Source organism: Nesoenas mayeri, assembly GCF_963082525.1.
Source record: "Nesoenas mayeri genome assembly, chromosome: 5".
Lineage (NCBI taxonomy): Eukaryota > Metazoa > Chordata > Aves > Columbiformes > Columbidae > Nesoenas > Nesoenas mayeri.
In genome coordinates this window covers 25,430,827-25,552,722 of record NC_137548.1, presented here as the reverse complement: position 1 = coordinate 25,552,722, position 121,896 = coordinate 25,430,827, and the positions used below count along the sequence as shown (strand labels likewise).

General features: G+C 49.4%; 9 protein-coding genes across 9 annotated transcripts in view; 3 read left to right on the top strand and 6 right to left on the bottom strand.

Annotated features, from left to right (window-relative positions):
- Nucleotides 1-13,089: 13,089 nt before the first annotated feature.
- On the bottom strand, nt 13,090-16,457 carry PROX2 (prospero homeobox 2; the record flags this gene model as incomplete). The annotated part of the gene is made up of 4 exons (XM_080345241.1): nt 13,090-13,275; nt 13,367-13,561; nt 14,310-14,417; nt 14,949-16,457. 4 exons carry the CDS (start codon nt 16,455-16,457, stop codon nt 13,090-13,092), a joined length of 1,998 nt encoding a protein of 665 aa, XP_080201367.1.
- A 4,020-nt stretch (nt 16,458-20,477) lies between these two features.
- Nucleotides 20,478-37,153, top strand: DLST (dihydrolipoamide S-succinyltransferase). Its single transcript, XM_080346038.1, has 15 exons — nt 20,478-20,600; nt 25,228-25,261; nt 26,611-26,659; nt 27,688-27,743; nt 28,082-28,156; nt 28,552-28,607; nt 29,305-29,416; nt 29,911-30,066; nt 30,353-30,438; nt 31,042-31,139; nt 32,978-33,108; nt 33,674-33,747; nt 34,572-34,655; nt 35,198-35,365; nt 35,868-37,153. The coding sequence occupies exons 1-15, from the start codon at nt 20,532-20,534 to the stop codon at nt 36,000-36,002; spliced, it is 1,383 nt and encodes a 460-aa protein (XP_080202164.1). The 5' UTR covers nt 20,478-20,531; the 3' UTR covers nt 36,003-37,153.
- A 2,634-nt stretch (nt 37,154-39,787) lies between these two features.
- On the bottom strand, nt 39,788-47,045 carry RPS6KL1 (ribosomal protein S6 kinase like 1; the record flags this gene model as incomplete). The annotated part of the gene is made up of 10 exons (XM_080345667.1): nt 39,788-39,898; nt 39,985-40,080; nt 40,205-40,287; nt 40,443-40,532; nt 41,358-42,230; nt 43,667-43,799; nt 44,490-44,537; nt 45,340-45,432; nt 46,248-46,372; nt 46,808-47,045. The coding sequence occupies 10 exons, from the start codon at nt 47,043-47,045 to the stop codon at nt 39,788-39,790; spliced, it is 1,890 nt and encodes a 629-aa protein (XP_080201793.1).
- A 6,149-nt stretch (nt 47,046-53,194) lies between these two features.
- Nucleotides 53,195-58,446, bottom strand: PGF (placental growth factor; the record flags this gene model as incomplete). The annotated part of the gene is made up of 7 exons (XM_080345577.1): nt 53,195-53,216; nt 53,942-54,004; nt 54,095-54,124; nt 55,797-55,873; nt 57,298-57,494; nt 58,169-58,208; nt 58,381-58,446. 7 exons carry the CDS (start codon nt 58,444-58,446, stop codon nt 53,195-53,197), a joined length of 495 nt encoding a protein of 164 aa, XP_080201703.1.
- Nucleotides 58,447-68,806: 10,360 nt separating this feature from the next.
- Nucleotides 68,807-75,693, top strand: EIF2B2 (eukaryotic translation initiation factor 2B subunit beta). The gene is made up of 8 exons (XM_080345495.1): nt 68,807-68,979; nt 69,572-69,692; nt 70,243-70,391; nt 71,143-71,306; nt 71,592-71,687; nt 72,361-72,498; nt 73,163-73,229; nt 74,137-75,693. Exons 1-8 carry the CDS (start codon nt 68,817-68,819, stop codon nt 74,292-74,294), a joined length of 1,056 nt encoding a protein of 351 aa, XP_080201621.1. The 5' UTR covers nt 68,807-68,816; the 3' UTR covers nt 74,295-75,693.
- Nucleotides 75,694-75,924: 231 nt separating this feature from the next.
- Nucleotides 75,925-94,657, bottom strand: MLH3 (mutL homolog 3). Its single transcript, XM_080345431.1, has 12 exons — nt 91,136-94,657; nt 87,481-87,579; nt 86,763-86,833; nt 85,685-85,789; nt 84,918-84,990; nt 84,194-84,265; nt 83,098-83,206; nt 79,613-79,772; nt 78,408-78,431; nt 78,122-78,203; nt 76,695-76,846; nt 75,925-76,060 (listed from the first exon to the last, which is right to left on the bottom strand). Exons 1-12 carry the CDS (start codon nt 94,416-94,418, stop codon nt 75,989-75,991), a joined length of 4,302 nt encoding a protein of 1,433 aa, XP_080201557.1. The 5' UTR covers nt 94,419-94,657; the 3' UTR covers nt 75,925-75,988.
- A 1,152-nt stretch (nt 94,658-95,809) lies between these two features.
- ACYP1 (acylphosphatase 1) lies at nt 95,810-96,957 on the bottom strand. Its single transcript, XM_080345093.1, has 2 exons — nt 96,812-96,957; nt 95,810-96,413 (listed from the first exon to the last, which is right to left on the bottom strand). The coding sequence occupies exons 1-2, from the start codon at nt 96,893-96,895 to the stop codon at nt 96,198-96,200; spliced, it is 300 nt and encodes a 99-aa protein (XP_080201219.1). The 5' UTR covers nt 96,896-96,957; the 3' UTR covers nt 95,810-96,197.
- A 908-nt stretch (nt 96,958-97,865) lies between these two features.
- Nucleotides 97,866-100,033, top strand: ZC2HC1C (zinc finger C2HC-type containing 1C; the record flags this gene model as incomplete). The annotated part of the gene is made up of 2 exons (XM_080344911.1): nt 97,866-99,098; nt 99,767-100,033. The coding sequence occupies 2 exons, from the start codon at nt 97,866-97,868 to the stop codon at nt 100,031-100,033; spliced, it is 1,500 nt and encodes a 499-aa protein (XP_080201037.1).
- Nucleotides 100,034-105,906: 5,873 nt separating this feature from the next.
- The window catches only part of NEK9 (NIMA related kinase 9), a 22,729-nt gene continuing 6,739 nt past the window's right edge, over nt 105,907-121,896 (bottom strand). The window contains exons 5-22 of the mRNA XM_080346264.1: nt 121,673-121,778; nt 118,918-119,049; nt 117,880-117,990; nt 117,241-117,305; nt 116,255-116,305; nt 114,981-115,173; nt 113,556-113,700; nt 112,417-112,617; nt 111,979-112,025; nt 110,966-111,121; nt 110,467-110,575; nt 109,761-109,922; nt 109,210-109,380; nt 108,921-108,980; nt 108,088-108,278; nt 107,689-107,853; nt 106,795-107,007; nt 105,907-106,395 (exon numbers count right to left, since the gene is read on the bottom strand). Coding sequence (XP_080202390.1) covers nt 106,273-106,395; nt 106,795-107,007; nt 107,689-107,853; nt 108,088-108,278; nt 108,921-108,980; nt 109,210-109,380; nt 109,761-109,922; nt 110,467-110,575; nt 110,966-111,121; nt 111,979-112,025; nt 112,417-112,617; nt 113,556-113,700; nt 114,981-115,173; nt 116,255-116,305; nt 117,241-117,305; nt 117,880-117,990; nt 118,918-119,049; nt 121,673-121,778 — 2,401 coding nt within the window. The 3' untranslated portion in view covers nt 105,907-106,272. The remainder of the gene's footprint in view (nt 106,396-106,794; nt 107,008-107,688; nt 107,854-108,087; nt 108,279-108,920; nt 108,981-109,209; nt 109,381-109,760; nt 109,923-110,466; nt 110,576-110,965; nt 111,122-111,978; nt 112,026-112,416; nt 112,618-113,555; nt 113,701-114,980; nt 115,174-116,254; nt 116,306-117,240; nt 117,306-117,879; nt 117,991-118,917; nt 119,050-121,672; nt 121,779-121,896) is intronic.

The window sequence follows — 121,896 nt, the reverse complement described above, 5'->3', positions numbered from 1 at the left end:
TTTCCTAGAATTTAAATATGAATGGCACAATTCTCTGTTGTGACTCTCTAGTGCAATCATCTTTATTCTCTCATAAAACTTGAATCGAAGTTGTTGCTCTTCTACTCATCCATTCCTACAGGTGTGAGTCAGAATCCTTCAACCAACTAAAGGAACACAGAATAACTCTTCTAATTTCTGCTCAAGATCAATCACTTTCTTCATGGTGGGACTGTTTAGTTTCTTCCTTACCAGTGGAGTGTTCCAGCAATTGTGGTGTCTCTTTCTACCACTTCTAAATTTGTACAGTACTGAATCTACAGCCTGGAGCCTTAAATCCTCCTCACACATGTAGGCTGGAGAATTGGTAATGACAATACTTAATTCAGGTGGATTATCACTTTCTAGCTGATTGATTCTGTTTGGAAGCAGAATGTCCTCTTTTATTCGTGGTTTTGCTTAAAGCAGGTAAGCACAAGTACTGTTACTGAACAAAAAGTGCAGCAAGTTCCTGAAAGTGGAGAAACAAAAAGTGTTTTGAAGACGCATATGTTTTCCATTCTGTGTTAGGTTTCTAGTCAGGAGGCTCTGTTCTCTTCAAATTGTAGGATTTAAGATTTGAATGTGCAGAACATTAAAGCTGCCTGGGTGAAAATGGCAGGGTTTCATTTTTTTTCTAACATTTTTCTGTCTGGTTGAACTCTCGGATGGAATCTCTTCGGGAGGGGAGGCCTTTCCCCAGGCCTTGCGCTCTGGACTCTGTCATTCAAATATTTCTCCATACTGATCCCCTTGCATATATGTACAGAGACGAAGTTTGCTTCCGTAACTGGTCAAGACACACATGTATGAATGGACGTTCAGCTCTACACAAGAAACTTCTGATGCTTTTTTTTTTTTAGGGTGGCATCTGAACTATCTGCTGTGATCACTATATTCATACACAGGGGAGCTCACAGGTCAAAAGTATAGTTGAGCAAGCTGATTTAGAAAGCAGATTGTCTTCAAAAAGCTTGTTAAGGGTGATTTGAAAGTACATTTTAATACTCTTTAAAAGCACAAGCCATTAACAGATTACATATAAAGTGAAATATTGCTACTCCCCAAAAGAGAGGCATCTTTCAAAACCTAAGGTTTCCTCTGTTAAAATATTTTAGGATGTTACTTTTCTTCTCTGGGGATTAGCATAGAAAGGGAATGGAGCTGCAGTTCTTCCCTGCTTCAGTGTAAATGGCCTTAAACCACAAAAAAATTAAGTATTTGTTTTGACAGGTGGGTAATACAGACCGTTCCTTTAATTTGGCACTACACTGTATGTGGATGACAAAGGTATCGTAAGCAGCATTTTAAAGATACCTTTTTATTACGTTTTGGTAAGTGTGATGCAGATAGTAATAAAAGTCTTGTTTGACCACTGTTGCAGCAGGTACAAGCCTTTGTACATGTAGCTCCTGTTTTTTGAGAACACTAAATTCCTGTTTGAAGCACAGAAAACACAGCTTTACTGACGAACACCTACACTCTTTCAAGTTACTGATCTGTGGATGCTCAGAACTCTTGTGGAAGCAATGAGTCTGTACTGCTATGCTTTGAGGTGCTTGATTTTCCTTTTTTTTTAACTGAAATGGCCAAATTATTTTCTTTGAAGAAGATGTGGACAGATTAACTTGTCTGGTAGCAGATCTTATTGTACTCTGCAATTAAGAGTCATGCAAAAATCAAGATTTTTCAGGTAATGACAACCAAATGGCACTAAAGCTTTGGTTTCACATTAGGATTAAATTGGAAAAAAGGAAAAGCTTGACATTGTTTCCATTATAATTAAATTTTTGTGGTTTCATATTGCCCAATACAGTTCTAAACTGTTAACTTCTGCTTCATGAAAGAAAAGGTCACTACTTTTCTATGGAAAACATTTCAGTGGATTAACATTGCACTGTTTTGTGGAGTATTACTTACAGTCTGCAGACAAGATTTTGCGCTCCATTGAGCCTACGTGCTTCATAAATATGGAACAAGATCTTCTGCCTTAAGGAGAGGCATGAAAATTAAATGGTCTTTTTATATCCTGCTAAAAAGCTTGACAACGCTGACATCTAATGGAAAATGGGATTTAACTTGCTAGTAGCTGCTTTTGGATTGTAGAGTCTTGAAATACATTGTAGCAGGAAATAATTCTTCTGAAGTCTTCCAAGGTTTTGCTTTTTTCCTCTTGAAATGAAGAAAAATAAGGATAAATATCCAAACTGAAGCACTAAAGATACTCCTGATAGAAGAACCTGCTCATGGCACTCTGGCAAACAAATCTCAGAACTGCAGCTTGATCAGGGACGCCACCAAGATCTCACAAACAAACATACTGGAAACTCTAATGTGAACAGTTCCAACAGGTTTGTGTGATGTGTGATATGATTACTGCACGTTTTGCAGTAGGTACTTCATAGTTAAAGAGGAATGTGAATGCCCTTTTCCAAGGAGTTTACAATCTACATATTCCTTTATTAGGAATAAAACTGTTTGTATCTCTTTTCCCTTCTCCCAGCAGGCAGAGAGAATCTGCTGTAAGGCTGAAGGGGTGGCCCCCAAAGTGAACTTGGGTAGAAACTTCTCCTTTTTTTCCATGAGTCTGTCTGTTATAGCCTCATTGCAGTGTATATGTTTCAGATATAGTTTGAGAGGAATATTCAGATACTCTTTAAGTAATTTATCTATGAACCTGTTGGGGAGAGGCACTAACATGGTGAGTGTGCTGCATTGCTAGTAGTCTGCTAATAGTGCATGTCTGTGCCTCCTACTGAAGATGAACTTGGAGCAGAATAAAAATCTGGCTAAAAAGCTGGGTTTACCTCTGTAAAACCAGAAGGGACTATTTGGCTTTGGGTCAGTTTGGGAAACTGATGAAACCTGTGACCTTCAGTGGTAAATATTTCTCCATCACCTTCTTTGTTAGTTGTGTCCTGTACTGGCTCGTAAAATATTGTCTCAGTCCTGTGGATTTCCATCCTTCTCTTGTTCCTAAGCTACCTTTAAAATGGGCTACATTGACTAGAAGGACTATCTAGAAGTTAAGACTGGCGCGATTTTTATTTTGCTAAATGCAAAAATGCTGACCATGTCACGTCGTCACTTTACAGTGTGCTTTGATAGTTTCTTGGATTCTGCATGTAAATCATCTTGAATTTCATTTGAAAAGCCACAGTTGTCCCAAGAATTTCCCTCTCCAAGGCTGTTCTCCACTGCATACCCTGATGCACCAGCAGCCAGTGCAGTCAGAGTTTTGGAGTCAAGTTCCTCAGCAGTGTCTGTTACAGCTGTGCAACCTCTTAGAGATTGTCTTTCTCAATGAGTATTTCAAAATTTCTCTCTTCATTTGGACTTCTCAGCATCTGACCTTTTTGTTGCTAAGTTCCGTAAACAAAAAATACGGGTGCTGTGTTCCTGTCCATGGACAGTTGTTTACCATTCCTAGTGAAACAGAACTTCAGAAATGTACATTACTTACAAAACTGTGCAGTTGCTGTGAGGTCTGGGGTTGGTGGACTGGTAACTACATTTTTGCAGGAGTATAATTTATGTATGTTCTTCATCTGGCTGTTTTTATTCACAGGGATTGATTTCAGATGTCATTGCCTTGGAAAAATACTCTTTCTACAGCAGTTCCATATCAGTCTCTTAGATGAATGCCTTAGGTTGAAACTTTGGTATATTAGTTCTTCCAGTTTAGGAGATATTCTCTTCTAAGATAAAGGTGTATAGCTTATATTTTGTAGTACACATTGATTTTCCTTTTCTGGACTATTATGCCATTTCCTTTTATCTTAATTTGTTCTTGGCTACATGCATCAAGATGAGGGAAATGTGTTTTCAGCAGTGGAAGGTACTTGCTAGCTTGATGTACAGGAGAGACAAACAATGTACTTCTCTCCTTGTGATAATTAACCTAACTGGGCATCTTTTTTCTGGGATTTTATAGCACAGGTCATTAAAAAAAAATGCGTAGTGCACCTTATATGTGTATTATTTAAAACTTAAATGTGCAATGCTGAAAGCAGTTTCCTTTACATTCAGTTCTCCAGCAGAATTGATCCAACCCAGCAGGGATTTAAGACCTGTATGTGGCCTCCAGAGCCTTCTGCACTATTTTTCAAGTTTCATTCTTTGCTGTGATTATTTCTTCTGTGTTTGTGTCGCATTGTATAGGCCTGTTTGAGTACTAATTTCAGTATAGCGGAATGTACAGATCGAATCTGTGTATTCTAGAAACGTCATTAACTTTCTGCAACATGTAGGTTGCTTTCTTTTTTTTTTACTGTTACTGGTTTAATTGTTCCTACCTTTGATACACCAGCTGTGGAGAAGGAAAACCTCTGGAAATAGTGACACTAAAATTGCCTCGAGTTTCAAGTCACTGTTGTTAAAATATTTTACAAATATGTGCCTGCTCAGCATCTTCCCTGGCAAACAGCAAAATCAAGACTAGACAGTATTCTAGGGAATTTTGGAAAGTATAAAAGGGTAGAAATAAATTGCGAACAAGTAAGAATTGGAATTCAGCATTCAATGTCAGATTGGTTTGGGTTTTTTTTTCCCCTCACTTTCTAACTGTGGGGAAAAAAAAGACAATTATTTGAAAAGCGGAAATATATAAAGTACTGGTTTTGGTGATCTCGGGGAGAAGAATGCTCAGTAGCAATTAGGCACCATTTTTTGACTTATTATCAACTGTGATTTTTTTGTTTGGCTGTTTTTTGCTGACATCACTATCGCAGAGTTCAGTTTATTTTAAGAGCAGTTCTGCCGTTGGAAGCAGCAGCCTCCCTCCAGCAGCATCACTCACATGTTGCCCTTGAACCCTCTGCTCACAGGGATCCTGTCCTGCGCCCGCCACACATCTGAGCCAGACTCTGAGCAGTTAATGTGCAGCAGATAAGCCCTGATACCAGAGAGGGGACGGCACATAGATGCACATCTTCAGTGATGCTTCTCAGAAATCACCTTGTAACTTCTCACAGACTAATGAACTTGACTTTTGTCGAGGGGTTTACCCTCACAAGTCAGTCCTCTTCCATTTTGCAGAGGGGCTGCAGGGATCCTACATCTTAATGTGGGATGGTGGATGAAATGCGTGTGATTTTGAACTCCCTGTGGTGTGGATTCACGTGCGGGGATACACTGAATGTCTGAAGGTACACTGTGGTCGTATGTATTGATAACATACCTATGTGCTAAATCTTAACAGTGCAGAACTGAGTTGTCATGGCAGGGGATTTTCCCAATACTACAGTTCTGTTTAAATGTGTTATGGGGAAAATAGACGTTGGGAGAGATATCTGCATAAGACCTTCCTCCCTATTAATCTCAGTGTTTCTGTATTTGTGCCAGGATTTAGGGCTATTATATGTGGATCTTTCACATGTAGGGCCTGATTTTTTGTAACACCATAGCTACATTGTCATTACTCCTTTACTTTAACGGTTTTCCTGTTTTACACCTGCATGACATCTACAATACTTGCATTTGTCCGTCCTCTCCAGCTACCTCTCCCACAGCTCTCTTAATTGTTATTTTATATGTCTGAGAATCCTTTCTCAACTTCCAGTGTGCATTGTTGTGTTTTAGGCGTGGGGCTTTTTAAACTATGATTTATTTCCAGTGGAAAAAGCCACTGAATGCTTTCAAACCCATTCAATAAGATACTGAATAAAGACAATTGAACTAGCCCAGAAGGCTTATAGGAGAAGCTTTGTGAGATGCTGGTCTGAGTTCTGCAAACTGCTGAACTGGGAGGATCCTTGGATCGCTGGAGCGTGTCGCAAGGAGGATGCAAGGGCCAGTAAATTTTTCTGAAAATACTTTTGGGACATTACACGCTGCTTTCAGGTGATGTCAGTGCTGTGCTCCTGAGGAACACCTTCCACACTTGTTCCAGCATTGTTTGCAAAGAGAGAAGCTGTTCTGTAAAAGATTCCTACTGCCACTAATTGCCAGAGAACAACTACTGTGGGAAGAACAGCGGGATGGCTCTGAGGCTGATGGCTGATGGCTGGCTGTGGCTGACCTAACAGGCCATGCAGTAGTATTAAGAGAGGTAAGATCTTCCATTGGCAACTGCCAGTCTACTGACTGTCTGAGGCCTTAATGTTCGTTATTTGTTAAGAAACAGATCTTGAAGTTAGAGTATTCCCAATTAAATGTTGGCCTGTGATTCATGACACACTAAAAAGCTAAACTTGTGTTTTTGTGACCAGTGAATTTGGGGGCCAAATGGTCACAGATGGTGGTGTGGTGATCTGAGTAAATCAGTACCGTGAGGAGGGTTTGTCTGTATTGATACAGACAACAGGCTGTTAGCAGGGAACGGGATGGCTACTGGTGTTCCCAAGTGTGTAGGGGAAAGAAATTATCTTTTTGTTTGAAACACACCATGCAGTTTTATAGAAACAAGCTTACAACAACTCAGGAGAAGGGAGTTTTGTCTCAGCTATTCTAGAGTTCACATGGCAACAGCTTGTTTGGCATCAAACAGATGCTCTGTGCCATTGCAGTCTTGCCACAGCAGCTGCTCAAGAAGCACTGGTCCAAACATAATTCCTTCTAGCATGAGGTGGCCCCTTCTAAAAAATGAAATGCTATCATCTTTATGAATAAGCCCAGGACCTGGGAGGATTTTTCTTGCCTGATTGGTGTGACTGTTCAGATGCAGAGACCATTGCCACCAGCATCCTGGCTACATGGCAGGTATGGAAGATGTTGCACAAGCAATCATTAGTGTTAATGGACATGTCTCCAGTAAATGCTAACACAGGGCTGAGTGCAGTATTATCACTCCTTTACATTTCAATAAATAATCAAAGCTCCATGACATTCTTGAAACAGAACTTTTGTCACCACATGAAACACTTGGCTTCCCCACGCTGTAACAGGCCAAGACCCTGTGTGCTGAATAGAGACACCTTCCCTGGCTGGACCATCACTGAGATGGTGTTTCCAGCTTCCAGGCGCTGCCAGTTCCTGCAAAGATGCCTCTGATCACCAATAACATTGCTTGTTAAATGTTTAGTCACAAACGGGCGAGATTGCTCTGAAGCTCAGGGGTTAGAAACAGCTGTCGTGTAAATGGTCTGTTTGAAGTCACAGCGTGCCCAAGTGAAACGCAGTGCAGGGCTTTACCTGAGCTCTGGCAGCAGCGGCGGCACCAGGAGCTGCACGGGGGCTTGTGCTCTGCTGAGGGGTTATTGGGAGAGTTCACTGCCAAGTAAAAAATGCTGATGTTCTGTGCTCGCTGAGAAATGCCGTGGGCACGGCCTGCCGCGGGAGGAACAGCGCACTGAAAAACCTCTGGGCCAGCAGCTGCCAGAGCTGGCAGGATCTGCTGCTTGCTATGATACTCACAGCTGTGACCCCTGACGTTTCCAAACATGAACAGACGATATTCTGCTTTGTAACAATTGCTTACGAGGCCAGGGCGTTGTGGCTTTAAAAAATACCTTTTTCTACAGCATTACCTTTTTGTAACTGTAGCTACTATTCCTAAAGTGGTTTATTTAAAAAGAGCCTTTGTAATTGTTTTTATTTGAACGCAGGTTGCGCCGCCATGCTTGGGACTCAGTAGATGCTCAGATGCATAGTGTGGCCTCACTGTCCCTTGAGCGTGAATTCATGGTGTTTTCAAAAGCTGGCCTTATTTCTACTGTTTCTTGCTCACAGACGTGGAAATTAGAAGTGGAAAACAATTAGTTAAGTCATTGAATATTCTGTGCTTGCTCTCCGAGAACCACATTAGGACGGGTTTTATAAAGAGATGTACAGATATAGATACGTATGTATATATTGTCAGGTATTTTGCTTAGGGTTTTTTTTAATAATACAAAATATTTTTTTGTAATTTCTGTTCTGTGTAAAGCTATGGATGACATCTGTGTGCTTTGGGAAATCCAGTAAAATATTTTCATTGAAGCTTCAGGGTTTTTTTGTATATATTCTATTTTTCATACTCCCAGCTTTTTACCATTTGCTTAAGATTGATCCTGTCAGGTACAGCTTGGCACTTTTAAGAATGGTCCTTGTTAATCTAGTACAGCAACCAGTGAGAAAACCATAAAAGCCTGAGCGATGAACACCAGCGGGGAAGCTGCTGCATTTGGCTCATGCCAATTGGAATTATGCTGTGTTGTTCGAGTTGCTTAGGAGGTAATGAGAAATAGCTAAAGAAGTTGTCTGTAGTGCCCATTTTATTGGAATAGCAAAACCAAGAACAGTGTTTGGCCCTAATACACAAAATGAAAATGACCCTATGAACATTTAATCAAAAGTCTAGTACTAAAAAAATCACTAAACTTGGGAAGCCTATAGAAATACTGCAGAGGCTGATGGTAGGTGTGATCCCGTAATGTAAATATGCTGTAAGTTCTCTCAAAAGGAGAAAATAGGAAATTTCTCACGTTAGGTCTTCGTAATGTTTGTATGTTACCAAAAAAGAAGAAAATGTCAGTCATGACATGGGACTTCACCTGTCAGTTGGCAGCCTGTACAGTTAGCTGAGTAGGAATTAGTATATAAATCTGGGCTGTATCCTCACATGTGTTGACCTAAATCTGCTTTTCCTTGAGATCTGTGGCATATTTCTCACTGGCTTTACTTGAATAACCATTTTCAAGCATTCTAGCTCAGGCCTGCTTTTAAAAATGGATTTCCTAGTTTGGTGTTGCTGTATGCACAGACAGGTGTGTGTTCGGCAGCCTGCCTCCCACCCCAGCTGCCCCCGCCCAGGCAAGCGTGACCTCCAGCCACCCTGCTGGTTCTGCTGGCGCAGGTGAGTCTGCACTCAGCTCCCAGCTGTCCTCTCGCTCCTTCCTGCACCCTTGCTCAGAAGCATCTTCCTGGAAAGCCCCTTGGGCTGCACGGTGGCCTCCCTGCTGCCGGGCTCCTGTGAGACATCTCCCTTCTCCACTCTCCTCACCTCTGCACACCAGAGGCACAGGAAGGGGTGTCCTCCAGCTGAAAAGTGACTTTGGGTCTTTCAAGTGTAGCATTTGTACTGTAACCTGAATTAATCCATCCTTCCAGTGTACATAGTGGGACAGTAAATGTTGCTGAAATTTCATGAGCACAGGCTCGCCAGGGTGTGCTTACCTGGAGAGAGCTGCCCTGATGCCAAATATGCATCTGAGATATGTACTTGAAGGAAGGTCCCTTTAAGACCATCTGCTTGAGCTGGGAAACTCTACGGCTGGTTCACTTGCTGCAGGCAGGTCCAACTCATTAGCAGGAATAAAGAAAAAATATAAATGTTTTATTGCTTGTCAGAATTTTCCCCCAAGCTATTACAGCACATGGGATGAACAGTCACTAGGAACTTCAAGCCCTAATTAGCTGTACAGGAGTAATAAGGGCTCTCATGAGTAGGTAATAACATTGATGAGTATTTGAGGGCTCTTAGGGCCTCGCCAGCTTAGTCACTGTGGTCACATCTCCCTCTTTGGGCTGTTACAGGTTGCCAGCAGCCTGGAGGCAGGAAACAGCAATTTTTAGTGCCTAGCAGCCTTTGCTGCTGTGTAGCTGTATGCAGTGAGTATGCTGGTGTGGATGAGCTATGAATGCAATTGGAAATGTAAAAGGATAGCCCCAAGGAATTGTTCCCAGAGGAGATGGTTATGGGTGGCTGTGAGCTTTTTGCATATTCCACTGAAATTTGGATAGAGGAAAGGATTATTTTTTTAAGGTGAAACTGAGTCAGCAGTAGGTGAGTGCATTGCCCCTATTGCTTCCTTGGGCAATTAGTGGAAAATAGTAAAGCAAGAGCCCACCCGAGCATGCGGGTCACGGCTGCAGTCTCTGTGTGGGCAGCAGCTCTCCCGTCTCCCCCAGCTCTCGGAGCAGACACACCTTGTCAGAGGAACTCTGCCTGTGACAGGCACCCACTAGTCTTTGTTTGAAAACTAGCTGCTATATCTTGGGCACCACTACAATCTAAATGAAATTACACTCCGTACCCTGCACAGCACAACCAGTGAAACTCTAATTTCATCAGAATCCATATCCTGTTTCAGGCTCCATCACCCCTAGAGTAGCACCAGCTCTCCTCACATCCCACCAGATGTCCTGCCTTCTCCGTTTTGGTGTTCCTGTGACCCAGATGAAGGGAGGGCTGTGTGAGTTCCCCCTTCCCTCTCTGCCAGATGGCTGCTGCTTTCCAAGGCTCTCCCAGGAGCGTGTGGCTGCTGTTCAGCTCACCCCACTTCAGCATCACTCAGCAGACCTGTACCTGCCAGGGTGCAACTCCCCAGGCTCTGGCTAGAGGAGCACCACAGGAGGAGGCAGCTGCACCCCAGCATCCCCAGACAGAAGCTCTGCCTGCAGAAGGAGCATGGGGTGACCAAAAGGTGGGTAGATCCTCCCTCTGCATCCCTGACACCTCTGTGCTCTCTGTTACTTGACTGAAGTTGGACAGGGTTTGAAAAGCTGCTGAAGAAGATTCCAGGCAGACAAGTGCCCTGTGACCTTGTGTCCTTCGCCAAGTCTGTCTAGCCCTGCTTTTTTTTCCCTTTTTCTGTTGGACGGAAAATCTACCCAGGCAGAATTCACCCCATGGATACAAGTGGTGAGGCCTCGCTACAGGCAAAGGACAACTGATGTGAAGCGCTATTTGTTGTGATCATGCAGGTCCATGCTTCACAGAAGCTAGTGTAAAACACAGCTCTGCAATTCCTGCTTCCTTGCAGTTACATGGCAAACACTGGGTCCAGTCCTGTTCATTGTTGTTAATGGGGAGGTTGTGGAGTCTCTCTTCTTGGAGATACTCAAAAGACATCTGGGCATAGTCCTGAGCAACCAGCTCCAGATGGTCCCGCTTGAGCAGAGGAGCCAAACCAGAAGACCCTCAGAGGTCCCTGCCAACCAGCTACTCTGTGACTCTATGATTTGGGGTATTGTCTTGCCCTCAGCACCCAACCTGCCACTTTACTGACACCCACAAACTTGCATGTTAGCAGAGGAAGCAAGAAAGTGCTCCCCCAATAACTGTTTGTAAAAGGGCTTTGTTCCAGCAGGATGCGCTCAGTAAACCTGTTTCTTATATTCCTTAATTATTTAGCTACAGCCAGAATTTTGTAACCCCTTTCTCGAGCCAGGCCATCATTTCTGTTGCCAGTAGCACTGGTTTTGCCTGCTCAATGCATTGCTTCAGCTCTGTGGTAGTTATTGCCAGCAGGAATGGCACCACCCTGTCCTTCATGGTGCCACCAGCAGCACTTCTCACATGGTGTACATTTCAGTCTAGCACCTGTAACCTTTGGGATGTGTCTCCCTGTGATTATCCCTGTGATTATCCTGATGGCTGCTGCACCAACTGGAGGCTTTGGAGTGCGGGGACAGTTCAAGTGAGGATGTTGGTTCGTGGGGGCTGCTCAGCCCTGCAGGGATGCTGGCAGAAGGGCTGAGCCCTTTTGTCATGGTGTCATTCTTTTCCCAACAAAAGGCAAGGAGTTCTCAGGGTAACCTGTTAGAGCAGACGTTATCAAATAGGCCTGTAGGAGTGTAAACAAGTAACTTAAACTATGCATTTATTTAAAACTGGACTGAGTAAATTTGGTGTCAGGGTTGTAAAATATATAAACCTCAAGAAATGAACATGCAAACACAAGCATGAAATCTGGTTAGCCACACTCATGATGGGAAGAACCACCATAAAACTGCTTCTGTGTCGGATACCCCATCCTGCCCTGATGTTATCATACGCTTCCTTGCCCCTGCAGACCCGCTGCCTTCAGATCACCCTGTGAGCTTGTCTGATGCTGGAGCTGTGATTTTTTTCCTCTCCCATGTTGTTTGCTGTGCTCTAATACCCAGCTGGCACCTTGCAGCACATCCAACATCATCTTGGCCTTTTCTCAATCCTCTTCTCCCTAAGTGTTTTGCATGGAGGTGCCATTGCTGGTCCATAGTTAAGCACCACTGCCCTCCCACCACCTTCCTCAGCCCTTGCTCTTCACAGCCTTTCCCTGCCCACCACCACCTCTGATAGCACATGAGAACCTTCAAGGCAAAACACTGTGCCCACACTCTGTAAAGTGAAAAGGCTACTGGCTCCTGGTCACAGGGAAAAGAAACCCCCATGGGTTTACAGCCCTGCAGCAGTAGGGCTGCAAATCTCAGGGCCAGCTCCTCACCAGCAGGGGTAGCTTGTGTTAAAACCCACAGGTACTGACAGGTCCCAAATAATGTGCTCCTCTCTCAGTGTGGGCAGGTTGCGGAGCTGAGATGTTTGGGGCAGTTTTGCCAGCAGATGCGTGGTATGAGGGGACATGGGTGGGTGTTTAACGTGGCCCTCTGCCCCCAGGCAATGAGCCGGTGGGGGCTGGTTGCAGGGTCAAGTGGCGTTGGCTGTGTGCCCTGCTGTCCTCCAGCATCACGGGCAACACTGTTGGCGAGCAGTCGCTCCTGGGTCGCTGCCACCAGTGCACGCACCCACCTGCTTGCCCCTAGCACATAGCTGCGTGGGGGGCTCCGCCAAACAGCACAGGGGATGCGGCAGGGGTGTTGTTGCGCTGGCTACGACAAACACTGGTTTTTCATGTCCCAGACAGAGTAAGCCATCCTTATGGAGTGCTTGAAATGCTGGAATTCACCAGCTGTTTTCTTTGGACACGGATGTGTTGTATCTGGACAGAAACTGAGGCGTGCCGTTGGACTGGGCACATCCACCGCTCCGCTGCGCCAAGAAAACTTTGCCCTCTGCTAGGACCTCTGCCTCCTTGCTAAACAGAAAGGCTGTTTGCCTTGACCTGTGGCCCTCTGGAAAAGAGAGGAAGGTGGCCTGCCCAGGGTCACGGGAAGAGCTGGGACAGAGCAATCTCCCAGGCTCCAACCAGATGGCTTCACCTCCATCCCTCCCCTCCCCGGGTCTCTGGCAGGACCCATCAGCTGTGAGCAGGGGAATAAAACACACAGCCTAAAATCCCAGTGCCTGAGGCAAGAAACAGACCTTGCCCAAGGAGCTGTTGTACAGGACAGAGTGAAAATAGTCAGAATAATGGATGCTGTACAGAGTGCCCAGGAGATGCTTAGGACATGGTGGCTGCACATAGGACCTGGGGCTGATTTTGCGGAGACTCAGCTGTGGAGAAGTTCCTGGGAGCAGCCAGTGGCTTTGAACACTTCTGGGATGTCGCTGTCCAGTTTGGAAATGATTTTGTAAATGGGTTTCTTCCAGGAGGGGTCAGCGTCCTTGCCCGCCCTGATGGCGCTGAAGAACTCCCGTAGTGTCAGGCTGGCCACCTCCAGGAACCGCCCCGGCACCTGCGGCGAGATGGGCATCAGCCCACAGCACCACCGGGTCCCCAGCTCCCCCTCACCCCAGCCAGCCCCTGCCCCCCATCCCCCTCCTCACCTCAAAGTCATTTCCCTTGTTATAGTGTGTGTTGAGGGCACGGAATAGCTCTGAGTCCCGGGAGACCCGCAGGGCACTGGTGTCTGCAACACCCTCCAGCAGGGCTTGCCGGGCAGACTTCTCCACCTGGATGTAGTAAAACTCACGGAAGTTGCTGAACCACTTGATGAGCTGGGAGGTGACGCAGCGGCTGAACTGCCGGGGGAGAGCCGGGGGACGGGTGTTATGCCAGCTGGGACCCTCCTGACCCACGGGGCCCCCCAAGCACAGCTGTGTCCCAAGGGTGCAAAAGCACCAGCTAGGACCCTGACACGGGGGTGGTGCAGGTACCTCTCCCTGCTGAGATTCAGATCCCACAAGCCCGGCAGTAGGGAGGTACATTCATTACGTGCTTTAATCCCAATGTCTTGGTTGCACAGAGTGGACACCTGGCAGCCCAGGTCTGCCATGGCCCTGAGCACCCATTCCAGGGCAGCCCATGCCCGAGTATGTGCCATGCCCCCACTGCTGCCAGTGAGGCAGGGGGACACGACAGCATCCCCTTCCCTGCAGTCCCCAGTGATTCAGAGGGACATGAGAGCATCCCCCTCCCTGCAGTCCCCAGTGATTCAGAGGGACATGAGAGCATCCCCCTCCCTGCAGTCCCCAGTGATTCAGAGGGACATGAGAGCATCCCCCTCCCTGCAGTCCCCAGTGATTCAGAGGGACATGAGAGCATCCCCCTCCCTGCAGTCCCCAGTGATTCAGAGGGACATGAGAGCATCCCCTTCCCTGCAGTCCCCAGTGATTCAGAGGAACATGAGAGCATCCCCTTCCCTGCAGTCCCCAGTGATTCAGAGGAACATGAGAGCATCCCCTTCCCTGCAGTCCCCAGCGATGCGGGCTGGGTGCCACACTGCACAGGAGACATGCCTGGCACCAGCAGCCAGCACTGCCATTTTACCTGCACGTCGAGGAAGTAGGTTTTCAGTAGAGTGGAGCTGGGGTAGCGGGTGAAGAAAAACATCAGCTTGGCCTTCTTCAGGTGGCCGGGGGTCAGTGCCTCCTGGATCTGCCTTGGGGTCAAGGAAAGCCTGCATGCAGCATTCCAACAGCTTGGCGCGTCCCTGGGCACTGGCCCTGGCACACACAGGGCTAGCACCTGCAACAGCCCCTCCCCATGGCCTGGCAGCAGCGTGGAGGGGATTTGTCTCCAGCCAGGCAGCCACTGGCCTTTTCCCTTTGGCATCCTTGGGTAAGCTGCTGCTTCCCACAGTGCTTCCCAGCCTGGTGGGAACAGGGATATCCATGAGACACCTGTTCCTAATGTAGGATGACGGGACCACCATGATGGCCTAAGAGCAGACTTGGGAGCTCATGACTTCTGCCCCCAGCTACACTACAGCATCTGGGCAATTCTGAGGAGCAGCAGTGCCCTCCATAGCTTGGGACCCCTTTCCTGCCCACCCCTTTTTAGCCCACTGTGAAGCAGCGGGGACCGTGCCCCTGGGGATACCAGCAAGAGCTGTGCCAAGCTGTGGCTTCAGAGGACAAGGGAACACATCCAAGCCCAGGGACCTCTCCAGTTGCGCCTAAAGGATATATGGGTGGAGGCAAAGGGTGCCCCATCCATCACAGTCTGCAGCTCCTTGTGGCCATCCCTGCCAGCCGGCAGCAGCGCCAGGCTCTCCACGTCAACAGAGCCCAGGGGCAGGGAGTGCTGCTGCTGCTGTCTCAGAACTGATGACCTCAGTTTGATGGTTTCCCAGTGCAAGTCGAGGGGCTCCAGAGGACCCCTCTCAGGAGCAGAGGAGGTCCTGCGAGAGCCACTGCCCCAGGGGCTCTGCTGGCCACAGCCCAGCAGCTGGCTCAGCAGCTGGTTGTCCTGGACAGGGGTGGCTGAGCTCAGTGGATAACTCAAGCTGAGTACCTCACAGGGTTTTCTGACCCCCTTTGAAGTGAAGGAGGCAACATGAGAGCCTGGGCTTTTCCCTGAAGCTCCTGGCAGGGCCTCGGCCTGAGGTGAGCCCAGTGAGCCAAGCCCATTCACGGAGGATGGCTTAGGAAGTGGCTTTCTGCATTTCCCAACAGCAAAATACTCTCTCCTGGGACCTGGCCCTGGCACCAGGTGGCTGCAGTACTGCTGCAGGAGGTGGCTGGTTGCCTTTGGCCACACAGTCTTCAAGACAGAGTCCACCACGTGGGACGTCACCCCGGCCAGCTCGTGCTTCAGTGCCCGTGAGAGGACCCTGGCAGCTGAGGGCAAGCCACCTGTGCCATCTCTGCCCTCCTCTTCCTCCTGCATGTGGACCCCTGGGGTGTTACTCCAGAGAGGCACTTTGCATCGGTCACTGGTGGCAGTGGCACTGTCCTTGTGTGGTCTGTCGCCAGGCTTCCCAGGCAGTGGATGTGCTTTCTCAGTACCTTCCTGGGTTTGGGCAGCGTCCCTGGGGTCACAGACCTGGGAGAACTTCTCCTGAAGCCTCCTCAGCTGCTGCTCTAAAAAGCAGAGCTGCTCCTTCAGCTGCTGGCAGCCCTCAGCATGGTGGCTGCTCCCTGTGAGGGCCACTTGCCCAGCTGCCCCCATGCCCTGCTGGGGCACCTTCAGCTTCCTCTTGCTCTCCCAGGGCATCTCGCTACACCTCTGCCTCTCATGCCCAAAAGCTGCCTCCAAACTGGTGCCAAATGCTGGGGGGGTTGGTGGGAGGCTCATGCCTTGAATGATGCTCTCCACCCTGGCCCGCTTGGCTCGTAAGTGCTGGTCGGAGACCTGGTCCTGTAGACGCTGGTCAGAGAGCTGGTCCCCGTCACCAGCACAGGTCACCGAAGCTGGAGCATGGGTCCTGGGGAAAGCCAGAGCTTGCGCTCCTTCTCCAGAAGATGCGTCACTCTCATAGTCCTGAGGCAGGGCCGCTGCCTGGGAGAAAGGGAGAAGGATGCAAGGATCCAGGCTGCTGCCAACCATCGGGTGGCTGAGGAGCTGTGATATCAGGGATGTACTGGGAGAAGGCAGGAGAGAGTCAGTCTGGAAACAGGGCTCCATCTTCAGCCCCTGGCTGTGCCCTGAAGTAGCACAGTCTCCATCCTGCTCAGAGGCAGTGCTGCCATCCATTGTCTCTTCTTCTTGCCTGCACACCGGAGAGCTGACCCGCAGCTGGTTTGGGATAATTTTCAGTGATGGACTTCCCAGGTATTCAAGGTTTCAGCCTGCTAGAGGTGTGGAACTGGCAAAAGAGCAAGAAACCTCAGTGGGCAGGACATCATACAGCAGCTCTGCATGCATGTGGCCAGAGATTTTCCTCCCAGGGCATCCCTGTTCCCAGACCGTTCCTGCTCCTGGCATTGCCAAACCGATGAGCAGGTTGTTGGGTGTTGCAGAACAGCAGCAACACCCTGGACACTGTCACAACTGCCACCCACCAGCCAGGCAGTCATGGTGCCCGGAGTTTGTTTCACACAGTTTGAGCCCTGGATGGGTCTGACAGTGCAGACTCCCCACACCGCTGGCTGCACCCAGGCCAGAGGCCTTCAGGCAACCCCCCCTCTGGGCTTAGGGACTTGGGTACCAGGGTGGTGAGCACCAGACAGAGCCCTCTGCCATGCACACCTGGGCAAAGGCAGTTTGAGATGCTCCCGAGCACCAGCAGGGCACGGGGATGGCAGCAACATCCCTGCGGAAGGCATCCGCAGCACATAGCAGCAAGGCCAGGGCATGGCTGCTGATTCTGCCATCACTAAAGCCCAGAGGGCACAGTGATGGGCAACAGTGCTGGGCAGCCAGGGTGGCACAAACAGGCTGGTGGGAAGGAGCACAGTGAGGGTGAAAGTGTGATGTGACCTACTGCGAGTGGGACACACTGGGATGTTCAGGCAAACACAGCATGGTGCTCCTAAGCACTTGTTAAAACACAGAAAAAAAAAGAAGTGAGAATGGGGATGGGGATTACTGGGAAAGAGAAAAACTACTGAGCCAGCAGCCCCCAGCTTAAAATTGTCGTGCTGACTCCAGGATCCACCCTCTCCGCTTGCTCACTCGCTGGGACAGCTTCGTAAAAAAAGGCACAAAAAGCTCATCTCCTGGGCAATTACAGAGTAATTGTCCCTCTGGGATGCTTCTCCCTCACCCATATTAATTAGCAGTAGCTTTGCATCCCTGAAGTAGGATGGTTTGTGTCTTTTCCAGACACCTTTAAAGTGTCTGAAATTCTTTTACTATACTTGCTTACCATCAGTCTCTTGTCCCCATGGCTGTCTGACCCATGGCAAGACCCCAGGCTAATTAGCAGTGTAGAAAATGGGTTTCTACTCACTGCTTTTAGCAAGTTGCCTTTCTTCAAACAGCCTTTTATTCCAGGCAGGTATCTTAGAGAGCTCTACTTTCTGCACAGCTCTAGTCTTGACAAAAACCAAGTATTTTCTGGGCTGTCTGATACCACTTGTTGCTCTCCTGTGTTGTCTCCCCACCCCTCCCAAGCATTTCATTTTTCTAACACTTTGTCGTGAGGGACATTCAAACTGCTCGCTTTACCCGCAGCCAGCGCAAGGCCAGGATGCCGGCAGCCCTCAGCATCACCCACCACCCTTGTACAACCAGCTTCACATCGCCTGCAGCTGCCTCTTCACCTGCCTGCTGCTGCCAACAGCGGCACGCAGCAAACAGAACATAGTCATAGATTTCATCCACCTTTAAGCCTTTCCACATGGCACGGACACAACACAGCTGGTCCTGCAGCTTCACTTTTGGACACATCAGTTTGTTACAGAAACACCTTCATGTGGCACTTGGTCACAATTTCTCACCTTCTCTGTGTTTTTAACAGCAAAGTCAGGGAGCTTACCCGTTCCCCAGTGCTGAGGCTTCCCAGCCCCAGGTCAGCTCGGAGCTGGCAAGAAGTCCTCTGCTTGCCTAAGGCTTCCAGCACCACCAGCTTTCTGCCAGAGGTTTGGAGAGGGGGGCAGAGCCTGTGGTCCCAGGCCACAGAAGCCTGTCGTGGGTGGCCTCGGGTCCTCCCTGCAGCATCCCCAGCACCACAGGACCAGGAGGTCCTGCTCTGAGCAAACTGCCCCTGCTGATGCAGCCCTTTCCCTGCTGAGTTAGCAGATCGTGCTCCAGTTCCTTACTACCAGCCTTCACCAGTGCCACCTTCCAAAATACTTTAAAAGCAGCTGAGACTCCTCTTACCTGAAGAAAAAGATGGAGGAATGAAACACAGGTGGTCAGAAGAGAAGGCAAGTGTGTCCTCTCCAAAATGGGAGCCACCCGACGCGGGGTTCCCAGGTGTTCCTCAGTGGGAGAGCCGGCACGGAGCAGCCTGCCACCCCTCCAGCCCTGCAGATCCCCCCAGAGCCTCCCCCGGCCGCCGCATCCCTGTCTCCAGCAAGGGGTCTCGGCCGAGCCGCTCAGCCCGCGGTGCTGGGAGCGCCGCACCCCAGGGCAGGGGACGGGGGAGCACAGAACCAGCGCTCGCGTCCTCCCACTGCGCTCAGGTCCTTTAAACAGCGAGTGGGAGGCCGGAGGCAGCCAACCGGCGGGGAACGACTCCTGAATATGCAGATGGACGTCCAGGAGGTCAGGTCCACCCCGGGGGCCAGCCACCCTCCCTGCCGCCCGCCCCACAGCCCCTGGGGTCGGGCAGGCAAGGGCTGGTGCCAGGCCACTGGCTGCTATGGGGGGCAGAGCGCCAGACGAGCGGTTCCCTCTTAGAATTTGGCCTGGAAGCCCCATTCAGGGTGGTGAACATGATGCAAACACACCGGGCTAGAGGTGAGCAGTGCTGCAGGCAAGGAGGGAGCTGGCCGGGAGCTCCAGGTGCTGCCCAGCTCCCATGGCAAGCGCCCAGGCATTTCCAGCATCCTGTGCAACAGACACAGAGGCATTTCAGCTGGCCTGGAGGTCTGCAGCGTAAGATGTAGCCAGAAAAATGGAACAACACAGGAAAAGCAGCAACGCCAAGTCACTTGCTTATCTCAGGGCACTTTAGGTACACCACATGGCACTTTAGGGACACCACTGCAGGCAGCAGAGCCCACACCGCTCTCAACTGAGCACACCGTGACCTCAGCCCCAGGACAAACCCACCTGCCCCAGGGGCTTGCGTGGCTGTGAGAGGCTTTGTGCTGGAGCTGCGGGGTGGGTGCACAAAGCCTGCCCACGTGTGCCACTCCTGGGGCTTGGTCTCCTTTGCCTCCATGTGCTTACTGAACCTGGTGATGTCTGGTGTGTTCGTCTGGTAGGCAGGAGGCTATGGGTAAAAGCATTTGACATCAGGTGGCCTCGTTCAAGGCTATCAGCCCTCGAAAGACACAGTGGAGAAGTCCCTGGCAGGGAGCCTCTCTGGCTCAGTTGCCTTTCATTAAAGCAGCCAGCACAGCCTCAAAGCCTCAGAGACTATCCTCTGTTGAATTTTCTTCAACCTCTTTTATTTAAAAATGCTCCCAAGGATGTTGGTTGTAAATTTATATTAGCAGACTATTTTGACGGTTGCTGTTTACAATTAATAAATTTTTAAGCAATGGCTAAATTAAAGACGTTCATAACCTGGACTTAGCTCCTTGAGAGATGCCTGGCTGCCAGACAACCTTTTATGACTATGCCAGGCTAATTCTCCGATTTTGCAAATGGGTTCCTTGAGTTTTTCCCCACCGGTGGTTCCCCAGCTGGCAGCAGGCAAAAAACAGACCCTAGCTGGGGGATTCTCAAACCTTTTCAACATACAGACCACATCTGAGGAGCGGGGCTTACGTGTGGGCTCGTTCGCCTGTTCGCCACGGTGAGACAGATGCCCTCCTTGCCCATTTCTAACCCTGCAACACCCCACCAGCTTCGCGCTTGTGGCCGCACCACCCCACACCAGCCCAAACCACCATCAAGGTGAGCAGGAAGGGCAGCAGCGCAGATGTCGTGCAGCCATCCAGGGCTGGTGCAGCCAGGAGCCTCACAAAACAGCACCCTGTGGCAACACACAAGTCTGTTTTGTACCACGAATCGTAGGTAGCATAGCTCATAGGTAACGGGACTCGTAACGCCCTGTTCCTGTCCCAGCCCCCCCGCCCGCCATGGTGCCGCCCTGCGGCCCTGCTCCCCCCCTTTCCGGAGAGGTTCGTCCGGTCCTACGCGCTTCCGGCTCGCGCCGGGCCTGCTTCCGGTGTCCGCCCTCCGGCTCCTCCCGCCGCCGCCGCCGCCGCGATGCTGCTGCTGTGGCGGTCCCGCTGCCTGGGCCGGGCGCTGGGCCGCTCGCTGCGCGCCCTCCGGCAGGTACTGCCCGCTGCGGGCACCGGCCGCGGGAAGGGAGGAGGGAGGGCGGCGGCTGGGCGGGCGGGCGGGCGGGGACGATGCCGCCAAGGACACCGGGACGCGTCCCCTCCCAACCCCCCCGCGAGGCACGGCGGCCGCGGGCAGCGGGCTGAGGGCGGGGAGGGGCGGCGGGTGCCCCCCCGGGCTCCGGGGTGAGCGCAGCGGTGCCCCCGCCCGAGCCTGGCGCCACCGGCGCGTGTGCCGCTGCCCCGGGCCGGGCCCGCCGCCCCGCCGGGGAGAGCGGCGGATCCCAGCGGGGAAGAGCCGCTGGAAACCGCCGCTCTCGGCCTTCGCCGTCCGCGCCTGTCGGTGGGCTGCAAATTCTGAGCGCCTCTGCCGCAGCCGCCACCCGCTTGGCAGCCCCCGCCTCACCGGCAGAAGCCCTCCCCGCCGCCGTCAGCCCGGTGCCGCAACGGTGAATAAACCGCTGTCTGTGTGCGTATTTAATTCCTCTGCTCGGTTCTCAGAGCAGCCCTTGAGCCGCTGCAGGCGGCAGCGGGCGGTTCTGGCGGCGGCTTGGGCGTACGGAGTGTGGCAGGCAGGGCCCCTGCAGCCAGCGCCGGGGTTGTGCCGGGCCGCCGGCGGCTGCCGCTGCTGGCACACCGTCCGTTTAACAGCACACTGCTTGGCTTGGTGCACGCACACGGGTATGTGTGCATGCGAGTGCCTACACATATGTGCTTACCTACAGGAGGAGAAAGATCTCTTCCACATGACCAGCTGAAGCCTTGGAGCATGGAGTTTGATTTTAGCCATTGTGTGAATGTGGGCAAGCAAGTGTTGACAGCCAGTTGTAATGTTGGACAGTAACTATGTCATGCTTCCCCATAGGGCTGTTGTATGTTAAATGCTCCTCTCTGGGTGCTACAAACAGGTTTGTGTTTGTAAATATGTCTGTATATATATAAAACTGCATTATAAACAATTTATAATTAACTACATAGTTTTCTTTTGCTATACATATGTAGATACAAATTGCTTATAGTGCAGTTTAAACTAAGCTTATTTAAGTGGCAGTTCAACCATATTTAAACTTCGTCAGCTCTTAGTGGTGCTGTGTAATTATACAGAACAGGGGGAAAGCCAGATGGAGTATTCAAACCTTTTACAAATTAGTCTGCAAATCAGAATGTTATAGCTGAGTACTAGGAAGGGGAGATAACTTTAGTTAACCTGTTAGATGTACTCGAAAAGTTGAGAAATCAAGATACTGGTAGTAATTTGATTTCCATTTGAGTAGGGATATGGGAAGTAAGTTTTGATGAAGAGGATGATACAGGCTTTTTGGAGAGACAGAAAGAAACAGCAGAACGTGTCAAACCTCTGATGAGAGAAGTGAGAACAATTGACGTGTACAAAATTCAGAAGTGTAGGGTTAAATGGGAGAATAGTGGAGTCAGCAAAAAACAACAAGGGTGGGGAAGTGTTGTCTGGAATTTTATGATCTTGTAAAAGAAAAGAAGGTCCTGGATTCATATATCAAGTAGAAATCATGAATGCACATCAATATCCCGCATCCAAGCATGTAAGACTTGGCGTGGTAGAGGGGAGGCAGCTGTTGAGGGATGACCTGAAACAGTCCACAGAAGAGCTAGTCTGAAAAATGATAGTTTGATCAGGAGCTCTGAGAATCAAGTCCTTTTATTTATCTGGGGAAGACTTTGTAAAGAACTTTTTCTTCCCTGTTTGATCCTCCCCACATGCTGGAGGAGTTTTCAGCCTGTTCTCTCAGTAACAGTATCCTCTGCTGCTCAGCATTGTTATCTCCATCCCATCTTAGCATCTGCCCTGCCGTGCTCTATATAATTGTGTTAAAGTCCATGAAAGATGTGCAGTTGGTTTTTTGTGTGTAGCAGTGGTTTGTGTTGATCCTTGTTGTTAAAGCAGCAGCTTCTTCGCTTTGAAGAAGCCAGGGCTGGAGAACCAAATGGCTTTGCCTGTCATCAGAGCCACCCGGCACCTGGCTTCTGTTTTGCCTCTGTTGAAATTAACTGTACCTGCCTGTTCAGTTCCTGTCCTCACCTGAACTGGTCCCCGCTCCCGCTGTTGTAAAGGAAATCTGTGGGTTGTTGCTTTAGCTGATTTATTCCATAGTGTGTAGTGACCTACTGGAAGGTGACTGCTCTTCGAAAGGTGTGGCCTGGGACACCGTGTTCCAGGGTTGCTTTGGCATAGTAAGAGTTGTAAAAACAATTCTGAGAAGTCATGTGAAACGTGGGGAGAAAGTTAATCATTTGGTACGTGAGTCACTGACTAATTAGACCAAGACTTATTTCTCCAAGTGAAGGCTCTTTTTAAAGTGACCAGAAGTGCTAATGCTAGTTAGCAAAACCTAAATGTTTCAATTTTAACTGAAGAAGCTCTAAGATCAGGCAGAGGGCAGATCTAGCGAGGTGATACCAGGAGCAGGTACAATCACAGTGATTCCTTCAGGGAAAGATGGAACAGGAATCAGCCCTGGCAGGCATCTCCCGGAGCTGCACGTGCATCTCTGAGGTACTGTAGTTAAGAGGTGGATGCACAGTAGTTCTGCAGAACACAAGACAGAGGAATCTCAGTATCTTTTATTAGTGGCTTCCAAACTCACATTAGAGCTCTTTCCTTCATTTCTTAACCTAAAAGACAGAAGGGTAGAGAGATACCATTTTTTTCCTTAATTTTGCAGCAGTTGTGTCACACAGACTTGGCACCTCTCATGGAAGAGAGCTGCAGATGTGTTTTGTCACATTGATTTATTTTAGGACAAGCCTTCTAAACTTTTTTTGGTTTTTTAACCTTACAGTAAACTGATCCTGAGCAAATAAAATTTGCTGTTTCTGCTTCAGTCTGAGGCTGTTACTCTTTCTTAACAAGTTGTTGTCTGGGATGTAAGGAATACCTTTAACCACTTTGTTTATAAAGCACCCAGGAAAACATTGATGGTCAGAGGGGAACTCAGGTCACTTGATATTTTATTTGTGATTGACTTTGTATTATCTGTGACACTATGGGAAGTGGGAAGAATTTGATAAATACAGGAACTAACATACGTGCTGAGGATTGTGGTGCTTAAGTTGAAGTTCACCTTACTGATCCCAGCCTAGGACTGGCTTTACACAAACCAGATGTGAGTTCGCAGGGGACCGGTGCTGCACCAAGATTAAGCCTTGTAGTGTTCACAATGACTCTGCAAAGTCTGCACAGTGCTCCCTGCTCCCCTTTGCCGGTCAGGCCTGGGGCAGGGGCTCCAGCTGGCCTTGCCGGAAGCTGTTTATGCAGGACTGTGGGTCCAGGCTGGCTGGCCCTTGCGATGGGCCAGCAGGCAAGGGTGGCTGTGTGGGGCTGTGCTGGAGCTCCTGAGCTCTGCCAGACCCAGGCTGGCTTAGCAGCGAGTCACCCTGGCTGCCTGCATCCTCGGCACAGCTAATCATAGCCCTGTTGAGCTGCCCATCGATCAGTGAGTTGACTCTGCATTAATATATGAGAAGCCAAATCTATCAGTAAGTTTGGATAATTAAACTGCCAGAGGATTGATTCCAGGCATGTTAGTAGCTTTGATGGCAAGAACTGTTCAGTGAATGTATTTTCGTATGCTACAGTGCTCAGTCCTGTAGATGGTGTGACAAACTTAAGTGTCTCTTTGGTCCTTGATATCTGTGTTGTCTTATCACACACAACTCCACAAATTATTTTGATGTTTAAGATCAGTTTTATCCCATCCTGCTTGCTCTGGTGAAGCTGAAATCAGGGCTTATACACAAACTTCACTTCAAACACTGAAGATGTGAGTGAAATCTATTTTTTTACCTCTTAGCTGAGCACTTGGATAAGGGTGCTTTGAGCTGTTGAGTAGCAGCTCCTCCAAACCAGTTAACTGCATTTTAGTCATGGTTACTGTGATATTTTTCTGTAGCTTTTAAAGAGTTCTTAGGTTCTCCAGATCTGCAGGTTCAATGCTAAGGAAATGTATAATAACAATAGGGAAAGTGACTGGAATGTGTCTTTTACTTTTGAGGAATGTTATGCTGAGCTAGCAGTGCAGTCAATGATTACATAGGTATGAAGTGAAACATCACCAGAAGGTGGAATTTCTGACTCATTGAAGGCAGTATAAATTTTGTCATTGAGGGAAATTCTGGCCTTCTGGGGTCAAAGGCGCCATAACCTTAAAATAAATGAACAAAAAAATTCCCAGATACTGTATTTATGACTGTAGGAGTAAACATCATGGGATGTTTTTTCATGGTATCCAGTAGCTACCTTTGACCTTCTCATTCATAGCAAATTTTAGGGAATGTGCCATTAGAAATCTGTTCCTTCTTAAAGAGGAAAGTGTGCATGAGAAGATCAAAACAGCTGGAGCCACAACTGAAAACAAAGTACGTCAGGTTCAACGTCACTCCATGGGAAAGCATTCTGGAAGCAGCCAAAGCAAAGAGAAGGATGTAGATGCTCTCACCATCTTCTTTTGCACACTATGGGGTCATAGTGCGTCTGGAGTGTGGGAAGGGTGGGTCTCATCTCTGATCCAGGTCTTGTGGGAAAACATAAGTCCTTCTAGGGTGAGTCTGTCTTTTGCAGTACTGATAGTTCCTCTTCTCTCTGACAGGGGAACTGTACTCTGGCAAGATGCTCTCTGTCTGGTGAGTCTTACACTTTTATTTCATTTCCAACTACCTAGACAGAACAGATCTGATGATGGAAATTGGTAATAAGTTCGCTTGTGGTTTATTTCTTTCAATGATACAATGAAGAAAGAGTTGGTGAAATGAGCTGTGTTTCCATGTGAGTGCCTCCCTTGCCTAATGTACATGCTGCCCCATCCATTCACCTATGGTGAGGATTTCACAGCAGCAGCACAGTATATTTCAAGCATTGCAGCACTTGAAACACGTGCTGTTGCAGAGCCTAGCTCTCTAATAAAAACCTTTGAAAATGATGGGTGAATGTTAAGTGGCATGTCAAATCTAGTATGCCTATGAACTCCTCTTCAGTGCTTAAACCAGATTTTCCGAGAGCTGTTTTTTCTAGCTGTACTGTGTTTATATAGCATTACATCATTCACTTCTGGTTCCGCTTTGAGAAACCAGTTAAATCTGCTTACCTTTTCTGCTTTCTAGAGTTCCAGTGTCAGCTGTTTAGTAGGGGATGGTGTAAATATTATTTTGCTTTAAAAAAAAAAAAATCAAGTATGGAAATGGTTCTTCCTTCTGGTGTTGTGTAATTGAGAGAATTACGTTATCCTATTATTATGCTGACTCTCTTTAAGATTGGTCTGGAAAACTGCCCAGTGCCCTGAAAGAGACAAAGGACAGGGGTTCAGTTCATAATAAAAACTGCAGTGTCAGGGCATGTGAGCAGTGTGGGGAGGGGACAGGGGGCATGTGAAACTGAGAATCAGTGCAAGTACTTCCCTGCTGTGAGTTTTGGAAGAGAAGTGTTCCTGGGATAGGGGGCAGACAGAGAAGAGGGATGATGGTGGTTTGCTACTTTGCCCTACATCTTGTTTTCATTCTTTTTTTTCCCCTTACCTGTCCATGCAACTGTGAGGCTTCCTGGGAGTGCCTGTTAGGCAACTGATTGCCTTGATTCTGTTACAAACTGCTTTGTATTGGTGAGAATAACTCAGCAGCAACTGAGGTTTTAGCAGTCCTGGAGATGTCCCTCATAGCTGTTTCCTAGCTATTCTGACTGGGGCAGCTGCTGCTTTGTTTGCCCTTTTCGAAGTTATTCTTATTAGCCTTGAGGTCAAGATATAACTGTTTTTCCCATCTCTGTAAATCTAGATGAAGGCAAGACCACTGTTCTTGGCATGCTCTGGGCAGGTTTGATAGCACTGAGGTACCTCTGTACGGTTATATTCCCCACTTAGTCCCAAGCTTTTTTTCAGGGTGGACAGTGGTGTCCTCTGCACTCTTTTACCTGAAAGGGACACCTGAGGGCTGGAAGGCTGGGTAACGTTCCTGTGGGGTAACACCATTGTCATTCACAGGTGTGGCTGGGAGCCAGGGACTGGCTTACACCAACAGCAGGAAGCTTGTGTAAGTATCCACAGGACAGCTGCAATGTGGAGAGGCTGGGGCTGCTCCAGCCCTGATAAAATTTGGGGGCTGGGAGACAGAATATGGTTGGCTGTCATAAAATCCCTGCGCACATAGTAGGAGTGTGGAGCAAGTCCTAACAAAATGACATGCTTAAAGAAAATAAGCTTTATTTGAAACCAGATACCGAGGCAGGGAAGTGACAGGAATGAGGAGACTGGTGATAAATGGATCTCTACCATTTGATTAACTGACTAGAGTCTTGTTTGCTCTATGGTGGCCTCCTGTAAGGACTTCTGTCACAAGTGGGGTGGTTCAGGGAGATGTTCTTCATACAGCAAGATTTGCATTGCAGAACTGGTCTTGTAAAAATTTGTTTAGGGAAGTAACATTAAGAGTGTATCCATAAAAGCCTTAAATGCTGATCTCTTCGCACCAAGTAGCCTGCATTAGAAGAAATGCTAAAGCGCTTTTGCTTCAGGTTTCCAGATGTGGTGTCAGTAGGTGTAAAAAACATCCTTTGGAACACTTGGGATTGCCAGCTCCTTGTGACGGGACATGGTAGAGAGAAATAGCTGTCTCATGGTTGTGTTGACATAGGCAATTTAAGGTGCTTTCTCTTTTTCTGGCAAAGTCTAGCAACTTCTGTAGAGATGACAGTCCTGATCTGGAGTTATAATTGGTTACTGCACTAGTCTTGGGCATAGAGTGGGATGGCTAGGTCACCCTTTTATCAATATTCAAACCACAGGGGTTCTGTTGGGTTATCTTCCTAAATTAAAATTCCATAAATGTCAGTTCTCGTTGAATTTCTGAGGGCACTAGTGATAGTAAGCTGTAATGTTTCCTTCCTTAGTGGGGTTGTTGCAGCATGAACAGTAAGTAGGAGCCTCTTGGAACAAATGCATGAGAACAGCTGAGCAGCCTTTCAGATCAGTTAAGCATACGTAAGTTCTGTACTTGAGCTTGGTGCCAGCAGCCTGCAGGGGAGCATACTTCTGTGTTCATACCTTTCTCTCTTTCTGCAGAGTAAATAGCTCCAGTGTCTTCACTGTCCGTTACTTCAGAACCACTGCAGTACGTAGTAAGTAAAAAGTCAGGAGTCAGTTGGATGGCTCTTGTGCTGCCTGTTGCTGTCCTGACACCAGCTGAAGCCACCTCTTCCATCTTTGGTTTAGGCTGTCCCACCTTGATGGGTGGCTGAGGGTTTATGTCCTGGGGCCCTAAAGATTTTGTCTGGCATTCCTGTCACAATGTGACTTTCAGTCAAGTGGGCATTTCTCTTGTGGTTAAATGTCGATCAGTGTTGAAGCAAGAGGGCCAACATTTGGTCTGTGTTGACCTACCTTCTGTACCAGAGACCTGATGGCAAGAATGAAGCAATGTTCTGAATGCGTTCAAGTCTGTCTGTCTCTCTCACAGGGGATGACGTGATTACAGTGAACACACCAGCCTTTGCAGAGTCAATCACAGAAGGAGATGTCAGGTGGGAGAAAGGTAAGCAGTTGCCTTGTCCCTGAAACTCTCAGCACTGTTGCTGCTGCACTGGACAGCTTAGGGATGGATCGTAGTTCACAGGCTCCCAGCCTGTTCACTGTCTTGCCTTCTGTGACAAATGAGGCAGTTAATTGCAGTTCTCTTAAGGAGTAAGGATAGCAGTTACTGCCTCGATACCTCTTTGTCATGGGCAATGTTGGGTGAAAGGTGATGTCTAAACTGGAGTCAGACTCTGACTGTTTAGTAGATTGAATGTTTGAGCTAGACTTTTCTTTAGAATTTGTGGAGAACTGGGATGATAAAATTCTGGGCTAGTGGGGGAGACTGCTGTGGGTTAAGAGGGGAGGCCAGAGCACACCTCCCTCCTCACAGTGGTCTTCATATCTGTCACTCAGCTGTTGGAGACACAGTGGCGGAAGATGAAGTGGTGTGTGAGATTGAAACAGACAAGGTAGGAGTTTTCTGGACCAAAACCTTTTCTAGTTCTGTAGCGGGTACCCTGTATGGCTCCTTTCCTGCTAAGCGCTCTTGGAGCCTGCAGGCCCTGCCTGTGTCTCCCACTCTCTTCACAGAGAAAATATTTTCGCATCTGGTATGAAAGCTGGCTGTGCCTTAAGTGAGAATTCTTTGATAATTCTTCCTTACATGCTTGAGTAAGCACCAGTGGTGCTGATGTTTGTTGGAGCTGCTGTTCCACTCCTCCTTCTAATTCAATTCTCTAAGCTTTGAAACCTATTTGTGTTTAAACAGAGGAGAAATCTGCAGAGCCAAAGGATGTATTCAGATTGTTTTAAATTTTGCCTTTAAATTTACTCACTCCTTAAAGGACTCTTAAGCTTTGAAGTTCTTGCTAAAGCTCCCTGCCAAGTTCTGCTTGGGGTATTACTGTCAGGAAGATGCTGGCAGCAGGTCAATTCTTGATTGTACCCTGGAGCAGGAAGATCAAGCTATATGTTACACTGCCAGCATCTCCTAAAATGTCTAAGTATTGGCACAAAATCCCAGTGGAGAGTGTGAAAACTGCTGCAAATGGTGCAAAACAGAGTTGCTCTCTCTGCCAAATTACGTGTATCTGTGCATATTGGAATCTTGGGCACTTGTTCTCCATCCAGTGTTTGAAGGAATTTAATTGATTTTCCTTTTTGCAGACATCAGTGCAAGTTCCAGCCCCAGCAGCTGGTGTGATTGAAGCCCTTTTGGTACCCGATGGTGGCAAAGTGGAAGGGGGGACACCTCTGTTCAAACTCAGGAAAACTGCAGGTAAGTCAGGCATGTGTAACTTGCACAGGCCTTCCTGTTTCCACCAATCTTTTTCTGAAGGTGGAAGCAAGGCATTTAGGGGGATCATGAGAGAGGTTAAGTGTTTCATCCATATGCCTCTATAGCTGGAAGAAAATACTCCTTTTGTCCATTAACAAAGCATAATTTTTGTCCTTCTGAGCGGGGAGCTCTTCTTTTGCTCCTTCTGGAGGAGACTGCATCTCTAAGCTGAAATCAGTTGAGAATTCCTCGGATACGACTCCCTTCTCCACCCTCTCTAGCATCCAGTCTCCAGCACAGTGAGGAGATCTAGGGTGTCGATGAGTACAGCACTTTCACCATGGGATCCTCTTGTGGCTCTGATCAGTTCAGTAGCGCTGAGAACATAAAGGCGCTCTCACAGAGGGTCAGCTTTTATCAGGTTGGTCAGACTCAGGGATCCCTGACAGTGGAAGCTTTCTTTGCCCTTACCATGGTTCTTCCTTGTCTTTCAGCTGCTCCTGCCAAGGCCAAACCAGCAGCAGCCCCTCCTCCTCCTGCAACCCCTGAACCTGTAGCTGCGGCTGCTCCTCCACCTGCTGCAGCACCAATTCCCACTACAATGCCACCAGTGCCACCTGTGTCAACTCAACCCATTGACAGCAAACCAGGTGAGGCAGCATCTGTTTTCTCCTATTTTCAAGCCTCTTTTCCTTGGGGAGAGTGTGTAAGGTTAAAGACAACAAAGAGTGTGGCATTTATGGTGAAGACCTCCCTGCGTTATGACCCTGCATGCTCCAGGCTGGAGCCATGCTCTGCCTGGTACCTGCACAGCCCAGTTCAAGGCTTCTTCTGTTCTGTGTTGCTTGAGCAAGGAGTTCAAATGGGCTTTCTACCTCAGAGTGTTGCGATCAAGCCTTGGCTCCCCTTTTTGACTGATGTATTCTGTACCCTCAGTGTCTGCAGTGAAGCCGGCTGCAGCCCCAGCGGCAGCTCCTCCTGGGGAAGCAGTGCCCAGCAAAGGTGCCAGATCAGAGCATAGGGTAAGCTGTGGGAATAGGATCCTTGCCAACACTTTGGTTGCTGGGTGACAGCTTGTTCTGGCATAAGCCTGGAGCTTTTTGGATGTGTCCATATCTATCTGTTCACACCCAGCTCGGTGGGGTGGTGAGGAAGAGATGCTCTACATGGGAGCATCACTTAGGGATGGGATGGAGGAAGACCCAGGCCAAATATGACTCAGGTCTTTTCTAGGTAGAAGTCTTGTTTGAGCTCTCCTGACTGAGCACAGAAGGCTCAGTGTGATCAGCTTGGTCCATCCACAAGCCCTCAGCAAAGTGCTGAGGCTGCCGCACCTGCCTTGTGCATCATTCAGATAACCTGGTTGAGGAGCCTGCCTGCTTAGCAGTCTCACTCTTCTCACGTTTGTCTCATGCTGAAAACTGTGTTGAGCTGGGCAGCTCCGTAGTGAAATCAACTCCACAGCCTGTCATGCTCCTCAGGGAGACCTGGAGCAAAAACCTTGGCCATAGGCATCCCTTGCTAGTCAACCAGATGGCAAGAAAAAGGGTCTTTTGAGTTTCTTCTGCATTTTGCCCCTTGGGTGAACTTGAGGCAGCTTCTGGTTATATCTTTTTGATTTTCAGGTGAAAATGAATAGGATGCGTCAACGTATTGCTCAGCGGCTGAAAGAGGCTCAGAATACCTGTGCCATGCTGACCACTTTCAATGAGATCGATATGAGGTGAGGAGCTGACCTCTTTTTCCCTTTACAAGTAGAAACAGATGCAGGCAGACTTTTTTAAATACCAAGCCAAGACCTTGCTGATTCTCTTTGGAGAGATTGGCAACATGTCTTTTGGGGCCTCTTTCTTAGCTGTGTACCGCCATCTGCACAGCTTCATCAAGACCATGTTGGTGTTGTGGTGTGAGGGGTATGTAGCTTCCTAACAGCCTGTTGTTCCTCGGGAGTCATCTGCTGCTTGTAGGAGGGGAAACCTGGTCTGTGTGCTTCTTGGTTGAAGACTGGTAGATTTTGAGCAGAAGACAGGAGTGACTAGTGTCACTTGTATAGTGGCTGTCAGGAGACACCAAGATGGAGCATCTGCTTTCTGCCACCCCACCAGGTTACTACTGTTGGAGGTTGGCATATTTAGCTTCCCATGGGTGGTTCTCCAGGGCTTGTCAGCCTTTCAGGTGAGCAGTAAATATATTTGAGGCCCTTGCTCTCAGATCGTGCGGCTTTCCAGAGACGCACTAGCATCCTTCCCCATCCCCTTTGGGCATGTGAGGGTCTCCTGACTCAAGTGCTTGCATGGACCGAGCGCACTAATGGCTTTGGAGGGTGGGCAGCTAATGTTACAGTGCATTAAGGGGAAATTGTGCCCAAATCAAATTGCCTTGTGAAATCCTATTCTGCTCCTTAAGACAAAACATGTAAATATTTGGGTCTCAGAACAATAAGGTTGGCAAAATAGTCTTGATTGGAGGGGAAGTGCTGCAGCTTTATCTCCTCTCAGAGGTTCATCGAGGTGTCGCTTTACGCTGGCCTCGGGCTCTCATTGCATCTGGTAATCTGGTTTGGATTGATTGCTGTGAGGTTGACTGGTGAGGGCCTGCGCTGGGGCCTCCTGCTTCCCGTGGGGGTCAGTGTCTGAAAGGAGGAAGCCATAATGAGCCAGTTTCATAGCAAACCTTGTCCTCATTGCTGCAGTCCTTGTGTCTTGGGAGGCACTAATGTCTTTGGGCAGTAATCCTAGCCCTAAACAAGGTTAGGTGCAGGAAAACAAACACTCTAAACTGTGGAGACCCCTGCCCCTTGCTGAAACTGTCTCCTCAAAGACTCAAGGTCTCTGGAGGAGGAAGGGATGGACTGTGCAATTCCACAGCATCTGGTATTAGCCTGGAATAGGCAGATCTTGTAGCCACAGCTTGGCTGACTTTTTGTAAGTGGCCTCAGTTCTGAAAAATAGAAGCAGTGAGGAAACATGACTAGTTTGGTTGAGGGTGTGCCTGGGAAGATGTCTTTCATACTTCCTCAACTCCCAAAGCCAAAGGGTTGGATACGGGAGCATCATTATGCTGGCTGGCACTGGACTTGCACAATGGTTGAAGTCTTTTGCTTCCCTTGATCACCACATGCATATTTTCTGCTCTTGGCATTTCCTGGTTTTTCACCCGTCCAGGGCCAGCCCAGCCGCCCTGGAGTTGCTCTCTGCCGTGCTGCGCTGGTATCAGCACTGGTGTCTCCAGAGAATCAGTGGCAACATCAGGCCCAAGCAGGAAATACACTGTGCCCCGTCTTGCTTTTCTGTTTCGCAGTGTGCGCCAAGCATATTAACCCTGTCCTGTTGAATTTGTGGTCCAGGACCAGTTCCTGTTGGATCCTTAGGCGGGGTCCTTAGAGCCACCCTCAGTCCATTTCACCTGTGACATTTGAAGGATTTTTTCATCAGACTGGGGCTTTGCCAGTTGGTGGTGCAGGTTTGTGGTCCTTGGGGCTGGCACTGAAATCTGTTATAGAGTGAGGGAACAGTGTTTTCTCGGGCTCCATGCTGACCAGTATTGCCATGTGTTTTACAGCAACATCCGGGAGATGAGAGCCATACACAAGGATCCCTTCCTGAAAAAGCACAACCTGAAGCTCGGTTTCATGTCAGCTTTTGTGAAAGCTGCAGCCTTTGCTCTGCAGGACCAGCCTGTTGTGAATGCAGGTGAGTGGTGACCCTTGCTGGCAAGTTGCACATCTCGTCAGCAAATGTGATGGAAAGCAGAGTGAGGGAAAAGCAGGTGGCCAAGTCCACGGCAGGGCTAATAGCTAGGGCAAGCAGGACTGTCCTACGTGCTGCAGCTGATTTTGCTCATGCCACTGATGTAGGCAGAGGACAGCTTGCCAAGAGGGGCTCTGTTAGAAAGGGGTTGCCAGGAGCAGTGCTGGGGCTATGTGTACAAAGCCTGCAGAGGAAAGAGATGCTGGCTGGTGTACAGGTGGCAGCTGTAGGTGCGATGCCGTCCCTGGGGGGTGTCAGAGTTGCTTGCTCAAATCCAGAAGAGGAGGATAACCAAGGGGAGGGATGTCTGAGGGGGACCGACCATCTGGACTGTGTTTCCTTTCTGTCTATCCTGATGCTTCTCCCGCAAGTGCAGTGAGGGTTTATTCTTCTCTGGAGTTACGTTTAAGCTAGAGATGAGCAAGTTGTTATGATTTTGTGGCTACTTCTGGCCTGTTGTACTCTTGATCTTGGGTACTGCATGTGTAACACAGCTTTTTTCTCCTAGTGATTGATGACACGACCAAAGAGATTGTGTACAGGGACTACGTGGACATCAGTGTCGCTGTGGCAACTCCCCGGGTAGGTACTTGGGATGCTTTGGCCATGGTTCATGCAGCCTCAGGTCTGGGATGATCATATACTCTGAGCAGACCCAGCATCGAGCTCCTCTGCAGCAGAAACTTTCTGATGAGACTGGGCTTCTGAATGAGATGTCTGATATACTGTGGACTGCTGAGTTGGGTTTCAGGAGAAGACAGAGGACCAAGAATAGTCTGCCACTGTACTAGGAGTGATTGATGAGTAGAGCCAAGTTAAATAAACCCTTTTTTTCATGGACCCACAAGGATATGTCATGGAGAGTAAAAGCTTTGCATGTCCTGTCCTTTGGCTAGCCCTGCTGTGCTGTGCCACCATTTCTGTGAATCACATTGCTGCTTGAAAGAGGTATCCCTGTCCAGGGAGAGTATGGGGTAGAGATTCATATGTTGAATTAGTTGGTTCTGTTGTGAGGCAGAGGTTTGACCAGGACTGCAGTTCTGTCACTGCTCCCAAAGTCTGGGGAGGTCCAGCACAAAGGGACCCTGCTCACCCAGAAAGAGGAGGCAGCTGAACTCTGCCCAGTGCCTTACCTGCTTTTATGGATGTGGAGCTGGAGCTTGGTTGATTTTACAAGATGGGTTTACAAAGGCAAAGAAGATCTCGTTTACGATGTGGCCTTTGGTGTGTGTTGTGCCAGGTTTCCCGGCTGGCTGCCAGGGCATGAGGCACCTCTGCCAACCACCTGCTGTGGGCTGAGGCGGCGGCAGAAACTCTGCTGGGCTGAGGCCAGGCTCCTGCCCGATAACTGTTATCTGTGTGTGGCTGTGCTGAACTTGCTGATCGTGCTCTTTGCTTCTCCCTAGGGTCTTGTGGTCCCGGTCGTTAGGAATGTAGAAAACATGAACTTTGCTGACATAGAGCGTGCTATCTACGAGCTGGGGGAGAAGGTAAGGAAAGTTGGAGGTTTTTCTGAAAAGGGTTGGGAGGAATGGGAAAATTTGAGGGTGCTGAGTAGGCATGAATTGAATCAGTCCCTCTCTGTTGTCTTTTCTGACCTCTAACTCACTGAGTTGTGCTGTGGGGAACGATCCAGTTACAGCTATAGCTGTGCCCATGCCTTACAGGATAGGCCTATCTACTTCTTGCCCTTCCAGAAGAGTGCAAACTATGCATTAGTGATACAGTGTGTCTTCACCTTGGTCTTTAGAGACCAAGACTGAACTGCCCAGGGATAGAAGTCCCTGTGTCTGTCTCCTGCAAAAGCCTGAGTTGGAAGTGAAGGCAAGAGAATTCTTCCCCAAAGCCAGTAAATGTTCAGATCTAAAGACAGGATGCATTTTCAAGTAATTCATACTAGTTTTCAGCTGAACAGATCAGTAAGTGAAGCTCTTGTCATCAGTATTTGTTCTCAGAAAGGATGAACATCCAAAACCTTGTCCTCTGCTTTCTGTGTCTTTGTGGTTTTTTAAGACCGTACTTTTTGTTGCAGGCACGGAAAAATGAACTGGCCATTGAAGACATGGATGGCGGCACTTTCACAATCAGCAACGGAGGGGTTTTTGGGTCACTCTTTGGGACACCTATCATTAACCCACCCCAGTCTGCCATCTTAGGCATGCATGCCATTGTGGACAGGCCTGTGGCTGTGGGAGGCAAGGTAGGTGGAGCTGCACAGGAGGTTTCAGTGAGCAGAGAGGAGCGCTCAGTGGGATGAGGACTGTAGCCCATATGCTTTTTCTAGAGGGTTGGTGGCAACTTCTAAAAGGCTCTACGGGGAAGGAGGAGCAGAGACTAATGGTTGTAGGGCAGCTTTGCTGTCACTGGTACTTGCCTAAGATGTGCAGGTGGCCTTGTCCTATCTGTGAGGGGGAGGACTGGATAATCTACTTAGGTGTGGGGAGGAGGAGGCTTTAGCCTTTGTGATGGAGAACAGCTCCAAAAAGGGGCCTGATCTTCTGTGGTATGGATCCAGCCTGGGTGGTGATCAGTGCCTGAGGGAGTGAGTGCGTAGGTAATCCTGTCAGGCAGGACACATCCAGGAGGGCATGAGCCCTGGATTCAGGGTAGGAAAAATCCATGTCTGCCCCGAGTTGCCAGGAGAGCATCATGCAGGCAGTAAGGCTGAGTTTACTGATGCCTGTCTTATTCCTCCCTTTCAGGTCGAGGTGCGGCCCATGATGTATGTGGCGCTGACGTATGACCACCGGCTGATTGACGGCAGAGAGGCAGTGACTTTCCTGCGCAAGATCAAGGCAGCGGTGGAGGATCCCCGCGTGCTGCTGCTCGACCTGTAGAGCAGCTGCACCCCCACACAACCCACCCCAGGCAGGGCCGCAGTACCAGCAGGGGCAATGCAGGGCATTCAGGAACTGGCAGGGGTCATTCCAGTCTCCCTCCCTCCGCGGTGATCAGAGCTGTCCCAGAGGGAATTGTGGGGATAGCTCCTACCTCCTTTCCCGTTCTGTTTAATGAATGTTCAGTTTCTCATGGGGAATTGCTATGCAGTGGGCCAATCGCTGAATGGCACTGCCTTTCCAGAGCCATCTGTATGGCATCCTCTCCCTCACAGCACCAAACTCTCACCTCTAGCTTGTCCTATACCACTGGAAACTGCTTGCTGCTGCTGTGCTAGGGTATCCTTCCCTGCCGCTCTGAGGCGGGTTCAGCTTTATTTCCTAGCACTGAGGTTCCTGGGAGGGAGAGGAGAGGAAAGGCTACTGTTCTGTCCCTGTTTTGCCTGACATTATTTCACACCCATCTGCCTTGCAAGGGCAGCCTGAGGAACCCCAGGCCACTTGCAGCAGAGGTTTAGATCAGAGCAGGGCTTGAGGTAGATGTTGTGCCTCTGGCAGCGCCCTAGTTACACTCCCTCTACAGACAGGAAAGCAGCGGTGGCAGCTCCCCTGCTTTCCCTTGGAGACTGTTTCTCTCTCGCCAGCCTGGTCACTGTGGTGTGAATTGATGTCCAGGTGGGCAGAGCCCTTGACCATGTGGAGGTAGCACTGTTCCTGGGGGGACAACCCTTTCACCATCACATGCCCACCACGGGGGTAAGAACCAACCCCCAGCAGCTCTCCTGGAATCACAGTTCACTGACGGTGGATCCGACTGCTGGCTTCCTGCGTCCGAGGGCTTGGCCTGTCCCCAGCAGACAGCTGGGGAGGGCCTGGCCTTCAAGTGTCATGTATATCCCAGCCCAAGGCTGCTGGTTTTTATGGGGAGGGGGGCAGTCCTTAATCTGATAGCGCACACATGTATTGGGGAGTGAGGGGGTTGCTAGTGCCTGCAGAGTCTATTACTCTTACCCTCTACACAGAACTTGTAACTAAAATATTTAACACAGCAAATTTTAAATGAAATAAAACTGGGCAATGACTGCGAGGTGGGGTGTGTTTGAGGTGGGGAGCAGCAGCTCCTGGGCGAGGACTTGCGCATCAGGAGCATCCCTAGTGTAGGGCAAGAAGCCTGTTATCTGGTGGGGAGAGAAAAGAGGAAATGGGAGCTGGGCCTACCACGGGTGCAATTGGGGCTTCTCTGGTTGTGAACTGTAGTGTCCTCACACTCTCTTTGGCACAGAATTGGCTCTTCCCAGCGAAGATAAGGTTTTCAGGACTGGAAATCATCCTTTTCTTGGTTTAGGAACAGAACCCTTACAGATGGCAAGGAAAGCCTGGTGTTTGCTAAATGGCATGATGGCCAAGAGGGAGACCTGGCTCTTAAACTACAGGTGTGGAGCCAGGTTGGTTTTTTTTCCTGCTACAGCAGGGGAGACTTGTATGTGACAAAAGGTGGGGGGAAAAGGCTGTTCAGGGTTGCAGAGGGAGAAAGGAGTTGAGATAAAGAACTAAAGCAAAAGCTGTCTGTGGTGCTGAGTGTTTCCCCAAGGACCTGTCCCTGTTGGAACAATATGAAATCATTCCTGGATCAGGGCAGGGTTTTTCCAGCTCTGACATCAACTTCAGAGAATGGTTTGCCCTTCCCAGCTCAACCCCTTTTAACAGAAAATTATTGCACTCACAGCTGGCGTAAAGACGAAAGGGAGAGCAGTTCCTAGTACTAGTTCCTATGGCTTCCTGGCAGCTATGAACAAACTGGTGCGTGGAGTCAGCTTTCCTCTGTCTCTGGTGGAGGTAGAAGGTTAGGAGGAAAAAAATCCCTTCCCTGTGCTGTGAAGGAAAGGCAGAGTCTCACTGCTCTTGCACAAATAAATTGAAAGTTCTGATTAAGATGTGCTGCCCTCAGTGCTGATTTAGGATACAGAGGGGCCACCTTGACTGTATACATGAGCCTGGGGAAGGGCAATGCCTGTGTTCTGTCTGGAGATGCAATAAGTGAGGCTGTTGAATTACCCAGAAAGTGAATGTACAGTCAAGCTCTTAAAATGTTGCAGCCTAGAAAACTGCTTTATTTCATCTGCCCTGTTGGGTTTTGTTGTAGGAGGATTGTGCAGCTGCCATGCTTGAGGCTTAGTTTGTTGCCGCTCCTGGATGACACCCATGGCACTGTGTTGCACGAGGCCGTGCTGTGGCTTTTGCCACAGGGTCGGTCCTGCTGAACCTCCCTGAAGCATAGGAGCTGGTGGCCAAGGGTGGAAGGCTGCTGCAGGAGGGCTTGGTCAGGGCAGGCTGCCCGAGAGAGGAAAAGCCCCAGGCGTGGCTGTTCTGCTGTGGCATTAGTGCTGAGCTCCCTGGTCAGTTTTCTTCTGCACAGAGGAAGGTGTCCCCTGCCTTTGCTGAAGTGGGAGGTGAGGTTCTCCTGGGCTCTGCTTCCCTCTCGTGGACAAGTGCTCCTGCTGCCACCCCAGAGCCAGGCTGAGTTGGCAAGGAGCAGGGTGTTGCTTCTGGTGGCAAGCAGGAGCTGGAGCCAGCTGCCCACAGGAAAGTTTAACTGGTGCCAATGAGTCCTTACTATTGGGGATGAGTGAGCAATGGAGGGAGCACTGGGAGAGGAGGGGCAAAACCTTACCACTGCCCTTGCCAGCTCCTCCTTCAGCCTATGCCTTGGATGTGCATAAAGGAGCACAGCGGCTTCTGCCTTGGGCTGTTGGCAGGTCTCTTTTGTTCACATTTATTTTTCTTCTAGCCTGGTTTGTATTTCCTCTGATCCTCCTTCCAGCAGTGCTGTTTCTCTGAGTTCTCCCATTTAAAGCCTTGCTGTTCTACCAGGAATGACCGTGCTCAAAGCACAGTAACAAGGGCAGCAGGGCTGCTGCAACGCCAGCAGCAAGGAGCATCCAGGCACAGGAAGCTGGAGCCAGAATCAGTAACAACAAAAGTCAAGGCTGGAAGAAAACACAGGAACTCTGTGCACTTCCCTGACTCTGAGCTGCAGCTGTGGGGATCATGGGGCCCTGAGGCTGTCAGTGCCATTTTCTGGGTTTTGGCTGCAACATGCTGCAACATCCAGCCCTCCCAGGCAGGTTTGAGAGAGATCTGCACACCGCCCCCCGCTCTACCTCACTCTGCCCAGGCCTCCCAGGTCCAGCTCAGACAAAAGGACAGTTCTGTAATTGATAATGAGTGTTTATTCTCTTCAGAGAGCCAGGGGGAGAAGAGCAGAGGGCTCCCTCCCCTCTCACCCCACAGCCGGCCTTACCCACACCCACATGCAGCCAGGGAGGGGCACAGACCCTGGGTCTCAGGAACCAGCCAGCCAGGCCCAGGGGGGTATGCACTTGGAAGCCACAAAAAATAACAGGGTGTGGGGTCACAGTCGTAGCAGCAGAGGTAAAAACCACAGGGAGGGACTCCCAGGACACGGTGCTAAGCTGAGCAAGGGATATCCAGAGGGGAGCATGGCCTCACCCCAGGTGTGGGCACCTGGGCTTCCTTTCCCACCAGGGGGACCAAATGGAGAGAAGACAGCCTGGCCCAGACTGCAGCTGCCTCTCTTACAGACACCAACACACACAAGCAGGGATAGACAAACATGTAAGGCTGCAAAACCTCATGCGTACCCCACCTCAGGGCAGTCCCTGCAGGCAAATCTCCTCCCGCCGGCAGAGCTGCCAGTGCCACCTGCGGGCACAAGTGACAGGGACAGCGGCTCTGGCCCAGCTCCCTGGGGAAGGACAGCCAGCCTAGCCCACCAGCTTGTTCCATGGCATGTTGCTGAAGAACGAGTGGGACTTCAGTTTTGCTATGCCACCTCCTCCAGAGCCCAAACGCCGCTTTGGGTTGTATTGTAGGAGCTGCAGAAAAGGGAGATGAGGAGATGGGGACACTGGACAAGCTACCCAGACTGGACCTTCTAGCCTCATCCCCCCAAACCCCTCACCTTGGTGAGCAGCGATGTCGCAGCCAGGCTGAGACCCTCTGGCAGATGCAGCTGGGTGTGAGGGTGAATCCCTGCAGGGTGGTTTTGGGACAGCGGCTGCAGGAGGCAGAGGGTGCTGGTGAGTGGAGGGCAAGGCACCCTTCCAGCCATGCATGGCAAAGAGCTCTTGTGCTACCATCTCCTCCTCCCCGCCTCCTTGCAGAGCTGCCCTAGCTCTTACCACTCCTGTCAGCAACTCATACAAGAGAGAGCCAAAGCTCCACCAGTCGGCTGCTTCGGTGGGTTCCGCAATCCCCCCCACTTCTGCAGAAGAGCAAGAGAGGAGTCAGAGCTGGAGGCAGGGAGCAGCAATGGCTGTGCCCTGCCAGGCACATCTCGATGTCTGCGGAAGCCCCCTCTGCCCTGTCTGGCAGCACTGGACCAAGGGTAGAGGAAGGCAGGGGCGATGCGTCCCTTACCTGGGGCACTGTACAGCTCCTCCCGCGCCTGGCTGCAGCACTGGGGCTCCACCTCTGTCCACTGGCCAAAGAAGGTGAGACGGATGTGACCTGCAGAGCAGCACAGAGCCAAAAGCAGGGAGGTGAGGACAAAGCTAGGGACTTTGAGCAGAGCACAAAGCAAAGCCATATCCCCACAACTGGAAACAGCCAGGGCATTGGGTCTCTGCCCCGCCCTGAATCCAGAGGCACTGTGTATCCCCCGGCAGCGCGCATCCCCAGCCTCCCAGTGCTTGCCCCAGATGCCCAGCAGGCCTGCGCAGCTGGTGGGCTCCAAGCTCGTGGACCTCAGGGCAGGCTGTAGTGAGGAAAGAAGCAGCACCCCAGGCAGGAAGTTAGTTTTCCCCTTGCAAAGCTCTCTGCATTTCTCTTTTCCTAAGCAATTCGTACCTCTCCAGCTTGCCCCAGCTGTTGCCAGCTGAGCAGGGACACGTGCTCGGCTTGCACTGACAGTGGTACCCATGGCTTCAAGGGATGGGCAGGCTCCAGAATACACCAGTGAGCAGTAACTAGAAGCAGGGGAAAGCTGCAATCCCACTAACCTCAGGCACAGTAGAGCTGGTCTCAGCTTTCCCGTGCTGGGATTTCCCAGGCAGCCAGCCATAACATGGGAGCAGGGACAAGGCATTCCTGTGGCTGCAGCCCCTGGCTCTCCCACTGCAGAGCCATCTCCTGTAATAACCACTTGGAAATCCCAACTGAAACCACATTTCCAGGTCCAGAAACATCCAAACCCCCTCCCCCCACCCCGACTCCCACCCTTCCCCAAAGTAAACTCAAGAAAGTCCTTGTCCCTGGAAATGGGGCAAACAGCAGTCTCCCAGTCAAGGGGCCAACCTCTTTCTCCTCGGGGTAGCAACCTGCGGCACTACCTACCAGCTGCATCAAGAAGCAGGTTCCTGGGATTGAGGTCCCGGCACAATACACCCTGCTGGTGAAGTCCCTCTAAGGCCAAGAGGATTTCTGCTGCCCACAGCTGCACCTGCTCCTCCTTCACAGCCCACGCTCTCCAGCCGTGCCCATGGGCAGCCAGAGACGGGCACTGTCCTGAGCACGGCTGCTCCCGCACCGCTGGGTCAGGACTATGGGGCTTGCCAGAGCTGGACGGGGCAACTCCCGCATGAAGCTGCCTCTGACCTGAGGAGGTCAGGAGAGGCCGAGCCCAGGGGACCTCAGACACTTGCTGAGATGGCAGCTCCCCTGCCCCTGTCTGGCTCCTTCTCACAGTCTTTGTTACAGGGCCGGGTGTCTGGGGAAGCCTTTCACCGGCACATGGCCCAGGGTCTGGGTGGGAGGCTGCTCTCTCCGATACGTAGCCCATGCCACTGGTTAGAGCGTCCCAGGGGTAGACGACCAGGTCCTGGTTGATAAGGTGGCCAGGGCCTTTGGCTGGTGCTGCTGGAACATGGTCCACGACACCAGACTTAGCCTGGGTCATGATGCTCAGATCCTGCCCTCCGGGTGTAGCCCTTGTGCCAACCGCAGGAGCCAGGCGAAGCCAGCAGTGGTTCTCCAAGCCAGGGTCCGTGGGGTTAGGAGACTGCTCCAAGGGGGGCAAAGCATCAGTGTTTCCCAACACTTGGTGGGTCACAGAGCCTGTCCGAGCAGAGAAGATGGAAAGCTGGCTGCTGCCCTGGGAGTTTCCCATATCATCCTCTATGCCACAGTCTTGGGCTTGGGTGGTGGTTGAATCGGCAGAGCACTGCTGGACACAGTACTTGGAGCGGAGGTGAGACCACAGTGTCTCCCCTGAAAAGTGGAGAGAAGGACAAGTGATGGGGCAGAAAGTATCCCCAGTTCCTTGCTACAGACACAGCCCATTTCAGCACAGACCAAGGCCTGCATGCTGGGGATGTGACCAAGTATCCATCTGCCCAGCAAAGCCCAAGTCTGTGCAGAATAATGCTCCCCAGCCCCACAAGCACATTGTGGTCAATGCCACACCTGCCCTGGGGTCTGGCCCACCAAAGGCTCATTTCCCCCTCTTTTAGCAGCCCCTTCTGCAGTGTTGGACTCAATGATCTTGAGGGTCTCTTCCAACCAAAATTATTCTATGATTCTATCCCTTGATCTTAGCTCTGCCACTTCCACGTCCCATGTCAGCCACATCTTCACGCATGCCCCTGATCCCACCACCATCCCCACTTTCCCCTGAAAGCCTTTCCTCCCTGCATGACAGTGACACTAGAGAGCTCCCACAGCATGGCACAGCCTGTGGGTCAGCAGTGAGCCAGAGCAGTGAGCCCTGGAGCCCACAGCACTCTGCCAGGGCTTCCCAGCCTCACCACATTCAGCTGCTGTCTGCCTTCTACACATTCATCCTACAGGGACACATCAGGAGCTGAGTCTGTTCTCCAACACACATCAGCCTTCACTTGTCATCACTGGACTTCACCTGCTGCTCCCCACACATCCACACAACCCATAGAGAGCAAAGAGCCTCCTTGGGACAAGCCTCTACCTTGTGACACTCCTTCAGTAGGATGTGGAACAAGCCCCAAGCCTGCCTCCTTGTACCCAAACCCCAATGTGCTCCCTGCCCTTTATGCCCCGATTCTCTGTCCCCTCTCTTTGGTCTGATCTCAACATGGCCTCTTCTTTTGTAACCAAAAAATGTTTTATCAAAAGATTGTTTTGTTCTACAACACTCAGGGGAACTACCTCACTTGGTTCAACTTCTCCATCACTTTACTGGGATTTCCCAGGCAGCCAGCCACAACACGGGAGCAGGGACAAGGCATTCCTGTGGCTGCAGCCCCTGACAAACAATGTCAGTAAAATGAAGCACTTTTTTCTCTTCAAGACACTGGACTACACCAACCTCTTTACCGCAAGCCATGACCATTCCCTCCTGCAGGACTCAGTGGTCCCTAAGGTTAGTTTCCATGTAACACCCCTCCACACAAAACCTCTTTCTCCTTGTAGTCTCCACAGGCCCATTTCTAGGTTACTTCCCCAGTCAGCTCTTACCAAACCTCCAGAACCCCCAATACAGCTGAGCAGCTCCTTCCACAAACTCTCCAAGCCCTGGCACCCATCACCCTTCTATGAAGACAGCTTGTGCTGTTACAATAAAAACCACTCCCAATCCAGCAAAAGAAACATATTTGAGGCTTTAAAGAATGGGAGGCTGGGGAGAGGAGCAGGATGCTCCAGAGCTAGGAGGCAGTGCTTTCCCTACTCACCCTGCACGTGCTCCAGGTGGAGGAAGATGGAGTCCTCACTCACATAGTAGCACAGCAGCTTGACCATGAAGGGCACCCCATGAGGGATGATGGTCTGTCGCTCACGGGTCTCAACATGGGATTTGGGGAGGCTCTGAGGAGGTACAGGTAGATGGTAACACAGTAGAGGCTTGGACTCCCTGCAACCTAGCAGGGCAGCAGGCCAGCCAGAAAGGCAGTGAGCCATCTGCTAAGTCCCACGGCTGCCCCTGCGTCACCTGTCAGCACCCAGCTGTGACAAGACAGAGCGTTCCCCACCCACAGCTCCGCATCCACACTGCGGGACCCAGAGGACACCAATGGTCCAGAGCAGTGGCTTCTCCTGCAGTTGCCCCAACTTCATCAGGTGGGAACCCACCATCCCAGCCCTTTCTCCTCTCCCACCTGGGGATGCTTCCTGACGCTTCTCCTTGTCCTGCCAGAGCCTTCTTGTCCAATTATTAAAGTCCTTTACTTTCAGTTCCGAGGCATTGGAAATGCCCTAGGACTTGTACTGACCACACCCGATGCACCACTCGTGTCGGGGCTGACCCAGACTAACACAGGCCTAAGGCTCAGCTGGCAGCATTACAAGGCAGAGGCACACATGGCCAAGGAGAATCACTTCCCTTCCGATCACAGGTGGCTGAGGCAGCCAAAAGAAGCTTTATGAACCATTAAGTTCCTCTAACACCTCTGTGATCTGCTATTTTTTTGGTCCTCTCACCTGCCCCAGCCATCTGCTTGGACAAGGAGGCTCTGGCATGACAGGGAGAAGTAGGCAGATGAAACCGAGGGCACCCACCTTCAGTATAAAGGTCCCACCAGTGGCCGGATCCTGGATGATCTGCACCTGGGAGCAGTATATGTATATAAAGTACTGGTCAGAAATGGTGACTGCTCCCACCCCAGCACACAGCCCACAGGAATGACCCGGGGGACTCAGCTCTGGAACTGAAACAAACTCCCACACAGCTAGAGGAATTTGGTGGTGCTCAAAGCCCTACTCTTGGAATGTAAAAAGCAGGTTGACAGCCATGCAGCCAGGGAATAGAAAGTTAATTAAACCAAAAGGTGACTCCCACACCATTTCTGCTTCCCTCACAAAGAAAGGCTTCACACGGCTCCTCCTGGGCTCTGTGGGGTGCACTAGCCTGCCCACCTGGGCCTAGGCAGGACAGGAGGAGTGCACTAGTACTGACAAACTGAGATCTGTGAATGGCAGAGCAGCATGCCACTGCATTTATGGAGACAGAAAGCCCGGCATCTTCGCTCCAAGATCATGAACTACTAATTAGTTTATTCATCCAGATAACTTGTCTTCTGCTGATGTCTAGATTATCTATAGGAGCCCACCATTGCGGCATCAAGAACAAATCCATGCATGGGAAGGAACTGGAGGCACCAGCATCCTCATAAGTATCTTGGGAGCTCTCGTAAACAAAAGTAATGGCAACACTAACAGATTTCACAACTAACTCCTAAAGGGTCTTGAATCGTCACCTGTGAATTTTCCTTGGTGAGAATGGTATCGATGGATACTCTCCCATCCTTGGTGGGCGTGCACCCCCAAACCAGCTGCCAGGACCCTCCAGCTTACACTCCCTTTGGTCCAGCCCCAGCCTCACCTCCCAAGTCCCAGGTTGAGTCATTACCTTATCGATAACTCCCACAACCTTACAGCGTCTCAGGTTCTCCACTGCCGAGCTCAGCGTCCTGATGGGCCGGAAGCGCAGGCTGCTGTAACCCTGCAAGGTGGTAAGAGAACAAGATGAGGAACCTAGAGATGCTACCGTCCATCAAAACAGGTGGTAGAAGTCTCCACATTTTCCAGAGGTGGCAGCAATACTGCCAGGACGGTCAACATCCAGAGACAATGCTCCAACGGCCATGGCTGATTCCTAACATCAGTAAGACCATTTTTTTTGCCGGAACCTGGATTTCTGAAGTTTTCAGGGAAAGTGTACACCTGCAGCAGAGGTAAAATCACTCCAAAATTTGTACCTGGACCTGGACTGCTTCAACACTAAGGGGATCTGTATGGAATGTAGTGGCCTGTCTCTCCCCATCCTGCTCACCAGGCCTCAACCCTGCCCTGCCTCACTCCTCTCTTCCTTCATTAAACACCTCCTTCCCACAACGCAGCAAGCAACCATCGCCTCTGGCTTCCATCCAGATGGGAACAATCACAGTGAAGATGACAATTTTAATATCTGACAAGGTGGTTCCCCCCAGTGGCTTCAGTCCCACAAAAAATGGCCATTTTCACTATGGTGGCAGCAAGCTAAACATATGCACTTTGGGGGGTTCTGGGGAGCAACTCAGGCAAGCTGGGCCCACCCCAGTTCTGCAATGCAGGCAGGGTGAGGGGCTGCCAGCCCCCTTGCAGGCACCATCATGCCAGGACACTCTGCAGCTGATGTGTCTGCCATTTTCTCTCCACCACCTTACTGTGGCACCTGGCAGAGGCAGCCGAGGAGGCTCACCAGGGCTGCTTTATGTGTGTGCGTCCCCCGGTCTCCCAGTGCCAGCCCACCCGTGCCGCCCCACGCCAGGCCCTCACCGTGGCGGTGGGGTTGCCACCCCCCGCAGCCCTCTGGAGGTGGCAGTTGAAGATCTCCTCCGCACGCCTCAGGTACTGCGTGATCTTCCGCTTCACGGCCTCGCGACGCTCCTTGTTGGGGTCAACTGTGGTCGGCACAGAGGGCGGCCATGAGGGGCCTGCCACATTCCCCGGAGAGACGCCCCAGCCCTCTCACTGTTCTCCCCAGACAGAGGCCCTGGTCCCCTCAACCTTCTCCCAGCAGGGATGCACTGGCCCCCTGGCTGCAGTGCCTGGAGGGATGCGCTGGTCCCCTCGATGCTCTCCCCAGAGGGCTGCCTCGGTCCGTCCACCCGCACTCCCTGGAGAGGTTCCCCTGTCCCCTGGCCACAGTCCCCAGAGGGATGCACCAATTCTACCACAACACTCCCCAGAGGGATGCTCTGGTCCCCTCACCCTTCTCCCAGCAGGGATGCCCGGGTCCCCCCCGCTGCTCTCCCCAGAGGGATGCCCCGGTCGCCCCAGCCGCGCTTCCCGCAGGGACGCCCCGGTCCCCCGGCCCGCGGGGAGGCCCCACGCACCCTGCACGCCGCGGAGCAGCACGTCCACGCCGTTCTGGTAGTGGTTGAAGGCCTCCTCGTAGTCCTCGCTGACGTCCCGCTCCAGTGCCAGCCGCAGCTGCCGCGCCGCCTCCACCAGGTAGTCCCGCCGCCCGCCGCCCTCCGGGCCCGCCGGGGAGACGCGGCTCCGCAGCTGCCCCAGGTAGACGCGGGCCTGCGCCAGCGCCCGGGAGCAGGGCTCGGCCTCCGGCCGGCTCATGGCCCCGCGCCGCCGCCCTGCGCCGCCGGCAGCCGGGGAGCGGGGCCGCGCGGGTGAGCGCACCTCACGGCCCAGCCCTCCCGCCGGCCGGCACCGGCACCGCCCCCCGCCCCGCCCCGCCCCGCCCCTCGCCGGGCCCCGCGGGCGCGCACCCGGGCCAGCGTTACCGGCCGCGTCCTCCGGCAACGCCAGATGCGGCGGGCGGGGCGGGGCGGGGCCGCGGGGCTACCGGGGCGGCGCTGATTGGCCGGGGATGAGATCATCATCATCCCCCTCCCGCGGGGGATGCGCCGGGGGTCTGGGGTCCCGGCCGGGGACCCGCGGCCGCCGCTCTGCCCCTGGCAGGTCCCTTCTCGCTGCATTAACGCGCCGAGCGCCATTGCTCTGCTTGCTTTATTGTCATCGTTAGTCACCGTTAACTGTCCTTAATTAATAAAGCTCCCGTTGTTTAAGTACTGCCTTTGCGACCGTATTTCCTACCTCTCATAACATGTAATTAGCCGTCTTTTAAACAGCCTTTGTCCCTACCTACCTCTCAGAGGGTGCGCCCCCTTTGAGGCAGCAGAACCCGGCAGGGTGACCTGTCTCCTCTGCACGGCCCCGTTCCCGGGCACTGGTGATTCTTCCTGATCTGCATCTTGCAAGTGGGTGTTGTTGTACCCCAACCCTGAGCTCTCGGCTGGCCCTCTTACCAGCTCTTGCGGAGTCATTTGTTTTTACAAACTTATTTCAAATCTAGAGAAGGTCAGCACAAATGCATTAAGGTGCAGCAAAATGATCCCAGCTGGTTGTTAACAAATGCTTTGTACATGGAAAATATGTCTTTGCCTTAACCTAGAAGCGTGCACTCTTGGCCTGGCTTTTACTTGGAAGGCCAGGTCTGCAGGGCCTGCCAGATCACCACAGTTATTAGCCAGATTTTCTGAATCAGGAGCACTCAACCAGTTACAGCTCAGGCCAACTGGTTTGCTGCAGCTGTGGGATGGTTGATCCGGGTCCAAATAACAGTCCTTTCTAGAGGGGTGGCAGGAGATCTGCAAAGGGACAGAAGGTGGAATGAAAGCCCAGTGGTGCCCTAAGAAAGACTGTGCTAGATTCAGTTGGGAGGAGGGAGGCACCTGCATCTTTGTCTATCTCTTGCTAACCTATGGGCATGTCCCATTGCAACAGCAGACATTTCTAAAAAGCGGTTTTGCTGTGACAGGAGCTGGCCCTGTGCTGTGCCATCGCAGCCACAGCAGCCTGGGCGGTCACTTCATTCAGCCCCCACTGTAGCTGGTACTCGCTGTGGGGCTGGACCCAGGTGGCATCTGAGCCCAGAGCAGAGTGACAGCCCCAGGGCGAGGCCAGGATGCTCAAGGGGATCCCGCTCATGACTGACATGTTAACTTCATACCCTGCTCACACTGATGGTGGGGGATCTCCCCTAGCTCAGCTCCCCCCAGGCAGCTCTTTTGTCCAGCTCAGTCTGTTAAAAACAGAACAGGAGAAGTAAAGCCCATGCCTGTGGCTCAGCTCAATGTTCCACAGCTAAACACTCGCTTCCTTACAAAGACCATTTGCTTGGAAGTACGAGAGGCCTCAGAGGGCAGATCTGGTAGGATGCAAAGGGTTCTGCTTTGTAAGACAACCCACTACCTAAACATGATCCATGTGCTTGGTTCTTTGGTTTCTTCTTAAAACACCTCCAGGTTCCTTTTTCCCACCAACCTCTACCTAACAAAGATAAATTTATTGTGCTCATGCTGTTCATAACCTCCAGTCTCCAGGACCTTTTAATTCACAACAGGATTCAGGGGCTCCACCTTCAAGAGAAAAGTCTGAGCAGGAAAGAAGTGAAGCAGGGCCTGGGATGAGAGCAGGGACTCTGCCAGCATGACTCACATGCCTGATTTCAGCAGATCTGTGTGGGACTGGAGAAGGCAGAGAGCACAGGTAAAGTCAGCGCAAGGTGTCTGTAGAGAAGTTTGGATATTGGGGTGATGGTGACAGAGAGATGTGTGAACAGGAGGCACCAGGAGAGGAGCAAAACTCCAGTGAGTTCACTGCCAAACATCTCCTTTAGCCCTTGCAGAGATAAACCAGCCATTACCCAAAGTCACATCAGGACTGTATTTAGAGCATTTTACTGCTTCACACAGTCCAAGCTGTGTCCCTTCTACATGGGAAGGGAGGAGCTGCAAGATGATGGTTTGACCTCGTTTTGGGTGCTCACAGCACCCAAACTTTGCAGAGCTGAGTGGGGCTGAGTTTTGCAATGCTGGGTGGCTCAACCCTGAGCAGTCACACTGCGGGGCCAGCAAGACAGAGGGGACAAGGGGGCAGTGCAGAAGAAAGTCAGCTGAAGGCATCAGCAAGAAGTGCCCCAAGGACTGGCCTGTGAGGAAGAGCCTTGCAAGGAGAGAAGACATGTACCAGCCCTGAGGCGCAGCAGCCCTTACCTGTGGGCTTCTAGTTTCCCATGTCAGTGCTGTCTGAAGGACGTTAAATTTGGGGGATTATTTTTAGATTAACCTGCCAAAGAGCTTGTGGCCTTAGTTGGGAAGTAGGAACTTCCAAAGCAAGACCAGCACCAACAAATAACAGGGAAGGGAATGAGAGCTGCCCTTTTTCTCACAGCCTAAAATAGATGCATGACAGCTGGCAATTAAGTTTGGGTATTTCCCCAAAAATACATGATATTCTGTTCCTAGTGCAGCCTGGACCCCAGCTTATGTTTTGTCTCCCCTATAACTCTCCATCTAAACCATCTTGCTGCAGCTCTGGCTCCTAAAGCCTTATTAAACAAACCTTTGCTCCGTACAACTGGGAGGCGCACAGGGAGCCCAGGGATGCTGATAAGCCAGTGCTGCACTGCTCCCATAAGACAGCTGCGAGGGGTACGCGGACAGGGGAAGGATAGCAGATTTGGAAGCATGGGGCTTGTTTGCTGCCTGTCTGTGGAGGAGCAGCATGGGGATGTTCTGATCCCCACTGCCTTTGGGACTGGGGTCTGTCCCAGTCCCTTTGCAGGGGAACCAGCCCTCTCCTACAGCCCTGCTCTGCAGTGCTTGGGGGACATGGGGTGTGCAGATGTAGCTGACCTTGTCCGGGTGCTCGTGGAACATGTTTTCTGTGGCCAGGGGGAGCTGATAGGAGCTACTGGTGTAAGCCTCCAAAAAACGCACAACTGGGAGCAACACAGTGCAGCGACAGGCAGACAGTGGCTGGTCCCTTTGGGAGGGACTGTGGGTGGTGGCTGTGAGCCCAGAGGCCAGGAGCCCTGACCATCATGTCACTGTTGGGTGCAATGTCCTGCTGGAAGTCCTTGCCACCTTGGGATGATGAGGGTCCTGGAGATGTCCCCTCTGGCAGCAACATGCAGGGACAGGAGAGGGAGCCAGTCCTCCCCTGGGTGCATAATGCCTGCAGCAGCCCTGGGAGTGTCAGGGAGCTGCTAGTGCTTATCAGGTTCACCTCACCCATGAAGCCTCAGTGAAACACCCCCTGGAGCTGGAGGGAGCCCCAACACCTAGAGATGCATCTCCCGAATCTCCTGTGCTGGTGGTACCTCCCTCTGCTCCCGCCCTGTCCCAGCTGATCCTCTTGCCACTGCCACAGCAGCACAGCCACATCCCTCCCAGGCACCCACGTCCTTGCCCTCCACCCTGACACCCACTGCTATGGGAGGAGCAGGAGATGAGGCTGCACACAGCACCCAGGGGACTCAAGCAATGCAGGGGGAGAAGTGACATAGCAAGGCAGACACCCAGCCCTGCCAGCTCCAGGCAGAGCTGCCTGAAACCTCTCAGTGCTGAGCAGCAGCCAAAGAGGAAACAACAAACACCAGACACTGTTAGAAAAAGCTGCTGGGCAGGAGTCTGAATTTTTTTTTTAACCCTAATCCCCACTCTTGACAGACTTATTTTTATTAGTTAACATCATTTTCTTTATGTAACTTCCTTTTTAAAGGTTTAATACTACTACGGTGAAACTTTTACTGTTAAAAACAATACAGAAACCATCACATATGTCCCTTGAATGCTGCACACACTTCTTCTTAGCCTCAAAGCTCAACCAGCCAGGCTGAACTGGCACATGGGAATGGGGAGAGCCTGTACAGACCAGGACAGGCCACCGGAGCCAGGATTCCACATGGCCCACACAAACCTTGAGCAGTGTGGGAAGGGGAGCAATGAGGCAGCCAAGGAGGAGCTTCATGGGCCATTTTTGAGGCAGAGCCCACATAGGCTGTGCCCCAGGACACTGTGGATGCCAGAAGAGGAAATGGGCTCCAAAAGGTATGCCAGCAAGCTTCTGAAAAATATACCCAGCTGCATGGGTGAAACTCATCCCATCCATGCCATGCTATGTGGCAGCAGCATGGAGGTTCACATCACTTCAACACCCACCACCAGCTTTCCCTGCAAGAATAGCACTGCCACAGGACCTGCCATGTCCCCATATCCTTGTGCCAGCTCCAGGAGAAACCAGCATTACATCTCTGAGGGAGCCTGCCCTGACTACAGGCTGCCATGTCGGATGTGGGAAAGAGCTGCCTTGGACCCCAACACCTGCTACATTAGGGTCCACTCTTATCCCTCATTGCAGGATAATCCACAGATCACCTCATTTGACAGTAGCATTGAAGGCTTTGCACATCTTGCCCCCCAGCCCTTCGCTTGAAGCTTTCAATATCCCTTGGTTTTGTTTTAACCCCACGCCAGGGATGCCACACAAACATGTTGGTGCCCAACTCACCCTTAGGGCTTGCAGCTGTGTGCACTGATCCAGGATCCAGCTTGCATGGAGCACCCAGGGATGCATTTGGCAGCTAGACCCAGCCCCTCTGCAGCAGCAGCAGCAGCAAAAGGGGAGAGGAAGAGCCACAGAGGCACTGCTTAAGGCATACAGAAACAAGGGCTGTGGCTGCCGCAGACCCAGGCACAGACCTGGCTGACTGGGGAAAGTGGGAAACAGCAGCACTCACAGCCACCTCAGTGAGGGCCACCAGCCCCCTACACACCCCAGGGTGTTCCCAGTGAGAGATGAGGCCCCCAGGCCAGCCTGCCCCCACACCAGGGGAACAAGCCTGGGTGGGGCATTTCTTGGGTAGGAAAGCCCATGGTCAGCCTGCCCCCCACTGCTATAACCTCACATCAGCCCAGCCAGTGGGAAGGAAAGCCACAGGGCAGTGAGCCAGACATTTGGACTGGAGTGAGAACAGTATGGGGATGAGGAACAGCCCCACGACATGGTGTGGAAGAGAAGGGCAGTCACCTCAAGACTATCTCAGTACCCACCTGAACTCCAGCACAAGAGTAGACCTCAGGCCAGGGAGCAGCTTTATCCTGACCTGCCGGTTGCTGATGTCCAGCATCACACCAATAGCAGCTTCTTGTGTGCTGTGGGAGTTCATGCTGGGGACAAGCCCTGGGCCACCACAGGATTGCCCTCCTCCAACCTTGGTGGGTGTCCATGGGGAAGAGCCCTGCCTGAAGCTGCTGGAAAGCAGACAGGAGTGCTCACACTGCCAGATCCTGTGTCTGACCACCAGATTTTATTGAGCAGGGCAAGGCTGGGATGTGGCTGTGAGTACATGAGGAGCCCTGGCAAACCCAATTCCCTCCCTTTCCCCACCAGGAAGGCTTCCCAGACAAGCTCCCTGGCACCCAGCTGGGCTGCCCCATGCCAAGGCTAGGAGAGATGCAGCCCTGCAGCTTTGCCAGCCCCAGGTTTTCTTCCTCCCCAGCTGCAGGGCACTGGTAGGACAGAGCAGTTTTGTAGCTGCAGTCCTAAAAGCCATCACAGCTCAACCACACATCGTGCTGTCCCCAGCCAGCTTCAGCAGCACATCCACCAGCTCCACTCTTCATTGCCTCCAGGATACCCTGGAACACTAATACGCTGCTTGATCTCCCCATCTTCAGCCCCAGGCCTCATCATAGGTCCTTTTGTCCTGCTGCCAACGGTGCAGATGGGGCAAGTAAGTCCTTGGTTCCAGGCTGTGTTGCCATCAGGCCCAAGCAAGAGTCCAGTCGTCTCATCCCTGCCAGAGTCCTGCTCCCTGACACTGCTTGAAGGGGCACAGCTCCGCAGGTCCCCCACGCTGGGGGAAAGAGCTGGCTCAAACCCAGGCAGCAGGAGTGAGGCCAGGTGCAGAGCGGAGGCTACCTGCGTGGTGTGCCACATCTGCAAAGAGAGCACAGCTGGGGTGAGTGCTGCCAGCATTGGGGGAGACAGCAGGACCCATAGGCTCACAGCTCTGCCCCAGGTCCCCCTCTCCCTGTGCTCAGCCTCTCTGGCAACAAGCTGGCAGCCTCTTCATGGGGATGAAAAAGGGTGATGGGGCTGTAGGTGCTGGCTGAGCCCTGAGCAACAAGCTACAGACAAAATGGAAATACGCACTAGGAAAGTGCCAGCCACAGGCTTTGTACCTAGAGTGTCTGCAGCAACAGTCCAGCCCATGCTGTTACCGCAAGCAGTGTGAGAGTCAGCTAAATGTGAGGGAAAGGGTAGAGTAACCCAAACAACAACCAGTCAAGGACTGCAGGAAGGACACAGTTGGCAGCAAGATGAGGCTGAAACTGGAAGTTCATGGATCCAGGAAAGCCAGCGTGGTCTGTGATGGCAATAGAGCTACACATCATCACATCACCCAGCCCATCCATCCCCACCTGGGTGGGACTGGCCAGCTTGAGCAACTGAGCCTGGAGATTGCCAAGCACTTACTGAGCCTTTCGTAAAAGGCTCCTTTTCCCCACAGCCACCCACTGTCTTCTCTGTCCTGTTTTCTCCTGTGTCTGCTCTGCACAAACCCCTCACTGCTCAGCAAGGACCCAAAGGCTTAACAAAGCTGCTCATCCCAAAGAAACTAACCCAGAAGACACCACTCATACCTGCCCCTGTTCACTTACAGTTCACAGTCTTTACGTCTCTTCTTGTCTTGTTTTCTCTTACCTCGGCCCTTGGACCTCCTCCTTCAAAAGGAAAGTACCACATGAGAGGCTGATGTGTGGGAGATGAGACCCACAACCCCAGCCAGTAACGCCGTCCCTGATGGTGCTTACCTTCCCAACCTCATCAGGTCCTGCCGGGGCCTGTGGGGTGGGAAAAGGACAGAGTGAAGTGGCTACTTGGGCAATGCTGCCTGCTGAGCCGCTGGAGGTGGTTTATCGAGATGCTCCAGTGTGCAGCACAATCTACCTGTTTATGCTTAATTCATGCTTAAAACAGACCCAATATGACTTCTCTCCACATCATTGTCAATTCCTCATCCAGGAGCTGACTGTAGTAGGCAGGGAGAAGGCAGAGACAGCAAAGGGGAAGGGAATAGTTGGCTTCGGTGACTCCTCTGGGGATGTGACATTTTGCCCACAAGGCCAGGAAGCACAGGTCCAGTTTCAGCTGCTCTCAGTGACAGCATGCACAGCTCAGCTGATTAAACAGGATGCAACGTCCCGAGTAACGTGGGATTTGCTGAAAAGTCTCAGTAGTGGTTCTCATACAACAGCCAAGACATACTTGGCTTAGGCATCCCCTATAAGGGCCAAAGCCAGGACATCCACCATGCCTATGCTAAACTTCAAAGAGCAGCAAGGTAAAGCCAAAAGGTGCTGCAGCAGCAAGAAGTTGACATATATTCAAAGGCAGCCTGCACAAGTGTTCACAGGAGATCCCCTGGGAGTTACCCTAGGTAGGGAAACCATAATAGGCTCAGGAAATTCCCTGCACGGAAAATAGCTGGAAGCAGGGAAGGAAATAACACATGTGCTTCTTCCTACTCCCTCTTCTGCATCCACTGACAGATGCTGCAGAGGTGGCTCAGAGCTGGACGGGTCTTGGGTCTGCTCCAGCACAGCCGCTCTTACAACTGGAGGGGAATACCAACCCGGGGATCCTCAGGTTCTTTCTTCTTCCAGGCAAGGATCACATCTAACAGCTGCCCAGCAGGACACTCATTCCAGAGTTTTCACAATACTAAATTGCCCTGGGGTCACGATGGAGAGTGAACACTCATGCAGGCAGTGCTGGAGAGGCTCTGCAGTGGGGACCAGCAGTGGACAGCACCAAAGCTGCTCCCTGTTCCCACAGCTCCGCAGCCCCCAGGCAGAGGCCCTGTCCTGCCCAAGCTCACACTGCTTCTGGGGGCAGTGAGCATCCCAAGGGATTAACTTAGTGCCAGGAGTCTGTGGCAGGTTGCTGCTGTGTATCCATCCTGGGTCAGCACTACCTATCTATGCCAACCTGGCGCTGCGCATTTCAAGCTTCCATTTGTCAGCTTGGGCATAAAGCCCCAGTGCCCAGCCCTGGATGGGGCGGCCTCCCTGGAACAGAGGCTCAAGGTCCAGCCCTTCGGCTGTCTCTCCGGCCAGGTATGGCAAGCCATGGAGTTCCGGGCTGCATGCTGTCCCAGATGAAACACTGACCTTGTGGCCACTAGGCTGGTGTGCCAAGGCAGCCACAGGGACGGGAGTACAGACATCCCTGCTCACAGAGCCACAGCAGCTCCAGCCCTGCAGAGAGCACAAGGTACCTGACCACACAACACTGTGCACCCCTGTTGCTGTGGGGAGCAGGCTGCAAGGACATGGTGCAGCCTGCTGCTGAGCAAGGGAAGCACCAGCAGACCCCCATGAAGAGACAGTCTAGTGGGGTCCCAGCACAGCCAGGGTTCCCCCAGGGCATCTTTGTCCCACATGCAGTGCGAGCTGACAGGGTTGCTCTTGCTGGAGGGGCAGAGGGGTACAAACCAAGTACAGGGGTCCCTACCTGCACTCACACTGCTTGTGCTCAGTGAACGCCATCTCCACATAGGGTGCCTCCCCGTTTGGCTTTATCTTCAGGAGCTGAAAGAGGAGCAAAGGTTACTTCCCGGCCAGCGGGGGCTGGAAGGGCTCCCGCGGCGCTGCCTTGCCACCCCAGCCGCTCGGGCAGACGCGTGCCTAACCTGTTCCTTGGAACCTCCTCCTCCTCCATATGCAGGCAGCACTGGCCAGGCTGAGCTGTCCTGGCAGCTCGGGAGGCTCTGCTAATGCCAACCTGTGTCTTCAGGGCTGTAGCTTAAGTCCTGTGGTCTTGGGATTCCCCAGCCTTAGAGGAGATTTTTCTGTCCCTGCCTTTGTGGACAGCTTTCACATATTTGATCACTTTGTGTATCTCCCTCCTCTGTTGGAAATATCCCCCTAGTCATGTTTTCCAGGCCTTTCCAGTTGCTGCTGTCTCCTCCTGGCCCCTATTCCCACAGCACTGAGCCTGGAGTCAGCACCTCAGTGCCTCCCCAGCCTGGGCTGCAGGATTTGCCCTGTCGTGTCAGTCCACAGCTCAGAGTTCGAGTTGGATATTCAGACGCTTCATGGGGTATGTTCATAATTATTGTGATCCAAACTAGTCCCCACAGAAGTGCCTGGTATTGCCACCGCACGTACGGCAGCAGGATCCTCCCATGGAGGGAGATCTGTATTTGGGGACATGCCTCCCGTTCACATCAGGCTCTCGCTCCACCTCAGCTAAGACTTTGTGCAGACTCTCACCCTGCCTTCCAACATGCTTTCAATCCCCAAAGGACCAAAATCATTGGCGATTGATTATAGGTACTCTCTAGTCTGTCACCCGGAGTAAAGCAGAGTTTTTCCACTCCCTGCAGCAGCAGCAGTTGATCTCTGGCAGCACAGTGCAAGGGCTGTGGTGTGAGGACAACGGGAAAGAGCCAACCGGCAGCTTGTTCACAGCCTGGAATCTCCCACCCCACTTCGCAGAGCTCCCTCAGTGTGGGCTGGAAACGCAGCTGACACAGCCCTTCGTGCCCACCATGCCCCCAGCACACATTCACTGGCAGCACCACTGCAGCCACCTCCTAGCACACTAGAGCCTCGCTTCTCCCTGCAGTTCAGGGGTAGCGCCTGCTTTGCCCTGACAGACAGAGTCATGAGCAAGTGGGACACCCCTTGCCCCACTGCAGGACAGGGAAGGTCTGGAAAGGCAATGGCAGTCAGCAAGATGGATCGCACAGAAAGGAGAGGGTGGAGAAGTAGGGAGCAATGCCAGTACTATCAGAGGTGTCACCTGGCTTCAGTGACAAGCCCAAAGAGCAAGCAAAGGGACCCTCCCGGCTTGGCATGCATTTGAGCAGTTGTGAGCAAGCCCCTTCCCCTGTTATCCATGCTGCTATAATGCCTGGAGGATGTGAAGCTGTAAGTTCACCCTCCTGGCACTTGGCAAGGAGCCCAACACCTCCTTGGCGCAGCCACAGCCCCACAGCGGCACTGCTTACCTGCATGGTGACCGTGCTTGTTTCCACGGGGACACAGCGGAGACCCTCGTCCCCACAGCAGCCCCCACAGCGCTGCAGGGAGACGCAGGAGGGTCTGAAAATGTACTCCACCTCGTTGGGGAACTCAGTAATGACATCCACCAGCTGCTCCAGAGGCCGGCAGAAACTACGATTCCAGATCTCCCGAAAGGTTAGGACTGCAATAGACCAGGGTGAGGGGCTATAAGAAGGCACTCCGGAGAGGCCGAGCTCAGCCGACCCATTGCCGGGCAGGTGCGGCACCCTCAGTGGGGTCCTGCATCCATCACGGGGGCACAGGGATGAAGAGGACCCCCTTGTGGCCCCCTAAGTCCATCAGTCACCACCTCCACTCCGTTGGGCTCTTTCTCCACCAGCCCTCCAGTTCTGTCTCCTGCTCAGGCACCGCGCTTCCTCTCCGCAACCCGCCGCGGCGGAGCTCCCCCGTCTCGCCCGCCCTCCCTCGGAGGGCGCAGAAGCCCAGCCCCGCAGCGCAGCAGACAACCGTGCCCTCGGGTTTCCCAGCGCGGAGAGCAGAGGGGAGCCGAAGCGGAGTGTTCCTGCCCGGGACCCTGCATCCCGGCACCAGAGGAGCATCAAGCCCAGTGCAGGGCTGCGCTCCGCTCCGACCCGCGGCGGTGCCCGATGCCGCAAGCACCCGAGGTGGGCTGGGTAGAACAGGCTGCTCCGAGCCCCAGCAGAGCTCCCCACTGTCCCATCGGGCATCGCCGCGGGGCTCCGGGAGTATAACGGCCCCGGGGGGTATTGAGTCCCCTCGCCCCTGCGCGCAGCTCTCCCTGGGCTGCCGCCCCCTCCCAGCCGCGGCACCGGCGGCCGCCCGCTGCCAACTCACCGGGCGGCTCCGCGCTGGCAGTCCCCCGCGCCTCCGGAGCCTGCAGGGAGGGAAAGGCGGGCGCTGGTGCGGGTGGCATGGGGGGACCCCCCGCCGTGCCCCCACCAAGTACAGGGACGAGCTGCCCCGGCGGCCACCGCCACCCCAGGCAGCGGCATCGGCGAGACCGTGCTGCCTCTGCTCCGACCCCGCTCCCGCCCATCGGCTCTCACCGGGGCGGGCGGTGCCCCCAGCGCCCCGGCCACCAGCAGCCGCAGGAAGGCGCCGACCAGCAGCATCGCCGCTCCCGCCGCTTCGGCTTTCACTCAGCGCCGCCGCTACCGCCCGGCCGCCCCCGGCATGCCGCCCCGCCGCCGGGCCACCGGCCCCGCCGTGCCGCTGCCGCCGCCGCCGGGCCATGAGAGCGCGCCCCGCTCCGCCGCCCTATTTCACCGCCGCCGCCCCGCCCCCGCCCGCCCCGGCCTCGCCGCGGGGCGGGAGCAGGTGCCCGGCCCCGGCGGCCGCGGGGACGCAGCCAGTGCCTCCGGGCGCCGCGGAGACCCCGCCTCCAGCTCCCCGCACCGGCAACGGCCGTTTCCCCATCGAGCTGCCCCGGGGCTTCTAGGAACTTCTGCTCGGTGCAGACCCGGGGGGTGGAACGCACCGGGGCTGTGGCGGGGCTTCTCGGCTCGCTGGGCTTCCCTGGCTCCTGTCCACTTCTCGCAGGATCGGTGCATGCTGCCCCATGCCCGTCCGGCTGCCCTGTGCCCACCCAGCTGCCCTGTGCCCCCCCAGCAGCCCCTTTCCCACCCATCCATCCCATTTCCATGCTGTTTCCCTGTCCCCACTTTGGCACCTCACGCATGTCCACCCACCCTGTTCCCCCTGAGCAGCCCCACGCCTGCCCAGCCAGCCCCTGCCGTCAGAGCCCTGGCAGGGGGTTTCCAGCCCTCTCGACCCCAGAGTTGCCATCCCGGTCGTGTCGGCCGTGGGGGGTCCCTCCAGCTTGGGAGGGACGGGCACATGGAGGTTCCCTGCAGCAGGTCTGGGGCCAAACCCTGCTGCCAAGGACAAACCTAAAGGAGCTCTGTGGCCTTTTCTGTTCTATTTTTAAGCTGCAGCGGTCAGAGAAGATGGAGCTATGGGAGAGGGGAATGGAAGTGATGCCAGCAGGCAACACGATCCTCTGTGGGATGCAGGCCCCAGGGAAATAACGGGCGGTGTGTCCCTGCCAGAATTCACGTTTCTGTCCTCCTGGGAGAGCAGGGAGGCTGCCCCAGGGCTTCCCTGCCCACCTCTGTGTGAGGTCCATCCCTGTGGCATGAGGATGCCAGTGGCTTCTCCCAAGCCTCATGGGGTCTGTCCCCAGGGAATTTGGAACACATCAGCTCCCTGTCCCCAGCCTCACCAGACCATGCAGGTGGCAGAAGCTCAAGTGCTGGTGGGAGCTGAACTCTGCCTGGAGCTTCTAGGCACTGGTACCACTGAAAGTTTGAGAAAGCTGCTGGAGTGGGGCCTGTCAAATTAGCGGGGAGATGCTGCAGAGATAAGTGCACAGAAAAATCCCTGCCCTGCCAGGGGGGCCGGGTGCACTGCAGTTCATCAGTCAGCAGCCGTACAGCACGGCAGCTGCCAGGGACTGCTGTGGTGATGTTTGGTGCCTGTTCACACTCTCACTCCTGGCTAGGAAGCAAGGAACAGGTAACATCCGTACTGCAATGGCTGGAGTATGTCTGTGCTCTTCCTCTGACACCCCGAGGTCACCCCTGGGCCAAAGGAACACCCCCACCTCCCCAGGGATGAGATTTGGGGCAAAGGAATAATTTCCTCTCACCAGAGAGCCCAGATCAGAGGCTGCCCTGAGCAGCAGCTGCTGCCAACTCACTGGACAGGCAGAATCCTGTTATTGCAAAGACAGTGACCACACAGGGCCTCACGCTTGTCCTTGCAGGAAGGTCCCTCGAGGCCACCTCTCAGACACAAAGCCAGTCTCTGGCGCTGGAGCAAAGGGCTCTCCCTCAGGAGCCGTGTGGCTGGGGAGTCCAGCCCTTAATTGCCGAGTGCAATCCTGTTCCTGGTCTGAAGTTATTTCCTCAGAGGCCTTGGGCAGAGTTTACATTCCTGGGATGAGCATCCCCATTCTAGGCAGCACGGAACAGAGGCAGTAGCAGAGAAAAAACATTTGGACACTGGTAACCTGCGACCAGCAACATCCTCCAGCAAATGGGAGAAACATCCAGCTGGCTGGGGCCATGGCCACTTGCTTTCCCCTCTGCCATCCTCCTTCCCTGGGGTCCAGGGAGCTGAGTTTACTCTTCCCCAGCTGCAGGACAGAGCTGAAGGTCGATGCTATAAATGCAACAGCATGACCCTCAGGCTGCCTCCCACCAGGCTCTGGGGAGCCGAGCTACGCACTTTGGGAACAAGGGACAGAGGAAGCTCAAGAGACCATCCAGGGACATCAGGCAAATAGACATTTCCTTAATGGGTAGATGCCTCCCCCGCAGTGAGCCCAATGCGGTGGCCGTGGGCTGAGAGTATTGCCTCAAATCTGCTGCCACCTGCCTGTGTCACCTCCCTGCCCCAGTGGCAGCACTGGGGAGCGAGGTGGGTGGGGAATGATGTCGTTGTGGCAGGTGAGCCCTGGCAGTCAAGTGGGGACGGGCAGTCCCAGCACACAGCTGCAAGCACACCGTGGTGCAGCCCTGCCAGGGAACGGCTCACCTCCCTGCCTCTTACTCATGGGTGAGGAGCAAGAACTCGGGATGCCCACGAGCACTGATGGAGCCCGGCACAGGCAGCCGCTCTCCCTAGCGAAACCTCACCATGCTCACTACAGGTGAGCTCCCTCTAAGTCCCCTTTTCCTTGACAGCCCCATTTGAGCATCAAAATCAACTCACAGGCATATTTTCCCCTACAAAATCCCACTTTTAGTGTCTTAGATGAAAATAGCCCAACAAAAACTCATCCCTGCGTTACTCTTAAGCTGACTGTACCCAAGACACTCTGCGTCACCCCCAAAGCCCTTGGAGGACACCTCTGAAATCCTCAGGGCATTATTTTTGCACTGCTGCCATTGAGGACACTGGAGTCAGTCAGGTCAGGGCTGGAGCCTTCCGCTGGGGAAAGTGCCAAACACCATGCCCCAGCACCAGGCACAGCCACCTCCTGAGGCTGCTGCTGCTGCTGCTGCTGCTGAGTGGGCAAGAGTCCCCCTCACAGCTACCTGCACTGTGACAGGACTTGCAACGTCAAAGCAGCATGAAGATGTAAGGCGCTGGGCTACTCGTCTGCCCTTCATCCCAGAGTGCCCATGTTTCACTGCTGGTGTTCCATCCGATTGCATTCCCCAACCCTGTGATCCATCTCTTAGACTCTCCCAAGCTCCCCTATCAGTAAACATGAAGGACTGGATTCATAACTAATGCTGAGATAAACCAGCTCAATGTTCTGCAGGTTGGGTCTCCACAGTGGAGGTGGAAGGCGAAAGGCAGAGGTTGCAGACTGGCTGCTTGGAGCTGCATGTACCTGGATGTGAGAGAGTGGGAACGGGGATGGACATGGTCTGGCTGGGGGTCCCTCAGCACCAGCCTCTCCACACCAGGAAACCCAGGCCTGTGCGCCAGGAGATCGCCACTGATTTCTTCCAGGAAACACAGGGAGTTCCAGTGCCTTTTCAGGAAAGCAGGGTGGTACCAGTGACCCTGGATGGTCAGCATGGCTCCTCAAGGAAACAACCTGCAAGCAACCTCCTGGGGCACCTGGGCCCCATTGGACTGCCCAGAGTCATGTGGCAGTGGCTCCAGTGCTGAGGGATGCCAGCAGCAGCTAGACACGAAGAAGAGATTTTTTACAATGAGGGTGGTAAAACACTGGCACAAGTTGCCCAGAGAGGTGGCAGATGCCCCATCCCTGGAAACATTCAAGGCCAGGCTGGACATGGATCTGAGCAACCTGATCTTGTTGAAGATGCCCCTGCTCATTGCATGGGGGTTGGAGTAAATGAGCTTTGAAGGTCCCTTCCAACCCAAACTTTTCTATAATTCTATGACCCCTCACTCCTGGCGGCTGCTTCCCGTGGTGTCAGTGCCTCCTCCCAGCCCAGGTGCGCAGGGGGATGTGTTTGCCGAGGGGGAGGCTGACAATAGGGGGAAATGGGCCGTACCGTGCACCCCGATGGTGGCGGCTCACGGCCCCGGCTGCCCGCAGCAGGCGGAAGCGCCGGCCTTAGTCAGCCCCGGCTGCACGTGGCAGGAACTCTGCTGTTTGTTTTGGTTCCTCGGGGGAGGTCTGGGCTCCCTGGGGACCCGCGGCTGAAACCACAGGCACCTGACAGCCCGGTCCCATGCCTGGGGAGAGTGGGGTCTGTCCTCACAACATCACAGCAGCTGTGGGTACAGGCGCTGGGGCCAGCCCAGGTCAGACACAAGTTTTGGAAGGGCACAGGAGCGCACTAGGGCTGAGAGTGTTCAAGGTAGGAGCCCCAGGTGAGGGAACAGCTTAAATCCCTGACAGGGGCCAGGGACCATGCCACTGAGGAGAATGTCCCTGAGACTGATGGACCCAAGCCCTGGGAAGCCAGGGCTCTCAGGCAGGCAGTGCTCCACAAACACATCAGGGATGGCAGACCCAGCACTGCTTAGCTTAATGCTTTGCCTTTCAGTGCCAGCCTCATTTAACACCAAAGCTGAGCCCAAGGCAGGGGACAAGGTCACCTTCCCACCAGGGCAAAGCCACAGGCAGGCAGCAAAGTGATGCTGGCAGCAGATGGGAGGGTTAATGACGACCAGACGTCCTCCAGCCCAGCTGCTGGTTGGCTGTGCCTCGTGGGGAGGTGAGAGAGAGCTCACACCACCATGAGCAGCACTTGGTGGCCAGGAAGCCCCATGCAGCAGGGACCAGCCAGGCCATAGATGTTTGGAGGAAAGCACAACACTGGAGCAGGGCAAGGCACCAGGGAGCCAAACCACAGCCCCAAGCCTACGTGGGTGCCTACAGGTAAGTGTTGCATCAGCAGCCTCCACTGCGTGTGCAGCAACGGTGCCAAAACAGCCCCTTGCACACAAGGTGCCAAGAGTCTGTAGTGAGGAGATGCAGCTCCCATGGCACGGCTCACCTTGCTCAGCCCGAGCTCCTCTCCTGAAGCCCTGGGTGGGAGCAAAGCCACGAAACACCAGAAAATCTGCAGGGATTTCCCCCCAGCAGCTGCAGAGTACTGCACTTGTGAAAGCCAAAACAGACTGCAACCAGAACAAGACTGGTGCAGCAGCGTGTGCATGACCCCCACCACCACCAGCAGACATGAAACACCCCAGGCCTGTACAGGGCAGGAGGGATGGGATATGGCAGCCCTGGGAGGGACAGGAATATCCTAGCAGGAGCGGAGCAGCCCCTCTCTCCAGGAAAGAGAGGGAGGTTACTTCTCCACTAGACAACCAAGCATATTCTGCACATCTATTGTTTCATCTCCTTTGAGAAAAGGGCAGTGAGCATTGAACAGAGAAGAGAGTCGCACAGACACAAATCGCCCACTGCTCTGCCGCTGCTCCTCACCTCCCAGCTCTCCCGGCCCAGTCAGCTGGTGGGCAGGGGCTGCCAGGCACTTTTCTCCTCTGCCAAACTCGAACCCAATCCACACCCAGCCCAGAGCTTCTGGCGTCTTATCATGTGGATGCAGTTCTCCTGCTTTTAGCTGTCATAATATTGACACAAAGCAAAATAATAGTGATGGCGAGACTCTGCCTGGCTCTGGAAGGCAAACAGGCGAGGAGACGGGGAGCAGCAGGCTCCACTATTGTGCAGGATGAGGCAGCAGCCTGGGCTGCTTCCAAGCTCTGCTCCCCGGCATCCCGCCTGCTGATAAGGGAGGACATGGGATGCAGGAGGAGGGGGGATGCAGGCTCTGCAGCTTGCTCTCCCAGTCGAGAAGCGAACGTGTGTATCGGCAGGGCTTCGTCCCAGAGGCTTTCCCAGAACGTGGGCGGAGGAGTGGCTCATCTCTCCCCTTCCCTGAAACCTGGCAGCTGCTGAATAGCTGCCATCACCCGCAGCAAACAATGAGCAAAATGAGCCCAGGGCCAGCTGCAGCACCGGGAGCGGAGGAACTGCAGGGAGCTGGCCGGTGACCAGGAAGCAGCCCAGACTGCTGGTGTCATGGACCCCTCGGTGACCACAAAGCAGCTGATCTGCGCTTTGTCTCATCCCGAGAGCCCAGCTTCCTGCAGCAGCGCCAGGTTTGCTCGGGGGCTTCTCCAAAGCCAGCCTGGAGGGATGGGCCCCTGGCATCTCCTCGTCCCTGGCCCAGCCAGCCTGCAGCATGCCCTCTGAGCAGGACAGAGCCACAGCCAACACCTGCACGGTGCCACCGAGATTCCTGAGCTGCTTGTGCCTTTGGTAGCACCAAGCAAAGCCTCTGCCAGGTATCAAGGCCCAGCACACCACTAGCAATGCTGTTGCCAGCACATCCCACCCAGACTCACATTGCGCTCCCTCGTCCCTCACTAGGGTTTGTTTTCCTACATGACATGCAGCAACTTCCCACACTTCCCTCATCTCTTCCTGATCAGCCTGGCCTCTGAACTGGGTGCCTCCAGCTGCCTGCAGCCCGCACGGAGATCTGGGGAACCACCATGGGTGAACAAGCTGACGAGTGAAGCTCCACATCCAGGGGAGGCATTTGGAGGCCAGCTTCCCAGGCCTCTCCTGGGGGCTGGGAAGGGCAAGGAGAGCCCAGGCTGGGCAGCTTTTGCAACAAGCCCTAGAAAAACCCTCCTGCTTCTCAGCCTCGGTCTCTATTTTTAAGGCTCCAAAAAGGAAGGGGTGCAATGTCAAACTTGCTGGCTGGATAGAACCACCTACTCATTTCCCACAGGGATTACAGACTCCATCAGCACCACAAGGGTCTGGCTATGGGCTCAGCCTGCCCGCGGGTGCTGCGTTGACGTGAGGATGAGCCAGCAGCCATTTTCCAGGTAGAGAAAGGCACACGTACACATGGGCTGCTGAGCAAGGAGCTGCATCAAATCCTTCGCCAACCTGAGGCGCTGAGTCCATCCTGTTACTCCCCAGAGCAAGCCCTGCCTGTTTCTCTGTGGCTGCCCACGCAGTTAGAGCAGCCACACTTTCCCGAGGATGGCTAGTTTAGGGGACAGCTGTTATTATACCAGGGTCATCAGCAAAAACCAGAACACGTGCCCTGGTACCTGCAGCGTCAGCTGTGAATTTCAAGCATGCTAAAACTGCTGATGACTCAGGCAGTGTGTGTGTGCACCTCCCACAGAGCTGAGCTTTCCAGCTACTCATGTACCTGCTTTTGATCACGGGCTGTTTGTTTGGGTTTTTTGCCTTCTTTCACTGGAAGCTCAAGTTTTAAATGTGCATTCAGCACTCGGTTCCATTCTTTGCACTTACAAAGTGATCTACTTTCTTACTTTCTCCCCAGTAGCACACTGGTTTGGGGACCCTCACCCCTTCAGCAGATTCACTCCTACCTCCTTACAGCTGTGCCTCCACATCTGTGGCTGTGAGAGCTTCAGGCCTCTGTTTTTGTCTCAAGCCTTTGAGCATGGACTTTCCAAAGAGCAATCACATCACACTGACGATACCTTTTGTGCATCTTTTTCCTTAGACTGTGCTCCGTGTTCCACCCACTCCCACACACCATGCCATCCTTAACTCGGTCACTCATGCTCAGTGAGCAGCTCAGGCACCCAGCGATGACCCCACCCTGCTTCCTCCCATGTCACCTATCCCATCTCTGCAGTCCGCACTGTGCTGACAGCCTGCCCTGCTCCTGCTGGGCTGCGGCTCCACTGGCTCTCGCCTGCTGGCTCCTTCTCCCCGCCTGCCTGAGCGCGAGCAGCTCACTTGGCTTACGCGGGTGCTGCAGACGAGTCCAATTACTAGAGTTCAGCAAACTCTGATTCCCTTCCCTGGCATTTCATCCAGCCCACTTATCCGCCGAGAGTTCCTAATCCAAACAGCCTCCCAGCACAGGATGTTCCAGTGCTCCCAAACTCTATCCAGCCTGTCCAGCCTTCTCCTCCCTCACATGAGCGCTTGAGGGATGACATCCAGCCCCCTGGGATGCAGAATTCACTGGGTGGAGGGGACGCAGTGCCTTCAGCAGCCATCCCTGACGGTACAGAGCAGGATGCTGTCCTGGGCTGGCTGTCAGCTCTCTGAGATGAGACAGATTTCAGCTCTTCTGCAGGCCCAGAGAAGGCGCTGCCTCCCTCGCCCAGCCAGCTCATCCCCTGCTCAGCTCTTTGGCCCACAGCAGCAGCACAGTCTGCAGTCCTGTCAGCCTCCTCGCTGCCCCACGCACCAGCTGGGAAGTCACAGCAGCCAACTGCGCCAAGGGACCTGGAAGTACCTGGGAGGTGAAGGGAAGGAGGGTGTTCTGTGCAGCTGGCAGTTGCCTGTGGCCACAGCAGGAGAGGGTCCCAGCAGCTGTAGCCCACCAGGTGAATCTCCTTCCAGCTGTCCAGGGATGCACACACGTACCCCTCACATTGCCTTAGCCACGGTAGCTAGCACAGCCTGCAAGGCAATGGGATTTTAGCTGAGTACACCAGGACACCAACATGTGCCCCCCAGCTGCCTTCCCCACTTGCCCCCCACTTCCCACCCTCCCCTGACTGCCACTCTCACTCCTCTCTCCTTTTCCATCCTCCTCTGAGCAGCCGGAGCCCAGGGTTTGTCTCAGCTCTCCAGAGAGCTGCAGGTTCTGGCTCAGCTCAGCTACACGGGGCTAGCAGCTCCCAAAAATCCCCATTCAGAGGCTTTCATTCATGAAATACAAGGCAGCAGACCAGGCACAGGACTCTGCCCCTGAGGGACATGGGACTGCTGGCCACCTTTGGGCAGCTGCAGCAGCAGTGCCCAGTGGAAAGCGCTGTAGGGAACAGGGCAGGAACAACATGAGCAGGGAAAACCTCTGCAGTCTGGCAAGAGGCTGAGAAGAAACTGCCCTGCAATAGTTATTGGGACTAGAGCAGGGAATGTAAACAGCCCGGCATCTACACGGAGGTCGTAACCTCAGAGTCCATTTTTCCTTCCTCTTCTCCTCCTGCCTAATCTCCAAGAGCTGCTCTGTTTACTAGCAAGATAAATAAACAAACAAAGGAAAGCTTCGAAGCAAAGGTTATTTTTTTTTTGGCCAATTCACTGCGTGCCCCAGTCCCAGGATGCACGTGTGGGAGCGGCCTCTGCACTCCATGGCAGCTGGCACACAGCAACACGCAGGGGCTCCCTGAGGCAGGAAGCCGACCTGCCTGCGGCGTAGCTTCATGGAGGGGCTAAACCAGACCTTGCTCCAGGGAGACTCTCAAAGCTGGGGAGACAGAAAGAGAAGGCAACAGGGAACAAGGATGTGCCTGGTCAGCACAGTGGGGTGCAGCACAACCGAGCCTACAGCAGGGCAAACCCTGGTACCCTCTACTGACCCTCTCCAGGGGCAAAGGATGAGACAAGCTCATTAAGAAGGGAAACTCTAACTTCCAGCCAGGGCAGCAGCACCCCCAAGCACATCCGAGCAAATCCAGACACATGGCCTTTCACCAGGCATTCAAGGGATGTGGTGAGCTTCCTTCCCCAGACTGGCAGGCACTCTGGCTTCAGGCACATGGGGGCACTTGGGGAAGCAGCAGCAGGAGAGAGGTGTGGAAGGACTCTTGGACCAGCCCAGGCACTGGGTGACAAACCACCTGTGATACATCCTCAAGACCCTGCGCACCAGCTGTTGGCATCTTGCTGGGGACCCAGCAGTCCCTGGACGGCAGCTGGCTGTAGAGAACCAGACAAGCACAAAAATGATGCGATGAGCACCCTGGGCCCTACAGGCCACTGCAGGAAGCACCCGCCAAATGCTGCCAGCATAAACCCGTTTGCTTTGATTTCCTAATCTAAAACAACAGGACACAGAACAGAGCCACAGCGTAATGTAACACCGCAAGTTACGCCACTGCTCCTGCCTGGCCCCTGGACACAGAGCTCAGGAACCAGACACAAAGGAGCTACATTCCTGCCTTATCCAGGGCTGGTTCTGGCTCTGCCAGCAAGAACAATTGGACTGCCAGGAACTGCGCCTTTCCCACCCCATTTGCTTTGGCTCTTTGTGCCTGGAACACCGCATGGTCCAAAGTAAATCCCTGCACATGGGCTCTCCCTGCGCTCGGCACAGGCCCGACTCGCTCCCTCCCTCCGGCCCTTCCCGACGCCGCCCGCTCCGTTCGCTTCCAGAGCGGCGGCTACGGCGGCCCGGCCGGCACATCCCCCCGAGCGGTGCCTCAGGGGCACTTCCCCGAGCGGGCTGCCCGCGCCTCCCGGCTCCCACGCCCCGGCGGCTCGGTGCCCCGGCGGCTCGGCGCCCCGGCAGCCCGCCCCCGGCACCGCCACCCGCGGGCCCTCCGGCCCAGCCCGCCGCCGTCCCACAGGCCCGCGAGCGGGGTCAGGGGTCACCGCCTGGCTCCCTCCCGGGCTAGGAGAGAGCCGCACCCTCCACTCCCGTGAGCCGCAGCCCACCCGCCGGTCGCACTTCTCATTGGTTGCGCCGCCGCCGGGGGTGGGAACACTATGGCAGCCTTCGCCAATGGAAAGGCGGGACGGCGGAAGTGGGAGCGGCGCGCGCACCCGCGAAGCCCCGCGGGCCCGGAGTGCACCGCCGCCATGCCGGGCGCTGCCGAGCGCGGCTCCGACCTGTCCGAGCAGATCGAGGCCTTCGTGGCGCGGCTGCGGGGCGGCGGGGAGCGGCCGCGCTCCGAGGACACGGCGCGGCAGACTCTGTCGCTGTTGCGGAAGATCGTCGGGCACGGGCGATGGAGCCGGGCCGGTGAGGGCCGGGCGGCGGGGGCAGGGCCCGCGGAGGCAGCGGGCGGACGCAGCGCTTCTCCCGGGAGCCAGGCGGCCGGGGGAGCTGCGAGAGGGCAGTGGCGCCTAGAGGCCATCCGGCCGTGCTCCTGCCGTGCTCCTGCCGGGCCCGGTGCTCCGGTGGCGGCGGGAGCAGCGGGGCCGGGCCAGCTGGAGCCTTGCCTGCAGCTGTCGGCGCGTCTGGGTTCCCGGTGCTCGTCGTGCTGCCGTCAGCCCTTTAAAGTGCTGCGCTCACCGGTGTCACGGCGGGAGGGGCTGCGCGATGTCCTCTGCGGCGCGTCAGGCCGAGCGCCGGCCGGCCCAGCCGCAACTGGTTTCTGCTGCCACTGAAACGCTTGCGGCCTTCTTTAAGTTTCGAGTTTGCGTTGCATCCAGATCCTTATAGAACCAGCTGCTGTGCGATGGCGTCCTGCTCACATGTCTGACCTTCTCACCAGTGCCGCGTTACTGGTGCCAGAGCCTCTGGCCCCGCGCTGCTGGGGGGTGGATGCGCTGGGTGATGCTTGCGGGGGCTCTCTCTGGGCAGCTGTGACCAAGGCCCTACCCGCTTTCAGGGGAGCTCATGGAGCTGATCCGAACAGAGGGCCAGAGGATGACGGCAGCCCAGCCGTCTGAGACAACAGTGGGCAACATGGTGCGGCGAGTGCTGAAGATCATTCGGGAGGAGTATGGCAGGTGATGCTCCCCTCTCTTGCTATCCATACCCCTCCTAGGAGCCCAGAACAGCCCACCCATGCAGTGTGTTCTGCTGCTTCTGTGAGACCCGTTTAGTTTCCATCACCCCCTTTCTCTGCCTCTCCTACACAAGGATTCAGCAAGTTTAGCATCAAGGGAAACCTGTTGTTTTCAGCATAGCTGATGACATTTCCTCTAGTGAAATTCCCCTTGGTGTATGTGATGTGGGTGCGTGACAACAGTCTGTGCCCTGACCTCAGGCTGTTCTGTCCTTGTGTTCCCAGAAGGGTCCATCCTGCTAGAGCAGTAGCCTTGAGCCTGCTCCTCATCTGTGGGCCACAGCATTTGCACACAACTTAGGAAGGTGCTTCTTGGCAGAGCTCCGGGTGTCTTTCTGCCAGAGACAGCTAGGGAAGCTCTGTGGCGTGCCGTGCCTCTTGCATGTGGTTTCCTTCTTCTCTGTTCAGTGTGCTGCACTGTGGGGACACTACTCAGCCTGGCTGTGCCCCTGCGCTCTCTCCCGAGGCTGAAGGGCTGCTTCTTTCTGCAGGCTTCACGGGCGCAGTGAGGAGAGCGACCAGCAAGAATCCCTGCACAAACTCCTGACTTCTGGAGGACTGAGCGAGGATTTCAGCACCCATTATCCTCCCCTCAGAGCTAATGTTATTGAAGCTATTAATGAGCTGCTGATAGAACTAGGTACAGATGGGTCTGAACTGCCCCATGACTGGGGCTACTTATGGGATGGGACTTATGCTTCCTCTTCCTCTTAGGCAGAAAGAAAACAGGAAGGATGTGGGAAGTTTAATTTGAAGGAATCAAAGTTTTTCTCCTCCCAGGGCTTAGTTCAAGTCCTCTTAGGCTTATGGGGAGATGGGTGGAACATGATGGAGGGAACAGTATGGGGGGCTTTTGGCCTGTCATATTGGTCTTCTAGGAAGTTATGAGTTGAGCCCTCTGAAGAAGATTATCAAAAGTATGCCAAGGTTGGACTTCATCCCTGTGCGTGTATGACCCAACTCTCATAACAAAGTACTGTTACATGTTTTTCTGCAGTCTTGTGACATATGAGATATCCAACTCTTCTTCTGAAGCCCAGGTTGCCCTGCCTCTCCTTTTCACCTGGTTCTAGTGCTGTTGAACTGTAAAACCTTTGAATTTCCGTCACTAGTTGTTGTGTGGGCATGGTGGTTATCTGGAGTAGTGCTGACACAATTTGTTCCCCTCATGATGGAGTTTTCAATACAGCTATTTCTATGAGCAGCTAGGGGGCATAGGGCATTCAAGGGCCAGCTTCTTGGTCCCTCTCCACTGGTAAAAAGAATGGGGAGAAAAGCCGCTTCTGGTCTGTCAGTGCTCATAGCATCGCTTTAGTTAAAATGATCTTGTTGGAGGGCAGCCCTCGCAGCACAAGTGTTGCTTTTACACCCACAGCTTCCTTCTGTTACAGAGGGCACCACGGATAACATCGCTATGCAGGCGCTGGAGCACATCCATTCCAACGAGGTGATCATGACCATTGGCTACTCGCGCACTGTGGAGGCCTTCCTGAAGGAAGCTGCCCGCAAGCGCAAGTTCCAGGTCATTGTGGCGGAGTGTGCACCATTCTGCCAGGTAAGGCCCAGCCTGGCTGTCTTCTCCAGGTACTGCATTGTCCCATGCGTCCTTGCTGAATGCTTTTCTCTGAGAGCAAGCTGAACATCACAGAAGCTCCTCTGCAGTGAAGAGATTGAAGACAGCTCGTTGTCCTATCCCTTGTCCTTCAGTCAGAGGGCTGTATTTGTGCTCTATCACTTGGGGTTTTTGTGGTTCACACAAGAACTGGGTGCTAATGTCTCTAAGCAGCTGCAGTCCCCGAGCTATGTCCCAGGCGACCAAATGGTTTCTCCCTCTTTTTAGGGTCATGAAATGGCTGTTCGTCTGTCTAAAGAGAACATTGAAACTACTGTCATGAGTGATGCAGCTATTTTTGCTGTCATGTCTCGAGTCAACAAGGTAAGGAGGGGCTCCAATGGACGAGGGAGTTAATGGCAGGTTTGGAACTTTAGGCCTTCCAAACCAGCTGCAGATCCCAGCAGCGATGGATGCGTTTCTTTACTGAAGACTCAAAATTGTAATGGCCCCTATTTACAACTGGGGTGGATATTCAGTGTGGAACCCCAAGTCAGTACAATGACTAACTGCATGGTTTTTCTGCCTTAGTGGCTAACAGGCAGAACAGTTACAAGAAACAAAGACAGCAAAGCCTCAGAGGTTTAAATATGTGGTTTTTTAAAGAAGATGGAACAAAATTCAGCATTTCCAAAGGGGAGAAACTCTCCCTGTGTGGAACACAAGATAGGTTGCCTACTTTGCAGGCTTGTAGAACAACAGGGAACGCAGCCCCGTTTCTGCATGGTGTTCCCTGCAGTAAAATGTACATGTGTCCTCTGAAGTTCTCTGTGCTGGTCTTACCATGCTGGAGTCATGCTCTTGTTAGTGAGGAACGTCTGCATGCAGAGCCAGTGCCATATAAAACAGATGAGGCATCCAGCTGCCCTATGACTCCAGCCTTTGGCTGGCTCTTCTGACAGACTCCTCCAGCTTGTCTGGCAGGATCGGAACCAGGAAGTGCTCCTTCCCCACTTTGCTGTGGAACATTCTATCTAATGCTGATCTGCCTTTTAAGGTCATCATTGGTACAAAGACAATCCTGGCCAACGGCGCCCTGATTGCTGTGAGCGGGACTCACACTCTGGCACTGGCGGCTAAACACCACTCCACTCCGCTCATCGTGTGTGCCCCCATGTTCAAGCTTTCACCGCAGGTAAGTGCAGCAGCTCTTTGGGACCGCACCTGCACTATGTAGAGATGAGGTGTGATTTTTATGCTTATGGAAGCTGTGGGTGGAGAGCACTGGCTGTCCCAAGGTGAGGCTGGTAAATGAGCCACCTCCCCCATCCAGCGCTCTTGCTTCAGGTAGGAGATCCTCACCCAGATCTGCCACAGCTGCAGATCTCCTTGAAGCAACCTCCTCTGCCACCTGTGCTGATTACGCAGTGCATTGGGTATAAGGATGTAGACTACCTACCAGAGACTGACATCACCTTACTTTTTGTAATTTATACCTTTAGTGTTCAAAGACTCTCTGTACTGACAGAGGAGGTAGGTGGAGATGCTTCAAACTTTCTTACACTCAGTACTTTTTTGGTATTGTCAGATGAAGTTGCAGACTGAGGACGTCACTGCTCCAGTTCCCTAGGCTTTGTACAAGGGCAGCCAGGTCATAGAAGGCTCTAAACACTGAGGAAAAACCTTGCACCTGTAGATGTTACAGAAGTTCTAGGCATAAGCACTATTTTAAATAGATGTAGTGTCATCTGGCAAGTCTTCCTCTGCTTTAGCTTCCTTCCAGCACCCAGGATCTGTTTTCACTAGGATAATGAGGCAGTCTCTTTTTTCCTAACCTTCCTATACTCTTTCTTATTCAGTTCCCTAATGAAGAAGATTCATTCCACAAGTTTGTGTCACCACAGGAAGTGCTGCCGTTCACAGAAGGTACTGGTTCTTCTTTATACAGGCTAGTCAAGCTGGTTCAGGCTATAATTTTAAAATGTTTTTAAATAGCTCACGTAAAATTTAAACATAAGACTGTCCTGTAACCAGACAGAAAATCCTTTTCTATTGTCTTAAGCAGAAAAAAGTGCCAGGAACAATCCTGTTTTGTGTGTAACTTTTTTTACAGAAAGTACAGAAAAATTATTTCATTTGAACACTATCTTTGCATTTCTGCTCTGAAATAGTCAGTGTTTTATTATAGGATTGTGATAATGGTTCCAGGCAGGTGGTGGTTTCCTCTGGGACAAAGCAGATGCCCAGCGCCAAGGGCAGCTTCCTTTCCCTCCTACAAGTCACATTAACTTCTTGAAACTTTGTTATGTGATCCATTTGCTGAAACCCAATCTCTCTGCAATAGGCTTCCCACTCAAGCACCATCTTTAGAAAGGTGTCAGCCCACGTATTAAAGTCTCTTTCAAAGCCCTGTTCCTATGTGATGAACTTTTGAAATGAAGAGATGAAGTTCAGTGCAGGTTTTTGGTTTTGGCCTTCTGAGATTTTGTTGAGATAATAACCTTGGCAGCATCAGGATTCTTGCATTCTAATTACATGTTGGCAGCTTTTATGACAACTAGTAAAACTCCACCAGAGGAAATGTGGGGTTACTATTGGTAAAAACTACCAAAAGAGAGTTCTGCCACTCATCCAGGATTGCTGTGTATCTGTAATTCAACGACATCAGTGAGGAAGATGGATGTCCCAATAAAGGATTCAGGATGTCCCTATACCGACTTTAGGGTGGTATGTGTGTAGACAGTTTCTTTAAGGGGCTCAGGAAGACATGCAGAAGGCTAAATTTAGTTTATTTGGGTTGCTTTGTCTAATATTGCTGCTGTTCACTTTACAGGGGAGATCCTGGCCAAGATCAATGTTCACTGCCCAGTGTTTGACTACGTACCCCCAGAGCTCATTACTCTCTTCATTTCTAACATTGGGGGTAATGCGCCTTCCTACATCTACCGCCTCATGAGTGAGCTCTACCATCCAGATGACTACGAGCTCTAACGCCACGAAGCACATCACTCTCCAGACTTTTCTTTCTCTGTAGAAAGATGAAACAGCTAATTGAAGTGTACATTGCAAAGATGGGTTGCTGTGGGGAACTGGCTCAGCAGAATGTCTTTCCCACCCAAAAACAACTGACGGCAGAGCTCTTGTATGGGTATTGATCACTGTGCTGCGTTATGTGGAGCTGCTCACCCACTTTGATTTTGAAACAGCAAGGATTCTGGAAGAGCTAAGCTGTTACTTCAAGGTGTGCTGCAATAAAGGCTGTTTACAGTGATCTCACTGTTAAGCACATTTTCCATATACAGTTAATTTAAATCTTCAGCAGGAGTTTAACCAGTGTAGGGAGTTGCCTGCACCTATGATGCAGTAGCAGGCTTTAAGGTGTGCTTTCCTATATGAACATGAGAGAAAGCCATTTGCAACTGTCTTCAAAATGGATTTTTTTTGGTACAATGTTCTGACAATTTTTGGCAAGTTACTGAAATACAAACAAGCTTTCTCTACAGTGCTGGAATGGAAATTCCATTCTGGATGAAAGGCAGACCTTCAGAAGTCCCATCAGCTAGCTTGTCCACATCCCTGTCCAAAAGAGCTCAAGCTCTTGCTTCACTTAATGTAGTCTGAGGGTATTTCGTCTCCTAGACTACTTGCGTGACTTCGATTAGTCTGCTTAGGTGGACATCTTGTCTCATTTGGAAAGTTTTTCATTTTTGTGAGGGGCAGCATGGAATGTCTTAGAAATATAAGGCTCTTGCAGGTCAGTCAGATCATTTTTCCTTAGTCCATTTTGCCAATGTATGGCAACACACTACACCATGGTTAAGGCACCAAATGAGAGTAGTTTCCACTGCTTGTTTTGCTTTTGATTCAGCAGATGTTAATTTCTAGCTGATTGGTTTTGAGTTGGATGTCTGTGATTAAATGGTTATGTCTTTTTTTTTTTTTTTTTACTCTTCTGAAATAAACTCGACTCCTTTATCTTAGGCTGAGATACAAAATAGAACTGGAACCTGTAAAAAAGTCTGCCTGTTGTAAAAAATGCTTTGGGTTATTTAGTTATTTCTCTGGAGGTGAGTTTTCGTACCCTGAAAATATGGGGCTGTGCTAGGATTTGAAAATCTCACTCGAGCATGCAAACTGCAGAGAGCTGGAGAAAACTGATGGGCATGTCATTCATTACATAGTTAAATAAAAAGCATGGGTTTTTATGCTAAGTTGGCCTATGTATACATTATGAAGCTGGTCAGTCCTCATTCCATCTACTACCATAAGCTCAAAGAAAGAGTTTAGTGTTTATTAATAAATATATCCCCATCTTTAAAGCACTATAAAATACATGTCTCCTCTCTATTATGCAGTATCATGCTCTGCCTGCAGAGAAAAAGTGGTTTGGTAACTGAGTGGCTACAATTTCTTGCCTCTGACAGTCAAGCACCGACTTAAATCCCAGGCTCGCAATATAATTCCTTAATGTTGAAGACGCTTCTCCAGGCTACAAGGTGAGGTCCTGCTGCCATGTTCTTCTGGCTGGATTCTGCTCCTTGGGTCAATACTTGGAGCAGAACTTCAGTGACCGCACTGGCTCAGAAACTTGGCTCCACACAAGGTGTTGTTGTCTAACAACAGGGGGACTTGCATTGTACCAACGCATCTAGTGGTTGCAGCTTCCAATCTTAACTTGTTTTTTATTAGGGTCTTTTTTTTCCAAATAGGTGCCACGCTCGTGCCATCTTCCGCAGTCTAGCCAAATTAGGTTTAGGCTGGAGGGAGAAAAATTAAGAAGCACTAAATGATAAAGTAAATGAACTTCAATGCCTCCATACTATTTGCCCTAATAGAGTCATTCCCAAGTTTTTTTTAATATCTGATTCCAAGTCCTGCCTGACTTTCAACAGAATCCAACTTCATAATTCAATATAGTAATAGCAAAAAGGAAGGAGTAATGATTTTTTTAAAAAATTTAAATCTTGCTATTTCTTTGCCTTTTTTTCCCCATTTTAAAGCATCTTAAACTTTGGGGAAGAACACATTTTTTTAATTAGCTTATTTGCCACTAGTAGAATATCAGAATTTACATGTTTTCCAAGTTTTACACTTAAAACCTGCTAACAATTTAAATATATGCTTAACTTTAAGGACTAGTGGACCCCATCCAAGTCAATGTGACCATTCAAATGAAATATGCTAAGACCCTTGCTAAATTGTTTGCAGGATAGATGTTTAGTGTTCTAAAGTTTTATTTTATTGGTAACAACAGCTATGCAAAAATTCAAGTAAGATAAGTAGTGATGGTTTCAATCAGGTCAATTCCAGTTCTAGCACACACGTACGTGACATGCCTCTGATAATCCAGAGTGTTGATTATCCAAGGTATATCTGTGTCCCACATAGTACCTGCTTTTCCTGCTGTAGATGGTCTATGTCTGCAAGAGGCATCATGGAAGGTCTTCCATGAGCACACTGGAAGGGCAGCTGGCAAGATGACAAAGCTTTTATAAGTCTGCAGCTCTCCTCCAAAGTCAAGTGTTCATTAAACTTAATAGCTCCTGAAAGAAAGATACAAATTCTTGCATATGGTGCCAAAGCAATTCAAACCACCCGGCAGACTTCCCTGCACAGCTGTGGTTTTCACAGAAAATAGGGCAGCTCCTCAAGACTAGCTGGGAGGCTAGTCCCAAAGGCTGCAGGATGGCAGACTTAGGGCTTGGCTCAATTAACCAGCCTGCTGCATAATGATCAGCTTTCCATGGCCTAAGCTTTCACCTAACCCAAGTCTGATGGATGGTAAGATAATAGGGTTTTGGCCTTTCCCATGATGTTGCAAGAGGCAAACGGGCTGCCTTTTTTTTTTAGAGTGTGTGTGTGTGTGATGGCTGAAGACACAACTAGCTTACAAATCAAAAAGTATTAAACCAAGGTGATAGCTAGTATCAGTTCCATAGACTTTATCAGTTCTGTGTGCCTGCCACTGACAGACATCAGTCCCAAGACCAAATGCCAGCTCTGCCACTAAGTCCTTTCTCACAAGTGAGCGCTTAATGGCATCCAGAGGAAACTCAAGCAGAACATTAAGGAGTAATTTCAAAGGTGTTTGCAATCTTTAGCCTTCACAGATGCACAAGACCATCTGCAATCTGTCTTTCAGCCATGGGACTTTTATAGGTCTAAAAAAAATTATATATTGCCTGGTGTTTGTAGAGTACAGTGAAACTCTGTGACAATAGATGCTTTTGGTTCATGTTTACCCTTTCAGCATGATCTTGTTAATATTGTATATGGCACAGGAACTGCCACAATAGGCTAGAGCTGCCTATTCACCTGTAAGGTCTGCTCATTTCCAGGTGCTGGAAAGCCATAGTCCCTTGGAAGATGTAAATTCCTACTGCACTCCTTCCAAAAATACTTAAAAGGTCACAGGGACACTTAAACTAGCACTTTTGATACTTACATGAAGACTAGGTCTTTTCTGCTTGCTTTCAAGCAGATTCCAGCACCTCCCCCACCCCTTCACAGAAGCTGTTATTTAAACAGTTTAGATCTCACACAGGTGAATGCATCTCAGAACTGCGTTCTGTCATTCATGTGAGGGTTGGACAGTACATTAGACCCAAACATGAATAAATAAGTGCAGTGTTGCATATCCCTCACAGTGCTGCCTGTGAAAAGACCATTTTCTCCTCATCCCTATGAAACACACAGTCTATAATGCTGGAATTTGAGCACATTCTGAAACCACTGCCTCAGGGAGGATGTTGTGTAGAGACAGAGAGGTTTAAAAAAAAATAAAAATAAAAAATGAAAGAAAAGTGTGGTTTCCCTACCATGACAGGCCTGGGAAGCAAACATCTTCAGAAATGTCAAAGGCAGTGTCCCTCGTGCTCCTGCTCCTGTGGTCTGCACTAGCTAAAAGCAGTAAGGAAACACCATCTTACTTTCCATTTAGTATGAGAAACAGGAAGAACCGTAACACAAAGGAAACTAAAAATAAGGAAAAGCTAGCGGACTATCTAGTCCACCTCTCTCTTTTGAGGCTTAACACACTGCCTTTGGTTCATGCAATAAGCTTTGCATTATTATAATCAACTTTAGAAGCAGAGAGCGACTCACCTCAACTTGTTCTTGAATAAGCTCCTGCAAAGAAAAAAGTAATACCATCAGTTGCCGTTTCTCCATTTCAGCCCATACCCTGCTCCACATCTGTGTATAATTTATTGTATAACTGCTGGAACCATGAAAAATGATGCTGTTGCAAGTACACGGACTACAGTGTAAAAGATCTAGATGCAGGTCCTGGCTTCTCAGAAGTATCTTATCAGACTTTACATTAATCATGTGGTTCCTCTCTGCATTAGTTTCCTATCTGTAGAATGGGTATAATGGAACTCTTATGCCTCAGAGTGCAATGCCTGCACGTTATCTTTGAATAGCTAACTTTTCTTCTTTGGATAATAGCCACGTGGGTTTCACTTCTGATGTTTAACATGCAATAAACTCATAATCAATCATGAGTAGGTGTTACCAGTCCTAATTAAAATAAAAAGGACTGCAGAACTGATCTGCCAAAACTCTCCTGAGATCTTAAGGCATCAGCTGAGAACGAGTGCTCATGAGGCACAGATCTCCACCATTTTTATTGCTCTCGGCTCCCAAAACACACCAGGACATTGTATTTTGAGTTCTTCCTGATTATAGCAAAGTTGGAAAAGAAAATTTAGTCAGATGAATCATCTCTGTTTCTCAAGATAGATGTATGTCAAGACTGGACTGATTCACAATGGCTCAGCCTAGTGGCTGGATACGGTACTCCAGCAACAATTTTTAAGTAGTCTGTAAAGCAGTTAAAATTGTGGAGAATTGTTCACAACGGAAACTGCAAGTAATCAGTTCAGCAATTTTTTCCTCAAACTACAGAACACCTGGAACAGCAGCTTTTAGAAAGCTGCACTGCCCATGTAGAGATTTAATGAAAATAACTTTATAATATTTCTGTATCAGCAATATCAATAATTTTACTGTCCATTCAAGCATTTGCTGTTCATTGAAGTACTCATAAGCAGTAAACTGTTGAAACATCTGCACTATATACCATTTTTCTTAGCTTCTCCACCAGTCCAAGTCTGAAACAGTGTCCTATCGTTTCTGTTACAGTTCAGGGATTTCAGCTGTTGGACTCTTTAGCTCCTAAAAGGGGTGGCACATTTGCCAAGGGACTTCATTGTCTCACTCATAACAGAGACACTCGTTATAATACCCTGGGCTATTAACACAGAACAATACCCAGTATCGCAATTTCACCCATATCCACAGCTGACCTCAATGACACTTTTAGTGACAGGTTGTCTTTTCCGTTGTAATTCATTGGCATCTCTTTCTGTAGAACACAGCGGCACTTTCCTCACTAGAATCAAGCTGCTGCTGGTCTCAGGAAATGACAATTCAAGACCCAAGTCCTCCAAATTTTTGTAGCAGCATCTGAGGAAAAACAAAACAAAACCAGAAATAAGACATCAAACACAGCATAAATAAATGTTTCCGTGGCCCCTAAATATGTTTCTTCCTGCAACCGTTTCCACTCTCAATATCCATGCATCACGAGACTCCAAGTAATTTTGCCATTTCAGCCTACAGTCAGCCAGTTTATTTCACTCCAATCAACTGTGCATATTGCGTGTTCCACAACCACAAGATCTAAGAGTACCTGTACTATGTACAAGCTTTATGTCTGAATTTATAGATCTATCTTTTCTGAAGATGCACAAGGTGTCTGGTTCAACACACAAACACTTCAAATATTGAAATTACACAGCACAAAGGCTCCTTTAAGTCTCACCTAAAGAATTTTTATTTCAGTTGACACATAATAGCAAATACCTAGAAGGGAAAACATTATTTTAAGAAATTTATGCTGGTTTAATGAACTTTCTATCCTGTTAAGCAAAGATAACCCAGGAAAGAACAACCGCTAGTTTATCTGACACAACACCCTGTGGATGGAAAAATACATACAAAAATGGGACTTCACAGTCAGATGAGAACTTCTCTTCAAAATGAAAATAAATGTAACAATATATAGTTTATTTTACTAACTCAGGGAATATTAACCGAAAACAAAGGTGGTGAAGGTCAATTTTAGAAGAGATTCTTTGAACAAAAAATAAGCTAATCTAAACTTACTAAAATCAGTCACAAGTATAATGCAATTATTAGCCTCCATATGGACAAAACTTGCGTAATTCTGTGCCACAAAAGACAACACGTATGGCCTTCAGCAAGAGCAGAGAAAGAAAGAAAAAGCCCATTGTGGTGAAATGACAAAATCCAAGCAGCTATTGAAGCCAATCAGGCCTTTTTTTTAAAAAAAAAAAAAGGGAAAAAAAGGAAGTTCAAGAGTGTCAACAGAACAATGCATTACTACAATCCTTAGCAGACAAATAACAGAATAGAAGCTGCAGGTGAACCAGAGGTCCAGCTGAACTATTAAACAGTAAGCATAGCTGAAGAGAAAGGTCTTTTAAGGAAGTTAATTTATTTCATTACATCAAACTTTACCAAAGAATACAGTCGTACTCTGCCAGCAACAATAACAATAGAATTTAGATTTGTACACAGTACTTTTGATTTGTAACTTTTTAGTATGGATAGTCTCACAGAGTGATGTAAAGAGATGAACTGCCAATAAATACTGATAAACTAAAGAGCAACACAGTCAAAGCACCAGTAAGCCAGCACCAGTAAGCTTCTTAAATCAACTAAGTGATAACTGAAAATCACAACTGGCATCCCACTGTGTGTCCTTGAAAGAAAACCATGCCTCTGTGATTTACTTTGTCCTACTGATTTTTGTAGTATGTTTGTGATATAGCTGATAAAGAAAAGTAGCTCATAGAATTTATTTGGTATTTCAAACCCTTTGATGCCATCTCTTAATAGTGCCTAGAAATGCCAATGCAAAAGGTTCTTGTGGATAGAGAAGTAACAGTTGTCATAATTTAGAAACTATGGAAAAAAGATATGTTGGCAACAGTTGGTCAGCGTTTAACATGACATGAGCCCTGTATCTTCATAATTGTTTACTAATTACGTGAAAAAGAAGGAACATGGTCAAGAAAGCAAATTTGTAGAAAACACAAATTTAGGTTAGTTGAGACAAAAGACAATGCTGAACTCAATGAGAGCTTAAAACAAGTAGAAAAATTATGAATGAAATCAGTAGGATGAATGAAAGAAGTATAATGAAAAATTGACTGAAAAACTGAACTGACAGCTCCAAAAGACAAATACATGCAAATTATCAGAAATAATTTGGTCTATTTGTACATTCTGTTGGCTTCTACATAAACAGAAAAAAAAAACCCTAAGCAAATAAGCAAAGCAATAAAAAACTAAAAAACCCCACAACTTTGTGTTTCATTGTCATCACCATTCAATAACCAAGCAGTTCATGCAAGCAGAAGTAGCCAAGAAAGCAGACAAAATATGAGGTGTGCATATAATAGACAGAAAATAGGAGCACAACTGCAAAGCTACTGTATACAAATCAATGGGATGCCATCACTTGGTATACTGTATTCAGCTTTGGCCATCCAATCTCAAAAGTAGATGTATCAGAAAATGAAGACATTCAAAGATGAGTGCAAAAATAATTCAAAGTTGAACAAGAGGCATTACAAATATTGTGATGTCAGAAAGAACATAATTAAAATGTAGGAACTACAAAGGCATCCGAATATTACTGAACTATGAACAGCAATGGTTATGTTCTCCCATTTTTCCCTAGGGCAGGCGGAACATAATAGTGCTTTACACTTTCCTTTGGAATTTCTGGTACTGGCCATTGTCACACCAGAGAGTTACCAATCAGATACAGCAGTGACACTGTTACAATTAGAACACATCCAAAAAGGCCTTTACACCAAACAGGTCTGTCCCTATAATAGGCGACGATCTTAACAAGGAGTGATTTAAAAGCTATCAAGTTTGCCACAGGCACCACAAAAAAGAGAAGTTCGAGCATAATGAGGTAGTCCTGTGAATGTTAAGACAGAACTTCACCTGAAAATGAAAACAATGCAGGGGAAAACAAACCAAACCAACCAACCAACCAAACAAAAACAACCCACAAAAACAAACAAACAAACAAAACCAACCACAAATGCATGTGGCAGGTGATAGACAGGGATTTGTGGGGAAAAATTTTGATTAGCCTCCAATAGGTCTGCAATAGTCCAACAACAAATCTGTGTCTAAACTCTCGTAGTACAAAAGATCCATACCCTAAGAGTAGCTAGGCCACCATTCTGAAACGTTTGGAAAACAGTGTTCATTAGTTGCTCTTGGCAGGTACCTCAGATTAAGGAATGCATTTTTGAAGGAGTCACAATATAAACTTTCCATACCCCATCCTGCTCTTCTCAAATGGCGCCTGTTAAATCGGTGACTAGATCAACATGATGGCACTGCACTCTAGTGCACACTCCAAGCCCTGATCCTCAGACAGGAGGATCTGTTGGAGGCTGCTTTGGTGCTCTCCTGGCCCACAGATGAAGGTTTACTTTCCCAGGGAAGCCAGAGCACATTGCAGAGGTACAGAGATGGCACACTACAGGGTTTTGCCTTGGGATGTCGTAAGGACATGCTTGAGAAGCACACCTATTTTCCTCAGCACAGATACAGCCGGTTGGTCTCGGCTCAGGAAAGAATCAGTAACGTCTTTCTTGAGCTTCATAGTAACCAAAGAATATATAGAGATCTTCCCGGTCAGCAGAGCCATCCCCAAAAGTTTAGAGCTATTACTAACCGTAGAAATCTCCTTTGTTCTTCTGTAACTTCAATCTCCAAAGGGGGGGAGACGGCAGAAGACAGTAATTTCTTCTTGCCACGTGCTGCAGCTTCCTTGTCGTAGGAATCTGTGAATGAATTGTTTAGAAGTATCCTGTCTTAGAATATTTACGCAGGCATAACCCTTAATGACCCCATGGTTTGGCATGTAATCCTCTGTTTGGATTAAAAAGTGACCACAGAATGCCTTCTCCTGAAACTTGCGGAGGACTGGGAATGTCACAAACCAGACATTTAGTCTCTGGGGAAGGGTTGGTTAATGCCACTTTGTTTTCCCACCAGTTCCAAAAAAGGGTCACTCTAAATAGCAAATAAACTACTGATATATTTAGTCCAACTCACAGAGAGAAATTTTTCCACAGAAAAGTCTGATATAAATGGCATTAAAATACTATTCATTAAGCATTTCACCTTTCAGTCTTCAACTTCTTTCAGTACCTGACCAAAAGGAGTTCCTGGAACCCTCTCTGCAGGAACTGCACAATATTTATTGATGAAAGAGAAGGTCAATGACTTTTAAGTACTTGGGGGATGGCTATTGTGCTTTTTAACATTGAAACCAATGGCTAATGGGCTTACAGAGGAGACTATTATCCCTTTGCAAACAGTTTCAGATTGTGGAAATTTTAGGCTTTAAGCGGAGTATTCTGCTGAAAAGGAACCAAATGTACTATGCTCTTTACTCTGCATCCCATGTCTTATTCTTCACAGCATAACCACATGATCTTATTGATGTTGTTCTATTTCCTCTTCATTGTTTTTCCTATCAGTCTTCCTGCTCCTTCATTATGTCAGGATTATTTTAGTTTGACAGTTCTGTGGGTAGAGAGTATATATTCTATTTTTGGAAATGCTGTAACAATTTTCAGCTGTCAGTACTTTGACTGCTACAGATACTGAACGTCTCGGTGAAGATGACAAATAAATATCATATTGGTTTCATACATTCCAGATTTATCCTTATGATAAGTTAGTTAGCAAGCTTTCCCTTTCAGACAGCTCGTTTGTACCTTTCTGTGCACTGATTATCTTCTTAAGGCCATCTGAAACCTCACCTGCAATAAGCTGCTCCAAGCGGATCCGTTCATGAGCTGCATGTTGGTCCACCAAAATCAAGAGGTTTCCATCTAAAAACGTACCACAAGAGAGAAGAAACAGGCAAATTTGTACCAGACAACTGCAAAGGTTGGGAAGAATGACCACTCCCTAGAGGCCACATTTAGAGGATAACTATCGGCCAGTTTTACAGAAATAAAGCAAGGAGGAGGCTGTGTTGGCAGAACATAAAGTCACTACAGAACAGAAATTTAGTGATCCAAATTGGCATTTAAATTAGAGTAATTAGACTGAGTCAGAAACTCTTGTCTACTGACATCTTCATCTAACTGCAGAATGAGAGCTGAGGTCACCCACAAATTGTTCTGTTTAATACAGTCTTCAAAAATGTTACAAAAACTACTGGGTTTGAATGCCTTTTTTGTACAGCTTCAGCAAGCTTCAATAATGACTATGTCCAGACACTGTGAACAGAGCCTGAAAGATGTTAGTAATTTGAGTACAATCTATTTTTATAACACTAATCAGAAGGCAGTAGGAACATTCAACAACATCCAAAATAAAGATAAAGAAGATCCAGGAAATTTCAAGTGAAGACTAACATTTTCCTCTACTCACAGTATCATTCCAAAGCAAGATGAGAATACAAACAGGACAGTGTTCCCTCTGCACTCTAACTGGACTTGACAGCCACCTCAACTTCACGTTAATAACCACTCTTACCTGTCTTTTTATCCATTTCATTCCTAGTGTTGATTAAACAAGCGATAAATTTATTGTCCACTTGCTGAAGAACCTGCAAGATACTCAGAAAAAATATTACCTGGTGGTAAAATTATTTTTTAAATGAATGTAAACCAAGAAAGATGACAATCAAAATGGATCAAGCACAACAAAGAGGTGGTAGGATAATTAGAGGAGTGGAAACCACATCTCTTCTAATCCCAAAGACTTAAAGAATTTGGCCTAGCAAAACTAATACTGAGAGGTATGTAATTATTCTTCATAAATACAGTGGGAGGCTAAATATGGAAAAGGCGGCAATTATTAAGCTAAAAGACAATACTGGCAGAAGGTCAAATGACCATACACTGGTCATGAAACAGTTTAGTCTGGAACTAAGAAAAAGTTTCAAAATATCCAAGAAAATAATTCTGTATCATGTTTTTCAAAGAAAGTCATAAGGGCAAGAGCTCTGATTGTTCTAAGGTGGAGCTGGAAATTTACAGCACAGATTAAATGCTTGGGTAGAAGCCTCCATGAGTTGGGAATTAAAGCTGTGCATAGTGACTCTGAGTACTTGATTTGCTGGTATCACCAAAAGAGAATGAAAACAAACTTTTTTAACCTGCCATGTGTTTAAGGACTTGTGCTGATCATCTACAGGATCCACTTCCCTGGATATCTTTCTCAACAGGCAGAAACATCAGCAAATCCCATGGACTCAGTGGCAATTTGAGCGTGAAAACTAGTAATAGATTATATTGTACCTGCATTGAATGAACCATGTCTTTGGTGAAACGATAAGGGTACAAGATATTGTGAATTTTCACAGCCAGATTGTCAGCCTGACTGCTGGTCACATTAACAGCAACCTGTAAAAACAGAAGTACAGATCAAGCAGGCTATAAAGGATATGGCAAAAAAAACCAAACACACAGAAACTACCCACAACAAACCAGCTTTAAGAGAAACTGGAAATAACTCTACATTTTGACAAACCAAGCTTTCTACACAAGAATAGTACTAACTAAAGATACCACCCAAAAATCCCTTTGCTTCCATCCTTACACACTTTCCCATCTGGATATTACCTGCTAACTCCAATGCATCCAGCTGATTTGAAGTACCTATCAGAAAGCCTGAAGTTAATTATCAGCCTGCATGAACTCCCAATGGATTGCATTACAGATGATGTATCGCCTTGACATGAGTCAGAGTACACAGCACAGCAACAACTGAACTGTTCAGAAACTCACCAGCAGGTGGTTTGCTACTCCCTCTCTATTGTTTGCAGGTGGAAATGTTTGCATACATATGTTTACACACACACAACATGATGATTAAAGATAATCCTACCTCATGACAACAAAGGAAGTTTTTCTAAAAGCTCCAACATTGTTTCCCTCTCACATGCTATTAATCCTGCCAGGCTACAGAAACAAGTATAGTAAAATACACTTTTAAGACCCATTGCATCTCAGAGAAGAAAGCTGGGTTATTTTCACTCTGTCCACAAAGACACAGTTAATATAATTTTGCCATCCTTTAACTTTTAAGATTGGTATCTCTGTAGAGGGAAAGACAGCTCACAACACTGTTTTGCTTTTGAAATGACATAAAGCAAAAGATTAACCTGATACCTGCTTCTCTGACTTTGAATAAATCCACAACAACCTACATATAAACAGTTTATAAAGAACACATAACTGCCAGGTCTATAGTCTAATATATCACTGAATAACTTCTATGTAAGTTACAGTATCTGAAATTTTCGTCCCCGTGTCAGAAAATAACAGAAGGCTAAACTGACTCCTATTTTAGCATGAGAAGTGAGACAGTGCTTACCTCTGGGCAAGGAACAAAAACAGGATTATCCCATTCTGAAAGCAATGACTGGAGAGACTCCCCTTCAGCATCTAGGAAAGAACACGTAGTTAGTACAGGAACTACCACCATCCATCAGCAGAAGGTGCACTGGGTACCTCTACCTCACAAAAGTAGGGGTTTTTTTGCCATGTTAAAAAGGGGAGAATGTAGAAATAAATAATGGAACACAAGACTGGGCCTCTCTATTGTCCGCTTTAACGACAAAGGACACCACGCAGCTTTCTGACTCCTAAACATGCTGCAGCACAGTTCAACAGGCCCTGGAAATGGAGCAGGTGGAGGGAAGGAAAGACCTGTTCAGCTACCCGCTCCCTCTGGACAAAGTCACATACCAAAAAGATGATTTCATCCTTTCCACCGCAAAAAAAAATGTGACGATTGAAGCTATTTTTCACATTCCAAGGTTGGAATGAGAACAAAGAAGGGAGTAGGTAATCATTCTTTAAACTACTGACATAATTCAACAAAGAACTGAGTATTTCATCCTGTAAATAAGTATCCCCTAACCTGCCTTTAACCCTAAAAGATTTTTTTTTCCAGTTCTAGATTTGAGATGACTCACATGGTCCCATTGTTAACAGACCTTGAGTAATTCTGGGTTCCTGTTGGGACATCTGGGAGAATTCTTTGATTTGTTTTTACCACAGTACACTGTGTCCTGGAAAGCTGGCCCTACCTCTCAGATCCTGGCTTGCTAGAGTCTTCTCTTTTCGAGGTCTAGGAAGGAAGGGCAGCACAATCTCGCTTCTAAAGGGATGGCACCTGAACTGAAACCCTAAACACAATATAAATTTACTGCTGCAGATTCAACAGTATGCAAAATTACAAAAAGCTATACAATTACTATATTCTCATGAGCATGTGCTTAGCCCTCTACAAATTTGTGTATCGTGAAGATTTTGCAGTCTAACACTGAGACATAACAGCATATATGTAAAAAGCTAAGAATTATCAGACACATTTACATCAGGAAATGTATTTTTAAAATATTACTGTGGCTTCTGCAGGACCGTCCTTAAAAATTGGCTGCTGCCTTGAATATGTAACAATTACTTCCAGAATTAGTACAATCAGAAGTGTTATCCCCAAAGAAAAAGAGGAGGCATATGGTGGTCTGTCAGATACCAAAACACTCTTGAATTCCTGCTACTATGGAGTGGCAAAACTGTCAGTCTATCACCACTCCTATCAATACTTAATACAGTTATCAAGAACTCGTAAAACTGAAAACTACAAGTCAGTGAGACCACATGAGATATCAAAGTTAGCCTAACAACATGTTCCTACCCACCCAGCAATGACTGAAAGATATTACAAACCTGTATTGTTATCAAGAATTTTAAGAAAAATGGCTCAGATTCCCAGCACGGTGGTAAACATTTCACCCTTCCTTTGGTACAATTCAGACTTCTATTCTTTGTGAAATAATAATGAATTAATAAAGTTCCTTTCTACTAAGAAATTAAGGGTGTGCATTCAGGAAAAGTGGCAGAGTGATAACGCCAAAGAAAACCAGCTGCATGCTGATAAGCTCAGTATGGAATGGCTCTATGAGATCCTAGGCCAGTCCTCAGGCTCCTTACTGCTGGCTCCATTCCAGTAAGGACCAATGATGGTCCTACCCTGGGGAACGAGAATCCTTTCAAGAATCCAAACTGGCAGCCTGGCACAGGAGACCAGCATCTCATTGTCACAAAATCCAGAAGAGAGGACAAGATGACCTGATGTGGTTCCTGGTAAACGGTGGTAAATAAAAAAATGCTACCTAATTCAGACTTCGACGGAACTTTTATAGTCGTTATGACTGAAAGATATTATTGCTCAAGTTCATAGCAGCATCTCTCATCTATGTGAAAAGAAGTCCAGTATTTTATACATAGAAACATAAACCAAGATTAATTTCCTTGCTCTTGCTGCAGGGAAAATCCTTGTTCAGGACATAGATTTTTCACAAAGCTAGGATTTTCTTTCCCAAAGGCCTGTGAAAATTCAGAGCTGACAGAGATATTATTAATATGACTTCTCTGTCATGTAACATTAGAAAAGGTGCTGAGGGTAATAATGTACATGCTTTATACATGCAAAGCACATACAATTACCATACTTTAGTATTCATTTTCAGTTGCCTCATTAAAATATACTGGTGTAATGACATACCAGTCAATAATGTAATAAAAGTAATAAAAAATGCAAACACAGCTAGCATAACAATGAAGACCACGTTGAACTGGGGCGTTGACCTACTACAAATGCATTGCATTAGATTATTCAAAAAGGCATCTAATAGTAAAATGAAGCTTGATAAATTTTCCTGTAGCAATCACTTTAATCAGTATAAAGATACCTGAGGCAAACCTACAAAATCTAGCATTTCTGTTGTGCACATGACATGTGACTGGAATAAACAGCAGATGGCCACTGCTCTCATGGAAAAGAGGATATGGATTATTTTTACCTCCTTCCACCTGCCACCAAGCCGTGTAATTTCCCTATGACCAAAAGAAATGCATATCCTTTGTCTGAAAAACATGTGAAATAACATGTTTGTTGAACTTGGAAAAATGTAAGATCCATAGGATCTAGCCAAACTTCACACACCTTGTAAAGGTTTGGGAGGTCTGACCTTCAACCTAAGAAAAGCAAAAAAGCTGCAGCAGACATCTCACCAAAGAATACCACCACTGACAGTTAAGAAAGAGTGGCACCGTTGACATGATGGAGAGCAACACCAATGATAAAGGTAAGAAAGAACAATGCCATTGCAGGTAAACAGGTGCAACACAATATACATCTTCAAAGACTACAGACTATATGCAGTCTGAAAACATACAGGTATGTGAGGTATCCTCTTCGTAAACATGAATGCATTATCCTAACGTTTTGGACTGAAGGTCAAGCTCTACATCTCAGTGCTTTGGCTGGCTACTAAACAGCACTGTGGGCAACCAAAATTGGTAAACCACAAAAATTAGAAGTGTTAGTCAAGGACTGTACATTTGTGCTTGCAAGTAATTTTACCTAAGGAAGCAGAGATCGTCTTCTCCTTGTAACAAATTTACTTCAGTGGAACACAACAGATATTCAGAACTACTGGCATCAATTATTATACTTAAAAGGGAATAACTTAAGAACTGAAACACCTATTCCACCAATGTTCTGTGACTGGTGATAAAAACAGAAGTAACAGACAAAAAAATCGAACAAACCAGAGGCTATCATGATTGATTAGATAAATATTTCACAGAATGGCTGGGGTTGGAAGGGACCTCTGGAGATCATCTACTCCAACCCACCTGCTAAAGCAGGTTCACCTAGAGTAGATCACACAGGAATGTGTTCAGGTGGGTCTGGAACACCTCTAGAGGATACTCCACAACCTCTCTGGGTAGCCTGTTCCAGTGCTCTGTTACCCTCAGAGTAAAGAAGTTTCTCCTCATATTCAGATGGAACCTCCTGTGCTCCAGTCAGTGCCCATTTGCCCTCATACTATCGTTCAGCTCCACTGGGAGAACTATCTAAAAGGAAGTCCAAGCTACTTTTCCCAAACAAATTATCCAGTCTACATGATGAATGACTGTATCTTCGCTCAGAAAATCTGCCTATAGACAGACTGGGGAACAACTCTGAACAGAGATTCCCATATTAATGGGAAACTTATTGAACACACTACTTTGCCGAGCCAGATCAGGAGGACACAGAAAGTCAAACCTGACAGAGAGATCAGTGAAGACTCATGAACACCACACAGCTGAAAAAATAATACAATGTAGTGTCCTATCACCCTGGAAAAGCTTCATCATCAAACCATCAGCAACACTGTACAACATCTCCTACAACACCAAGTATGAAGGAACAGCCTTCCAACATCTGCGGAAAGGAGGCTACACATTCTCAACGAAAAAGTTGGACTTTTTTTCATTTTTCAAGAGTTGTTTTGAATTTTGTATGCAGTTAGGATAAAATGTTAAAAAACACAAAAAATTTCCAGTGGGCTTACTTTATAGTGTGTCCCTCATTGTATATATGACAATTATATATAACTGTTATCACAAATTCCATGATGCGCAGGCAGTTGCCTGTTACTTGACAAGGTGTTGACATTTCTTTTTAGTGTCTTATTAAAAACTATGTTTTAATATCTTGAATGTTAATGTGTTACTGCCTCCATAGTCTCCAATGCTTTCCTGGTTTTCATATAGCTATTACGAGTAAGGCAGTGGGTATTTTAGTATAAACTGTCATGTGCTGTCAGCAAGATATTCTCTATGCACCTAGCAGGACACAAACACTTTTCCTCATTCCATGCGTACAACCACCACCACCCCCCTTACCATTCTCTGTGACAACATTCACAGCCATTGTGGTTATATCTTGAATGCAGGCAGCTTGAAATGCCTCAGTGGGAGGAGTGCTGTAGGTGCTCAGCCCAGTTGTTTTATTGATGTATATTGTCTTACCCAACGAAACATCAAAATCCTGCAGCCAGTTTGAACACCACAAATCATTCCTGGAATTGCCTGTGCTTGTGTTGTCTGCAGAGAACTCCAAGTTACTTGGGAACGTCACATGGGGAACCTCAGTATCTTTCAGATTTTGTTCTGAGGATTCACCTAATGTACTTTTCTCTTCACAGATGATGTTAGTACAATCCTCTTGAGCAGGTAAAACACCACCTGAAGAGACCGTGTACTCCCCTTCTGTGCTGCTGAGTGGTGATGGGCTGACAGTACTTTTCATGGACCCTGCTCTCGTTCCATCTGGTTGTGAGTGCACATCCTCCTTAGAAATGCTGTAATTACATTCCTTCATTTTTTCCTCTGACGATTTGTATGTTTGACAAGCATTGTACAAAAAACCGTTATTTGAAGATTCAAGATCAAAGCAGTAGTCGTCTTTTCTACTTGAGTCTGTTTGGAATTGTTCACCAAGTTGTGCTACTTCTTTGTTGTCACTTTTCAGTCTGGACAGTTTGGATGATAATGATCCTGGAGATTTTCTACATCTTATAATTTTTTTACCAACCTGAGAGTAATCAGACGATGTCAATGGACTTAGACAAAGGGCCTGTTTGTCCTGCGAAGTTTCTCCTCTGCATAATGAAGTCTCTTCCAAAGAATCAAAAACTTGGATACTATTACTAGGATCTGTATCTTCCAAAGTTGGAGTTTCAGAAGTGCTCACACTACCATGGTTGTCATTCCCATTCTTTGAAAAGCCACAATTAGCTTGTGAATTAAAAACGGGGAGACCAAATTCACTCTGCTCTGACAACGGTGTTGGTAGCACACACCTGACTCTCCCATAGTATCTCCTGAACTTTTCTAACGAACCCAGCTGTGTGCACAAGCTCAGCTTCTTAGGGGGCTGAGGTCTCGGCAGAGCTATTTGTCTTCTAGTGCTTTTTATCATTTTATTGTGAAGAATACATGAAAAAGTTGCCTCTGGCAATTCTGTAACATTCAATGTCTTATGATGTCTTTTACTGGTAGCAATAGGCATAGTTATCCCCTCACTCACCTGATTTGGAAATGTTTTGTTCTCTGACCGCTCACTACCATCAGCCATGCATGCTTCTCTGGTCAAAAGAGGTGTATATTCTTCACTTGTATTACTGGAAATATCCTTAGCATTTGAAGACTGAATTAGAAAACTCACTTTGTGGCCAAAAGTATCCTGGGTTCTGATAGGGCCAGGTCTACACTGCATGTTTAATGCAAGATTCATTTCTGTTTGTTCACATGCATGTGGGGGCTGATTTTGCATAACACATTTTATGAGGCTTGTAGAGCACAATTTTAATGGCACAGAACTAAGAGCGCCTCGTCCAGCATCATCTATTACTTCAGTAGTTTCCCTGTCTCCTGTCCTCATCAATGAACTTCCAGAGACAGTTTCAGTTCCCATTGCTGTTTCGGTAAGGTCTTCTCTCTCAGATGGTGACCGAGTAACATCATTGTTTAAGATATGGACTGTATTTCTTTTCTCCACTACTTTCCCTTGCTTGCTTCCCATATCTTTTATGTAATTCTCTGCAGAATGCTGCAGGTCACCACAACTGACTGTTTTTCTTGTTTCTGATATGGCCCCTCCACTAAAAGAGGAACAAAGATTTTCTGAAGGTTTCAGATGAGTATCAGATGCTTTTTGGGAACTGTTGGTGTCTTTTGGCTCCTGTTCTGAGATATTTGATACAATGAAATCAGAAGCTGTGTCATCCTTGCTGGGCAGTGGAATCTCCACATGGTTATTTCTACACAGATCAGATGGTTCAGCCATCTTCTGATATGGGGCCATCTCAGTTTCCTGTAGATTTTTATTTGACTCTATAAGACTCAAGGATTTTTTCCCTGACGTGGATTTCCTTTTGACATCTTTTGATTGCAAGTTGCACATTTCATAGGAATCTGCAATCTCATCACATGCTTTCTTAAAATTGTCTTGGACGCTCTTCTTGTCAGAGAGTGAGGGCTTCAAAACTGGAGCATTATGCAAACAAAAGTTATTCTCCTCATTAAATTCTCTGATGTCCTCACCACACGGTTCAACAAATAAATGTTCTCGTTTCAAAAATACTTTCACTCCTTCCTCTATGCAAGTTAGAAGAACATCCCAGTTCTGGAACTCGATTAGAGTTTTTGCAGGTTCTAGACACACATCATAGTCACTGTATGCACAAGTCACATTGAGAATAAAGATCCCATACAACTCTGGAACACAGCGATGGCGACCAGCACTTGCACCAGCCTGTCTGCTCACAGGGCCACTTTTTGCCTTGCAGCAGATGACACTTTCTTTTCTTAATAAAAAATCAATCAGTTTGTGTAGTCTTGTCTTTAAAACAAGCCTTCTATTCACATACAAGAACTGCATATTCTTATTGTAATGTCCTTCAATGCTGATATAACCACTTAGCTCAAATCCCCCAGACTTATGATTTATTTCTCGTAACTTCTGCGACCTGCCCAGTCCATAAATTTGACAAAACCGAGAATATATATCTCTTGTCTTAGGGAGCTGAAGCACCATAGAAGCAGCAGCATCGTTCCTTAAAGAAAGTGAAACAGAAGGATGCATCAGCGAAATAGCCTCTACTTTATGTCTCACTCTCTCAAGCTCCAACACAGGATCCATAGACTTTTTCCTCACTGGTAACTGATAGAACAGATTACACACTGTCACCGTAGTTCCGCCACTTGGTCTGCTCAATTCAGCTTCGCAGACTTCCAGTGCTTGCCCATTGTGAAATAGTTTCACAAATGTTTTTGCTGTCCTGCTGGTCTTAGATGAGACTTCCACTACAGTGGCCATGTTGGCTATGCTCGCCACAGCCTCCCCTCTAAAGCCGTAGAATGTCAGGTTCTCCAAGTCTCCCACTGAGCTGCACTTGCTGGTGAAGTACCGCTTTCCCATTGCATTTAAGTCCTCTCTCCCCATCCCGGAACCATTGTCCACCACCTGGATCTTAAAAGCTTCCAGATCCACTCTGATAGCAACACATGTTGCTTTGGCATCAATGCTGTTGAGGACAAGCTCCTCAACACACTGCCCCACAGAGTTGATAGTCACTCCAGAGCGCAGCCTGGCTCGCACATCTTCCACCAAACATTTGATCATGGCAAAATCCGATAAATGAGAAACTCAAGAAACTGCAGGGAGCTCACTCCTCCATGTTCCTTGAAAAAAACTCTCTGGGTGGAGAGAGAGAGAAAAAAAAAATAAAGTTAAAGGCCTGAAAAAACTTTCTTCTATTGCATTCACCCTCATAAATATACTTTTGTTAGTCTTCCTGGAATTCAGATGCTTTTTCTGTGATTACTTTCCTGCTCAGGCTTTGACTACACATCACTAGTGCTTTCAGGGTAAATGGCCAGAATCTGAGCCTATGCTCATTACTAACAACATACGTGATTCTCAAACTTAACACACCCAAACCAAACTCCAACCAGGATAACACTAAACTCAAATGACCTGCAAGAAAAAGGCTTCTGCTTCCATTTGTATCAAAGACATATAGAACATACCACCAAGAAGCAGGCACAGAGCTGCTTTCCTCTTGATTTTAGCTCGATCTCCTCACATAAATTCACAATGCCTCATGCTGGACAACGAGCATCTGCTGTAGTCCATGCAAGAAAGGAATAAAGCAAATTTGGGAATGGGACACTGGGTAAGCTGTGAAAGAGAACCCGCTATTTTCCAGTCCTGTCCTTGGTGACTACCGGTTTCTTAGGGCTACTGGAGGGGACACCCCCGCGCCACTCGCGCTAATGGCCCTCGCTGGGAACCCGGGGCCTCGCTGTGTGACAAGTACCCGGGGCTCCCCGGCCTCGGGGGCACAGTAGGGCGGCCTCGCCCCGCGCCCAGCCTCGCTGCCACTCGCCCGCCCGCCCCTCTGCCCGCCCCCGAGAGGAGCCCCGTTGCCAGGCAGGCGCCCGGCGGGACGCGGCGCTGACAGGAGCGGCGGCCCCGCTCCCCGGCCGCGCGGGGCGGCCCCTGCCCCCGCCCTCACCCCTCGGTACGCGCTGGCGCGAGGGCGGGGCGGCCCTCCAACGGCCGCGGCGCGAGACCAACCGCCCCGGGCTGCCGGGCCCGCACGCGGCTCCCGCGGGAAGCGAACGGCGAGCGGCGGGCCGGGCAGCGAGTGCACAGCGCCTGCGCAGCTGCGCGCGGGGACGCCGCAAGGGATACGGGCACTACGGGTCCCGAGGCCCGCGGGCGGTGCATGCTGGGAGATGTAGTTCCCGTCCCGGGCCGGAGGCCGCCAGAGCGGCACCGCGGCGGGGGACGGCCAAGGACGGCAGCCCTCCCCCGGGCCTTGTCCCGCCAAGCGCCACCGCGGGCTGCTCGTGACGCCACACGGCCCCGCAGGAACAGGTATCGGCAACAAGATGGTGTGCAAAGCACCCAATCCACTCAACCCCCATATAACAGCCATTCCACACAGGAAGCGCCAAGCAATTTTATTCTAATGAAAAAATAAAGTTCTGGAACAAAATAAATTGTGTCTGAGGCATTTATAGCACTTTAATGTTTTAACAATATTTACTATCGGCATCGACTCTGTGATGTCCTTCACGTGAGTGCAACACTATATAAATTACATACTTTATTCACATACAATCACTCAAAGCCCACTCTACACACATGTTCAGAAACAAAGAGGTTTTGTCTCTAAAGAACCCTTTAATAAAGAAACCACAGCACTTCCTCTGCCTGCCAAAATTTTGTGAAAGGCTGGGAGCTAGGCTAACAGTACAACAAACCAATAAATTAGAACTGTAATAAAATAAAATTCTCTAGAGCTGAATATTGGCTGACTGAACAAATGGGGAAGAGGGGAAATGTCCTGCGAGGGCAGCTCACGCTCCAGATTTTGCTTCTTCCTGGACAAAGTTATTTCAAAATCTGGAAGTCCTTGTGCTCCAGCACTGGGATCGTCTTCTCATTGCGGAACTCGGCGCGGCTGATGCGGGACTGGGGACTGCCCGTCTTGCGGAGCCACTCCTGCAGCTCCCGCACCCTGGCCGTCGGACCCTGAATCTGCCCCTGCACGGTGCCATGGCTGGTATTTTGGACCCAACCAACCAGTCCCAGTCTCTTGGCCTCCCCCTGAGAAGACAATGCAGAGCAAAATGAATGAGATTGTTCCAAACTGTAAAAGAGCTACAGAAGGATGCTGACGTACAGGAGTCAATTTTATAGGTAAAACACGGACTTTCAAAGAAGGTCCTATGGCTCAGGCTGCAGGAAAGCAGCAGAAGATTCACCCGCCTGCTCATTATGGTCCTTCACACGACAAAACTGGGGCTGAAATGCACTTTCTGGTCATGCTTACATAACGCGGCACAGGCCGCCAGCAGCGCCGGGAGACGACAGCCCCGCTCAGGAGCGTGGCCGGGATGCAGCCCGGCGGTGGCTCAGCCGCCGCAGCCCCGGCAGCGCTGGCAGAGGGCACCGCCCACCCCGGCGGGAAGGAGCGAGCCGCGGAACCCCGCCCCGCCCCTCACCTGGGTGTACTTGCGGAAGAACACGCCCTGCACCTTGCCGGACACTTCGTAGTCCACGGACACCAACCCCTCGCCCTCCGCCATGGCGCCACCAGCCGCCTCCTCCGGCCGCCGCCGCACACTCCGCTGCGCCTGCGCGGCGGGCTCGTGCCGGGGGCGTGGCCTCGCCCGCCCCTGGAGCCAATGAAGAGCCAGGGCCCTTGAGCGGCTGCGGAGGGGTTGGTCTTTCAGTAACCGCCTCATGAATAATGCACGTTAACCCGCCCTTCGGTCATCACCCCTACCTGTCCATAGAGGTGCAGTCCTCCAGAGCGCGGAGTGGAGTGTTGCGGAGGAACCATCGAGAGGCCGCTCACCGGTGAGAGCGGCGCAGGAGTCGGCGTTCGCGTGTCCGTCTCCAGGCAACAGCCGTCAACACGGCGGCGGCGGGCAGAGCTCCGCGCTGTCCCGGGCGGGCCGGCAGTCGGGACTCTCGGGCCGTGGGTGCGAAACGGGAGGCGACACGGCTTGCCGAGGGGGCCGGGCGGAGCGCCGGCCGCACCCCGCAGGTAACCCCGCTCGCCCTCGGGGCCGGCCCGCGGCCTGGGTACCTGACACACTGCGGGGAATGTGGCGGAACGAGCCACGGGAGGATGATACTGAGCTTTGCCAGACGTTTGTGTGTAGGACCTGTGTACCTCACGGGACCTACGGTGCCAAAACTGAGGGGACACATTACGGGAAACACCCTGGGAGAGTAGAACGATTTCCCTGGCAGTCCAGTGTTTTTCTGCTGCTACAACGAGACAGGGCTCAGACAGAGGGCAAAATAAAAGCAAACCTTTCTGGCTTCATAAACGATTGGGGCTGGAAGAGGCAGCATGGGACCTCCCTAGATGGAATGAATGTAAAGATTTATAGAACCCAGAAAAGTTACTAAACCTTTGCTAATATTTATGATAGAGTCTCATTGTAGCTTCCAGATGTAGACTGTTAAGAGAGAACTTGTCCAGTTTTGGATAAGGTGGCCTGTAATGACTTTGCTTCTAACCTTAGGCTCTTTCCCAGGCACTGAATGGCTTTGTTTCCACCGGTGGGTTCTGCGGAGGCAGCTACTAAGCTTGTTTCCAGTTCCCAGCTGGAACACCAGAAGAAAAACTTTCAGCATGAGCTCACACCTGACAAAGAGGAAAGTTTAAAGGATCTCTATGCCCGAAAGAGCCGAAGATATTTGTATTCTCTTTCTGCAGAAAGCAGTGAACACTGCTCCAGTCATGGAGGCTTCTGTTCAGCTGGACTGCAGAGCAAGTATCTCACCAGCCAGACCAAGACTCTGCCAGCTAAATCAGTAGCCAGACGGAGAGAAGGAGTGGACCGTGGGTATCCCCTGAAACCAATTTTTCACCACAAGGGTGTGAGTGTGCCAGTGGTCAGCATAGCTCAGCTTGGAAGTTCTCCATACATGGAGGAAGTTCCAAATAGTAGGCCTAGCTCAATGAGCAAAAGGAATCCTGCAGCAGGGAGGTCTCAGCTAGCTGCAGTGCTCTCTCCTTGGACAGCAGAGCCTAAACAGTCAGCCTCCCATCAGTACAGGAAAGAGCTGGCCTACATCCTAAAGTTGGAGGCAGATGGACAGAACCTGGAAGAGGAAATCCAAAAGAAAGAGGCCCTCCTCAAAGAGAAGCTGAGGAAAACAAAGGAGGCGCTTAGGAGGATTCAAAGAGAGAAGGAGCTTGTTGAGGCAGAGGAGAGAAGAGACAGAGAAGCAGAGAGGGCCCAGGAACAAAAAGCCACAAGGCACCTTGAAGAGAAAACTTTCAGAGGTGCCATCAGGCCAGGTGATGGTGGGGGGCCCTCCAGTGGGGCACAGTCTGCAGAGGCCACTATCCCCAAGCCTGGCACCACCCTCCACCCCCAAGAACTGTCTATGGAGAAACTCAAGAAAGAGCGGCTGGTGGCCAGCAACAGCAAAATTCGAGATGGCATGCCCATGGACCATTTAGCTCCTAGTTCAGAGCTGGACCTAAAACATAGTCCTTCTCCCTCTGCCCTCTCTGACCGAGATTCTGGTGACCACCCGTCTCCAGAAGTGCTGTACGTGCAGGCTGCCGGCGCTTTGGAGCAGGGTGGGCTTGGACAGTGCAGCTTCTGCGGACGCAAGTTTCTCTGCAGCAGACTTGAGAAACACAGGAGTATCTGCAGCAAGAGCCAAGGTTCCAAGAGGAAAGTATTTGACTCCAGCAGGGCCAGAGCTAGGGGCACAGATCTGGAACAGTATCAGCAGTGGAAGAGCTCAGAGAGGCCTCAGGTAACGTGCAGTCTCTTTGCCTCCCTCAATCCACATCTACTGCTCATGTTCCTTCCACCTTGACATCTAATTCCTACCAAGATGCAAGCACCTTCACATGTACATGGGGCCAAGGGATACAATCCAGATCTTGCCTCTGAAGGGTTATTGCCAAATGGATGAATAGATCCATTTAAAATCTAATAGATGGGGGTGGGGGTCCTGACTGACTTGTCATTGTAACGTGTCAAGGGTGTACTCCTGGAGAAAGCTCTTTGCTGTGGTCAGGATGCTCAGGATGCAGACTGGGTACTGCACTAAAGCTCTGTGACATTAGGGGCTGCTAGCAACTGGTTGAAAATCCAGGTAATACCACAGGCTATTGAAACAAAGACAGGGGAAACATGCAGCTCTGTTCCTGCAAAGCAGCTATAGCAACCTCTCCAGTTCCTTGGTCGTACTGCTTGCTTTTCTGGTTATTCTGAAGCTCTGAGTATTGATGTCTCCATTGGTGTTTCCTTCAAATCCTCCTTGGTGCTCATATTTTTGATCCCCTTTGTGGGACTCAGCTCCTCAAGGAGGGTTTCACATTAACAGAGAATGCCCAGGGACAAGTGGTCTGAGTTGAACCCTGAGCAACAGCAGCTGACAGTGGTGCCAGTTGCTCTGACTGCCTTTCCTTTTTGCAGACTAAGCCACCCAGAAGGAACAACTGGAGACAGAAGCATGAGGTTCTCATCCAGACCCTGCGCCAGGCTCGCCAGGTGCAGCAAGTCCTCTCCAAGGGAGGGAAGGTGTCTGACCTGCCCCTGTTGCCTCCCATTGAAAACCCAGACTATGTTGCCTGCCCCTACTGCAGACGCAAATTTGCTCCCCAAGCAGCTGAGAGACATATTCCCAAATGCAAAGCCATCAAGAACAGGCCCCCACCCCCACTGCAGAGGAGACGCTGCTGAGTCAGTGTCCAACTGTACCTGCTGCTGTCATTCCCCGCCTGTTTTCTGCTGGTTTCCAGCCACAGGCACTTGCATTTTCCCTACTCTCAAACTTGGCCATGAGTGTGTTGAGCTTGTATGCACATCCAGTGAGAAGCTCAGGACATATAAGCAGAATACTAGAACTTGGGTACTTTGGCCTGTGTCCTGGGTTGCCCCCATGCAGGATGCCCCTCTGGGGGCCATTTCTCCCATCCAAGGAGCTCAACATGGAGTCACAGCGTAGATGTGAGGCTGTTGCTACAGACTGACTGTTAGCAGGACAGCAGTGAGGAGCAGACCAGCTGTCAGAAAGTGGCTGTTCTTCACAATCATATTGTGCCTGTAGGTTAGAGGGGCTTGGGCTTTTTTCCTTTTTTCTTTTTTTTTAAAATTTTTCTTTAACTAGTGGTGTCTGATGTGAAGAGAGCTGTTCTCCTTTAGCTCATACATGGCTGCACACTCAGGTTTTTTTCCTTCTCCAAAGGCAGTGTAGTGCTGTTCATGGGAAGAGCTGGGCCAAACACAGCATGTGCCTTTTGTTTGTTCTACTGCTCTGTAGGTGCAGAAGTTCACTCCTGAATGTGCTGATAGCAACTGTGGTTCTGTCTGGCGTAGCATTTTTGTTGTAGCTTCTTACATTCAGACAAGGTATTTGGAAAAGTCAGATCGAGGGAGGGGAGTGAACTATGTAAGCAGTGAACTTTTCTGCAGCACAGACTGGTCTGTTCTTCAGTCCTTGGTATCTGCGCTAGATGACGGGATCCAGAGCTGCTGCTTGGTCACTGCTTGTGCTCTGTCCTGTTTTGTATAGTACTGTTTGGTTGAGTAATGAAAGCTGTGTAGGTAGGTAGGTAGGTTTATTCTACGCTTGTTCTGCAGGAGCCTGAGTTTATTTAGATGCTTTTCTAGAATGCTGGTGATGATCCTGGGGCTACTTCTTACCAGCTGAAGATCTGTAACATCACTATTTAGAAATCTAGTGTGACATTGTTTGAATTGGAAAAGGAGAACTGGGAGGAGTATTATAATATTACAATGCTTCCTTGACACAAGAAGTTCAGGATCAGGAATTCAGGGGGTTAGAAAAGGCAGCAGTAGCGGGCACTTACTGTTTGAGTCCATGTGTCGATTCACGTGCGTGTAACAGCAGAGATACTCCGAACTGGTCAGAACAGAACATCCCAATGTGTTCCTTACCACATACAATAGCTGGGACTCAGAGTTGGGAAAGGGTGGAAGAAGAAATATTTAATTAAAGAATAATGCCACACAAGATCAAAAATAGGTCATGAATAAGCTCATACTGGAAATTAGGTTTCTAACCAGGGGAGGACTGAGGTCATGGAAAAACCTCCCAAATAGATTAGCACAGGCGAGGAACCTACATTGTTTCAAGATGGACCTGGAGATGATCACGGAAGGGAGCACACTGCAGCAGGCAGAAATTAAGAATCCTGATACAGAGCATGCGTTCCTACCTCCAGGCTTCTTGTATAAAGTGCAAAGAACAGATCAGCAACAGTTCTGTGACTCAGTGTATCACTTTCAGGAGCTGCGAAGGAATCTCCTTCCCATGGCAACCTTCCCTCAGTTCCTCACTTGGCTTCTGATATTTCTTTTATTTTTATTTTCCATCCAGAATGTTTAAGAACTGCTGCAGCTAAAAAAAAAGAAGCTAAACACCCCCACCCCAGACAGTGCACTAAGGAACTTCACGCCAGAAAACCTGTTAGCTGTTTCACTGATATTTTGGGGTTAAATCAACAATTAGATCTAATACAAAAAACCTGGAGATTTTCTGCAGGCCAAGTTGCTAGGGAACTCTAAACACCCTTTCTTCAGTCATCTGCCTTTCTTCATCTTAGTTGCTGCAATGGTAGATAATTATCACAAAAATATAGCCCTTCTTTTGCTTTATTCTTAAGATGTAAGGCAGTTCTTGGTGATTTTTGTCTCATGCTAAAGGTCTTTGTTTGTCAAACTCTGTCAAAGGGTCTTTTGAGGAAAACAGGTGTCCTACAGACCCTTTTAGAAAATCATCTGCCTATAATTGGTGACAGTTCCTGCACATTTTTAAGTTCCAGATTCTGATCTTTAATGTATTAGACTAGTTCTGTTGTGTAAAAGTAACTTTAAATGGTCACAGAGTGGTTTGTGTTCTCAAAGAAAGAATGACTACTTTGTATGAGAGAGTTGCAACAGGAAGCAAACAAGGAACAAAAAAATTCCAGCAGCTTCTTTTGCGAGTCCTTCAGTAATGTAGCAGCAGCTCATGGGAACCTAGAAAAAGATGAAAAGCGACTAGATTAAACTGGACTAGTCAGAAACTGAATGTGAAGAAACACCCCAGCCTTCAATGGGTGGACCTGACTCCTGGAAGAAATTGGAGAGCTTGCTTCTTCCCTATAAATATGTGGAGAGAAACCTCAGTCCCTTGGCACACCCTACAAAAGCACAAAGGTCCCAGAACAGGTCAGTGCTGCACCGCACCAGCCAGGTAAAGAGTGTACAAACCTAGAGAGAAGGGGAAAAAACAGACTTGAAACACAGGAAAGTAATTTGCTATATCCAAATTGATTGGAGAAACAAGATTAATGCCTTAACTTCAGCACTTTGAAATACAGGATAGTAACAGGTAACAAGGGGTAGGGAAGGGGTAAACTGGAACTTTTATGTCAGCTTCCTTCTATTAATGAAAGGTGTAGCTGAATTAAACAAAGAGTAGTTAAATTCAGTACCACTGCCTGTCTTGTAATATTAACTCTGTTTCTGTTGCACTATGTTTTATTGACTGTATTTAGTGGACCCTGAAAGTCAGCAGAGTGCAAATGGTGTAGACAGACACAGAAAAGCTTTTGATACTGTAAAATACAGCCATCTGTTGGGGACTTCTTTTAAGTGACAGGCAAATAGCTAATGCTGAGATTGAAACTGTGGATTAAACAGAAGTTATTGAAATGAAATCACCAGCCTCCATTTGTTCTGTTGCAGCACTAACCATGAGGAGTTCACCCCTCTTTGCTGAGCTACTGTTTGAAGTCAAGACGGAGGGCAGTACCCAGAAAGACTCCGATAACTGGTTAAAACTTACTAACAGTTTAGGCAAAGCATGAGATTCAGAACAGAGACTGACCCAGTTTCTTTGCTGTCCTGGGTAGTGTTGCACTGGCACAACTCAAGCTGTTATTCCTGCCAGCTCAGTTTCCCTTTCTACTACTGCAGTACAATCCCATTCTAAGAGCCAGGCTGCATTTTCAGTATCCCAGTCTCTGGTGAATTTTAAGTCTTTAAGCCAGCTCTGCCTCTCAAGACATTAAACAATTTACTGAAAACCCTGACAAAAAGTCAGAAGTGACAGGCATTAAGTACAGTGTGCAGAACAGTCAGCTGAGCAGGTGTCAGGCAGAAGCTGTTCTGAGAGAAACAGGTACTTCTTTTCTTCCTTTTGAGCCTCTCTCTTCCCATTACTCATTTCCTACTTGGCACTCAAATTATTGAAATAAACACACACACAAAAGCCCCCTGACGTCACTAGGAGGATATGCAGCAGCAAGAAAAAAAGTTGTTTTGTTGTTTGCTTGTTGTTTGTTTATTTTTTAAATGAAGGGACACAGAACCTGACATTTTCTTTCCCATAGCAAAGAACCTGCAAGCTGCTTGGCCTCCTTTCTGTAAGCGCCCCCCCCCCCCCCCCCCCCCCCCAAATTAACAGAATGCCATGAAGCCAGCAGACTATATGCATATTTCCCCTTCCTCTCGTGGTGGGGAGGGGGGTGAGGGAAAAAATGACTCCAAACACAGGAGATTGAGTTTAAACATTTATTTAAACAGAAACTCCAAACCACTCCACCCTTTTACCTTTCAAAAAAAGACAATGACAAACTAGTTTTCAGCCAGAGTGTCAGAGCAGGCAAAAGTTGTGTTCCACTACAACAACTCAGTAGCAATACTAGCAGGAGACCAACACATACGGAGCTAGCACTGCAAGAAGGGGAGAAGTAAAAAGGGTTTGAAACTGCTCAAAGGCACTTCTGCCCACTTGCCATTCTGTTTTCAGCCCAAGATGATGGTGCTGGCTTTAAACTGCTTTTTTGGTTGCATAGCTGGCTGGTGTGAAATCCATGGTCTGTAACAGGCACAACCTGGATAGCGTGACTCTTCTAAGGCACGTATGAGATAGCGGAGCACAGGGCATCCTCTGTCAGGGACCCTAACCCTCCACTAGATCCAAGGGGAATCCGGTCTGTGCACCTAGCTTCCCAACTGCAGAGCATTGAGACACGAGGAGAGCAGTGCACTGCAGGAGAGCGACTCCCATCAGCTTGGTGCTTGCTTATTGGACATGGCTCAGGCTCAGCTCTTTGCTCCTCAAAGGCACTGCCGCAGCATGGCCAACTCAATCGTTTCCCACTGCAACAACAACCCTCAAGCTGGGACCCGAACCTGAGAAGAGGCTCCAACGCACACGGGGGAAAGCAGAGTCACAAGGGCAACCAAGCAATGTGGCCGCAGCAGGGCACCTGATGCTCACCACCTTCCAGGAGGGCTGTCCTCCTGCCTGTCCTTCAGTAACAACAGATGGCCACACCAGTGTGATCCTTGCCCTGGACACTGCACTGGAAAGACTGCACTTGATTCAGCTCCAAGGTATGAGCAATAGGCACCAAAGTAGTATTTAAGGATCATATGTTACGAGCAAATAGTTTGGTATCCACCTCTAGAGACAAATGGGGAATGCTGGCTCCCCCAGAACAGTCTCTCAAAAGAAGTCCCGGAGAGGTGACAGGATACCCAACTCAAATAGACCTAAGGTAATTCTAGTGACATGCCATTGATGGGGACAGTTTAAGTCTAATGAAACCACAACCCCACTCTCACGTCAAAGGTGAGGAGGACTCAGGACTCCTTAGAGGCTTCACATAAGGCGGGGGAGGCGAGCTGCTCCCAGGGATCCTACCAGTCCCATAAGCTTACTTCAAAGTCAGTTTGCTAATAAATTTAAGGGGAATAAAATTAACCTCATTATCTAACAGGAAATGAGGAAATCTTTAGCATCACACCATGCCTCTTCCCATCTCCAATTTTCTTGGGAAAGCCTCTCGCTTCTAGAAAGGAGGTGAATTCCAGACAGAGACTTGATCGTTCATGGTCACTGGAGAAGGCTGCATCCTGTGACCACAGCATTAATGACCTATTCTGGGTAAGAAACTGCATTCCAGCTTCATCAAAACACTGAGTGGAAAAACACTGATTCTTCCCACACCCACACACAGTGTGGGCACTGGGGGCTGAGCAGAACAGAAGCCAAGCAGGGAGCAGCTATGGGCTTACGCCAAGAAACCAGAAGCTCTGGCACCCAAATAAAGTTGAACAGCTGGAGCAAGAAATGGGCAACTTAGTCTGAGGCCCAGATGTTTGTCATCTGGTTGGGAAGCAGGTGGTCTGCAACTGAGAACCAGAGATCCCATCTCAGACAGTCCCCACTCCTGCTATTGGAAATGACACCTGATTCACCCATCTCGGTGCATTGCCTGGAAGATGGAAAGCTCTAGGCACCCAGAATAAAGCCTTTAAACTCTGTCTGTACAGGCCACTGGACACAGCCAGATGGCCAGAAGCTGTGCCTTGAGGCCAAGGACATGCTGCCTACCATTATCTCCCTAAGAGGAAGATCTCCACTGCCTCCAGGGTGAGACGTTCCCTGCTCCCTCTGCCCCCGAGCACAGGGGAGCAGCCTCACCAGCTGGGCCTTACCATATGGTAGGGAGAGGATCCTAGTCCTTCACCCTTTTGAAGTGAAGGTGGCAAGTCTTAGGGTTCAACCAGCTTCAGAACAAAACATGTCTCCTCCTGTCATCTAGAGATGCAGTGATGAATGCTGGGGTCCCAAAGGCAGCTCCCGAGAAGCAGTGAAACAATGAAAGGGCCACAAGTCGCTACTGGAGCCATCGCCGTAATGGGGCCGTTCTGCCTCACGTGCGGAATTGACAGATAAGGTACAAATAGGAGCTCCTGCTGCTTCAGTCACTGAGCTGGCCTAGAGCTCAGGGGCCCTCCCCTCTCAAACTCACTCCCAGTTCATATCAAACGTACACAGGTGCTGCTCTGGAGCCTCCGGCCTCACTCCTTGTCTGCGAGTGACCTGAAGCCAGGAAAGCCGCTCTCTGCATTCGGTTAGTGTGCTGTGAAGTTAGATGGATCCCAGTGGGCTCAGGAGACTAGAGGCTGGAGCGGCACGAGTCCGTTCCCAGGAGACACCATGAATCTGAATCCAAGTCAGGTTTTGGATCCACTTCCATCTCCTCTTTGGCTGTCTGTGTTCCTTTGGAATGAACCTCCACCTGCCAAAACACACAGCAGTTAGTTATTCAAACAGCTCTAAGACTGGCTGCAAAGAAGCTAGGAGCCACACAAGGCACAGTTCCTATTCTCCACAGCCATTTGGGACTCTCTGTGACATCTCACTGCCCATCCCTTCTCACCAGGAGAAATAAAGGGGAATCCCAGGTCCCTAAAGGACTGGGCTGTCCTCACAGGAAACTGTCTTCTTGGCTTCATCTGTGTTGCTACTACCAGAGCCTGCATCAGCAGCTCAAACAAGAGACCAGCACCATGCTCAGTCCCCCCATTCTGCCCCAAGAGCAACATCTGTTAAGAGCTGCTTCATTCTGCACAGCCAGAGCTGGGATCAGCATAGTGAGCCCTGACCATGGATGTGCACCCAGGTACTGGGTCCTCACCTGATGCATCCCCTCCGTCCCCCTGCAGAACCGCTGGAGTTGGGCACTCAGACGAACAGTTTCCTGTTGCAGCTTCTTCTGATCATCCAGACACTGTAAAACCAGGCCTCTGAGGTGCGTCACCTCCACTTGCAGAGCACTGCACATACAGCCCGCAACAGGAGACACAGCCTTCCCTTCACCACATGGCAAGGTTGGGCTCAGGCAAGTAGGCTGCAAAGACACAGAGGGACATCAGGCCAGGTTTGAGTGCAAAGCCAGGAGTTGTACACGCCACAAGAAAAAAACATGCATAGGAAGCGTCACTCCAGCGCCTTTCCCAACTTCCAAAACCTCTAGCAGCCAATGTCAGCAAGCTACCTGTCATTATATCTTCTGTACAAAGCCACTAACTTCCTCCTTTTTCTAGGATAGCTGCTCCCATCACCGAAATCCATCTGGTTTAACCCCCCTGCCCTAAGCCTAGGATCTGTGCCTCCTCTTGGGACAGAAAGCCCCTGGAATCAAGTAGCCTCTCAGGCTGTAATTTCTCAGTGATTTTCTGTATCAGTTCTTCTTCCTCTCTTACATCAAGTCCTGCTTTCTAAATTTCTACCTTCTGCTAGGCTTCTGAACATTAGGTTTCCCCCTTTTTTTTCCAGTTACATTAACTGCATTTTTCCATAGAACTGGTCTCATTATTTTCCGTCTGATCAAGCCTCAGCTTTGTGTTCCAGACTCCTGTGAATTGTTCTCTTTGCAGCATCATCTCTGACTATCAACAGCCCTCTTTTCCTCACCCAGATGAATTAGGCCAATCCAACACCCTCTTCTCAGCTCTCCCCATAATTCAAACATATTGTCATTTTGGGTCTCCAAGGGATTTTGGTCAAGCATTCGAGTGGATACCATTACCCAGGGCTCTGTTTTGGGCTTGTTTAATCCAACAGGTTCCTCAGAGGCCACTTTGAGTCCTTGAAGTTTCTGGTAAGGGAGAGTCTCCTTCTCAGGCTCTGAAGATTCCATGCTCAGAGGAAAAGGGCTGTCAGGCATGGGGATGAATTCAGCATTCTCCAGCTCCTGCATACACAAAAGCAGCACTGTCAGGCTTGCCTGCCTTGCTGCAGCTGACTTCATCTCCTCAACCAAAGCACCAACACCCCCTTGTGGTAAAAAAGGCTGTGAGGCCTAAAGGGCTTCCCGCACAGCACGGTTCTGAGAACGTTTAAGAGCATCCCTTAAAGGTGAAAGCGGTCACTGGCTTTTCCTCCACCTAGATCCTCATTTCAAGGCACTTCTGAGACACCACATTACCTTCCGCAGCCAGCCAGGGCAGGAGCTGTTGTCAGTACTGCTGCCTCCCGCAGCTTCTGTGGTGCTGATCCAGCCTCCCAACTCACGATCAGCTTCCATGGTTCCCCGGAAGCCTCCACTGGGATTGGGGGTCTCCGCTTCCTGCTCATTGTCGTCTTCTTCTGCTCCTCCAGTTGTGCAGCTCTGAGCCGCTAGCAAACAAGAGCAAAAACTTCGTATTTTCTCCACCTCTGCTATTCCTGTTGCTAAACCTCAGCTTGAGCAGAGATGATGCAGAAATTTGGGCTGTGCAACCACGGTGAGAGCACATGCTAGCAGCACCTCCCTCAACACCTTATCTCCTAACACTCCCTGCAGGCTCCCCAAAAATGGCCTGTGTGCAGCAGCCTCTTGCAGCTTCCTGGCGCCGGCCATCCCACAGGTCCAAGAAACTGGACTCCATCTCTCCAACAGCTGCGACATAGCCACTTTCCCTTAACAGATCCCTTCAGTGAATTCCTCTCAGATTTTCACTGTCAAATTGAAGTTCCTCAACTACAAAGGCCTTGCTGCATCCATGTTCTCCTCTGTTTCAGTTCTCTCCCAGCTTTGGCCCATCCCTTCCCATGTACAGCACCAGCTACAGGGTGTTTCACAAAGATGGACTCAATTTGAAATCCCACCGCTTTGAAATTTGGTCCACCTTTTTGAAGCATCCTGTAGATTTCCTCTCTTTGAGCTCTTCTGTGAGGCCTTTGAAACACAGAGAAACCATGCTACAGGACCAAACTGCACCCACTCAAACAGACCACTGAATGGACTTAAACCCCAGCTCCCCAGGGCAGGTTACTTACCAGTACAAATGGACAAGCCGCTGCTGTTGGATCGGATCGTTTTAGAGTTCAACACCTTTTCTGCAAGGAGAGAAGCGTGCTTTCAGTTACAGTGACACATGAAAAGCAAAATGACTCCTACAACAGCACACAACAAAGCCAGCATCGCAGGCCTAGAGCTCAGAGCAGTTTGCCACATTACACCACAGCAACCTCGCCTGTTCCCAGGCAGGATTTATAGTCTAGGTCCTGGCAAGCAATACATGATCATAACCAAGATCCCAAAATTTCAACCTAAACTTACACTTACCAACAACAATGATGGTGTGCCAGCCACGGCATGACAGGTCTGGAACATGATGCAACGATCCAAATATTGGCCGAGGCCATGAGGTACAAATATCTGAGCCATGAGCCCTCTCGGTTGATGTCATTGCCAGACGCCCGTTCCCGCCATTACCCCAGGCAAAGATATGGTTGTCTGAGGAAACAGAGATTCAGCAGCCTCAATTCACTCACTCCCCCTTAGCCTGTAATTGCTACAAGGATCACAGCCTCTCTGCTGTAACTGCTATCCCAAAGTATCTAATCCACCAGCTCCAGTTTGCCAGTGGGAGAACAAACTGATAATGAATCTAACAGGCAGCCATCAAGCCAGCACTCTGCAGCCCCAGGAACAGCAAATGCTTGGCACTGCATGGGCACAAGTGCTGGGGCCAGACAGCCCTAGGCTAGGAGGATTTCTTTATTTCAGTGCAGTGCTGCAGGGGTGGTCTAGGAATTGCCTGGTAGAAGCCAGTTAACCACTCTTGCAGATCTATTTCAAAGGAAGCCACCACGACTTCACAAAGGCCCACTCACCGTCAGTAGCAGCTATGGTGAATTCATCTCCACATGAAACCCTGATCACCTGCTTACCCCCCAAGGGGCCTCCCAGCAGGTTAATTCCCAGGTGCTTTTTATAGTCTCCAACACCAAGCTGTCCACACTTGTTGGAGCCAAAGGTCAGCAGACGGCCTCGCTCTGAGGAGGAACAAGGAGAGAGTCACAGTGAGGACCCAACTCTGGAAGCGGCCATGCGTGCAGAAAACCGGCAGCGACAGCCCATGGCCAAGACAGACTAAGCTGAGAAGCCAGCCAGGCCAGGAGGGGACAGCGCCAGCCAAGAGGAATGGCTTCAGCATGGAAACATCTCCCCAGCTCCTTCTCCCATTGCTCCACTTTCTGATGCTGGGGGTTGGGACTCCTCACAGCCCTCTGACTGGTGGCACTTGGGTAAAGCCTAACTCTGCCATAAATTATTGCTTTGCTGTCCCAGAGCACTATTCTTCCCCAAACTTTTTTCTCCTCCCCTTTAAAAACAAGAAGGCTGAGCTAGAAGCTGATGTTGCTGTTTCATCTGACCAGGAGGCAACACTGCTGAGGAACAGGAATCCTGGGTTCCTGGAGCAGGCGTGAGCCCTGCTACCAAAGCATAAACCTCAATGTCCAGGGCCAGGCTAGAAGGACAAAGCTGGTGTAAAGTAATGTAGCAAACAGTATTCACTTCTTAATACACAGGGCTCACCGTCAATAGAAGCTGTGTGTGTCTTCCCTGGAGAAATGGTACGGATCTTGTAGAAGGACAGCTGCTTGGCCAAAGTAAGGGAAGTGGCGTATGGCACCTCACAGTATGTCTGAGAAAAGACATGTGGGTAAGCACAGAGTGAAAAACCACACATTTATCAGCTAAGACCTACACAAGCAGGTCTTGGCAGACCACAACATTAACCTAGGCAGTCCCAACATGGATATCATAAAGAACTGCTAGAATCCATGTCACTGGCTAAGTCACTGCAGAGCAGCGCTCTATCTGCTTCACTGCCTCAGATCTGACAAGAGCCCATAGGGCAGACAGGAAACTGAGGAAGAAATTGCCTCTTCCTGCAATTCCAGTATCCATTGTCTTGGATTGGAACTAAAAAATTGGCACAAAGCTAGTGAACCCTTTGTCATGGTCACAGGATCTCCATTTCCCATATACAACAGACTACTAGAGCTAGAGCCAGGGACCCAAATGCACTTACATCATGGTTGATTATTCCTGATGTGCACTGATTCAGACCCAGCTTGTTGAACTCATTGAGTCCACATGCCAACACTTTGCCTGTCTGTGTGAGTAGGAAAGTCCCATCACAGCCACAGTGAACGGACACAATGTTTAAGGTCTTCGGAACATCCACCTGTGTGGAAAAAAATATATTCCAAGAAAATCAGAATCCCAATATCTACTACATAGAAGCCGGCACATGGAAAACATCGGGGGTTAGAGCAGTGGTTCGGCCAGTCTGGCCACCGACAACACACACTGTGGTTATTCTGAAGGAAGGTGCAAGAATACAATAGTGTCTACAGCATACTGAAACTCCAGTCACAATGCAGAAACCCAGGGCATTCTAGGCCTTGTATGTAGACACCAGTCACCTAGCACAGGAACCAGAAATGTGGTGCACAGGCATCCTGGCCAGCTGGGGTCTATAAGCACCAGACCCATTTAGCCAAGCAGAACTGGGTCTGCGCTGTGTGGATGTGACACTGTGTGATCACAGATACTTGGCTTCCAGGCACATCCTTGTTACTTTCTAACCCGCAACGGGTTAGATTAACTCAACTACCTCAATTACCCCAGCACTGTATTTCAAGAAGGTTTTACTTTCAACTCATCTGTAACTCATTACGTCAAATACAAAGACTCAAGTTGTTTGCACTGCTGCAACTTTCCTCTACAGACCCAAGGTATACAATTTGGTATTTCCTACTATGATTTCTACAACATTAAATTGGGCATTTACAGTTCCAGTTTGGAGACCAGAGCAATGAAGCTCTAAGTAATGATGCTGGCTGGTTTGTGAGTGACATGTCCCTCTGCCATGATCCCTATGGACAAATGAAGAAAAGAAATGAGGAAGTTAAAACCCTTGCAAACTCTACGATACCTCAGAAAAAAACACCTGAGCCTCAGACAGTTAATATTTCCAAACAGCAACTAATTTGGATTTATGCCCATGCGGATTTTGAGAAGAAGTAGTCACAGCCCTACCTTCTGAGGGGTGTAATGATCTTCTTCTGAATCCAAGCCCAAGCGCCCTGCATCAGTGAAAATACTGCAGTTAGAAATGGCCTCACAGAGTGCCTGCCCCTAAGAAATTGTATTGTCTCTCTATAGTCCCAAAGGAATCTTCCTACAGAACTAGAAACCTGCTCCCCTATGTGCATCATTGCCTACCAATCCTCAGGGTAATCTGACCCCACTCACAGCCAAGTGGCACCCTAGAGCTTCCCAGAGTAAAGTCCCAAGGGCTTAGTCCTCAGGTCCCATCCTTACAAGGAAAGAAAGCCCCAAAGACACAATGTTCTTTGTCCCCAGGACACACCAGCCAGCCCTTACTCAGGCTCTGCATTACACACCTGCATCACGATGTTTTCTGGAGTGGACATATGGCCCAGTGCCTTTAGGGTCCAGGGAGACTCTACCTACCATACTCTCCACAGCCCCACGTGTAAACTTCTCTGTTCCTGGTCAGCACTGCCACGTGGTTATCCCCACACGAGACCTGCTCCACAGGGTTGGTAAGAAAGAAATCCAGCTGCAGGGGCTCAAGCACTTCAGAGCCATAAGCCTTGTCAACACCAATGCATCCATAATAGTCCGAGCCAAAGGCGTACACCTGGCCCTCATCTGAAGGATACAAAGGAAGCTCAGTTAGCACACAGAGCTTGTATTAGGCTGCATGTTAACCTCTTAGGACATGGCCAGAGCAACCTCTTTTGTGTAATCATCCTCCTCTTTAATGCAGAAGAATGTCACAGGGAAAATATGGAGTCCTTTCTTATTCACATTAAGGTGGATGACCTTATACCACAACCTGCAGCTATTCCAGGCCACCAGTGTAAAAAAATTTTGAGCTGAATCTGCCGCTTTCTTTAACAGAAACCCACAAACCGATCCTGTGGCTCCCTAAGTCACTACTCCAGCACACTGAGCATCTGAGCTTATCTCTGCCAAACTTCTGCTTTTCCAGCACTGGCGAAACAAGCTGGAAACTACCTTATTGAGAATTGTGTTTTCATAGGTAAAGCAAGATTCAAATTCTTCCATAACAGACAACACCACAGCTAATTCATCTTTAAAAGTATGAACAGGGCTAGAACTAGAAAGAGCTATCAGATCTCAAGCTTTTGAATTAAATAGCAAATCTCAGATATGCATCATCTTTTATTATTGCATGACTCTTTCCCCACACAGTCCAAAAAGAGTTTCAAAAACATCTAGATTCTTGACTTCAGGCTCCTGTCCTTAATACATGCATGTATGGAGGCAACATATGCACTGGTAAGAGCAGGGACTCTGCACAGCCACAGAGAGCTGCATTCAACACCCAGCTCCGTCAACAAAAAGCGTATCTTTAGCAAAACTCCCAGCCTTCTTCGGAGTCAATATCTTCCTCTCAGTAACGACACTAATCTATCTCTACTACCCACCTACTGTCCTCCAAACTGAGGGGTGAGTAATGTACAGGACTATCTCCTTAGCTGCTCTGCTGATCTTATTATGAAGGCAAACATCTCCACAGCTCAGCAAAGTGAGAGAACAGTGGTCTCCCTTCCAGCTCTCACCTGTGATGCACACTGTGAAATCATCTCCACAGGACACCTGATGAATGGCTTTTCCCTGAAGCTTTTCAACATGCTTTGGCTGGCGGTAGGAGGCTCTGTCTCCATGTCCCAGCTGCCCATGCAACTTGGTGCCACCTTGCATATTCTGCACGACAGAAACATCTGGTAAGGTTATGTATCCACAACTCCACAGATGGTGCCAACAATTAGAGCACCTTGAGTGAACAACAGAAGACAGCAAAGAGCAAAATAAAGTGTGTTAGCTACGTTAGGGTAGAGGCTGCTACAGGGCACAACAGCAGGCAACATCCTAAATGGCAGCACAGGCTTTCACGCAGTTCTGCTCTAACAAGGAGTGATCTGGTCTCAAGACACCAGCTGGTGAAGAACCCCTGTTCCCTTCTCATCTGTCAAGCTACAGAATCCACTCCCTGCTGCAGGACTAAAATTTATCCTTCAGCTTTTTCATTTACTTTTCTAAATCCTAATGGCTGCAAAGAAACCCATAACATGAAACAAGTGTCACTGAAGTAGCCAGACCTACCAATCCTATAGGAAAAACAAAACTCTGAGCAGTGTTGAACTAAAACTAAAATAGCAATAGCCAGCTAAATGTTTTCAGTGGCCATTCTTGTAGGAACATCCAGCAAACAACTTCAAGTTGCTCTCCTCACGTTCAGGTCTCTTTCTCCTCTCACTCATGTACCAGTATTTTCTAATCTCTCTTAAAAGATTCTGTATCATCAATACAAAAGCCTGCGGAAGCCTGGAGATGCAGAGTATCTCCATGTCACTGACCATCTAAGCCCAAGAAGACTGGATTCAATTGCTTTAAATGTATGATATGTCAATTTTTTAAATTCACTTTAAACTATTTCAGAATTTCTATTCATCACAAAAATCAGAATTATTTAGTATAAGACATCTCTGGTTTCATCCACAAGATGCCTCACAGATGACATCTGTATTACAACAAGGTCACTCATCTCACCCACTCTGATCTCAAAAAACCTCCCTTAAAAATACACAAAGCCAAAAGAGCATCACAAACCCTCCAGTGCATTTCTAGCAGTCAAGAAGGGGAGGAAGAGATGTTTGACTCAGTGCCTGGGCCTAGAAGTCCACCACCTACAATCCTCCAATGCACAGCAAGTCTCCAGTACACTTACAGTCACGATGGAACACTTCTCCCAAAACCACACTTGCCTTGGGAGAGCTGGGTCAGCCCCACAGCAGCCAGCCCCACAGCAGCCAGCCCCACAGCAGCCAGCCTCACAGCAGCCAGCCTCACAGCCTCCACTGCAATCCTATTTCTCCTTCTCCAACTGCTTGCCCACCTGGTTCTAACAGGCTCATGGAAGGCAGGAGTGGATCTGGGCTCTCCTTTCCCACCCTCAGCCCCTTCCTGCAGTTTCTCTCACTTACCACCCAGGTGTAGAGCTCCTTCTCCACTGTCACCACAGCAAAGTGAGTGTTACCAGCACACACCTGGCGTGCACTGCAGCCACTTTTGATGGCATCCAGCTTCTGGGGGGTGGACTTCCCACCCCCCCAAACATACACCTCACTAGTGCGCGAAGTCACCACTGCAATGGGAGCCTCATTCATGGTACTTGACCTGCACAAGAGCCCCCCCAAAAACATACATGCTTTTAATCATGAGTTTGCATGCACTGTCATCACTCCTTTTCCTATTGTTGTCTATCAGTTTTCCCTTTGCAACCATTTATGGTTTTTATTTTCGCAAACTGTTCTTTTTGTTGAGTGGCTGTGAGGCCTCAAGTGCTATAAGGAGACTCAGGATTAAGCCTGTGTAGGAGCAGCAGAGAAAGTAGCCTCGGGGAAGTATTATAAAAAGCCTACAATCCAACTAGATATCATTTAAAAAGACAGTTCTTTCATTGAATGGCCATGGAGCTGTTCTCATTTTTGAAAAATAAAAGCCTTACAAACGGTCATGAAATCTTGCTCAAAATACAGAAGCATTCAAAAGCTTCTAACTTCCCTCTATCCTCTTTATTTAAATCACAGCCTTCCATCCAAGGGCAAAAAGATAACTCTTTGTTGCTAAGAATCAACTCACGAGCAGATTGCAAAATGGAAGTCGTAATCAAAGCAAACTGTTTGTAAGCAACAATGAACTGGAACTTCACATAAAGTTCTCAGATAGTACTTCCAAGTTCACAAGGGAATAAAGGCCAAATTCTGTCCGACAAATCCACAGAAAAACAGCTATACACGTCATGGAAGCCATCTGCTTCCCACAGCAACCCTGCTTACAGGCTTGCTGGGGACTGTGGAGAATCTCTGCATATATTCAGTTTTATGAAAGATATTTATAGTCACTTAATATTCAACATTCAGTCATATTCCTCCTGCTCAAGGGAATCTGCGTGAAAGGAGGGATCTAAATTATATCTTTAGTTACACAGGCTGTAAAAACTACATCCTCAGTAGGACAGATCAGAGCTGTATGAGACTGGCTGAGCTAAGGCTTCAGCCATACATATAAGCATGATAAAAAAAGGCAGAGTAAAACATGGGGCCATGTAATAACTATGTCAAATTCCTAGCATTTAGGGATCTTCTAAACTACACTGTTCCGTTAAGGTTGTCACAGACTACCACTCTCAGCAAAGTTCCTCTCTGGAGAGCTGTTCTCTCCAGACTTCCTTTCAAACACATGTCCAAATAATTACCTTGGTCGCTTATTTGGCCCATTAAGTAGTGTGACTTTCTCTTCCATCTCCCTGACAAAAGAGAAAAAGCATTTTAGGAAACAGTAACATTGCCCAAAGCAATTTACTGACAAGCAGCATGCACGGACTGCCTTCCTTTCCAATAAAATGCTGCTCCCTCTTGGAGGAAATGTGGCAACTGTTTAACAGCTCCCAGCAACCCACAGTAAGTAGGGCAGAAGTAATATACCAAACAGCTAACAAACTTCCACGAGAGCTGAGGACAACAAACTCTATATATACCAGAATGTGGTCAACCAATTCCCATATTGCACAAGAATGACCTTAAAAACTAAACATGACAAGAATTTGGGCTTTTACCAGCACATACAGTAAGACAAAACTTTGCTGACCACCAAGCAACACAATCTTGTTATAAAGGACTAGGTCTGCTGTTCCCAAAGCAACCAGTGTGGGTTTCAAACAGTCCAGAATTATGGTCCACCTTTCCTAAAAAGACAGTGTGTGCAGACTAAAAGCTAAAAGGGGCCACTTTCAATGCAAGTCTCTCTTGAAGAGAGAGGCAACAAAGAGAGAAAGCAAGTGTATCTATATTGCATGATATGTATATTTTGAAAGGCCTTTCCCAATGAGCACAGGAGGATCTCTGTGACCCTTATCCCACAGAGGTTTGAATAGCACAAACCAGTATTCCTCAAATGGAGCCTCAGAATGTGATGCCTCAAAGTTCTCAATACAACAGCTTCTAAGACAACAGATGCAGAGACCTTTCTCACCATACCCATGCACCAACTGAACATCAGATCAGAAGACAAGACAGCAAGAATGCACTTCTCAAGAGGATGAAGTGTTCTTCAACAACTGCTTCATATCAGAGCAAATTAACTTCAGGACTTTGCTACAGAAGCATAACCACCACTAGTCTGCACAAACCCTCCTGTTCCCTCTGACACCTCTCCAGGTTTCACGTAAGACCATCTGATTACCTCCTGCGTTTGCTGAGAAGGGGATGTTCAAGCAATTCATCTGCAGTGGGTCTCTTCTCTGGATCCTGAAAGAAGTGAACAACAAGTCATTCTTGGGGAAATGCTCATCATCTACAATGAAATCTTGGGCCAGAAGACCTCATTCATCTCTGCATGGACCTCCTTCCCTGATTCTCTTCAGAAGGGAAAGGAATTAATTCAAATGTTTGGAGTGAATAGGGATAAATGCCAGGAATGTGCAGTAGGGACATCCACGCTCTGAAGGTATCAATACTATGTTTGCTCCCAGGAAATTAATTCCCCACAGAAAGCCAGAACCTTAAGAGACTGTACAGAGATGATGCTCCCAGCTCTGCAGTACTGCATTATAAAATAACTGCTTCTGCCAGCCCTTTAAATAATTGTCATCAGAGTATTCCCAGCACCCCTCCAGAGCCTGCAGGACTGAATAGTATCTTGAGACAATGCTTTCAGAGGACTGGTGGAAGCCCAGCCCTAGTGGTCCCTCAAGTCTCACAGAAATTACCCTGCATCAATAGCCCCCATGTTAAAACAGGCAAGTAATTACCCTTCATGCCTGAATTACACTGCCTAGGCAGCTGGGAAGGGTATCTGAAAATTAAAAACTATTTCACCAACCTGATCGAGGCAGGAATTCACCATTTGGATCAGCTCCCGGGAGTAGACAGTGGAATCAACCTCCATGGCACGATTTCCCTGTACAATCTTCACACAAAGGTTCAGGGGATTCTAGGCAGAAACCAGCTGTAAGGGAACTGAACTGCACAATGTGCCCAACAGGGAGAGACACTACAGGCCACCATTATTTTCTTTCTCCTTCTCTGATCAAGACACAGCCTGCTTCCCTCCATAGCAGGTTTTCCAGAAATCTAATAATTCCTGCAGAAATGGAACCTCTGATAGCTAGGACTTGGTGGCAACATCCAGCTTTTCACCGAATTCCCTAACGGTGGAGGCAAAACAGGTTTCTCTCTGCATGGAATCTCCTACACAGTGCACTGCCATTGCAATACCACAGAGCAGCAAATTTACAGGGGACTCAATAGCCATGAGAAGGGGAAAGTCAGGGAAGGATGGTATTTTCACTTGTTTCTTTAAGGGTTACAAAGTCTTGCACCATGGCAGGTAGCAGCTTTCCCATGTCATGGCACAAGCTGGCAATGTTCCCTTTCATCCTTCCATGCCAGCTTGACAATACTTATCTTGCACCCAAACTTTGAGAAAGGTTAACAGGATTAAATACAATGAAATTTGAAGGCTGTTTTTGCTACAGAATGCTGCACAGAAAATTCACAGCTAGCAGTGCTGAAAAAAAACCAAAAAGACTAGACAATCACAAACTTCCTGCTTATAGAGAAAAGGATGTTTCATTCACAACGATGATACAAATTAGCACAGCTAATTCTGCATCTGGCAAACCCAGGGCTGCAGACGATGCTGAGCTTGGCAGAAGCCAGAGAGGCATGTGCAGGACAGGGGAAATCATGTAGACATTTTCCCTGGCTACAGCTGGCACTCACAGGCCACTGTTTTCTTAATCAGCAGCTTTAAACAACAATAAAAGAAAAACATGAGTTAAGAAAGCTATGAGCTAAGTATGAATCTCAGGGGGATAAAAAATAAGGTTACTCAGTTCATCCTGGTTTGCAGACTCACAGTAGCATCGAAGGTCCTCTTCAGAGTAAGCAGCTCAAAGATAACACAGCCCACAGCCCAAATATCTGATTTGAAGTTGTATTTCACACCCTGGCAGAGTTCTGGAGACATGTAATATGGAGTTCCCACCAGCTACAAAAAAAGAACATTTGAAAATCAGAAATGATCCAGCAGCCTTCAATTCAGAGCTCTGCATCCATCACAGGCCCATGAGCATCAGAGCCAGACGCAGCTCTGCCACAGCACTGAAGTAACACAGATGACACACTCCACCTACGTGCTGGAGGGATAGGAATAACAAGCATGCTTCTTCCCTTCTCATCCACAAGCCTGTGTCCAAGTTTCTTAGAAGATCCCACACACCTCTCTTCTCAGATCCTGACGTACATACTCCTCAATAGAGCAGTAGTCATGAGAACACAGCAAGGACTTGCCCCTCTCTTAAGCATAATACTGACCAGGCATATGGAAACCCTTATAAGAGGTTGAAGGAAAAGGGATCTAGCAAAGCTTCCAAATGCAGATGCCAACCCATGGTTATGGAGCCACTGTGTCTGATCACAAGGCACTGCCTGGACAAAGGCCACTCTGTCTCTGATGAAAGAGGGGTTGCTTCTGGGTCAGTAAGTAGAAAGCTGGCTTAAATACTACCTTAAAGGCTTTCACTTCAGAAGTGGGCTTTCCTGAACAACTGGTCTAAAACAAACACCCCCACCACACACAAAATCCCAAAACCCAGCACTTAAATACAGAAGCCCTCCTGGGTACAAGAGAAAAAGTGACATAACTCAAAGTCACAAGGAGACATAAAGACAAACATGATAAATGGTGTAAGAATGAGGCTTCCAGATGAATGGAGCTCATTCCCTAGCAAAGAATTAGACAAGGAAACAAAACGGGAAAGACTGAATATAGAAGAATGGGAAATATTTATAGTTGCCCTCTTTTCAACTCTCTCAGCAAAGCTCCAGGGACTACAAAGCTTGTATTTCATTAGGGCCTGCTAGAACACCAGACACCTCATGGGCACACTCAGAACCTGCTGTCTCCCTTCCACTCCCCGTTACAGAGCACAACAGCTACAGAGCTGCGCAAGTCCCAGCCATGGGAAGGTTTAGAAGCCCAGCTAGTTGGAGTATCACATGGAGAACTAGGACACTGCACCTAAACCTTTTCTAAGCAAAGGATAATGTAAGCTTTCTGTAACAGAGACACAGACATATGTTCTGTATCTTCCTTGGTAAATGGAAGAAAAAATGAAGAATCAAGAAATCAGTGTTTAGTAAGCAAGACGTAAACCTTTTACAAAATTGTAATTTGACACTTACAATTACAAATACTGACAATAACATGTTTTGCACTCATTTTACAAAAAATTACTTCCAGACTGCCACTGGTCAATAAATCACAAATTGAGCAACTAGCCTGGCCACAGTCAGTATACACAGAATGAAATATGGTTGAAGATATGTAGTTCAAAATTTTTCAGAGTGAAAAAGGAAGAAAAATAAACTCACAGGTATAGTTGAAAACACATAATACAGGCAAAAACAAATCTGGAAATTCATAGGGCAGACTCCACTTTTCTTTGAAAGAAGGCCATGAAAAATGTGATGAAATTGAAGCGGTTTTGCTGCAGCCCAGCTTAGCAAGGGCTTTATGCAGTAGCCTTCATTTCCCACATACAGCGCAACTGCACAACAGCACTCGTGTTCTGGAAGGAGGCTGGCAAGTATTTAACTACATATCCTAACAGAACACTAGCAGCTTGCATTAAATGTAATAATACAGCCTGCTAAGGGGAAGTGCATGCTGGCTTGCATCCCAAGCTATAATAAAGGCCTTTAGCAGATAGAAGCTCCAGACAAAGTCTCCATTTCCAAGCCTAGTGCTCACCACAGAAATTAATGGAGCTGCGAAGTCCAAGCTGAGCCTTTCAGGAGCCTGCAGCACAGCTTACCCTGTGTCACAACTCTGGCTGAGAAGCTGCTTGCTGGAAGGGTCTGGAACAAAGCCAAGCCTGACAGCCTCCTGGTAGAATTAATCTCTCCTACAAAGCTTTGCCCTCCTCCAAGAGCATTATCAATAAATCACACACCTGGTTACTATAAGAAGCACAAGTACCTTTCTTTCTTCTCTATAGTACAATTCAGTTCAGAGCCTGAGTATTAAAAAGCTAGATGATGCATCTATAGCACGGTGCAATGTCAGGCAAGCACATCCAACCTATCTCAGATCTATGTGAGGCAAAATGCCTCTGTTAGCACAGCAGCATGACCGAATCAATTTAACTTGTTAAGCTGGGCTCAACTAGCCCAGAGGGAAAGCGCTGTATTGCTGTGACTATACGGCTGTCTCTCTACCTTTGGGAAGCACCACCTTCATGTTACATCATTTCACCTTGGAAGTACCATGCCCGGGTAGCAAGAACAGAAAAGCAGTGCTCTCCCGCACAGCTATACTGGCTCTGGCACAATTCCATGCCCACAGTGGCACTTATCTTCAGCCTGCTGCTGCCTTGCAGAGTGACAGACCTCCAAAAGGTAACCTGGGAGTAAGGATAACTGCAGGCTGCAACACACCAGCAAATACGCCAGTGGGAGTGAGAGAACACTGAGGGAAGGTGAGAGAGGGAAAGGAAATCACTACAGAAGACAAGCAGCAAGAATAAACAGCATCCCTAGTCTTCTGCAAGCGATGCAGTGATAAAAGAAAAACACACCTCAGTTTGCACACAAAGGCAGCAGATACTCACAGTCTCAGCCATAGAGTACTCAGAGTTCAGCTTCTTTGCCAGCCCATAGTCTCCCAATTTAATCAGGTTTGCCTTGGTTAGAAAGATATTTAATGTCTTTATATCTCTGAAAGGAGAAAAAGAAATGCAGACATTCAAATATTTTTCCAGATTTCACAGTTTTCCACATACTACTAATACCTCCCCCACAAAATGAGGTACTTGCTACTCCGCCAGCTCTCTCC

What these genes read in the sequence shown, in the direction of transcription:
- DLST (XM_080346038.1), top strand. Translation starts at nt 20,532, where the DNA reads ATGCTGCTGCTGTGGCGGTCCCGCTGCCTGGGCCGGGCGCTGGGCCGC. An exon ending in GTGAGATTGAAACAGACAAG is followed by an intron (nt 28,608 to 29,304) that starts GTAGGAGTTTTC and finishes TCCTTTTTGCAG; the next exon opens with ACATCAGTGCAAGTTCCAGC. An exon ending in CAAACTCAGGAAAACTGCAG is followed by an intron (nt 29,417 to 29,910) that starts GTAAGTCAGGCA and finishes CTTGTCTTTCAG; the next exon opens with CTGCTCCTGCCAAGGCCAAA.
- EIF2B2 (XM_080345495.1), top strand. Translation starts at nt 68,817, where the DNA reads ATGCCGGGCGCTGCCGAGCGCGGCTCCGACCTGTCCGAGCAGATCGAG. An exon ending in TGAGCTGCTGATAGAACTAG is followed by an intron (nt 70,392 to 71,142) that starts GTACAGATGGGT and finishes CTTCTGTTACAG; the next exon opens with AGGGCACCACGGATAACATC. An exon ending in AGTGCTGCCGTTCACAGAAG is followed by an intron (nt 73,230 to 74,136) that starts GTACTGGTTCTT and finishes TTCACTTTACAG; the next exon opens with GGGAGATCCTGGCCAAGATC.
- MLH3 (XM_080345431.1), bottom strand. Translation starts at nt 94,418, where the DNA reads ATGATCAAATGTTTGGTGGAAGATGTGCGAGCCAGGCTGCGCTCTGGA. An exon ending in AGCAAGCCAGGATCTGAGAG is followed by an intron (nt 86,834 to 87,480) that starts GTAGGGCCAGCT and finishes GTTCTTTCCTAG; the next exon opens with ATGCTGAAGGGGAGTCTCTC. An exon ending in TTATTCAAGAACAAGTTGAG is followed by an intron (nt 78,204 to 78,407) that starts GTGAGTCGCTCT and finishes TACTGCTTTTAG; the next exon opens with CTAGTGCAGACCACAGGAGC.
- ACYP1 (XM_080345093.1), bottom strand. Translation starts at nt 96,895, where the DNA reads ATGGCGGAGGGCGAGGGGTTGGTGTCCGTGGACTACGAAGTGTCCGGC. An exon ending in TCTTCCGCAAGTACACCCAG is followed by an intron (nt 96,414 to 96,811) that starts GTGAGGGGCGGG and finishes TTGTCTTCTCAG; the next exon opens with GGGGAGGCCAAGAGACTGGG.